A 118,143-nucleotide genomic window follows, 5' to 3' on the forward strand; every position below is an offset into this window, starting at 1 on the left:
TATTAGTTTTTTTAGTGAAATTGTGAAAAAGTGAAAATTTTTGTTAAAAATGTTTTTAATGCATAATTAATGAAGAGAATGTTTAAAAGAAAAGTGTTAAAATAAAGAAATATATAATTTTGTTTTGTCCCAGACAAAACCATGGTTTTGTTAAAATAAATACATATAAAAAAGTGTTGATAAAAGAAAATTCTCCATAAAAATGTTGCTACATACTACATATTTGTATGTTTAATACAATGAATATAATGAAAAAATATGTAAAATAAAATATACATGCCAGGATGCACTTATTACATCATGATACATGCTGTGGCTAATCAAGATTTTCAAGTAAGTGACATTTATCTTTTATATGAAGACTTAATTCTCTCTGGAAACTGCTAGGTACAAATTCTATAAATTGTCAACAGCATAATCAATTGCATTACAAACTACTAGTCCGTGACTTGCATATTTCGAATAATGCTTTTTATCTATATTTTCTGCAAAGATTTACATTGTCTGGGCCGTTTTTTGAATGTGTGTCTAGTGATACCTTTGTCGGTATGAGTTTGTTGGCATTTTTGTAAAAAAAGCCTCATGGATAGATTATGAATTTCGGTTGCCACTTCAGTTGCGTTGCCAGTTGCCAAAATTATGTGGATACTGGACTTTTTTAAGCCATTGCGTGGAATCTTTGTAAATAATGAATGCTTTATTCATTAATAATATGAGTTTTTGGTTGACTTGAACCATTTCTAGACTGAAGCTGACAGCGCAACTGAAGTTCGGTTGCCATTTGGTATTGTCCCTGTGGTTTATCAAGACTTTTATGTAAGTGAAAGTTATCTTTTATATGGAGACTAAATTCACTCCTGAAACTGCTAGATAAATTCTATAGATCGTCAACAGGATAGTCAATTACATAACTAACTACCAGTCCATGACCATGGAATAATGCTTTTTATGTAAATTTTCTGCAAAGATTTACATTATCTGTGCAGTTGGTGTAGTGATACCTTAGTCGATATAAATTTGTTGGTAATTTTGCAAAGAAAGCTTAAGAATGTTTTTGGAATTGACCTTACTTATTTTGAAAGCATTCATTTTATTTTGTTTGATTCTGATGATTAACTATGTTAGTTAATTGCCTGATGGGTAGCCTTTTGTTATGGATGTTTAGTATACCTATATGTTATAGTTAAAACAATTCTGTTATCCCTGGGGAAATAAATCACGCTAATACAAACAGTAAGGTTTTTTTGTCTGGCCTGCTCAGTAGGAAGAACATGAAACTTTTCTAATTCGAGCGTTATTTAACTATCTAGAACCGACTTCAGTATTGCAATAAGATATGGGAAATGGAAAATGAGGGTGTTCAAAGAAATCTTTTCTGTTCATTTAACAACTTTTTGATAGAAATGGTGACAAAATTTTAGCTTTTTCTCAATTAGGGCGTTATTTAAGTATTTGGAGCTGATTATATATTATCTATATAAAATTGAATTTTGGAACATTTAAGGATCTACAGTTGACTTTAGTATTTTAATTTAAAATTTCATTTTGAATTGAAAATACATATAAGTGAGCACAGATTTTTGCTATTTTCTCTATTTGAGGGTTTTTGGAAATAGTCCTTATTTAAGCAAGGGTCAAATGTAGACCGATCCTAACGATTAAATTTAGTGGAGAGATTTATAAATATAAATACTAATCCTTATCATTTTGGTGGGGAAATTGAGCAAATTTTAATTTTTTATAACCGAAAATAACAAAAGCATAATTTTTTATATATTTTTTTCATATTTTTTTTATTATCGCTTTTTCGTTTTGAACAGAATGTTTTTTTTTTGTTTTATTTATGTATAATATAAAAAATTAAAATACAATTTTTTATTTATTATTAATAATTATAATTTAGTGTTTAATAACTAATAAAAACACTGAATTTTCTTTATTTTCATTTATTTATTTTTTTTTCTCATTTTAATATTCGCACATATTTAATTAATTAATATCTACAATTGCAGGCAATAGAAAATTAAAATAATAAAATTAATATTATTTAAGCATTTCATTATAAAAAAAAGAATTATAAAAAAAGTTAAACAAGAGCTGTTTAAAAAAAGGAAATACATATTGTTTAAGAAATAAAAAATAAATACATATATAAAAAAATTACTACATAAAACTAAAAAAGATACATATTTACTTAAAAACTAAAAAAAATAGTTTATTGCAAAATTATAAAAATATAAAGAAGAAAAATCATAAAAGAAAGTATAGAGGAAAAAAAAAAATGTAGGGAATAAAAACTAAAGCTCAAGTGATTGAAAATTAATAATTGAAAATTAAATGCAATTAAAAAGAAAAATATATAAAAAATTAAATATTTTGTTTAAATTAATTTATTTAAAAAAAAAACTACATATACAAAATTGTGGTTTTTTGTTTGTTGTTATTATATTACGTTTTCTGTTTATTATTTTATATTTAGTTAATTTGTTTTTATTACTTATTTAAAGTACTTGCTTTTCAATCAGTCGAGCATTAGTTTCAATTTTTGTATAAAAAATCCTTACTTTTTGTGTTTTTTTCCACACATTAAATATTAGTTGTTTCTGTTTTCTTTTCTTGATAAAAGGGTGTTTTTTTATTGGGTGAGTTTATAGTTAAGTTTTTTTTGTTTAAAAGTACGTTTTTTTGTTTTGTTTTTGCTGGAAACTACTAAATAGTTACTATTTTTATTTATTTATTACATACTACTACACTTACAAATTTCACAATGATACGTAAGATTTTATTTGAAAATTTTATTCTATAAAACTACTTTCTTTATGATTTTCTTAATATTTCACTTTACGTTCATTAATCATACATTCTGTTTATTTGTTATTAACTATTTCATTTGTTAAAAATAAAATAAAAACGTAGTTAAAATGTAATTAAAAACGTAGTTAAATACATAGTTGAAATGTGTTTTTGTTCGTTAGTTTCGTTACTTTAAGGAAATTATAAAATTGATTTTAAATGTATAATAATTTTTGTTGTTGCTCTTTTATATTTAAAAAAAAGAGAAGACTAGAAGCAACAATTTTTTTCATTCTTATTCTTTTCATCATTTCATTTGTTATTTTTTTGTTTGTTTTATGTATAAAAATATTAATTAAATAATTTATAAAATAGAAACTTATATTTAGGTATCAAAAGGGATTAGCTTATAAAAATTTATAGGGGGAGAGGGGATACTATAAAGGGAATACAATAAAAATAAAGAAAATTAATTGGTGAATCCTTACATCCTAATCGTCATAACACTATTTCTTGCTGCTGTGGCCACGGGAATCTATAGAAACTTTAGAGAAAGCGCGGTTTGTTGAGTCTCTTGAATGTAACGATTTATCTAAAGTTTCCTGTTGTTTTCCATGGGCAGTTGAACAAAAAACCATGTTACAAGTCTGGGGATTCTATCTTCCTAATCATACTAAGAGTGCTAAATTTTGACAGAAAAAATTGGAAAGTTTTCTATCTTTTCTATGTCAAAGTAAAACGTTTTTCCTTTCGTGTATATAATTTCTTCGAGTGTATATAAATTTTTGTGTGCGTTTTTGTTTTTTTTTTGTTTTGTTTTTTCGTGTTCACTTAATTAATTGCACCTATACTATGTATACAGTACAATATCACTGGTTGCTTCAAATAAGCTAATTCATTCGTAATTATTAAATTTGCATCTCAATGGTTTGAATAAAACAGGGAGTCTAAAAATCGTATGTCCGCTTTAAATATTGGCACCTATTTTCTAACAGTTAATTGTTGATTAAAATTTCATTCAAAAATTGTGATTGTTTTCCGTTAAAACTTGTTCAAGTCGTTGGTCGTTATTATATTAGTGAGTGAGGAAAATAGTGTTATTTTCGCAGTTGATTTGGTGTAGTTGTGTTGGAAAACGGGTAAGTGGAAGGGTTGTAATGGTAAGGAATTTTTGTTTTGTAACTGTATTAATCTTAATTTATATAAAAAAAATTTAATAATTAGTTTAAATTAGCATGGCTAGGGGTTCATCTTTTGCGACCAGCCGCTACAACAGCCATTACTTGTTGCATGGTAGGTTCAGGAACACAAGCCTGGGGATCACATTTCATTTTACCATCACCGCCGCATCTGATCAAAGTCAAGTAAAAAAAGAAGTAGAAGACAAAATATTTAATATTTTACAAATACTAATGTTATTTTTAAAACCTCCAATACTTACGTGCAATTAATGCATGGACCACTTGTTGATTCAATCTTCTCACCCACTCTATACGATCTGCCATTGATGAGGCAACCATTACGTTGTACATTATTTCCATAAGAGTGATGTAGGAAATGAGGTGGTAAAGTGGTACTTGTCGTTGTGGTACTTGTTGTAATATTGAGTACGGTTGCCATGGAAACCGGACATTCGTAGCGGGGACAACAGAAACCGGAAATGGGTTCTTCGTGACAACCGGCAATTGGTGGTGGACAAGATTGTTGCAAACAGATGATATCGCTGCGGAAGCAGAAACAGAAGTCGCAAGGATCATCACGGGGTATTTGTTGGGCAGATACATAAAGTTTGCCACCATAACGACAAGTACCAGGACCAAAGACTTCACCCTCGTCTTCATCAGTGTATTCGTCTTCGTATTGTGTGGGACCATATTGTGGTGGTTGACCATAAATTGGTGGTTGTGGTTGATAGTGTGGAGCAGATGTGGTGACTGGTTCTGATGTGGAACTGCTAACTGTTGTTGTTGTTGTGGGTGTGGTGTATGTTTCTTCTTCCTTGGTAGGAACTGGGGTAGTGTGAGAACTAGTGTCATCAATTCGACTATCGATAGCAACTGAAGGCAATGTTGTATGATGTTGGAATAGGGGATGTACTGTTGTTGCTGGTTGCAGTTTAACTGAGCTAATATCTTCAGCCGCTTCAGTTGAGGTTTCTTCAGCAGATTCTTCTTCTTTGGGTGCACTTTCTGTGGATTGTTCAACAGCTTGTCCAAGTGTAGAAGCTTCATGTGCGACCAAAGGTAATTCAGTGGTATCCTCATGACCTTCAACTCCTGATTCAACATCTTTAGTTGGTAATTCAGTGACATGTTCTGCAATCTCAGGTAACTTGTCTGTTGACACTGGAGAAATAGCAGGCAATTCAGTTGCTTCTTCATGAGATTCTTCTTCAGACTCAACATCTTTAGATGGTATTTCAGTGATATGTTCTGGTAGTTTATCGGTGGATACTTCAGCGGAAACAGGCGCCTCAGTTGCTTGTTCATGAACTTCTTCTCCAGATTCAACATCTTTGGTTGGCAATTCGGTGACATATTCGGGGAATTTGTCAGTTGTAATATGAACATCGACGGGTAATACAGTGGCTTGTTCGAGAGATTCTTCTTCTTCTGATTCAGTGTCTTTAGTTGGCAATTCTGGTAATTTATCTTCAGTGGAGACAGGCAATTCAGTAGCATGTTCACCAGATTCCTCTTCCGATTCGATATCTTTAGTTGGTAATTCTGTGACATGTTCAGATAATTTATCAGTGACCACTTCGGCGCTGACAGGCAATTCAGTAGCATGTTCACCAGATTCCTCTTCCGATTCGATATCTTTAGTTGGTAATTCTGTGACATGTTCAGATAATTTATCAGTGACCACTTCACCGCTGACAGGCAATTCAGTAGCTTGTTCATGGGACTCTTCATCAGATTCGATATCTTTGGTTGGTAATTCTGTGATATGTTCGGGTAATTTGTCGGTTGAAACATGTGCATCGATAGGCAATTCGGAGGCTTGTTCATGTGATTCATCCTCTTCTTCTGACTCTGTGACTTCAGTTGGTAATTCAGCATCATGTTCAGACAATTTGTCAGTAGATACTTCAGCGACCATAGGCAATTCTGTGACATGCTCAGATAATTTATCAGTGACCACTTCACCGCTGACAGGCAACTCTGATGCTTGTTCATGGGATTCTTCATCAGTTTCGATATCTTTGGTGGGCAATTCTGTGATGTGTTCGGGTAATTTGTCGGTTGAAACATGAGCATCAATAGGCGATTCAGTTCCTTGTTCATGTAATTGATCCTCTTCTTCTGGCTCTGTGTCTTTAGTAGGTAATTCAACGTCATGTTCAGGCAATTTGTCAGTAGATTCTTCAGTGAACACAGGTAAATCAGTGGTTGCTTCATGGGATTCAACACCTTTTGTTGGTAACTCAGTAACATGTTCTGGTAGTTCATCAAACGATACATGACCACCCATAGGTAATTCAGTAGCTTGGGATTCCTCTTCTTCTGAAACATCGTGCTTAGTTGGTAATTCGGTAACATGCTCGAAAAGTTCTGGCAATTTTTCAGCGGAAACTGGCAATTCGGTAGATACTTCCTGAGATTCTTCATCTGATTTAGTATCCTTTGCTGGTAATTCAGCGACTTTGTCTGTTGATACTTCAGCGCCCATGGGAACTTCAGTTGGTTCTTCATGAGACTCGCCTTCTTCGGATTCAGTAACACTAGTTGGCAATTCAGACTCTTGTTCAGTAAGTTCAGGCATTTTATCAGTTGATACCTCAGTAACAACGGGCATTTCAGTAACTTGATCATGAGATTCCAGATCTGATTCAATATCTCTAGTTGGTAATTCAGTAATATGTTCAGCCAGTTCGGGTAATTTGGCAGTTGTAGCTTCATGTACTTCTTGCTCAGCGACTGCAGGTACTTGAGTTGTATATTCTTCAGTCTTATCAGCATCGTCTTCAATTTCTTTCTCATCGTCAGATGTTGGTTTTTCAGTAACTGAAACATCGGAGATTTCATCGACATGAACTGGGAATTTAGAAGTAGTAGCATCGGTATCTTCCAATGTTTCGGGTACTTTAGTGATATCTAAAGTTTCTGAGCTTTCTTCCGACGGTTTAGTTGTAGCCATATCAATATCTTCAATTGAGGTAACAGATAATATGTCGTGATCAGCAGGTTGTTCAGCCGTAGAAGTTTCAATGTCCTGGCCAGCAAGTTCTTCTTCAGTATGTGAAGCAGTTGTATGTTCAACATCTTCTGAGGGAATGTGAGAAACAGTAACTTCAGAAATTTCATCAGCTTGCGTTGGTAATTTTGTAGTTGGACTTTCAATATCTTCCGTACTCTCTGATTCTTCTTCTCCATGTAATTTATCTGTAACTGTTTCGATATCTTCAGGAATAACAGAAGCTTGAGTAAAGGCAGAAATATCTTCTTCAAGTTCTGGTTGCTTGACAGTAATGGAATCAATATCTTCAATATCGACAGCTTGAGCAGTAACATGTTCAATTTCATCGGCAGCCAAAGGAGCTTTAGTGACAGAAGGTTCAACATCTTGTTCTTCAGATTCTTGAGCAGTAACATGTTCGACTTCTTCAGATTCCAATGGCGATTTCGTGACGTCAGATACACTTTCCTCTTCAGGAAGTTTAAAGGTAACTGATTCAATTTCCTCATCAGAAACAGGAGCTTTAGTGACATCGAGTATGTCTTGTTCTTCAACCTGTTTATCGGTAACAGCTTCAATATCCATAGGAGTTTTGGTAACAGTTGAAAAGTCTTCTTCACTTTCAATCTTGTCGCCAGCAATTGGAGCTTTAGTAACATATTCCATATCTGGAGCTCCGGGTTGTTCAGATGAAACACCTTCAGTTAATACTTCTTCCTTGGACACTTCAGTTGTAACATGTTCACCCAATTCCATTTCTTCTTCGCTTTCTGGTTGTTGAGCAGTAACATGTTCAATATGTTCATCAGATACAGGAGCTTTAGTAACAGATAGAATGTCTTGTTGTTCTTCTTGTTCAACTGTAACATTTTCATTATCATATTCTGCAGGAAGTTGAGTGGTGACATCTTCAAGTTCTGCCATAGGAGCTTTGGTGACACTTGGAATAACATCTTCTTCTGTTTTCTGAACGGAATCATCTTCGGATGAAATAGGTGTTTTAGTTGCAGATTCTTCATCTGCAAGAGGAGCTTTTGTAACAGCTGAAGTAATTTCTTCATCTGATAATTTATCAGTGGATACATCAACAGCGGGCTGCTCGGCATGCTCTGTGGTAACAAACAATTCAACTTCATGTTCAACAGCTGGTTCATGTGTTTCAGTGCCAGTTTCGATTTCTTCACCTTCCTCTCCAGAAGCTTCTTTATCTTCTTCCTCACTGATGGATTGAACTGTCGGTATAGAGGTAGCTTCTTCCACACGTTCAGTAACAAATTCGCCAATATGTTGGATCTTGGTAGGCTCAGTGCCAATTTCTTCTTCAGATTCAATAGATTCTCCAGATGCTTCTTCAGATAGATCCAATGATGGTTGTTTAACTGGAGTATGAGTACTTTGAACTTCAATTTCCACGGCTGGTGCAACTGTGGTTGATTCATCGATAGCACTTGTAGGTTTCTCTTTTTCGGCTTCAGAAACCGAAAGTTCGTCTTCTTTCATATCCTCTTCAGAAGAAATAACTTCAGAAGTTGTTTCATCTGATGTGAATGGTCCGTGTGTCATATGTTCAATATCTTCTGGTGAATATTCATCTGAAGCGCTAGGAGATTTGGTAACTGATTCTTCTCCTTCAACTGAAGGAGCCACAGTATGAGCCAAAGATGGTTCCAATTCACCTTTAACATCTTCAATAGAGGGTATGGTAGTTTTTTCTTCTGTGGATTCGGTGACCTTTTCAACTGGTGCACTTGTGATTTCTTCTTCATCGGACTCAGTTTGTTCTTCTATAGAAACATCTGTAGACGAAGCAATTGTGTGGTCCTCTGCCAATTCTTTGTGTTCATCAATCTTATCAACAGGGGAAGCGGCTGTAGTGGCGGATATATCTTCAATAACATCGTGAGATGGAACATCAGTATGTACTTCATCCATTGAAGGAACTGACGATGATGTATCAATTTTAGTTTCGAAGTCAATTGGTTTTTCTGTGGCAATATCAGTGCCTGAAGGTGTAGTTTGAATTGAAGATTCGTCATCAAAGGTTGGAACAGCTGTAGTTTGAGTTTCCTTTTCTTTGTCTTCTTCAACTGATTCTTCAGAAGATGGAGCAAAAGTATGTTCTTCTGAGGCAGTAATTGAGGTTTGGGTATCAGGTTGTTCATCTTCTTGAGATTCGCTAATAGGAACTACAGGAGTGGAACCTTGAGCACCGGATTCTTCAGATGTTTCCTCATGTTCATCAAGAACAATTGGAGCAACAGTATATTCCACAGGTGCTTCATCGATAGTTTCGGAAGCAACAGTAGTGCGATCGAATTCTTGTTCGACTGATTCTTCTTCTTCAGTAGGTTTAACAGTTTCAGTTTCATCTTCTGTGGGTGGAGCAATTGTATGAACTTCTTCCTTATCAAATACGGATGGCAGAGCAGTGGATGACATATCGTCTTCGAATGGTATAGCATCGGTATGGTCTTCTTTTTGTCCTTCTGGGACAGAAGTGCTTGTTGAAGCAACTTCATCCAATAATGCAGCATCAGTATGATCCTTAACTTCTGAAGAAATAGTGTGATCTTCGATTTCCTCAGATGGTTTTTCAGTAGTAGATGTTGTATATTCTTCAGAGTCATCGATTGAAGGAACAGCTGTTGTACGAGTAATATCTTCTTCTTCGGTTTCTGCATCGAGATCCTTAATTGGTGCAGCAGTTGTGAATTCTGAAATATCTTCGCTTGAATCTTCAGCAGAGTGCTCCTTTTCAGCAGATTCAGTAGACACAGTTGGGAATTCAGTATCTTTAGCTGGTGTTGTAGTTTCAGTACCCGCAATTTCTTCTTGTTTTTCAGATGATGTTTCTTCAACAGATGGTGCCAATGTGTGAACTTCATCGCCAGCCATTGGATAGGCAGTTTGAGTTTCTGATTCTTTGGATGGTTCGATTTCTTCGTGAGATTCAATGGGAAGAACAGTATGTGTTTCTTCTGTCTCTTCAGATGACTCTTTGTCCTCTTCGGATGAAAGGGATGGAAGAGCAGTTTGTGTTTCTGTCTCTTTGTCATCTTCGGATGAAAGGGATGGAAGAGAAGTTTGTGTTTCTTTTTCTTCCTCGGATAATGGCACAGAAGGAGCAGAAGTATGAGCTGCAGGTTCTTCTGCAATATCTTCGGTAACGGCAGCTTCTTCTTCTGTTGATGAGGTAGGCAATGTTTGAGTTTCAGGTTGTTCTTTTTTGTCTTCTTCAATTGGTTTAACAGTATGATATTCATCAGATGAAGGTACTGCTGGTGTAGTTTGAGTTTCACTTTCTTCTTTTTCATCACTTGGGACATGTGCAATAGAATCTGTTGTGGATTCGACGAGACCATGTGCGAATGTAGTATGTTCGTCCAATTCTTCTTCTGATTTCTGTTGGTCAACAGGGTGCTCTGGAGCAGTTTCCTTCTCTGCTGTCTCAACTGGAGCCTTTTCAGTAACAATCTCTTGTGGTTCTTGTTCAGACGTTTCAACTGGTGCCATTGATTGGGGTACAACAATATCCTCGACAACAGCGGCTGGTGTAGTAGGTGTCTCATCTTCAGCAATAATATCTTTTTTGTCCTCAGCCATAGTTTCAATAGGAGTTTTAATAGTCTGTTGCTCAAATTCTTCTTCGTCCTTAACATGTGACATTGGTTCTTCAGTACTAGCGACAGGCATTTCAATTTCAGGAATACTAACACCTTCAGATGCTAAAGAAGGTTTAATGCTAGTAGTTTCAGATTTTTCAGTATCGGCTTCTTCAACAGTTGGTTGTACAGGGAGTTTGTGAGGAGCTGCGGTAGTTGTGTATTGAGTTTCTTCATCCTCATCTTCTTCAACTGATTCAATGCTATCTTCACTCTTAGGAGGTAAACCGTCAACATCGCAAATGTATGAAGGACAGCACTTGTTAGTACTAGTTTCATCCAATTTGCATTGTTCGACATTTTCAGGAATATCGCATTTAACGCGCTCACAAGTAACAATGCTGCTAACACATTTGCATACAATTTCACATTCGTCAGAAGTAGGAACAATGGTATTGTTTTCATAAGTTTTCTGTCCAACCAAACAATCTCCTTCACCTGGAATAACTGAAGGCAATTGCATATCTGGCATTTCTTCAACAACTGTTGCTTCGACAATTGGTTTAATTGTGGTGGATGTTGAAGATTCTTCATCAATTGAAGGTTCTTCGGTAGCAGTTGGTGCAACTTCCTCAGTTTCGGTTTCTTTTCTAATATCTTCTTGAGCATTTGGTTCTGGTGTCGTAAAGGCTGACATGTCTTCAATAATGACCATTGGACTATCTGTAATTCCAGTTGTTTCTTCAACTTTGTGATCACTTGTTTCAGGCATAACTTTGTGTTGATCTTCTTCTCCTTCTGTAATAATGTCAACAGTTGGTGTTGATGTAGTTTGTTGGTCAGCTTCTTCAATAGTTTTGTGGGTGGTAACTTCTTCTGATTCAAGAGATTCTTCAGTACTTTCGAGTTTATGTGTATCGTCTTCACCACTTGTTTCTTCAGATTCACCAACAGCACTAGGAGTGCTCGAAATGGAAGCTTCGGAATCAACTTCAATAGTTCCTTCTGTTGGAAGTTTTTCTTCAAGTGATGTAGCCATTGTGGTAATATCAATTTTATCTTCGGCGGGTGATTCTTCTTCGGTTTTATCTTCATCATTAATCTTAATTGGAGTACTGGTACTGAAGGAAATTTCTTCTTCTGAAGGTATTTTGGTAGCTGTTTCCTTTTCTTCTTCAGAGATGCCTTCGGAAACTTCAGCAGCAGATGTTGTAACTTCGGTAACAGCTGGCTTGGTTGTAGTAATATCCAATTGTTCTTGATCCACCTTGATTTCCTCAGCAGATGTTGTGACATCGGAAACAGAAGGTTTAACTGTAGTAAGATCCATAAGTTTAGTATCTTCTTCAGATTCTGCTGATTCTTCAGATACTTCAGAGGTGGAGTCTCCTTCACCTTCTGTTGGTGTGAATGGTTTAGCCGTGGCATATTCTTCTTGTGATAGAGGAATGGAAGTTACAGCTTCAGTAGTGGGAACAACAGCTTCGGACAGTTCTTCGTCAGTATGGTCGCCACTGCCTAATTCGTCAGCAAGTACAGGTTTATCTTCTGCTGAAGGAATGGTAGTGTGGTCTTCTTCAGATTTGGTAGGAGCTGTGGTAATATCAATTTGTTCTTCATCAGTGGCAATTGGTTTTCCTTCACCAGATGCTTCTTCCGACACTTCGGTGGAGCTTTCAATTTCTTCTTCAGTAGATGCAGAGCCAATATCAACTGGAGCTTGAGTTGGTTCCTTATCATCTTTTTCTTCTTCAACTTCAGGAGCTGTAGTTGCAGATAGTTGACCTTCATCAGAAGTAACAGGAAGTTTAGTAACCATTTCAGCTTCTTCAGATTCAACCGAGGTTTCGGAAGAAGATTCTTCTTCGCCATGGGGTTTAGTTTCTTCGGCCGGTTCTTGTCCTGTTGTAGGTAACATTGTAACAGCTTCTTGTTGTTCTTTTTCTTCTTCTTCTGGTTTAACATCCTTTTTGGGTTCTTCCGTAGATAATTGCTCATCTTCGATAATATCTTTGCCAGGAGCTGGGGTTGTGGCGACACCCTCTTCTTCTGTGATATGTGATTCTTGTTCTTCGGGTTTACTAGCAATTGATAGTGTTTCTTCTTCAGCTGTGGGAGCTTTAGTAGATACTTCATCGGCTTCTTCACCAGAAATTTCTGTAGATTGATCTTCCGATGATTGAACAGGAGCTTCTGTAGCGAACTCATCATGTTGTTGTCCAACAGCAAATGGAGTTTTGGTGGCTGCTTCTTCGATTGTCTCTGTTGCATGTTCCATATCCAAAGGAGCTTTAGTTGCAGAGTCATCAGTATCAACGGGCTTGTGTTCTTCTTCGCCAGCAATAGTAGCTTCAGTGACAATTTTCTCACCAGCTTCTGTAACGGATTCGGTCGAGATACCTTCATCACCAAGAGTAGGAACCATTGTAACAAGTTCTTCTCCGGCAACAGGTTTAACTTTATCAGAGGATTCAGTGGATTCTTCGGATACTTCTTCACTTGGAGTGACTTCTGTAGAAGATTGACTTTCTACAGCATCAACCGCAGGTATCTTGGTAACGGATTCTTCGTGTTCAGGTTTGCCTTCTTCAGATGTTTCGGTAGCATATTCTTCACCACTAGCAGTAGCGTCAGTAGAGATTTCATCAGCAGCAATAGGAACTTTAGTAACTGCTTCTTCACCAGCATGTTCTTCTTCTTCTTCTTGAGTGGGTGATTTAGTAACGATTTCTTCGGATGATTCAGTTTTACTTTCATCTTCAGCACCAACGGACAATTCAGTTGATGATTCTGGTAATTCATCAGCGCTAGTTGGAGCTGTGGTAACAGACTCATCACCTTCTGTTGGTTTGACATATGTCGAAGATACAGTTGTTGCTTCAGTTTCATCAGAAACCTTAGTAACGGATTCTTCTTCAACACCTTCATGTTTTTCTTGATCCTCAGTAGTGGTAATTTGATGATCAGGTAATTCATCAGCACTAATTGGAGCAGTAGTAACAAATTCTTCACCTTCAATAGGTTTGACATCTGTCGATGATACAGTTGTTGCTTCGGCTTCATCAGAAACTTTAGTAACGGATTCTTGTTCGGTATCGTCTTGTTTTTTATGATCTTCAGTGGCGGTAATTGGTTGATCAGTTGGTTTGCCGATAATGCCAGCTTCTGTAGCATCTTCTTTTTCTTCTGATTCACCTTCAGTTGAGGGGACCTTAGTTGCAGTCTCTTCTTCGTCGATATGAGTTTGCAATTGCAAATCTTCTTCGGGTATGGCACTATGAAGATCCTTGACTGGAGCGGCAGTAGTAATCTTTTCATTTTCATCGAGGCTACCATAAGGCAAGGTAGTAGCTTCAATAATCTGTGTTGTGGCAGTGTCGTCTTCGCAAACATAATTGCTGGGGCAACATTCACCTTCAGCAGCGGGCAAAGCGTGGCATGATTTACCATTATCATTAAGCATAGGCATATGACATTCTTGAACTGCACAAATGATATCACCACGCATACAATAACAGTTTTCACAAGCAGTTTCGCCAGCAATGCGAGCACCATCAGCATATAATTCACCATTATGAACACAATCGGTTGAAACAGAGGGAGACATGGTGCTGGTAAGAATGAAACCTGTAGTTGGACGTTCAGTGGTTGTGGTAGTAGTAGCTTCAGTTGTGGTAGAATGATCCTCCAATTCGAGTACATCGTTTTCGTGGTCTAAGAAAATAAAAAAAAATGTATTATTGTTTTTAAGTAAAATAAGAAAAAATATTTACCGCAATTGTAGCGTACAGGACAGCAAGAACCCTTATTATAAATTGGAGTGCAGCCATCAATGTGCAATGTACATTCTTGCATTAAACAGGAGGTACGATTCTTAATACAGTAACAAAGTTCACAAGGTTTGTTGGGATTTGATGGAACTTGAGCACCTTCCAAATAGAATTTACCATCAATACTGCAGCCAAACTTCTCAGGGAAACTCAATTCTGTGCCAGGTGCGGGAGCAATATGAGCAACATCGACAGGAACTGCAGGCGTTAGAAAGAAAAAGGAAAAGAGAAAAAAAATGGAGATAACGTTGTAAATTATAAAATAAAGTAATTTTCTTTAGTTAACAATACTCACCTTCGGGACATGTAATGATTGGACAACATTGATCCTCACGTTTCTCCACTATGCAATCATGTCCAATGGGCTTGGTGAACGGACATACACGCAAATAGCACATGAGCATCTTATTGTGGCACGTACAATTCAAACAGGGCTCATTTGTCATGATTCTATCGCCTTCATTGTAATGATTGTAGTTGTAGTAGCAGCCTTCTGCAACAAAAAAATCAACAAAAGCATATAAAATGAAATAAGTTTTATAATAGAAATACTCAGGAAGTAAGTACAAATTGCTAGTCCATAGTAAGCAAATTTAGAATAAATTTGTTGCTTGACTTGGTTATGTAAATTGCCTTAAAAAGTTAAGTATGTATTCTTTTCTATATGATTTCAAGTCGACTTAATACCACATGTATACGCGGGGCTTATTCTTCTTCCTAATGGTTAATAACATAATCTGTTTTTTTTTTTTTGCTTTCCTTTTAACTACCATTATAAAAATATTAGTTGCAAATATTTGTTTTTCATATTACACTAATAGTTTGGTGGAAAATTATAGCTATTTGAAGCATTCGTTTTGGAATACTCAAATTGTTTATGTTAGAACAGCGAATAAGTTGGTTGATTAAGAAGACAATGTTATAGAAGTTGAAGGAAAAATGTTTTCATACAATAATGAGACAATCATGTTAGATTTTTCTTTATTTTTTTTGTTTGTTTCATTCAAATTTGATATTCTAACTCCGTAACCTTTATTGTGTTCTATAGTTGATCTAAAACATGCAATCTTTTTTTGTTTTCTACTATTCATTCTTCTCAAATAAATGCATTCAATTGTTGGCTGTTGATTTATTTATATTTTTGACATCATATAATGAATATGTGTTTGATATGTCAAACGATTTAGAGGTCTTCTGCTAACAGAGTAGAGAAACCGAAAAATAATCCATGATCCTGTTATTAAACTTTAACTTTAGTATAATTCAAATAGGTATAATTTTCAGAAATCAGCTGTTTAAAACATTATTAAGGATCAGATATGTTACAAGGTTCTATAAAGGGTTAACTAGTTAAAGGGATACTAATTTCAATCAAACTACTTTAGGTTGCATCAAACTAGTTTATTCTTTACACCTTAATTAGGAGCTCAAAGATAGCTAAGCTGAAGTAGTAGTGAATTTATGCAAATATTTAAATCCCTTTTAATTTATTCTAAATTTAAAGCTATTTTTCTTGTCATAATGAAGATTTTCAATTTTTATTATTTTTTTGCCATTTCATGTTTTATTTATAGAAAAATAATTCTCAAATAAATTCGCATGTTTTTGAATCCATTTTTTACAATTACAAACTCATGTACATATATCTTCATCATCATGGAAAGGTTAATCATTATTGTAAGTGTCTGCCAGTGTTTTTATTATTTTTTTTTACTACCATTTGTATCTGTATCTCATCAATGTTGTACTTCTCTACCTACTTGCATAATATTTATTATGTTCTAGTTTAGTTTTTGCGTTTCTATTTTATTTTTTGTTTTTATAGGATGATTCTCATGCACTTAACCTTAATTTGTTATTAAAGGTACAAAGATATATATATTTTACCTTGATAAAAGTGTATAGTTTTAATTATAAGTGGGAGATACTTTTCCATACTAATGATTATCAATGCAATAAAAATACATGGAAATTGTAAAGTATTTTTTTCCCCCAAGTAGAAATAGAAATAGTTCAAGGCAATAAGTATTTAGTTATATTGAAAATATGCTTAGAAAATTTATTTAAGAAATATGTTTAATGAGAAAGTAGTAATGGTGCAGGCAAATGCAGGGTTTGATTCGCAGCCGCCAATCATTAACAATTTTGTGGTATTTATCAATCATTCAACAGTATTGAATTGTATCAAACGGCTAATTTTAAAGTACTGGTCAAGTTCAAACTACATTAAGTTGTATCAAACAGCTTTCGACTGTTTTAAACTTCTAAATAAAGTTTGAAGTTGCAAACGAACTAAATTCAATTCGAATGGGAACTTCTATGCAACTGATTTATGTTTCTAAGTACATATAACACTGCTTCATATATTGTATGCAGTTATTTATCAAAAATTTGAGTTCAAACTTATTTCAGTGGTATCAAACTATTGTCTTTCCAACATAATTTAAACATTTTAATACTTTGCCACTTGTTCCAAGTCCTTATTTTCCCAATGACAATGATTTCATCATATTTAACCTTTTTTTAATTACATTATACTTATTACTATTATAAACTGAAAGGTTAAATGTTCTACTTATTGTCAGTAATTAATTTAAATAACATGCTTCAGTTAATGTAAATTTATAAAAACCAAACTAAAAATGTTTTAATATTTTAAATGACAACTTAATACATCTTAATCTCATCAAAAAATAACCTTTTGTTTGTAAATCATAGTATCCATTCCATTGTAAAATGTTCTATACGAAACAAGTGTATGACCACAAACAAAAACAAATAAACATAATACCACAATTGTTTTTCCGTGTAAAAGTGACAAATTGTACAAATAATTACAAACAAAATTACAAATAATTATAGATAATGGTTAAATTAAGCTGGAACGTGTTTAAAACAACGACTATGCAATGTTTTTAAGCCCCCCCAAACTTCTACATTATAATTTAATAATTGAATGGATAGATGTGGATAAATAAATAAATGAATGAATGGATGGCTTGTCGGTTGAATGGTTGTTGGTCTGTTGTTGGCTTTGGTCGGAGAGATAGAAATACAGACAAGATAATGACATTATAAACGGCTACTTTGTGTACAAAACAATACGACATTTACAACATCAGTGTTAATATTATTTATATTATTGCAAGTGTTGTTTTTTTTTTTTTGTTAAATACTCGTTCATAATCATAAAATATTATGAGTAACTAGAGACTACTACTATGTGACTTAATCTAAAATTCGCTATATCACAATTGGTGTAGTTTTTTTGCCGCAACAATTTCCTATGAGACTAAATGCTGGTGACAGCAGTTGTAGCAGAGGTGTTTGTGGATATTCAGGGACAGTGGTAAAGATTTGGAAAAAAAAACTGAAATTTATACATATTTATTAAAAAAAGGTTGTAAGCTTGTTTGATGCAACTTAAAGTATTTAGTTTGAAAGGATTGGAATATGTTGAAAGCTATGAAATTGATGGAACTGAATAAGTAATTGGATTTATATAATCCACATTTAAAAGTGCTACACAGTGCAAATGGTTGTAAGCTTGTTTGATGCAACTTTATGTAGTTTGAAAGGATGTACAAAGTTTGGAATTTATCAAATAGATAACTGGAGTTTTTAGAAATATTTCAAGCAAATTATAAAAAGGTTTAACTTTGTTTGATGGAACTTAAAGTTTGAAAGGATTAGAAAAATATAATAAAAATGTTTATTAGCTTGTTTGATGAAACTTTAGGCAGTACGACAGGATTGGAAGAGAACCTTAGAGATTACTATAACAATCTGTTGAAAAAGTATTTAATAGTTATGGTTACTAGATAGTTGCTAGATATGTGTATAATGTGTGTTGTTGTAACAGTTTGACCTATAGTTCATTCCTGGGGCAGAGTATGACTCGGGTCGTTCCGGAGTGATGTTGTCGTGGGAACGTATATAATGTATGTAAACTGGTTTGATGTAACTTCAAGTAGTTTGAGATCACTGGCTGAAGTTTGAAGTTATGGAACTTTATGTTACTATAGCTTATAACTGGAGTTTTGAACACATGCTACATATTAGACTTTGTAGATGGTAGACTTTGAGGTAGTAAGGATTTGTTTGACAGGTAGTTTATCGAACTTATGCAACCTGTTGGACTCAAATCAAAATTTCTGTCTTAAGGTAGTTGAGAACGTTTGAAGAATATGAGTTACTAAATAGATTTGCCATAATGTTCTCAACTTTTTAAACATTCTAAGATGTTTATAGTTTATCCAATATATCGGATTTAAGCAACTTTAAGGCAGTACAGATTTGTTGCATGCTCTTTAATACAGTTTGAGAGCTTTGCAACCTTTTGGACTTAAATCAAAGTTTAGATTTTAAGCATGTTAGGTAGCTTAGACCATTGGAAAAAATATGATTTGTTAAAAATTTCTGAACTTTTTAACCACTGTAATTACTGGACACTCACTTGCTAGGCCTCAACAACAACAGCAAATAAACCTTAAGAGATTTAATGCCACATTAATTTGGCTAATAAACTACAGCAACAAAAACAACAACAACAACAACGTTAATATAAATTTAAGTTATACCATGAACATAATAAAGACATCATACAACAAACTCAGCATTTATTTATGTAGTTGGTGTCAAACAAGTGTATAATCGTACTTACATACATACGTATGTATATTATAGTTAAGTAGTCACAGTAAATTAATACTTGATGTTATTTCGTTTAGGCTCTTTAATGACTAATGGGCCTCTTATGGACGATTACTATACGCATGTTAACAAAAAACAAAAATAAATTGACACACAACAGCCAAACAGTCTATATAGCCGCTGACTGCTGCCGATAGCAGCATAATGCATTTAATAGCAGCACGTGCATTTAGAGGCGAGTAAAATAAAAAACTTTTAAATAAATACCTTACTACCAATTTTTATATTAAATTATAGTTAATATCCCAAACGTGTTGATTATGTTATCAGTTTGTATGTATGTTAGGGGAATTTAAACGTTTTCTTTTTTCCCCGTTTTATTTATATTAACTTGAACTACTTCAGGTTTTGTTTTCTTTAAAGAAATTTGTGTCACATTCTTTTTAATCAATCAATTAATCATTTTGCACATCTTAAGCACGTTTTTGTTCTATATACTTTTTTTTACATGAGAATAGACTTGAACTAATTTATGAGATGTTCATAGCCCCTCCCCTGTCCATAATGAGTAGGGTATACATAAGTTTAGCATTATACTTATATTCTGATTTTTTATAAATAGTGAATTCAATTTATCGATATCCTTGAGTCTGTCTCTGTAAAGGCCCCTGATATATTCGGGATTGATATTTTGAATAACTCTACGTGAAGCTTTTTATTTATAATCTATAAACTAGGCCCATAAATAACGGAGATATGATCAACATTTTGTGCTAAACATTTTTTAAAATATTTACAAAGATTTTAAAAATTATAAAAAATATTTTTATTAACTATAGTAAAGGGTATATAAAATTCGTTATAGCCTAATATAACACTCTCACTTGTTTCAATTAACTTTCATGAAAAAATACTCATTTATTTAAAAATTCTTGAGTAATTAAGTCAAACATGGAATCAATTACATTTTAGGCGTTACACTACGAGCAGTGTTATTCCTCAATGAAAGCTAATTAACACAAAACTAGTACCGTAACTAGTTCTTAGTAGTTAGTGTAAAGGTTTTTTTTTATATTTGAATCATTAAAGTGATAAGATCTTTTGCTACAAGTCACGCTGATATAGTAAGTAGTTTTAATTTGATTTATTATCTGTGAATAAACGCTTGTCGCTTAACGCCTTAATTGTAATTCTCTTAATTCACATCTTTCTAACATTGAATTTTATGCATATTTAAATGTTTTTTAATATTGTTGTTGTGATAATATTATGACAACTTGTTTTATTTGCTAAGCTACTGTTTTATAATTTGTTTTTCAAATTATATATTGTTAAGGGGTGATCAAAGTGTTTGGGTGCGATTTAACTCCCGCAAAACGTGATTTTGTTTTCTCATGTTTAACATTTAATTGCTTATTTAACACCTCATTATTTAGAAGAAGGAAGACAGACAGACAGGTAGTTTGTTATATGGGCGTTTATATATATTTAAAGTTTTGTTATAAAGTTATTTATATCAATTTTTTATTGTCTGTTTTATCTTTGCCAATTTGTGCTAAATTGTTGGTGGGTATGAGTGAATCGCTCCATGTTTTGTTTTAGATTATTAACTTTGTGGGAGAATTTTGAGAAATAATTATTTTAAAAGAATTGAAAATTTGATTGTGCTAGCCATTCTTTTGTAAAGTCAAAGTTCAAGGTGTTGGATGTGTTAAATAATTATTAATAATTTAATTATAAGTTCTTATTAAAATGATTTGTACTTCTGTTTTGAAAATTTTTTTAAAGAGCAGAAAAAGTTGCTTTACCTATCCTTTAGCAACGATTTTAAACTATTCTCTCTCTATCTTTTCCTCTCTGTTTAGAAACTCCAGTATACTTTTAGGCTCATAAGCATGCCTATGGTCCTTCATAAGCATGCCTATGGTCCTTCGAAAAATATCGCTTGTTCGTTTGATTTCCGTGCTTAAACTTGTATAATTCTTTTATATTTTCAAAATAAAATTATTTTTATCAGTGTTGTAATAACAATTATAATAAAGTTTCTCATAATTAAATTAATTTATTATAATAAAAAGTAATAGTTAATTTAAAAAGAAATAATTTTTAAACAAATTAAAATAAATCTGAAAGTTATTAACTGACAGGGAAATTTAAGCACAAACTTAATAAATTTACTTGAAATTACTAACAAAATATAACACAAAAAGTAAGTTTTCTATTTCTAAACAAACTCTTCGGATCCCTATAATTAACCGGTATAAGCTCTAACATTTTGCTTAACATACACTTCACAATAATCTCTTCTCCCCAATGAAAATTTGTTTAAGGCAATTATAATTTTTTATGAACAATTTCCTTTTTGTGTTTAATCCAACTTTATAGTAACGGTCCTTAGGTTGTTAAAGCGCTATATAAACTCAGCTGTAGTTATAGTTATTCGTATGCAAAAATCGTGGATATCAGGTAATTTTTGCATTAATCTTGAAACATGAATGTAATAAAAGGATTTATTCTAAACCCCACACTTAAAATTCTAAAGAGAATTGCAAGGAATAAAAACATTAACTATGCAACAGGTCTTTTACATTTCACAAACTCTAATAATAAACTGACTGGCAACAACTGGTGGCAGACAAAAAAAAAAACTCATGTCTGCCATGTTTCAGCAGAAGGTAGTCATCATAAATTTCCGGTAATCATGTACCGAGTACTAGCAACAAAAAAATATGGAAGAATTATTATGTAACATAAGAATTGTCGTACTAGTATGTACATGCAACAAGTTGCATGTGGTTTTAATATATGTATGTAGACAATTTTTCAACAATTTATGTATATTGTTTAGGGAGTGTTAAATTTGGTTTATTTATAAAACTATCGTGTGTTTTATATAAATAAGATATTTTTAGAAATTCCTTTGCATAGCTTTAGGCATAAGTGTATTTATTAGGTAAAGCATACTTTTGGGCTCCCTATAACTAATATAATTGCTCTTGTGACTAATAAAAACCAAATGAAAAGTATCTGGCAGTAATAAATACTGTAATTTATAGGACTAGGAGTAGTGTAACATCAGCTTATCAATTGGGATAATGACTTTTCTTTATTACATTATATACAAAAAAAAGTAAAGCATATTTTTGGGCAGCTTTCTTTAACATATTTTCCAAACAAACCTAATACTTATAATAATTGCAAAATCGTCTACAATTTTACATAACCAAATGTAGAATTTTTAAAAAATAATACAAATTAGACACACTTACCAGTATATTGTTGAATTTCTGTGTAATCTTGTAAAGGAGCTGTAATAAGAAAAAACGAACAAAAATTAATTAAAATGTTAGCGAAAAAATCTTAAAAAAAAACAAAATTAATTTCTTTTAACAACAAACTACTAATAAATTAACAAAACGTCTGTTTTTGCAGCTACTAAAAATAGCAGAAACGTAAATTATCTTGTTGCTTGCAACAAAATGTCCAACAATAAATTGTTTCTTTGCAAAGTAAAGAAACAAACCACCGTTTCTGGTTCTTTTATACCGAAAAATGTAAAAAAAACTCCATAATCTCTAGTTAAAAATCTTGGACGACGTAAAGACAGTACAATTTTGTTACTAGATTCTTTTAGCACTGACTTTCTTCTTCTTGTTCTTAGTATTTTTCTTTTCTTTTTTAATCTAATGACCAATTTGTTAGAGGCAAGAATTTTAAACTACATTTCACAATAAAAGCAGCAGAAGAAAACTTGAAGAACATCTTCATTTTTGCATACTTAGCACGCGTTCGTTACTATAAAATGTATTTCATACCATCATCATCGTAGACACATTAAAGAAGATGTGCGATAGTATGCGAAAAGATACTTGTTGTAACATTACTACGATCCGAGATGCAATACGATGCGATGTCAGTTACAGGTACAATACCTACATACGTACAGGAAATTAATGCATTTTAAACATTTAATTCACATGATCAAAATAATGATCAAGTTAAACAAGTCGTCCGACAACGTTGCTGTTGTTGTTGTTGTCGTCTTCATTCTTTCTTTTAGTCGTATCGTATGTACTCTCTAACTTGGACGTCGCCGTTTGTCATTGCGTGACTGTTAAATAAAGAGTTTTATGTCTGTATTTCTTTAATTTTTTCCAAAGGAATAGAAATAAATTTAAAAGATTTAAATTTTATATAAAAGAAATTAGAAAAGAATTTGTTGTTACACATATAACATTAAAATCTGCTATATATTTAAATGCTAAAAATAGTAGTGAAAATTATTGCTTTTAGTACAAATCAAAAACTAGTTACATTTTCCATTAAATAAACAGTTAAAATCCCTAATTACTATTTCATGTTAGTTTCAGCCAAACTTAATGTAATATTACTTTAAAATCACACAAAAATTACATTAATTTAATGAAACTTTTCTCCCTCGTCCTATAAAATATGCCTACTCACCACACCAGGCAGTGCAATTTCGTTTAAACAAATTGCTTAAAATTCTTATTCAAATTGTTTTCATATCTCTTAAACTTGATCTGGCTTGCGTGTTAAAATTTTTTCTTACTGTCTTTATGATTTCAGTTCTTTTTTGTGTAGTTTTAAAACAAATCCAACAACTGACAATATGAGTAGGCAGTCAGTTAAATGAAATGCTTAGAAGAAATGAACTCTTTACTTTTAACTATTCATATTATTTGTATCATATCACAGATTTGAAATTCTCACAATTTGTTACAACTACAACGAGTTCTATTGTAATTGATGTTTGGAAAAAAAAAAAACATTACTACAACATCTTGTTCACAAGACTGTTGTTATACATTCAACATAAATGATTTGACAAATTATGTTTCAGTTGGCTGGCTGTCAGTATGTCTTTTAGGTTACAAGAACTTTTTAACACTTGTAGTACGATATTTTTTATGTTTTATGGATCTTATGATGGGAAATATTTGCAGTTACACAGATTATATCCCTAATATAAGCAGATGAAACAATTTGTTTTAGAAATCTCAATTGTAAAATAAAATTTAAGATTTCTATGGCCACATTTCAACACACACACACTGACTGCTTAGTAGTCAACTAAATAAGTTGATTGACCTTAGCTGCAATTGCTGTTGTAGCACAACATATAACCATAAAAAAATCTGCAGCATTGTTGCATTTGTTGTCTGTTATGGCTAAAAAATATAAGAAATAGAACTAAGACTACGCCACCAACTAACTAACTACCCATTAACCGAACAGAAGACACAATACTGGGCTTGTTAGTTGTAATGTTTCACCACGGGTCTGTGTCTCATCTAACCAAAACAAAAGAGCACGCGCAAACACCGTATTACAACTAAACTTAATATTTGCCTTTAAAACAAATATACACACACTTTTTTCCCAGTATTTTGTCTAGGCTAAAAATACAATATGTACAAAAAAAAAACGCCAAACATGATCATCATGATGTTGCTGGCGATCGTTATAATGATCTTCCTCAACTAAGGCTAAGACTACTATTTGATTTTATTTATTTTCCGTCTGTCGTTCCTTCCGTCTTTACTTTTATACACTCAAACACATAACAATCACCATCATTATGATCAGTTTTATTCTTTTTATAGAAGGTGGTTCTCTCTAACACAATTGTTAAAATATTTGTTATATGGCCGATATAAAAAAAGTATAATACTTCCTTGTCACTTTAAACATTACTTCAATTTAAGAGTTAATTAAATAAAAACTGCAAAGCTTAACTATGCAAAGCTTAACTATTTCATTAATTAACACTTTAAAAGGGAATGTAGGAAATTTTATTATTTAAAGTGATTTGGGTTAGTGAGTAAAATGTGTATATATATAAAACCATATTTATTTAAATGTTAAAAATTACCTAAAAGAATTTGTTAAACAAATAATCGTAAGGATTAGTTTAATCGTTTTTAAAACCGGTTTTTACAAAACTGGTTGGCAATCAATTTTTGTTACTCAATAAATTATTCGTAATTAATACAACTGAAACGATATTGTAAAAGAGTTCAATAATTCTTAAAGATAATCAATTTTGATTACTCTTTAAAATTATAACTGCCAATCTAGTTTTGTTGCTCAATAAAACCATGGAAATAGATGTTGTCTTAAGTAATCATATAGCTGATCGACAAAGAGTCAATGTATCCGAGAATAACAGTTATTTACACTAACGTCTAAACATCTGGTTGGTTAGAATGGAGTTTTACGAGAGTAAAGACTGCCGTTACTTTATAGTCCTCAAGTAATCATGAGAGTGGACACTGAAAAACAAACTTAAGCAAAAAGTTCATTGCAATTTGAACAAGCCTTCTGACTGTTTCTTGGTAATCTATGGAGTGGCGATTGACTTCTTTTTATAGGACATAAGCCGAAATGCTTTACGTGAACGAGAGTGAAGACAGCCGTCATTTTACAGTCCTCAAGTAATCATGGGAGTGGACACTGAAAAAAAGAACTTAAGCAAAATTCATTTCCATGCATAAACTCCTTTGGACAAGCTTTCTGGCAGTATCATGGTAATCTATGGATTGGCGATTGACTTCTTTGTAGCAGAACTTGTAGGACAGGCACATGTTAAAATAGCTAGTAATTTGGATAGTCGGTGGCTAAGGGTAACCCAAAGTGGTTTTTAGTTCTGTCCCGCCAAACTACTTGAGATTTTTCAACCATTCAAAGTTATGTGTGACTTCTTTGTAGGGCATAAGCGGAATTGCTTTATGTGAACTTATTTGATGACTCACCAGCCCATCTCCCAGACCTTGTAGCACAATCCAATGTTAAAATAGCTAGTAATCTGGATAGCCGGTGGCTAAGGGTAACCCAAAGTGGTTGGTAGTTCTGTTCCGCCGAACTACTTGAGATTTCACAACCATTCAAAGTTCTGTGTGACAAATTTATTCGAAAGCAATTAAGAGATTTATGCATTTTCTAATTATTGCGTGTATAAATTGACTTATTATTCTAAATATAAGTAGTTACCGCTTGAAGTTATATTATGTCAATACATGCCTCATTGCATCAATCATTAAAAATAAAGAACTATTTTAGTGAGAATTGTGTTTTATTTTTTTTTTTTTTTGAAATAATGAATATCCCAAGAAACCACACCATAAATTACTACTTAACAAAACAAGATCAGTATTTGATCTTAATTTGTTAAAAAGAAGAGAGTTTTTTTTTCTTTTGCTAATATTTCTGTCAGCTTTGGGAACGTTTCTTTTGTGTTCTTTGGAAAAGACTTTGTTTTAGCTGCTGGTATCTGTGTATCTTTTTGCATATTCCAACTGATGATTGTGTTGGCAAACGAAATATATATGCCGAGATATACAACAGATCCATATATACTCTCTTATGTATGTTATTATAATTTTTTTATGGTTTTTTGCTTTTACAGTTAGAATTTTTACTACTCCAACCAAGCGGCCATTATATGAGCACAAATATACTACATAAGTAGTAGAACACTTTTTTATGACGTTCTTTTTTTGCTCTTCTATATTTCTTTTTAGCCACATCTATTTTTATGTATTATTTTTTTTCGTCGTTTTCTTGTTTTATGTTCTGTTGCATGTGGATCTATTACTTACTATTTTATGATACATGTCAGTGTTGTGGTTGTTTTTAGGTTTGTTCTGTTCTCGAATTTTTATTGCAATTGTTTGCTGAGCTTTTTTGTTTCTCTTCATTAAAATGTTTAATTTTTGGAAAATATTATTTTCTTGGTTTCTTATTTATACATGTTCATTATAATCGATGTTTTTTCTATGTGTTATGGTAGGTTTGTCGAAATTTTAGCGTGGTTTTAAAGTTCCTAACATGTTGATCATTATTTTGAAGTAATTAAAATGATCAACATCACCTGTCATGTGGTAAGGTAACGACTTTTGAAGGTATCCTTTTAGATTTTGAACGTGAAAATTAAATATTTAATGAAGTAATATGTTTATTATGTAAAAGTTTTAAGGATTTGTGTATATATTTCCGGTAATAATGAAAAAATGACTGCAACTGATCATTAAAACACTTAAATGATAAAAATATTAATTTGTAAATAAAGCATTTTTATTGAAAGCTTCCAGTTTAAAGAGATTTCCGTTATTTCTTTATTTAAAGTTCAAAAATCCCTTGAAGATTTTGAACCATTATACATATGTATCTAACTAAAGGTTATTCTTGACAAACATATTCTAAATGTCATATACTCCACTCTAAAAGGCTCAAATAACAACTGTATGTAAGCAGTTTTAAACAAATGTTTGTCCCACTTCCTATAAAGATATTAAAACTTTATGACATTTATTTTTTTTTTGTCTAATGACACATAAAGGATTGTTTCTTATGGCCAACATTAAATTGAAATTCTTTTAGGCACACATACAAAAAAAAAAAAAAACGCAAATATGTATGTATTTGTTGTCATTGTAAAAGTACCCTCATAAATTAGAAGCTTATCAATATCTTGAAAAAAAAAAAAGTAAATAACGTTAAATTTTCGCTGAATGTTTTCGCTAAACGACAAAAGCATAAAGAGAAGGCCGATAAAAATGGAATAGTTTTACCACCAACTATATAACCTTACCGCCATCGTCATCATCTTTGCTTGCAACAAAGAATGAAACAACGGCGAGCATCTTTGAAAAAGTCATAAATAATGGTGGCACAAAAGACAATTTTACCACACGATTAAAAATGCATTCAAATACCATGATACAAGCATTTGCTTAAGAAGACCATATTATGCGTAAGTAGGTAACAGGAAAAAATCGAAACTTTAGTGCCTAGATTTTCATAAATGGTCTAGAAGTTGTCTGCTGAGTCCTAGGAATTAGCAGCTATAATTTCAATAGGTTAAATACATTTCTTCTATAAATATGAATGTAAATCCCACAGCTTTTAAGGGTTAACTTATTTTATATATTATATAGTTTATAGTTTTTGTTCATGCTTAAAGTGGCATCATATTTTTGTTGTTGTTCATAAACTTTAAACTACTGGCGCAAATGCATTTTCTTTGTACCACAAACATGTAAAGCATTACAAACGCATTTTAACAAGAATTTAACGTTACATACATTTGTTTTACTAAGAATACCTATTAAGATGTGTGTTTCTTAATGGAAATCCCAGTGATATATTTAAAAATAAAAACAGTTATTATATATGTATGTATTAACAATTACAGAGGAAGAGCAGGAGGAGAAGATCTTCGTTAGGGTAGAACCCTCCTCAAAATGAACAAGTCTGAGGTTAGTATGATGGTACCTATACAAAATTGGACATGAGGATTCAGACGAATGTAGAGCATGTAGAGAGGACAGTGAAATTCTGGAGCACTTTCTTGGGAGTGATATTATTCCGGATATAATATCCCTCACGAACACTGATTGGAAAATTTTGAGGATTTACATCCAGGAAGCTGAATTTCTGAACATCGGACGATAATACATTTTGTTTTCACCAACAAACATTTTCCATGAAAAGGAGCATACAACAGGCCCAATATGGCCTAGGTGCATTTCTTCGGATTTGATGTAGATACATTATCCTATCAACCTAACCTAATAATTACAGAATGCTGGAAATAGTCCAAAAAATACGCAAGAGCTATATCTGAAGTATCCAATTTGTGCAAATTTTAAACCGGTTATTTTATAACTGGCAATTTATTTTTGTTACTCAATAAAAAAAAAAATCAAAATTAAATATAAAACAGTCAATATGGAGACTTATGAGACTACAATACGTGATCTTGTATTAAACTTTATTTCGATATCGGTATGTGGTTTCGATACGAAAGCTTGTTTGATTAGGTGTGCGGTAATTTGAGCCCAGATTTGGCTCCCAATTCATCTTCCTCAATAAAGTTATGTAAGCAATCAATTTTCTCAATAAATCACTTAAATCATTCTTGTAAGTTTATCTATTATTTGAATACAGTTTTCATTACTGATCTTAAAATCTTACGGAAAAGATCAATGAAATGAGTGGTAGATCAATGGAAGATCAATTGGGCTCCTAATTCGTTAGGTACCCATTTTCAAAAAATATTTCCCAGTAAAACTGTCAATAAGCAGAATAATAGGTGATCAATGAATTTAGATTTGGCTCTTAATTCGTTAAGCTCATTTAAGTTAAGCAATCAATTTTCTCAATAAATCTCTCAAATTCTTCAAATCCTTGCTCATTGACAATCAATTTTTGTTACTCAATAAAATCATAATGAGAAAACTTCTAGGAAACCGTTTTCATTAATGATCTGAGAATTAACAATTAAGCTGTCAATAAGCTGGAAAATAGGCTCCTAATTAATTGCAGATATCGCAATAAACCTCTCGAATTCTTGAAAATTATGGTCCTTGACGATAAGTTTTTGTTACACAATAAAATCATGCTAAGAAAACTATTATGAGAGAGTATTTATTACTGATCTTAAAAACATTTGTTGGGTTAAAATTGCTACACATAAAAACATTTACTACTCATATTTTTTAACCCATTTAGAAGCAAAAAAAAAAAAAAAATACTTCATATTTCTACAGCATCCATGGCCCAGTACTATCAACAACAACTGGCTAAATGTGTGTTTTGTTGCGACTTGTTAACTGATCCTCCTGTGCATTCGTTTGCTGTTCATATTTATTTATTTGCTAACCGCACATTTTACTAAATAGGTTGCCAAATGATTTTCTATTTCCACCAAGGTGTAGTTGTTGACTGTTAGCATGCAACCACACCCCCTTTAGTTCGTTTAACAAGTATTAGCTGTTGTGCCGACAGACTTCTTCCTTAGACTTGTGTGTGCATAAAGGCGTAGTTGTGTTGAAAGCTTAGCTTTTTTTTTTCGTTTCTTTGTTGGTTGATTTTCCTTCTTAAGAGTTTTTGTAATGCCATTTGTTTTCCAGTTATGTGAGCAGCCTTGGCTGGGTTCAACCCAGCTTCTATATGAGCATTGTCATCTTGTGTATCTGGAAATTTGTTGTTATTTTGGCTATAGCAAAAAGGTGTATGTTGCATACAACATATGTTGGTTGTTACATAGTTCTAGTAGAAGTTACAGTAACATGGTTTTTATGTTTTAAATGTTTGCCTTTAAGTTTTCGGCCAAGTTCATGGTGTTTATTTCTAGATTTCGGGATGCGTAGTAGTATATATTAAATTGTTTTTATTTTCTTTAATTTTATTGTTCCTTTGGGCCGCCAGTTATTTTTATATAACAATTGTTTGTTTTCAATTTTAATGGACGTCTAGTGGTTAATATTTGATTTAATTGACTGCTTTTTGGGGGTTTTTAGATGAAAAAAGTATATTTTTAGAGTTTTTTTAGAAAGGTCATAGAGATTAATACAAATTTGTATGCCAATTTTAGGGAATATTTTGGAATTAATGTTGTGAAATGATGTGGATCAAAGTTTTGTAAGAAATTTAAATTTCGATGCAGATCAAGATTTTTTAAATCTAGAAAGTTTTGATTAAATGATCCAATAGTTCATTATTTTATACCACCCAAAGCTTTTTATATATCCTTCCTTTTTCAAAGTATATACATAATAAGCTAAAGCTTTATGAAAAAAGCTTTGCTGTTTGAAATTTTCCCATTAATATACAATAAGTAAAAATCTCCCTTACTGTTGTTATAACAGTCTTTATGGTCTCTTGGTTATAAATTTACCTATTAAAATTATATTTTCCATAGTTCCCCACTGTTAAATGTAAAAAAAAATCTAAAAGAAAATTCCTTTGATAATTGTTTTGTAATAAGCAAAACGTGAACAATCCTCATCAGTCATCCAGCAAGCCGGGCAGTCTTACAAGGTTGTGAAATTGTATATGAAATTATATGACTTTTGGGTAATAATTTCTACAATTTCTATCTATAGTTATACTATTTAGATTGGAACCCCCATACATTAATTGAAAATATGCAAAAAAAGGAAAATAAATAGAAGTCTTAAATCTTAAACCCACGTCACGCTATAATACACTAGATTTAGCTAAAAAGCTACTTATATGCAGCCGCAACAAAACGAAAAAAGAAGTAGAATAAAGTGAACTCTGTGCGGCAACAGCAGGAGAAGCCCCTCTTGCTACTATCAACATATTAATATCAGCAAATAGCTTCTTTAAGTAGTGAGTAAAACTAAACAAACGACTAGACCCTTTATACAATTTACATTTAAACTTTAAGACAACAACTACAAAAAAAAAATTGAATAATAACATGGGACTCATGTAAAGAAGTTTTGAAGTTCTACGACATAATCATGTTAAATTACTGGTAAATTCATTTGTTGCACTTGGAGTCTATACCACAAACAAATTCTTACATTTGGTTTCTAGGTATTCTAGTTGTCTGGTAGTTCTAACTGGTTGTCTGTTGTCTTGCTGGTATAAAATGTCTGTCTGGGTTTTTTTCCTTAGCCAAAGGTTGTTTTCTTTTGTTTTTGTTGAATTTGTGTTATTTGAGCCATTTTACACCCTTTTTTTCACTGGCTTTGTGGCAATCATCAGTATCAGGCATCATCATCATACCAATGTATCCACCACAAGATGCAAAAGATCCTAAGCTCACGATCATTTTCCACCAAAACAATAACAACAACAACAACTATAACAGCAATAATACAATATCATTGTCATGATCTTAAACTTCTTGTGTTTTGTTTAGACTTGTAACACTACCACGGAGAGGAAACACAAAAAAAAGAAAACTTTTGCACAGATTGGTTATTAAACCTTTAAGGGCTAGAAGAGGTTTTAAAGTAGGCTTTTATTGGAGATATAGTCTTTATTATTTGGCATGAAACTAAAGTGAAGTTCCGAATGTATAACAGGTAAACCACCATGAAATCAGGTTCCGTAAATGGGAAATGAACTTTGCACGATTGCTGCCAAAACATTTATGACTGTTTAAACTGTATTTCGGGGAGAAATAGTGGACGTATATTGTCCATAACCAATCAAATAATCCAATTTGCCTTGATAAATATATTATCAAAAATGACGAAACTTATAAATAAACGAAAATATAATCAAATTATCAAAATTGATATATATTAAGTATAAAAATGAATTCGCCGTAAGCTATATGAATTCGCCGTAGTTTGTTTTGAACTCGCCTTGATCAAAACATTACTAAACAGGACTAAATATGTAAATAACTCACAAAAATAACTAAATTATCGAAATTGTTAAATTAAAGAATTTAAAATGAATTCGCCGTAATTTTTATGAATTTGAATGGGCTTAATATGTTATAAGTTACATAAAAATTAACGAAACGTATAAATAAACGAAAATGTAATCAAATTGTTGAAATTGGTAAATTTAAAATATAAAAGTTAATTCGCCGTAAATTATGTGAATTCGCCCTAAAATTTTTTTAACTCGCCTTGATTAAAACATTGCTAAAAATTACTAAATATGTAAATAACTCACAAACAATTTACTAAATCATGGAAATTGGTAAATTTAAGAAATTAAAATGAATTCGCCGTAATTTTTATGAATTTGCCTAAAAATGGGCTTAATATGTTATAAGTCACAAAAAAATAATGACATTATAAAAATTAAAGTGTTTTAAATATTTAAATAAGTTCGCCTTAATATTTTTGAATTCGCCCTAAAAAATTTGAATTCGCCCTAAAAATTTTTGAATTCGCCACAAAAAGAAAATGTTTAAATTTAACATTTTAAACTATTCTAAACATCAATTTCAGCTAAAAATATCATATTCTTAAAATTTAATAAGAATTTTAATGGGGTTTTTTAATTCCCTTTTTGCCTTTAATGGTTTAAACATCATTACACAATAACAGCTTAAAATTACAGCAAAAATCCAATAATGTTTTTGTTATGTGATCAAGGCCATGGAAAATGGAAATTGTTTTATTTTTTATTTTCTCTCATTCCTTCTTTTTTGTTTAAACAACATGCAATGTTTTTTTTTCAAGAATTAATAGCCTTTAGCTGAAGTTCTTATTATTGAAATTATTTCATGGTATTTCAAATTTCTTATTTTCTTTTCTTCTTAGTTATTTGGTTAATTTAGCCAAGTTAATTGCAGTTACGAGAGACAAGTTAGGTATTACATGATTTAGTTATAGAAATAATTGCATAACATGAACCTTTATTAAGTTTAATTTGAAAAAAAGCTTTGCTTACATATCAAATGCTTTGGGAATTTGGAATTATGAACCATCCTTGTTACTCCTAACATGTGTTCATAAATTTACCCTCATTCTATTCGCACTTATTTTTTTGTAAGCATCCTTTATAAGTTGTTTGTTAGCACTTGACAAATTTCCATTAACATTGTGCCATAATTAGATATATTGGCCAAACCAGTTGGCCATTAATGTCTGCACGTCTACGGGTGTTGCCACATTAATACTTCCTCCCATTAATCAAATCTATTACAAATTCTACAACACATACACACACAGCAAACACATTCATTTCAAAGAAACCTGTCTATCAGCATTATCAACTACTTTAGAAAATTGTCAACTGACATTTGGTTAGATTGTCAACATGTTTTAGGCCGACAGATAAAGATTCTTGGTAAGAAAATCTATGTTTTATGCTAGAAAGATAAAAACAAAATAACTAGTTCTATAACCAAACACTTGTTTCTGCAACAATAAATTATTTAACGCGTGCTGTTAATAATTTTTTTTCTTAAATAACAAACAATAAATAATAAATTCTCACATTTATGCTTTTCAAAAAAATTAGCAACAATAACATTATTATATCCAACACGCTTGATTTAATAATGCTCATAAAAGTTTTAATTTTAGTTTTTTGTTTGCGGTTAGCAGTTATAACCGTGTGTATTTATTTAAATGTTATATTTATATTATTTTACCCGTATAACGGTGATAAATGACCATCAGTGAAGCGTGCGTTTGTTAACAATCTGACTGCCTACTACTACTACTACTATTTACATACTTCCCTGCTTTAAAAAAAACCGCATGGTTGGTTGAAATAGTAGCATTAGTTGCATTAGCTGTCAGACAGTTTAGTTTACTCTGTATTTACAATTGTACAGATAGATATTTTCAATGTTTAACTAAGCGTAAGTATTATTTAAAAATAACAAATGTAAGTGAAAAAAAAAATTTATAAAAATAAAACATAACACAAAAATTAATACAACTTGTTAAACAATCCGCATAATAGTGGTTGAGTATATTGTATTTAAAAGCTTTAAAAACTTCACCCTCTCTCATAGACATGTTGTATTATGTTCAGACATGAAATAAACCCACAATTTAATGCTCATGATTTTCCATTGTTCTATATAGTGTGAAATAATATGCTGTTGAGTAGTGTTTAAAAAAATTAATATAATTTTTTAACGGAAATGGCGCTTAAATAAATAAATTTATTTTAAAACACATAATTATGCAAATTCTTTGAAAATAAAGAACTTCAACAAAATTTTTACAATTTAGAAAATTATACAGAATTTTCATATAAATTTTAAAGAATATTTATATTAGAAAGCTACTGACTTCTCAAACTTTTTTGAGAAGTTTGTTTCGTTTATTGTTTAAGTTAAGCCTGAAGATGGTTAAAAACTTGTCTTAACTTGTTTTCATCACTTACATACTTTAAAAAACTAAACTAAATCAAACTTCAATCATAAACTCTCAAAAGACTTCAAACTAGTTGAAATCACATCAAACCTCCACTTCAAACCTGTTTAAAGTACATAAAATCTTACAATCAAACTTCCAAAGGCTTCAAACCTTTAAAGCCAACTTACATCAAACCTTACAATCGAACTTCTAAAGGTCAAATACATTTTTAAGCAAACCCTCAAAAAATTTGTTAAAATCACATCAAACTTCCACTTTAAACAAGTTTAAATTACATTAAATCTTACAATCAAACTTCCAAACGTGTTTTCACATATTTCTTTTGAAACTTCAAATGAATAAATCAAACTTCAATCCCAAATCCTCAAAAGACTTCAAACTAGTTATAATTACATCAAACTTCGACTTCAAACTAGTTTAAATTTTATCAAACCTTACAATTAAACTTTCAAAGGTTTACAACCAATTCAAACTTACATCAAACCTTACAAACAAACTTCTAAAGGTGTCAAACATATTTCTTTTGAATCAAACTTCAATCCCAATCCTCAAACAACTTAAAACTAGTTAAAATTACATCAGACATCCATCTCAAACTAGTTTGAATTACATTAAACTTTACAATCAAACTTCGCAGGATGTCAAACCTATTATAACTTACATCAAACCTTACAATCAAACTTCTAAAGTTCTCAAACAAATTTCTTTTAAATCCAACTTCAATCCCAAACCCTCAAAAGACTTCAAACTAGATAAAAACACAACAAACTTCAACCTCGAACTTTCTGAAGGTTTCAAAGTCATGTTTAAAACTGATGGGAACTGAATAAATGTCTAAAAATCCATTTTTTTGATATAAACGTCAAACATTTTGAAAGCTTCAAACTACTTTAAACTACATACGACTTCATTTAACCTTTAAACAAGCTTTAAACAGTTTAAACTCAAATCTTTCAAAATCTGCAAACTAGTCTATAAGACATAAAACTAAAAACTCAAACTTTGCCCAGATTTCAAATTATTAAACTTCAATTCCTAGTTTATAATTTAAGAATTCCATAGAACATTACAGTTACTTAAAGTTTTTAAAAAAATTTACTTTTAGAACTTCATTTTTGACACTAAATTGTATGAGTTGCATATTTAAATCCTTAAATCTCATGTCTGCAATTTGAAATATATCCCTTAATTTCCCCAAAATCTGTAGTTTATGCCCTCTTCAATTGTCGCTTTCAACACAACTATCCAACAACAACACCTTTAGCTTATTCCAATACACAATAAACACTTCATCAACAACAACGACAACATTCACATAATTTTCGTCAACAGCAGCCATTAACTATGTGCTTGCAACAGCAACAAGAACAACAACATCATCATCAACAGCAGTATTAAACAGATACTTTATATCAATGAGACGACAGGCGTTTTACATAAAACAACAGTTGCAGTATTATGAAATTCATCATATCAATTACAACAGACCGACGACACTCAAAAACACACAAACATACAACAACAGACAAACGCTTAAATGGACGGACTTACACACCTAGACATACTAGTTACTATTTTGTGGTCTTATTAGGTCTTGACAATATGATTTTTTTTTTGAATTTTTCAAAAATATCAACTAGATTTAAATGTCATATATGTATCTGTATAATTTATAATAATGATTTGTATGTTGCATGTAAAACTATAGAGTGCAACCATGTAAGAATATTCATGCAACTGATGTTGCCAACTGATGATAGAGATGATGTGATGATGTTGATGATGTCTGCATTATAAACATTTGTTGTTTGTATCAAAATGTGTGTTGTTGGTATGTTTCTATTACTACAACCACTGAAGCTGTCTTGTTGTTGTTTTTGTGTTGTCTATCTAATATTATTGATGATGATGTTTTTAATATCTGTTTGTTAGAGTTGTTTTTTTTTTTTTTTGCTTGACTTTGATTTTGTTATTTTTCACCTTACAACATAGAAAAATGCATACACACACTAATGAAAAACAAACCAAACCAAGTCTATAACCAACTAACTGAATGACTGACTGACTGCTTAGCAAAAGAGTTGGTTAGTTGGTATGATTTTTATCGGCTGCTGCGCCTTACTTGATGTTGTGAGCATGTATGACAGACAGACAGACTGACTAACGTTTTTAGTAATGTTGAAGTGTGTAGCACAGTAAGCTCTAAACCAACACCATTAGGTATGCTTTGGTTTTATCAGTCTAAAACTGAGAACTCAATGAACGATTTTAGTGTTTATTTACTTTATTAGAGGAAAGCTTTAAGAACAGATCTTTGATTGGAACGAACCTTCAGAGAAGTTCTCTTTGACCACTGATGTACATGAAAGATCTTAATTAAAACAGTTTCAATCCAAAGCTTTACATTTTAAAATAAAAGTTTTCTTTTTTTTCTGTAAATAAAGCTTTAATGAATAAAGCTCTATAAGCATTGTTTCAGCAATGCTTTTGTCGTGGCAAGAAACAAAAGCTCACGCCATTTTGTTTATTTGTTCGCTAATAAAGCTTTTATAACAAAACACTTATTACATCAAGCTTATAGCGTAAAGAAATTTTTTTTAGTTAAAAAAGCTTTTTCCTTAGAAAGCTTATTCCTAAAAACATTTTCCTTAAGATAGCATTTCGAAAAAAAACGTTTTGTACATAAAAGATATGCTTATTTTCAACAAAAAGCTCTTTTAACTTGAAAGAGCTTTTTCACCAAAAAATCTTTTTCTGCCTAAAACACTAAAAAGCTTTTTCTTTAAGAAAGCTCATATTATTATTTTCTTAAAAAAGCTTTATCGTAAAAAGTCGTTCTTTACCTAAAAGTTCTAGAATCATCCCTCTTTTCAGCAAAAAAGCTCTTTTAACTTTAAAGAGTTTTTTCACCTAAAAAGCTTTTTCGACATGATACTCTTTTTTATTAAAAAAACTGTTTTTAAGAAAGCTTATTTCATAAAAAACTTTTCCTTAAAAAGCTTTTTCGTAAAAAGTCGTTTTTTAGCTGAAAGTTCTGGGATGATTCTATCCGCCCTCTTTTCAAACAAAAAAGCTCTTTTAACTAAAAGGAGTTTTTTCACCTTAAAAGCTTTTTCAACATAAAACTCTAAAAATCTTTTTTTTTTCTTAAAAAGCTTTTCTTCAAGAAAGCTTATTCCTTAAAAAAAGCTTTTTCAAAAAAGTTCGTATTAAACGTTTTTTTTATTGAGAATAAAAACACCCCCGTTCATCTAGTCTACGCTGTATTTCGCTTCAAATGTATGCTGTGGTCTCAAATGTCTAACAGCCCGTTTGTACATTTATCTCTACGTCCGTCTGTCGTGTTATGATACTATTTTAAAACATGTGTACAATTTTTTATGGTTTTCGTAAAATCAACAACAAAAATGAAAACCCCAACTACAACAACATCTAACATGCAAAAAATCAAAAACATATCAATGTTTTTTTTTTGTTCCTCTCTATACTCATTGATCATGACATTGCTCTTGTGAGTGAAATAATGTGTTACAGTTTGACTTTACCCGGTAGTTTTTAAAGGAGTTCAAGTATCCGATTTAAAAATAAATTAATAGAGAGAAAGAACTCATTAGTTACTTTACTATATCTAAGTAAACAAGAAGGGAGTTAGTTTAATGTAATTTAAAAAGTGCTAATTGTAAACAAAGGGTTAATTGACTTCCACCTACGACCATAGCTGGTTTATAAAATCACTATTTCCAAACGGTCTTTACGAACTGCTGGTTAATATTTCTTGCTGCTAAAATGTGTTCATATTAGTATATTGCGTTAGTCGTTGCTGCTTGGCTAATTTGTGTAATTTGTACGGTGTTATCAATAACAGTTAGCGGCATCTTTTTCTTAATGATTGATTTTTCAAAATACATAGACGTATTATGTGAACACACTCATTGTATAGACATGTTGTACATATGTATGTTATGATATGTGGTTTTTATGCACTATATTTAGCCAATATTTTGTAACAGTGGGTCAGAACAAAAACTATTAAAAACTTATAGAGATGAACATGAAAAGTTTAGATGCAACTTAAAGTTATTCGCCCCACTGTGTGGTGTTAAACATTTTATATTATGTATTTAATTTTATTTTTCCTGCTTTATCTTTGGCGTTTTACAACGCCAATTTTCTTTTAAAATATTAATGTTTTCAAATTATTAACTATTTTTTCTGTGGTACTTTTTTTTTTAAATATTGGGTTAATAATATTGGTGGCATTAGTTATCGTGTATGTGTGTGTGTGTTTTTGAATTTTAACCAACACTAAAGGCCATAACGGTTAGTAATATAAAATTATTTAAGAATTTTCTTTTGGCTAAAACAAAATAAAGTTTTCCCCCTTTGTAATAATGTATGTTATTTTATGGTTTGGAAAAAATTAATCGCTAAATTTATTTAATTATTCAAACTAACATTTTATTAACCACAACTAATTTGTAAAGAATTTCTATCAACAATTTTAAAACATAAATTATTTCTAAAACTCCATACCAGCTTATACAATGAATAAATAATTTTTTATATAATTAGCAGTTTGTCTTTTTTAAATAGTTTTCACTGTAGATAAAATGGATTAAGTATTCTTTATTTAAAGTTAACTAATATGCTAATTTTATATTTTTTTATTTTTAAACAAAATTTTATTATGTAGAACTAATTTGCTGCCACATTTGGCTGAATGTGAGACAAGTTTTGGGGAAATTTCTTAAGACATTAGTAAAGCCAAATTAGGATAACTATTTTAAGCTGTTAAGGTTAAAAATATTAAACATTTTTTTCAATGAAATCATGCAGTTTTATAATTTCAAAAATAAAATTCTTTGCAGTGATCTTTAATCAATGGAATTTATTTGAAAATTAAAAAAAAGCAAAAGCTTTTAAAAGCTAAATACAAAATATTTTATGGAAGCTTAAATGATTTTTTAAATTGTGAACGATTTAATAACACTTTTTAAATTAAAAGCTTTTATAAGCTTCAATAGAATATATTTGAAAATTTAAAAAAAGCTAAAGCTTTTAAAAGCAGTTTTATAATGTCAAAAATAAAATTCTTTGCAATGAACTTAAAGCTAATCAATGGAATTTATTTGAAAATTTAAAAAAAGCAAAAGCTTTTAAAAGTTATATACTAAATATTTTATGAAAGCTTAAAAGCTTTTTTTAAACTGTGATCGATTTAATAACATTTCTTAAATTAGAAGCTTTTATAAGCTTCAATAGAATATATTGGAAAATTAAAAAAAAACAAAAGATTTTAAAAGCTAAATACAAAATATTTTATGGAAGCTTAAAAGTTTTTTTTTAATTGTGAACGATTTAATAAAATTTTTTAAATTAAAAGCTTTTATAAGCTTTAAAAATAATTTTAAAAAATTCTTTAAAATAATTTCATTTTCAATATCCATTTTTAGGTTTAAATTAAATAAAGCTTTTATTTGCAATTTTAATTTTTAGAATTAATTAAGAATTTAATTTGGATATTAATTTTTGGGCTTAAATTAAATAAAGCTTTTATTTGAAATTTTAATTTTAAGAATTAAAAATTATGATAAATTTAGTTTTTTTAAATTATGATAAATTTAGTTTAAGCTTTAAAAATAATTTTAAAAAATTCTTTAAAATAATTTCATTTTCAATATCCATTTTAGGTTTAAATTAAATAAAGCTTTTATTTGCAATTTTAATTTTTAGAATTAATTAATAATTTAATTTGGATATTAATTTTTGGGCTTAAATTAAATAAAGCTTTTATTTGAAATTTTAATTTTAAGAATTAAAAATTATGATAAATTTAGTTCAATAAAGAAAAAACTATAAAAAAGCTTTTCATTATAACTGCTTATAGACAAATGTTTAGTTTCTTAAATTAAAATTATTATTAATGAAAACGTTTATATGCTAAGTGACATGAGCTTTTTATTTACTAAGTGACATGAACATTTAATAGAGTGATAGTTTAAGCAACACTTGAAAAAAGCTTTTAATATCCTTAATTTTAACTAATTGAAAATTTTTAAAACTTCTATTTTAAGCTTTTTAAAATAAAGCTACTTCTTTCTAAATCATATTGACAAACCTCTAATTTTAATTTCCTTTTTTTCCAATTAAAAAATTTACCGTTATTTTTGGCATAAGCTTAAAAAGCTAGTTATTTAAAAAAAGCTTTAATACTATAATTTTATTTTAATACTTCAGAAACATGCCACTTTTTAATTGCCAGCAAAAGTACAAATTATTTCTTTGCATATAATTTTTAAAAGTAATTCTGCAAATTCTCTATAATTACAATATAACATACTGATGAGCTTTTAATTACAAACATCTAGTAAAGAAAACAAACAAATTGTTAAAATAAAACAAAAACATTAAATTGATATGGACACATTTACATTTTAGCAGTAAAGAGTTCTATAATAATTCAAAGAAATGGCAACGAACATAAAATACCCGGTAACAATTAGTCAAAGATTAACATACTTAATGACCAGTAAGCAACAGATGGCGTTGCTGCAGCTAAAATACACACACAGAAAAAAGCTTAATAACAAGGGAATCTTGTAAATGGCCACAATCTAAAAAGGAAGTTTGTTGTATATTTGGAATGGCATGAAAACTATTGACTGTTAAAAGGTTTTACTACTTTAGCTGGCATCCCAAAAACACTCATCAGCACAAAAAGTCTTAATAGATTATGTAAATGGACAAATGGCTGATGGACTGACTGGTTGTATTAACATGTTTACAATTATTCTACACATGGCTTAAACGAGTACATAAGATATTCTTTGGAAAATGTTGGCTTGTCTTAAGCAAACTTTCTTGCTTTCTTTCCACAATACTCTAATAGAATTTTTACATAACGATGATTCTTGACTTTTTTGTCTTTACGTCATGGCTGGTAAAAAAAAAACTAAAAAAATTAACATGCAACATATTCGTTAACAAAAAACGTACCATAAAGATTAGTGTAACATGTTGAAAGTGTTAATGTACTTCGTACACATTTATACAACAAAAAAAAACAAACAGCAACAAACACGTTGATGGCATGAATTAAAAAACGTGGTGGCGTATTTATAACATCTCTTTTTGGCTTTTTGCCTCCAAAAAAAGAAAACAAAATATTTTTATTCTGAAAGTATTCTCACTCGGTGGTTTAAACGTATCTTACATAATACTTTACGGTTCGCCGCCATCTCTAGCGTAGAATTTGTTGCTGCGATATGACTTGTATGTTGTTGCCAACATAATATTGTTGTATGTTAAATAAATAACAACAACTTTATAAAGTAACAGAATTCGTGTACAAAATACATTTTGACACTGTCTAACGAGACTATTAAAAAGAAGGGCTTACTGTAAGAGTGTATCAGCTAAGACAGGGATGGGAAAAACGGTAATATATCTTTATCCAATACTAAATGTTTTATAATATAAAATAATAATAAAATATAATATAAAATTTATATATAAAAGCTTTTAAGTATAAACTTAACAAGACAAATACATAAACAGAAGTTGCTACATATAAGCTCCCATAACACAAACCTTAAAAATAAGTTAAGTAAAAGCTTAATAATGGGAAAAGCTCATGTTTTATATTGTGCACAGCTTAAAGCTTATTTTATTGTTTTACATAATAATATAAGATAATTAGCTAAAGCATAAATAAAAGCTTAATTATAGCATACACCTGTATATAAATAATGTAGTAAATAAGCTTATAAAAGCTTTCGCATTACACCTTACACAAAATTATAGATAGCCAGAATGTCATGCTGTATTAAAAAGCTTTTAAATATGATCAAATAATGCAAAAGTATAAAGTTTTATTAAGCTATAGAAAAGGCAAGATATTTAATTATTTAATCAAAATAAAAATATAAGCTTTTTTAAGCTTTCATACTACTCCTGATACAACATTAAAGTTAGAATGTTGTGCAAAAGTTTTAAGTGTTATTAAGCAAGCATTGAATGTTAAAAAGTTTAAATAATGTTTAAAGCTAGAATTTAATGATGTAATAAAAAGCTTTTAAATAATTTCCAAAGTTTTATTAAGCTTAATAAATAAAAACACCACCGGTTAAAGCTTTAAATTATCAAAAATAAAGTTAAATGAAGTTTCTTATAGCTAAAAGCTGTGTAAAAGCTGGAAAAAGTCCATTTTTTGTTTTTAGAAAAGCTTTCTACAGAGCATTGAGCATTTTTAAAAGGTTTGAAGAAATAAATTACTTCACTTTCAAGCTTATTTATTAGAAAAAGCTTTTATGAAATTTTTAAAATATTTAACACTCAGATTTTTAAGTTTTTTATAAAGCTTTTTGTAAAGTTTATAGCTTAAAAAAGTAAAAGCTTTTAAACTAAAATATTAAAGCTTTTAAAGTATTTTATTTTCCTTAAAAAGTTTTTATTGGAAATTTTGAGAAATAGCTTTTGGATTTTTTTTCATTAAGCTTTAAGCTTACAAATAACATTATTTTTAATTAAAAAATGATAAAATTGTAATAAAACATGATGGGAAAAAGTTTTCCATTTTCTTTAAATTAAAGCTTTCAAAAAGCTTTCAAAAAGCTTTCATATAAAGCTTTAAAAAAGGAAAGAAAGGGTTAAAAAACTTATTGCAAAACATCTATTATTTAACTATTAAATTCACAGAAATAAAAATTTGCCAAAAAGCTTTCTATTATTTCTAGAACTTTTGTCATTTAATATAAAGTTTTCTAAAGTTTTTGAAATCTAAATTTAAAAACAATTAGGTTACTTTAAAGCTTTTTCATAAACAGCTGCTTTTTTAAAAATTACTGCTTACCTAAACCATAAAATTAAAAATTTCTATAATTTGCCCAATTTGAAGTTTTTTTCCTTTAATTATAGCTTTAAGCTTACCCCTTCTCTGGGTTGGTGTACTAATGTTTAAGCAATGGTAATTAGCAAAAACACAACACACAAATAATTAATATGTACGAGCATATACATAGACTAAATCTCTGCCTTTTTTGTTTGTCTTTAAGCTACCACTTTTGGCCAATAGTCGTTAAAAGAAAGAAGTAGCAGCAGCAACAGCAGAAGACAGAAGAAAATGATCAGGAAGAAGTAATTTTTCTTAAGATATTTATCGTTTCTTACAAGTGCAATGACTTTTGAGAATTCTTTTTTTTTACTTTTCAAGCTGTTGCTGTACAACAAACAAATTCGTGTATAATTTTACACAAAACCCAGAAGACTAGTAAAGTTCAGTCAACTTTTTTTTTGAAAGCAAAAAATTAAATAATTTTCCTAGAGTATATTTTTCATTCGCTCTAAAGACTTTGGCACCTTTACGCATCACATAGTTTAAGGTTCTAATTTAAAGTATCCACAGACAACAACAACAACAACAACAGCAAAAAAAGAAGCCTATATGGGAGTAAATTGAAATAGCAGTTAGTTGTTGTAATGTTGGCTATAACTTTGGCTAGATTATATTTATTTAACTGTCTGTCTGTCGATTTGTTCTCTTACTGTTGTAAGTATAAGATGGTCTTAGGTCAAGAAATAATTATCTTGGTATGACGATCATTTCGTTTTTAGCCTGGGATTTTAATTTAATGTTTAAAACCATAAATAAATTTATGGTTTAATAGTAAATTTTCTATGTGTGTTTTTTTTTAGCGAACTGTTGATGATGGTGTTTAAGTGTAGTTAAAGTGTTGTAGATCATCTTGATGATTAAGCTTTTTTGCGGAAGCTTTCAAAATACTTTACTATTTATTCCTTATTCTTCTTTTTTTGTGTGCCTGTTATCATCAACACACGCAATTTCACGTTTTAGTTGTAATGTTTAAAACAGCCTAATGGTTTTCTAAATCAAGTTCTATTCTTATCGTTTTTAAAACATATTTTAACCATTAAAAGCTTTTGGGTCTCTGCTGGACCAGCAGTAAAGCTTAATATATTACTAGTTTTTCCAGTGACTTTAAAGGTTTAATATTTTATTACCACAACTTGCTTTATTATTCATATTAAAACTAAAAAAATCATAAATCATAAAGGATTTACAACTTCCTGTTGCTTTTAAAGTGAAAAACAAAAACCAACAATTTGCCAGCATAAATTCTAAATATTACACCTGCCTAATTACAAACTCTTTGAAATTTACTGGGGTTATAAAAATAAAACTTAATAAAATTAACTTAAAATGTTCTAAGACATATACAAGTTTTCTGTCTCTTTCTTTCCTATATAGCTTATAAAGCTGGAAAAGAAAGTAAACAAAATAGAATATTATCTTAATGGTGAGAAACTAAATGTGTAAGTGTTTTTTTATTGGTAAAAAATTTATAAACAATTTTCTTGCTGAACCAGTAGTCATTAAAGAGAACAAACACTATTGCTTGGTGGGGGGGACGGACGTAAGGATGGTCTGTTGTTAGACTTAGACTTCTATTTTGTCTTTAATAGAGAAAGTGTTTTGCTTGTAATGCTTGTTACAGAGATGACATGTGAAATTGAAATATTAGTGAAAATTTTCTGCCACATTGTGAGGTCTTCTATGTGCGTCCATAAAAGCCGCCTGTGGAAGAGGATGTTAAAGAATATAACAGTTGCCTGGCAAAAAGTGTTTGAATTATAGGCTCAAGAATGTTAAAAGTGTTTTAGTTTTTTTTATAGAAATTTTAAAGGTTGTTATACTATAACAAGAAAAAAGCTTTTTGGGAAGCTTTTGAACAAAAAGCTTTTTAGCATAACTTAAGTACATTTATGGAGAAAGCTTTTTCAGTAAAATATTCTGCATTGTCGTAGATTTTCCATCATAACAAGAAAAAAGCTTTTTGAGAAGCTTTTGAAGAAAAAGCGTTTTAGCATAATTTAAGTACATTTATGGAGAAACCTTTTAAAGTAAAATAGTTTATATTGTTGTAAATTGTCCATCATAGTATTTTAAAAAAATGTTCTCGTTTCTTTAAATCTATGCGGAAATGTTAAATTAAATAAAGCTTTATAAAAAGCTCTTTATAATTTGATTTATTTCTTTAGCAATAAGAGGGAAAATTAAAATAATTAATAATTTTTATCTTAAAATGCTTTTAAAACAAAAAAGCTTGGTAAAATTTTGTAAAAGCTTTTACTTATAAAATAAAGCTTTTGCTATATTTTGTAACTTCTATTTGTTTTATTTAATAAATATTTTTATAAAAAGTTTTAAAATAATGTTTGAATACACATTTTACATTTTCTAAGAAAAGCTTTTCACAAAGCTTTTTAAATAAAATACAATTTTTGGCATTAAAATTTGAAAATTATAACAAATTTTATTTGTGTTATGTTTACACCTAAAAGCTTTCACTTACAAAAGAAAGCTATTGCAAAAGCTTTCTTTTTTTCATATTTTATAAAAAAGCTTTCACTTACAAATGAAAGCTTTTTCAAAAGCTTTCTTTTTTTTAAATTTTATAAATACTTCTACGTTCTTCTTCAAAAAATCAAAAATGTTTTAAATTTATTTGTATAAAAATCTATTATAAAATAGCTTTTGGGGGTAAAATTTTACATTTTTCTTAAAAAAGCTTTTAAATTTCAAAGAAATTTTTACACAAATTTCACTTTAAAATTAACACAAAATTCTATTCTTGTTGTTTTGAAGCCTGAAAAGCTTTATAATATTTTTATATAAATATATAAATTTTATAAAACAGTAACTAAACTGCAACAATTATAAAACTTTCTATTTAAAATAGCTTTTTTGAAAAATTAAGCTTTTTTTATACAAACAGCAATACTTTTTGATTTCTTTAACTGTTATTAGCAAAAACAGAGATAGAGCTTTCACTGAATATTCAATTGATTAAAGTTCATAAATAAATTAGTCAAATTTTTGGCTTTTTTAATAAATATTCTCTTTATTTAGTAAATTCTTTTATTGTTTATTTCTTTAAAAAAAAGTAAATATTGATTGTTTAATTAAACAATACAATTTTAAAGAAATATACCAAAATAAATAAACATCTATTAGAACGCCATTATTTAACTTGCTTTTTGGACACTTTGGGGACAAAAAAGTTTTGAAAATAAAATTAATCACACGCTCACACACAAAATGCCTTTAGAAAAATTCTAAATTAATCATTTATTTTAGTTAAATTAACAAAAAAACACAACATCAATTAATGTTTGTTGTTCAGGGTGAACAAAACTGTCCAAATAAAAAGTAAAATTCATTAATTTACTCACAAGACTTTTGGTTTAAAAAGGTCTAAAGTTAAATTTCGTAACGGAAATCTAATGACTTGTTTTAAAGACTATTGAGTTGTGGTTTAGCAGTTTTAAAAGATAAACAGTTAAGTGTTTAAACTTTAGTTAATCAAAATTAATATTGACAATGACACCAGAGCAGCTGCAGTTTAAATAAAAATACCTGATAATTTCGTCAGTGTTATGATCAGTGATAAATTGTGCGTAAACTTTCAATACATACCTAAAAAGAAAAGAAATAGAAAATAAAGCTTTAATATGTTATTTCAATAATAAATTCTTAAGTCTAAAGAAGATTTGGTTTTTTTTCAAAACATAATTAATTAGATTTTAAAAAAGACTCAAACTTGCAGCTTTGAAGCTATAAATTGATGACTTCACTTACAAATTGTTTGTTTAAAGATGTTTCTTTATATTCTTAAAGATTTAAAAACACCAGTTGATAAATGAAAAGATGATTTATGTTTTATTATTTTCTTAAAGCCAAAAAAAAAAAAGAATCTTTTGTAGCACCTTAAAAGGTGTGGCTGTTTTGGTGGCAAGAAATGAAAGTTTTTATTTCAACAAAATTTGTCACTTGGGGAGAACTAACTAAATAATTTTACAAAAGCTTTTAATTTCAAAAAAGAGAATTGTAGTTTTTTTTTCAAAAATTAACCTTTAAAAGGCCAAGAAAAAGTAATAAAGAATTTAAAAAAAAAGTGCTAAAAGGCTACAAAACACTACAAGAAAGCTAAGCTTTCTTTAAAAGTTCCCTAAACAACATTTAAAAAAAATATGTTCTTGCCCTTTAAAGGTTAATACTTAAAAAATCCTTTTGCAAATATTTGCAAGTGACAAATGCCAAAGAATGTTGTCCCATTTTAAAGTATATTTTCTTCTTATTGCAAATATTTGTTGCCAAAAGAGAAATTTTGTTTTTGTAAAAAACATGACTAATTGTAGGCAGTTCTTATAAACATTTTTTTTTAAACAAACATCATGTGACAAAAGCTTAAATTCATGTAGATCCCTCTTTAAAAAAAAAACAAACATCAAACGTCATTAAAATTCTTTAGCAAGGCAGCCGTATCAGAAATGATTGTTTTTATATGACCTTTTGAAGATGATCTTTTATATACAAAAAAAAAAATATCCAAAAAAAAGTACAAAATCAACAAAACATTAACAAGGCTTTTTATTTGTTTTTTTTTTTTTTCTGAAATTTTTAACCAACTAACGCATTCATGTAAAAATGGTCAAATGGTCAAATAATCAACAAACAACATTTTCTCTCATGTTGTTTAAATTTACTTAAATTCCTTTTTTTTTTGTCTACCCAAATGTGTGTTTTGTCTTTAATAAGTGTGTGAGTGTGTTGTTTTCAAACAAACCAACAAAAAATGTCATTTATCTTCATGTGTTTTGTTCTTTACACAAAAAACAATCTTTACAATTTACAAGAAATCTTCACGTAAATGTTCTTTTATTTTTTTGAAGATCTCAAAGACTTTGTTTATTCTTTTACTTTTTCATTTAAGCGTATAGTGTTTAACCAGTGTTGTAAGTGGAGAAATGTTTATATCGTTTTTCAATCAAAATATAACGTGGTATTGATTTTGTATTTGTTTTTTAAATGTGTGTGTTTGTTTTGTATACCCTACATTGGGGTTAGTAATATTTTAAGTTAGTGAGAGTGATTGATACTGTAGATCGTTTAGACTACTGATCTATTAGTCTATAGTCTTTACTATAGTTCAATCCTTAGATCAGTCTGTTGTTTTGATTGTAGATTAGTATATGATCTTGTCTGTAGAATCTAATCTATAACTTAGACAACTTCAACGATCATCAACAACGATCTATCTAAAGAATTATAGAATACTCTATAGTCTCAATTTTAGATCAATCAGTAGTGGCTTAGTCAATAGTATTGATTATAGATCAGTCTATAGTCTTTACTATAGATCAGTCTATAGTCTAGACTATAGATCAGTCTATAGTCTAGACTATAGATCAGTTAGTCTCTTCAAACAGATCAGTCTTGACTATAGTCCAGCATATAGTCTTTGCAAGAGATCAGTATCAAGATTAGTTTATACTCTGGACTATAGATAGAATGTAATGTCTGAACTATAGATAGAATCTATTGTCTAAACTATAGATCAATCTATAGTCATGTGTGTAGATTAGTTTATAGGTAGAACAGTAGAATAGTCCTGTAGATCAATGTTTATACTTGTCTGTAGATCAGCCTATACTATTAATTATAGATCGATCTATATTTTGGAATTTATACCAATCTATACTATAACTATAGATCATTCTATACTCTGAGATGTATATGGTCTTGTCTATATTTACCAAGCTAAACTATATTCTTGATTGTAAATGGAAGTTTTACTTAAAGATCATTCTATAAACTTCGCTAAAGATCAGTTAATATTCTTAACTAGAGATTAATCTGAAATCAGAACTAAAGTTTAAAGTCATGGCTCGATCAGAAATAGTTTTACTATACATCAGTTTACAGCCTAGCCTTATGATCAGTGTATTGTCTTCGCTAAAGATTAGTCTATAATCTTGACTAGTTATCAGTCTATAGTCATGTCTAGAGAGATCACTAAAGCCTTATGATCTACAGTCTTGCTTTATTATTAGATCTTGATTCTAAATCATTCTATAGCCTTGGATATAACCCAAGCTACTATACTCTTGATTGTAAATGCAAGTTTTACTTAAAGATCATTTTATAAACTTTGCTAAAGATCAGTTTATTGTCTTGTCTAGAGATTAATCTGAAATCAGAACTAAAGTTTATAGTCATGGCAAGATCATAAATAGTTTGACTATACATCAGTTTACAGCCTAGCGTTATGGTCAGTGTATTGTCTTCGCTAAAGATCAGTCTTTAGTCTTGACTAGAGATGAGTCTATAGCCATGGATATTAACCAAGCTATACTATACTCTTCATTGTAAATGCAAGTTATACTTAAAGATCATTCTATAAACATCGCTAAAGATCAGTCAATAGTCTTGTCTAGAGATTAATCTGAAATCAGAACTAAAGTTTAAAGTCTTGGCTAGATCAGAAATAGTTTGACTATACATCAGTTTACAGCCTAGTCTTATGATCAGTGTATTGTCTTCGGTAAAGATCAGTTTATAGTCTTGACTAGAGATCAGTCTATAGCCATGTGTAGAGAGATCAGACAAGCCTTATGATCGACAGTCTTGCTTTATGATTAGATTTTGACTATAGATTATTCTATAGCCTTTAGAGATTAATCTGAAATCAGAACTAAATTTTAAAGTCATGACAAGATCAGAAATAGTTTCACTATAGATCAGTTTACAGCCTAGCGTTGTGACCTTCGCTAAAGATCAGTCTATAGTCTTGACTAGAGATTAGTCTATAGGCATGTCTAGAGAGATCACTCAAGCTTTATGATCTGTAGTCTTGCTTTATGAGCAGTGTATTGTCTTCACGGAAGATCTTGATCATTCTATAGCCTTGACTAGATCAGGTTAAAGTATTCGACTACTATTGCTATTTTCTTTACATTTCTTCCTGGCTGTAGATCGAAGCGCAACATTGCAAGTATGTGTATGTAAGCAATGTTCAAATGTAAATAGTATAGTATGACACATATACACACACAATCTACAGGCTCCTACTTATATACCATCTTCACCAGGTTTTATTGTCCTTTTTTCTAAATTTACTCCTATAGATTCTTTTTAAAAATGTATGCGAACATGCAAAACTATTTGATCATGATTTCTACGTTTTTTTTTCTTAAAATTTTTTTTGTTTATTTTAGAAAAAAAAAAAAACACTCAGATGAGATTTAGGCGTTTTGCATTTCACACATGCTTCGTTTTAAAGATACCATCATACAATTCTCATCCGCATCAGTGTGAACCACCAAGTCCTAGTCATCAGCATCACAAGTATTGAGCATCATCATACTTATTTGAAAAAAAGTTTTCGTGGTTTAACTTGATCAAAGTATGCTGCAGATCATCATCATTGATTTTTTCTTCGATTTTTTGTTTGTTTCGCTGTTATAAAATATTTCCAAGATATTTTTTCTATTTTTATATGTATTTTTGCCGTTAGTTTTTGTTGTCACACGCCAAAAAGGAGTTGTTGTTGTTGTTGTTGTTGTTTTTGTTATGCTAACTGTGATTTTTCGATAGTTCACATGAGATATTGAATTTCCTTACACACAACGTTTAGAGGAACAAAAAAAAAAAATTGCAAGAATAAAAAAATCTAAACACCACGAACTGTGAGATGACTGTCAATGATCTTGTTAAAGGCCTTACTTAGGTGACGACTTTTTAGGAGCTTAGGGAGAGTTTTTTAAGTAAGAGTAAGAAATGGAACTAACCAACCAACCAACACTATTAAAAATGTTTATGGAAGGTAATTTAATAGTTTGTCTGTCCATACCTATCTGTCTGTGTGTTTTTTTATCTGTCTAGTGTTAATGCTTTTTATCAAGTTATTTGCGGTTTTAAAGCAGTCATATATTCTAGAAATTTGTATGTAATTGATATTTAAGAATATTTAAAAATTTCATTTATAATAGCAATCAAATGTCAGGAAAAAAGTTTTGAGTTTTTTTATGTAAATTGCACGCACTTTTTTCAGGTGAGATCGTTTTTGCAAGAATGTTCAAAAAGATCAGTTTAGTCTACAGACTTGATCAGTGTCTAGACTAATCTATAGTCTTACCGATAGTTAAATCTCTAACCTTGACTGTAAATCAATCTATAGCCTCAATTATAGATCAGTCAGTCTTGGCTATAGTTTAGCCGATTGATCAAACATTAGTCTTTTTAAACATCAGTCTTAACTGCCTATATACATACCTATAGATCAGTCTCTAGCCTTGAATGTAGATAAATCTATAGCTTCAAATATATTTCAGAAGATCAATCAGTCTTGCCTATTCATCAGTCTGTAGTCTTCACTGTAGATCAGTATGTTATATTAACTGTTGATCAAACTATAGTTTATAGTTTTCTAGAGATCAATCTATAGTTTTAATTATAGATCCATGACTATAAATCACTCTTAAGTTTTGACAACAGATCAGTTTGTAGTCTTCACCATAGTCCAGTCTATTGACTATAGATCACTTCATAGTCTTAACTATAGATCAGTAAATTGTCCTGACTACAGATCTTTATTAATGTATATTGCAAATTGGTCTCAATAGGTTTGAAAATAGATTTTTTTTAAATTTTTACAAAAATGTTAACTGTTTTATAAATTTAATATATTTAGAACCAAAAATTTAAATCAAAAAACCGCTTAATTTATAACTTCCATTAATCAATGTTTTCTAATACAAAAAAAAAAAACGCCGCTAAGTAGATTTTTTTGTAATGACCTTTTTTAGCAAAAGTAGTGACATTTGAATATTCAAAATTCTCTTTTAAAAATCATTAAGAAAAACCCACATTTGTTGTATAAATAAATATTTAAAAAAAATTGTTTTTTTGACAAAAAATTTTGTCATGCTGTGAATCTTCGCAGACATTTTTAAATAAATATGTTTTGGAAAAAGTAAACAAATGACATAAATTTGGAAAATAAATCAAACACTCATTAATTAATGTTTAAATAAGAAAAAAATGTGACCGAACATGTTTGAAATGTCCAAAAAGAAGTGATTTTTAAATCAACAAAAACCCCATAAGTTGTGTTTGTCTCAAGAAATCTGGCAATTGAAGAGGTCAATATACTCTTTTTTACAAAGTTTTGTACCTTAAAAGTATAATACTAGTATAATGCTGCAACTTGCAACTCATGTAGGCGCTTTATTATTCTTTAAATAAATTGCTCGTTTTTTTCACTAAAAGCTTTTTGTTTTATTACTTAATTGGTTTTAATTTGTTTGATTTCTATTAAACTTTTATTTATATAAATTTATGCTTTTTTATAACGGTTTTATGTTAAACAATTTTCAAATTATATTTTTTTATAAGTTTCTTTTTCTCTTTGTCTGTTTCAACTTCCTTTTCTTAATTTTGATTAACTCTTTTCTTTCTTTTGTTTTGTTCGCTTATTTTTTGTTTGTAGCAATTTACCTTGACAATGAATTTTTCAAATTTAATGAAATTTTAATACAATAGATAGCTGGCAAACAGTAATTTAATGTTTATAACAATTTTATTTTAATATAATTTTTGAGATTAAGTCATAATTGCTTAAGATGATGAAGACGTTTTTTCTTATTTGTCTTGATTATATCACGTTTTTTTAAGGAACAATTATAGGGAAGTAGAGTCTGCCAGCTACTACAAACTTCTATTCAGGTTAGTTCTTTGTTGAAGATTATCTTAGTATTATGAATGTTGGAAAATATAAAAATAGTTTTGATCATAGATCAGTGTATAATCTTTACTATAGATATAGTCTTGATCTATAGTCTTGACTATAGAATCATCTATCTAAAGATCAGTCTATAGTCTTGACTATATAGATCGGTCTATAGTCTTGACTATAGATCAGTCTATAGTCTTGACTATAGATCAGTCTATAGTCTTGACTATAGATCAGTCTATAGTCTTGACTATAGATCAGTCTATAGTCTTGACTATAGATCAGTCTATAGTCTTGACTATAGATCAGTCTATAGTCTTGACTATAGATCAGTCTATAGTCTTGATTATGGATCAGTCTATAGTCTTGACTATAGATCAATCTATAGTCTTGACTATAGATCAGTCTATAGTCCTGACTATAGATCAGACTATAGTCCTGACTATAGATCAGACTATAGTCTTGACTATAGATCAGTCCATAGTCTTGACTATAGATCAGACTATAGTCTTGACTATAGATCAGACTATAGTCTTGACTATAGATCAGTCTATAGTCTTTACTATAGATCAGTCTATAGTCTTGACTATAGATCAGTCTATAGTCTTTACTATAGATTAGTCTATAGTCTTGACTATAGATCAGTCTAGTCTTGATTATAGATTAGCCTATAGTCTCGACTAGAGATTAGCCTATAGTATCGACTAGAGATTAGTCTTAAGTCTTGACTATAGATCAGTAGAGCGTCTTCATTATATCAGTAGTCTAGATATCAGTCTATAGTTTTCTCTATAGATTAGTCTGATCAGTATCAAGATCAGTCTATAATGTTAACCAAATATCAGTCTATAGTCTTGGCCAAAGATATGTCTATAGTGTTGATTATAGATTAGTCTATAGTCCTGACTATATATTAGTCTATAGATCAATCTATGGTATTGACTATAGATCAATCTATAGTATTGACTATAGATCAATCTATAATATTGACTATAGATCAGTCTAAAGTCTTGACTATTGATCGGTCTATAGTCTTGATTATAGATCAGTCGTTAGTCTTGACTATAGATTAGTCTATAGTCTTGAGTATAGATTAGACTGTATTCTTGATTATAGATAAGTCAATAGTCTTGACTATAGATTACCTTATAGTCTCGACTAGAGATTAGTCTATAATCTTGACTATAGATCTTCACTATAGATCAGTAGTCTAGACATCAGTCTATAGTTTTCATTATAGATCAGTCTGTAGCCTTGACTATAGATCAGTCTATAGTCTTGACTACTGTTCAGTCTATAGTCTTGACTACTGATCAGTCTATAATCTTGACTATAGATCAGTTTATAGTCTTTATGATAGATCTGTCTATAGTCTTGACCAATGATCATTTTATAGTCTTTACTATTGATCACTTTGTAGTCTTCACTATAGATCTTGCTATAGTCTTCAATATACAACAGTCTATTGTCTTGACTATAGATCAGTCTATAATCTCGACCATAGATCAATCTATAGAAGTTTCTGATTTTTTTAGTTTTCAATTTTTTTTTACCAAAATTCCTTTTAAATAAAATTATTGAATCTAATATTAAAAATAATAATTTTCGTTTTATATTACTTCATGACTTATGTCTTCCATTACTTTAATTTTTCGTTTAAAGTAAATAAAATTAACTTTTTATTTACTTTTCTGTTTATAATTAGTTTAAAATCAAATTTAAATTACTTTACAAAAGATCGTGCCACAATTATTAGATCACATTTTTTTTCATCAAAGAAAAGTTCAGCAACTGACAACTTATTTCTAAAATCGTTCAGTTTTCTCTAGTATTTGAGCTTATTAAGTTTGTTTTTTTTGGGGTAGGCGTTTGTGATTTTTATCCATTTTTCAACTTCATAATGATGATTTTTTGTTTTTATTTTATAAAGAAGGTTTTTGACCTTTTTTTAATTTAAAACGAATTTAAAGCAATTTCCATTTGTTGGCTTTGACTGTGTGAGCGGTTGAAATAATATTTTTGTTTTGATATAAAATTTATTACTTTTTTTGTGTATAAATTTGCACCTCTTTGCTAATTAAAATGTTCAATAATTTATGGAAATTAATGGTCTAATTAGCATGAAAAAGCTACTGAAATAAAAAAGTGGGCTTTTGTACCATTGTGTTTAGTTAAAAAGCTGGTTTAAATTGTGTTTAATATAACGGTTTTTTTTTATTTTCTTTTTGGCAATTTATAGATTATAAGTGTGGATTAAAAGATTTAAAACTAGAGTCATGGTTTAAAAATAACTTGAATATGAAATTAACATAAAAATAGTGTCAAGAATTTTATGAAAGGAATAAGAAATATTTGAACAACATTTCTTGAATATGAATTTAGTTTTCAAATTCTTAAGGAAATTTTTGAATTTCTTTTTTTTTTTAAGAATATAAGTTAAAAAAGACCTCTTTGGTTAATAATTAAAAATTTCTTTAATGATTATATATTTTGCGTGTTAAATTGCAAAACAAATTTGTTGATTAGTTTTTTTTTTTTTTTTTTGTTTAAGTTCATAATTAATGATATTTTAACCCTTTTTGAGATAAAACATAATATTACACTCTATCAGCCAACTAATTTTAATATGTAATCATTAAAATAATGCTGATTATAATCATAAGGATCGTGTTGATTAACAGCCATGAGAATGGTGTTGTAAAACGAACAATGGCCCACGGTGTTATCTTTTTATTAATGTTTAATTTTAATGATTCTTTAAGCAAAAAAAAAAAAAAAAGAAAAAACTTGTTATAAAAAAATCAATAAACTTCCGCTAGAATATTTGAAAATGTTTACAAATGTTTTGTAATAAAATCTATGATTATGGCAAAGAATATTGTAAAATTTTGTAATAAATTAAATATTATAAATCATCTTATAAATATGTTGTAGAAAAAATTTGTTAATTATGCTTGGAACTCATTAAAAAACCATTATTATTGTTAAATATGTTGGTTAAAAAACATGTTTTTTTATTTTGGCCAAAAACAGATTTTTTAAAGAATTTTTATGAATATTTTTGATTATCTGATTAACATTATTTAGAATTTTGATGAAATTTTATTGAAATTTAATTCCCTAAGTTATCTAGAAACTTCAGAAAGATGATCTAATAATGTGAAGAGTACTTGTATAGAATAGTTATTCTTTTATGAAGAGAAACTCAAACCAATAATCCTAAATAAAGTAAATTACTTACAAAAAAGATTTAAGTAGTTCATTACACATTTAATTACAATTAATTGTAATGTATAACTGAGCAACTAATTAACATTACTTGTGATATTTCAATTACCAATTATAATTACTTATAATTGTAATGGTATCCTGCTCAATTAACTAAAGAAAGTAAATTACTTAAAAAAGGACTTAAGTAATTCATTAATTACAATTAATTGTAATGTATAACTGAGCAACTAATTACCATTACTAGAGATATTTCCATTACTAATTATAATTACTTGTAATTGTAAAGGAAACCTGCTCAATTAACTAAATAAAGTAAATTACTAATAAAAAAGACTTAAGTAGTTCATTAATTACAGTTAACTGTAATGTATAACTAGGCAACTAATTACAATTACTTGTGATATTTCAATTACCAATTATAATTACTTGTAATTGTAAAGGAAACCTGCTCTATTAACTATCAAAACTGCAATGATTACTCTCAAAGTTAGTATTCTATTAAATACAATTTAAGTAATTGTAATTAAATTTCTATAGATTACATTTAACTGTAATTCTTAAAACATCAATTACAATTAATGTAATTACAATTACAAGTAATCATAATGAAGGTATTATCAACTACAATTGCAAGTATTTGTCATTGTGGTGAAAAAACTTCAATTACAATTACTTTTAAAGTAATGTAATTAAACAAGTAAATGCCATCCCTTAGCAACTAATTACCATTACTTGTGATATTTCAATTGCCAATTATAATTACTTGTAATTGTAATGGAATCCTGCTCAATTACAATTACATAATTCAGAAAAAGTAGTAGTAAGGAATACCACAAGTGTAATGATTACTCTCAAAGTATTATAGTAATTACAATTAATGTAATTGTAATTAAATTTCTATAGATTACATTTAACTGTAATTCTTAAAACTTCAATTACAATTAATGTAATTACAGGTATTATCAACTACAATTAAAAGTATTTGTCACTTTAATTACAATTACTTTCAAAGTATTGTAATTAAAAAAGTAATTGCCATCCCTTAGCAACTAATTACCAGTACTTGTGATATTTCAATTACCAATTATAATTACTTGTAATTGTAATTTAGAAAAAATAATAGTAAGGAATATCACAACTGTAATGATTACTCTCAAAGTATTCTATTAATTACAATTAAAGTAATTGTAATTAAATTTCTAAAGATTACATTTAACTGTAATTTTTAAAACATCTATTACAATTAATGTAATTGCAATTACAACTAAACATAATGAAGGTATTATAAACAACAATTACAAGTATTTGTCACTGAGAAAAAACTTCAATTACAATTACTTTCAAAGTAATGTAATTAAAAAAGTAATTACCATCCCCCAGATTGCTAATAACTAAACAAAAACAGTCCCTGAGGGGTTTTAAGACTTGTTAACTAGAATTTGTTAAATAATATTTTGTAAATATTTTATTTATATTAGTTTTCTTTAACTTTTGCTTTGGTGGCCTCTTCCTCTTTTTTACTTTTTCTTTTAAAACTGCCAAAAAATTTTTAGTGAATTATCAATGATAATAATGATGATTTTAAAACAAATAGTTCATTCAACTTTTGCTTATTATGCCACAAGAATAGAGTTTCAGGTAAGACTTTCAAATACAAAAAAATATTTAAAAAAAAAAGAAAAGACCAAAAAAACACTTCTACAAATCTTTTCAAAGCACCTGTCTTTTTTTGGTGATTTTTAGCAAAAAAAACAAATAATTTTTTAACAAATAAAAAAAAAATTATAAAAATTATATGCTGGTGGTAAAACATTCCACGAACTATACCATGATTGATGAAATAATAAAAATAAAACAACAACATTTTTAAAAGACGCCCCTTTAACTAGGGGGGCTTTACCCTAGACCAACCAAATGCTTACATTAAAGACAAGATCATGATTGTCATGATCAATTTAAACCAAGTAAAGAAAACAAAGCTGCTTAACAATTTTTTTTGTTAAAAGCTACTGGCAATTTTCTTTTATAATTTTTTTTTTTTAAATTTCTTTCAACCAGTATTTATTTAATAAACACATATTTGAAAAATTTATTTGTTTGTGTTCATTATCATGTCTTGAGTAAAGAAAAAGAAAAATTACAAATCATTTTCAAGTTTAAAAATTCTTAATATGTGGGCTTGAGAACAAAAAAAACAAAAAATGATTTTAATAAAATTACTAAGTACCGCTCATGATTTTGACCTTGAGCTTGTAGTGCTTTTTAAAAAAATGCCAAAAACTATTTATTTTAATATTTATTTTGTCCAAAGTATTTAGTTTCGTTTTAGTTAATAGAAAATATGCAAATTTTTACTGATTTATAAGTATATTTGTTTAAAAAGATCAGCAAACTATAGGAGGTTTAAGAAAATATTTAAAAGCTTTTATTTTTTAGCAGACTATAAGCATAATAATTATAACCTACAGTTAATGATTTTGCCTTGATTATAGATTTAGTTGAATTGTAAAAAAAATAATTATTTCTTTTTAAGACTTTAAAGAATACAAATAAAACAGTTAAGGGGGTTAAAAGACCCCAGGATGGGCTAAATAAATCTCTGTGATCTTAAGGAAGTTTTAAATCTAAAATTAACAAAACTATTTAAAATAGTCTACCATTTTACTGCCATTACAGAAATAAAGCTTTTAAAACAAACTAAAAGCCTTAAAGAAAGGCTTAAGAACCCCCCGGGGGCACACAAATTAACAAATGTATAAAATCAACCTTTAAATAAATAAAATTTGTCTTTTAATAACTTTTTAATAAATTCTAATAAATTGTCCCTAACAATTCAATAAATATTATAACAATAAATTAAATTTTTAAACAATTTATAAAGAAGAGCACTTTTTGTTATGTGTTTCGCTATGTCTGGCGTTTAAAAGCAGATGTCAATAGCTTTATAAAAATGTCATTGATATTTAAGTTATTTTTTGCTATAAATCTTTTTTAAATTTTATAATATATTAGAAAATATTTTTTTATCAATTTTTATTAATTGCATCAAGATGATTGATTTTCGCTAATATTAATTAGACAGTTATTGTCAGTTTCTTTTTTCGGTAATTTTTAATTAAAAATGATAAATTTTTATATGGAAGTAAATGGAAGTGTGAATTAATTAACTAAAAATATTAGCAAATTTGTCCTTCCAGTAAGTAATTAGCTGAGAAACGTTTAAAGCGTTTTAATGGGGAATTTGATAAAACAAAATTAATAATTTATTAATAGATTTAATCAGTTTGTTTTGTGTAGTTGTTATAAAGCTATTAAAATTAAGCTTTTTTAATTTGGCTTAATTTTTATTTTAAAAATGGTATTAACCATTTTAATGTTATCTTATCTAACGCTATATGCTGGGCTCTAAACTTTTTTTTTAAATTTTGCTTAATTTTTTTTAAAAGGGTCTTTCGAACCGTGTTAATTAAAGTAATGTTTAATCCGCTTCGTTTGGCTCTAAACTTTTTTTAAAACCGAGCAAAAAGGTCCTTCGAACTAATCAGCAAACTCTAAACTTAAAGTTAAAAGATAAAAAATGGTCCTTCGAACCTTCAATTAATGTAATGTTATCTAACGCTATCTGTTAACCTCTAAACATTTTTAAATTTGCTTAATTTTTATTTTAAAAATGGTCCTTCGAACCGTATCAATTAATGGAATGTTATCTAAACCGCTTTGTGTGGCTCTAAGCTTTTTTTAAACCGAGCAAAAAGGTCCTTCGAACTAATCTGCAAACTCTAAACTAAAATGAAAAAAAACTAAAAAATGGTCCTTCAAATCATTTACTTTCCAATTTCCTTTGCTAAAAGGCAGAACATGTTCATTACTATTTTTCGAACTAAACAACAATATCGAAACTTGACTTCTGTAGACTTTATAAAGCTATTTAAATGATTAAGATTTCATATTAAAAATGGTCCTTCGAACCGAGAAATGAAATAGAAACTAAAAAAAAATTATATTGCATAGAAATCTCCAACGATTTTTCAATTACCTTTTCTTTTGATCTAAGCAATATCAATACTGTAGATTTCATAAAGTAATACAAATGAAGATGATATATAATTAGCTTTCATATTCAAAATGGTCCTTCGAACCGAGAAAAGAAATGGAAACTTTGCAAAAAGTTAAAATTGCATAGAAATCTCCTTTCCTTCTGATCCAACCAATATCGAAACCTGATTTCTGTAGACTTTATAAAGCAATTTAAATGAAGATGATATATAATAATTAAGATTTTATATTCAAAATGGTCCTTCGAACCTAGAAAATAAATAGAAACATTAAAAAGCATTTAAATTGTATAGAATTGTCAAACTATCTTTCCTTTTGATCCAAGCTTTTTTGAAAGCGACAAAAATGGTCCTTCGAACTAGTCAATAATCGCCAAACAAGAGTAAGAGGATTTCTAAGATAGTTAATTGTATGAAATTGAAAAATGGTACTTTAAACTATTTTAATTTTTATCACAAAAAGAGAAAAATATAAATTTTATGAAAATACTTAATGGTCCTTCGAACCGAGTAATTTATCTTAAACAAAGTACTGTGTCAAGTCAGTACATTAAATCTCAATAAATTTTCTTTTTCAAAAAAATAAAAAAACTATTCTTCTTTAAAACATGTAAAAATGGTCCTTCGAACCAAGCTGCTAACACTAAACAGAGAAAAATAAGTATTTATAAAACACATATTTTGAAAAGTTATTTTAAATTGAATTTAAAAAAATGATCAATCTAAAATTTCAAAATTTATTTGTCCCCCTTAAAAAAAAACCTATTAAATTTCATTGTAATATTAACCTTTCTCAAACATTATTGACATTTTCTCTAATGAAAATCAAATAGAAATGTTCGCTCTCTCTCTCTCTCTTAACAAACAAACCCCAAGATGAGAGTAAAACAAATCAAAAAGAACACATTCAAAGGAAATGAAAAGCCAAGGAAAATCTTTTTAGAAACACTTCAAAAGTCAGTCAGCTAGCCAAACCAGTCAGTCAGTCATCTTCATTCATGCATTCATCAGTCATAATGTTTGCCTTAAATGAATAAAGAAACTGTCAAACAGACTTCACCAGACATTTAACTGAAAACAAACAGACATGTGAATAAAGACGACAGCAAAATGTTTGACATAAATTGTCCCTTTTTTCATACATATGTGGGTACTGGCTTTTGGTTCTTAGCCTCTATTCCCTACTTGATCTCGGAGTTTTTGTTGGAATACTCACAGAGCATCAATAGAAAAACTTTTTATTTTTTTCTCTTCATTGTTTGTTTAGTTTTTCTTTTGTTGTAACTTGACATTATTTACCAATAACTCTTCTTAATAAGTTGTTGTTTTTTGAGTGTGTGTGCATTCTAAACAATTTTGACAAGTCAATGACAATTCTTAGAAGTAGTTTAGTGTATAGGTAACTATATTTACATGTAAATAAATGGGTCATTATTTAAAATATCACCCGCATTAGTTGAGTTTTTAAAATTTATGAAAATGACATACTTTGTGTCATATTTTTTATTTAATAAAATGTGTGAAATACTTGTTATCTTTTGCTTTTAATATTTGTAAAGAAACTTTTTTACTTTTTCTTTTCTTTATGCAAAAAAATAAAAATCGAATTGCATGTCAAATTCTAAGTTTTCCGTCTACAAAGTTTATAGGAAAATATATTTTAAAAGAAAGTTTTTCTTTTATATTTCTTTTAAGTACTAGTTTCTTGTTATTTATCATGTAGTTTCATTTAAATGTTAATATTTTAAGTTTTTTTTTCTTGAAGAGCTTGCTGCTTGACATTGTTAGTTAAGAGGAATTTTGTGAGGAAAGTGTTTTGGTAATAAAAGGTGGAAAATATGAATATGTTATTTATAATTCAAGTTTCCAAATTGATTTATAATTTTAAATAATATGTTCACAACGTAGAGTACCCAAGTTCTAAATTATCCTTATGACCCTTTCAATGAGCACAGCTTTTTTAAGTCCAAAAAATTTTTCGAATAAAAACTTTACTTACGGGGTTTGCAATTTTTTCAATTAAAAGCTTTAAAGCTTTGTCGAAGCTTTTTTACACCATAAAAGCTTTTTGAGTCTTTTTGAAATTAAAAAAAAAATCGAATAAACACTTAACGTATACTGAAATTTTCCAAATTAAAAGCTTTTTCAGAGCTGAAAGCTTTAAAGCTTTATTATAAAGCCATCCTGAGAGTTGCTTTTAAAAAAGATTTTCAAGATTTTTTAAACTAACTCTTAGCGTGATTTCATATAAAAACTCCAATAAAGCTTTAGGCTTTGCAAAAGCTTTTAATTAAAAAAAAACTTTCTTATCAAAATTAAATTCACAATACTTTTTTAAAAGCTTTTACCCAAATAAATTAAAGATTAAAAAAAGCCTTTATATTCATGAAACTTATAAGCTTTTTCGAATACATTTTTATTAACACTTTGCTTTGTAATAATAATATAACATATCGAATTTTATAATAAAAGCTTAAAGAATTGTCAAAGCTTCCCTAGCATTCATAATACTAATTGGCAAGCTTAAAAACTTTTTAGTGGCATAAATAAAAAGCTTTTTTGAAACTTTAATTTGTTTGCATAAAAGCTTTTAATAAAGTATGACTTTATATCTCAAAAATTTATGTAGTTTTTGCAAAAGCTTTTGCTTTTGATAAGACTAAATTGTTTTAAAAGCTTAAAGCGTTGTCAAAGCTTTCCTACACAGCCAAGCTGAGTATGAATTCTAAAAAAGTTTGTTTATTTATTAAGATTTTTCTTGAGATTAGACTTTTTAACTAAATTGTTTTAGAGCTTAAAGCTTTCATAAAAAAATTGGCAAGTTTAAAAAACTTTTTAGTTGCATGAATACAAAATCTATGTAGTTTTCGCAAAAGCTTTTTCTTTTGATAAGACTAAATTGTTTTAAGAGCTTAAAGCGTTGTCAAAGCTTTCCGACACAGCCAAGCTGAGAATGAATTCTAAAAAAGTTTGTTTATGTATTAAGCTTTTTCATTTTATAAGACTTTTTACATAAATTGTTTTAAGAGCTCAAAGCGTTATCAAAGCTTTTCTATAAAGCCAAGCTAAGAATGAATTCTAAAAAAGTTTGTTTATTTATTAAGCAATCATAAATTGTATTTGTATGTTTCAATGTTTTTAGTTTCATGAATATAAAAGCTTTTTTAATACTTAATTTGTTTCCCTAAAAGCTTTTAAAAAAATGATATGACTTTAATTCCCAAATAATGTATAAACTTATTCGCAAAACCTTTTAAGCATAATGCAGTTGATAAAACTTTTCAAAACGTTAAAAATACTTAAAAGCTTTTAAGTTTTAAGCTTTTTTATGTTTAAAGTTTTAAAAGTTTTAATGGTTTTTAATATTTTAAAATGATTGTCTAATGATTGAAACAGATTTTTTCCAAATGAATTTCATAAATTTAAAAACACTCTCAAAATTAAATTAAAAAGCTTTCAAAAAGAAAAAAGCTGTCCCTGGGCAGCAGTAATTAAAATTATTATTTTGTTTCTAGATAATAACAAAAAGTGTTTCAAAACAAATACACAGTGAGACCTAAGACACGTCTCTTTTCTAAATTTTAACCTGCACCCCCCACCGAAAATCAGCAACAATTTGCAAACATTTGCCATTCATTAATTTCACGCACTTTATTTAACATTAAAACAAATAAATGAGAAAAACAAAGTACGTATGTATATGAAACACAATTTCAATTTAAATTGAAACCCATGACTCAATAAAACTTTTCAAATATGAAAAAGCAGGGGCTAAAATACAAACATTATTTTTGAATAGTAGCACACTCAGACAAGTAAACAGGGAGTGTTAATAATTGTCCAGAAAAAAAAAATCGCAACAAATGTATAACATAGCATATGGACAAAACAAAAATACATAATGAAAAACAGCAGACATATAAAAATAAAAACAAAAAAGCTGGGATTTAGATACAATTGCAAGATACAAAACAATGTGTGCAAATGAATGACTGTCGAAACGAATGATAAATGCACTTCAATGGCAAAAAAACACAAAAAAATAAATGCGGAGACATATTTGCCAGATCATCTGAACAAACATGTCAATAACAAATGATTTTTATGGATTTTTCTCTTAAATTACTTGCCAAGAAAATAGTGCAACAGATTTGATTTCCCATACGAAAGAGGGAGGAAATACATCGACACAACAATTCACACTAATTGAAAATTACCAACTAATTGTGCTAATTTTACGAACAGATGATAGTAATTTGTCACTATTTTTCTATTGCAAAACTTTATTAGATTTTCATTTTTATAAAGCTACACAGTAAGGTCATGTGTTATAGTAAATTTAATGGTTTTACTAGTTTATAAAATTTCATTAATCCCTGAAAATCTCTAACAAATAAAAACAAAAAATCAAAATACTAAACCATAAATTCGAGTAGTATAAAAGCAACTTTGTGAGGTGTAATTGTTTTGGATTTGCAAAAATAAGGGTGGTTAATTTTTGAGCAAAACAAAAAAAAAAAAAAAATCGCATATTTTTTGCTGTTAATATTTGCCAAGAAATTAGTGTTGATGTGTTAAAAACCTCATCATTCAGCCACCCACCCCACACACCCAGAACAATACGGGTACAAAATGTTTTTTGACCTTCCGTCCATCATACACATGTTTCTTAATTTAAACCAGCTAAAGCTAATAAACCTCTACTTCCTCTCATTCTTTTCTCATATCATCTGCTGCCCTACAAACAAATAAAAACCTCCCCCTCTTGTAAATTTTTCCAGTTTTGTTTGTCAGGGGATGTGCATTAAATGTTTGTAGGTCTAAATATTTATTTTTCCTATAGATTGTTCAAATACACCCACATATGTTTGGGTATTTTTTTCACAAACATTTTTTTTCACCCCCCTCCTCATATTGCTTCCTTTAGATCAACGGTTCCCAAAAGGGGGTCCGCGGACCCCTAGTGGTCCGTAGCAAAATCCTAGGGGGTCCGCGAAGACGAACGAAAAAAATCATGAATAAAAAATATTCTCTATATGTTACAAAATATTAAAAATATCTCCAAATTTTTCATAAATACTAAAATACACAATTTTTATTCAATAATCCCAGATTTGTTGGTGACTCTTTGAATTTTATTGTTTCGGTCGTTTATCAGGATGAAGCTAGGCGCTACAAATTTATTGTTTCACTTTTATAAAGTAAAGTATTACGTGATTTGTAATTTTTATAAATATAAATGTTCTTATAGCAGACGGATAATGATTTGCCTTAGAATTAAATACTGATACTAGTATCCCGGAATATGAAGTTAGGTCACATTTCATAATATTTTTTTAAATTGTAAGCAAAAGTGTTAATCTAGTTAATTTTAAATATAAATATTCCATTCCAACGTGATACACAGATTTTAACTTCATTTTGTTGTCCAATATTATTAAATCAACATCAGAAAATTCATAGCGTTTTGCGTAAATAGTCAAAACCACGCAGTAAAATAATTCGTAGGTATTTTAAAATTCAAATTTAAGATCCAAATTCACAGTACATTCGCAAAGAGTTCAAGTCATATTTTATGTGGGTAACGCATTCCGCAACAACATCGAAGAAGTCTAACTTTCACATATTTTCCCGAAAATTTAGCTTACATACTCAGCTCACTCCTATGCAATCGCAAAAAAATTTAGAAACATGACTCTTTAAGCACATGTCGACAATACTTGTTAAAGAAACCTTTTCTCTACCTTGACGAGAAATGAACATGAAAGCTCTCACGATCATAAAATTAAACATCATGTTAGAAGTCATTCTATATTTAAAACCATGAAATTGAAAACATCTCCGAAATACTAAATGTTCTCAATGTACGGGAATATTTTATAGGGTTTATGGACCAGGACTAAGACAATTTTCGAACAATTACACAGTGATACAGCAAAAAAATGCAGGGGTTCTCATATACCAATTCCATTTCGTTATAGTCCATAGAGTAGGAATTTATTTTTAATTTTTCCCGATCACTTCGTTTAGTTCCTTTTTAAGAGCAAAAGTTGTGAAAAAGAGCTATTTTTGAAGTTTTAACTTTAAAAAAATATATGTCTGGTAGTTTGCAACCGATTTTCAAATTGGATATTTTGTTTTAAAGATACAAGTGTTGTCTTTCAACCCAAAAAAATAAATCCAAAATTTATGATTAATGTCTTGGTTACGGCCATTTAAGTAAAAAAACTCACACTTTTTTCACAATTTTTAATTTTCATACTGCTCTACGTTGGCCATGAAGCAGTAACTTTAGCTTTTATTACATTTGAAAAAAGGCACATTAAGTTGGGTTTCCAATGATGGTCAATTTATAATAATCGATGAAAAAGGTTATGAGTTGTGCTAAGTTTTATAAAAATATAGCATATTTCTTCCATACAAAAACGTTCATGTTTCTGGTTTTCTTTGTAACAAGTTTAAAAAATGTTTATAAACATTTTTATACAAAAATTAATTTGTATGGAGAAAACCAAAAATTCGAGGAACATGCTATTAGAAAAATTGGCATATATCATCCAGTTTTTCATAGATTTTTATGAAATAACAAGTTTTAGAAACCTTCCTTCATGTGATTCTTCAGGAAAGTAATAAAAGATGAACTCACTGCCTCATGGTCAAAGTAGAGCATGATGAAAATGAAAATTTTTTAAAAAAGTGTGAGTTTTTTTACTTTAACGACCGTAACTCAGACATTTGACCATAAATTTTGGATTTCTTTTTTTGGATTAAAAGACACTTGTATCATTAAAAAAAAAAATCGGATTTGAAAATCGGATGAAAACTACTAAACTTATGATTTTTCAAATTTAAAACTTCAAAAATGGCTCTTTTTCGCATCTTTTGCTCTTAAAAAGTAAGTTAACGAAGTGATAGGGGAAAACTAAAAATATATTCGTACTCTATGGACTATAACGAAATAGAATTGGTATATGAGAACGCCTGCATTTTATTTTTCTTCACTTTTGTATCACAGTGTTATTTATAACAACTAGAGTTCGCCCAGCGGTCGAAATTCGACCAGAACCAATGCTGGAAAAATTGTATGAATGTGTAAAATAAAACCATATTTTTGTAGTTCAAATCTGTGGTAAAAAAATAACTTTATTGATATTATCAAAGTGTATAATTTGCTTTGATTAATGTTTTCTTTTAGAAAATGTGATGGGTTTTAGTAAAAGTCCCATCAGAAGTTTAAAACCTCAATTGTTAAAATTAGGTATACAACTTGTTTTACAAAAGTATTTCAACTATTTTAAAAATAAAAAATAACGAACATTTCTTCTATCGAGTTATTATCCCCTACATATTTACGCTACGTTCACAATGCTGGAGTACTCTACTGTACACACCAGTAAAGAAATGTTAGCTGTTCAAAACACTTAGTGGAAATGTTCTAAATAATTTGTCAAAACAATAAAAATATTTAAAATAAATAATGTCTTATCTAATTATAAATAAATTTTATTTGGATGTCATTAGTAGTCCATCCATCAGGTATATGCTGTTTACAGCATATACCATCCATCAGGTATATGCTGTTTAAATTCTCCCTTATAACACTCGACAAAGACTTCAGCAGACCTACATTTATTAAATTTTAATGTCTTCTAATAGAATTTAAAAGTAGATATTCTATGAGGTCTTCTAATGGGCCTTCTATTAGCCTTCATATAGGAGCGCATAACGATATGCATTGGCATATCCAATTACACACTGATTTTGTATATGCATAAGAAGAATTTAACGCCTTAATTTTTCATATATTTTGTAAGTACTGTTTGAAAGAAAACATTAATTAACTATAAATTTCAGTCTTTTGCTAATATATGCAAGTTTAATAGCAAGTAAATGAATAATAAACGTAAATAAGTACGGTTAAACACTCTTCATCCCAAAAGACATGATTTATATTTAGCAGTTTTATCTATTTTTATAAAGCATATAACCATCACCTATTCAACTTACAGTTTTCACTTTACACTACTATTTCCTAATTGGTTAGAATAACCCAAAAACGAAAAATATCATCAAATCCTCCCTGTGCTAAACCTGCATATAAGCGATATACATATCCATTTATTGCGGTATGTACCGGCATGACCAACTAAACTTTACTTATATTTTTTACAGGCTTTTTTTATTACTTACTGACACTGAATCAATTCATTAATCCATCATTTAAATCATCAAAATCAATCAAAACTAATAATTATGTACCACAATTCAGTATTTTATTTCACCGATTTTTTTTTGTTAAACATAACCGAAAAGTATCGGCAGTGTAACGACCAATAAAAAGTTCACGTTAATAATTTTATATTTTAAAAATATTTCAATACATAACTTTTGACATTCTTGTATTTTTCCAATCTTTGTCTTTAAAATATTATACGGTCGTTAAAAAGTTAGGGAATTGAAAATTCGTTAATGTAACCGATATTTGTCATTACTTTACGATATCAATACTTAAAATTTAAAAAATTACTGAATTTCCGTACTAATGCCCTACCAATATTTTTCCAGGTCAAATACGAATATCAGTACATTGTTTGACATATCTTCAGGTGTCCCCAAGCATTATTTACACATCTTTTTATATTCCCAGTTCGTTGTTTCCTCGGGAATGTATATATAAATATGAATATAAAACTGAAGTCCTAATTCTTATAAAAATATTCCTTTCGATTTGGTAACAATCGTAACTATATTATAACAAAATAGATCATTATCTCATTCACAATTTAGCACTTTACACAAAAATATAAAACAATAAAATCCTATTTTCTCTTTGCCTAAGCTTGTTTACATACATATTTGTTTACAAAAATCTTATTAAAAACAACAACAAAAACAAATATCATGCAAAATACAAAAAGAAAACGGTAACAGAGAAGTTAAACGTTTCTGCACTCTCCTCTCTTTTTTTAAAAAAGTAAACAACACGGTTTACTTTTTTGTTTTGTTTCTTGCTTTGTTTGTTTGTTTTTAATTTCAAGAATACGTACGTGTGACTATTGTTTCTATGTATTAGTAACAACTTTAAACGCTTATAGCTCGTAAAATTCTGAACCGATCTCATTAATATATATATTGTGCACATCTGCGAACAAATACCTTTAAAATGATATATTTTTTGCCAAGATCAGATGTATACTGTAAGAGTAAAAGGGGTCACAAAAAATCGTCTTGCCTATTAATTATATAGATAAGATATCAAAATATGTATGGGGGTCCGTGAAATTAAATAAATTCCTCAAGGGGTCCGCGAAGTAAAAAATGGTGGGAACCGCTGCTTTAGATGATCCTTTGACCCTTTAGAGGAAATTTGTTTGGAAAAAATTGTTTATAGAACCGAACAAATATGTATTTGTAATTCAATGGCTTAATCAAAATATTGCTGGAATTAGTGTCCGTCGCAAATAAAGGATTTTTATTATTAAACCACAACAAAAGATTTTGTTAAATCTTTTAAAGAAATATTTCTTGTTTGATCCCTATAAGCAAGGGAGACAGAAGTAGTGTGGTCACAAATAGCAAAAGTGCCTTATTTTTATTAAAGCTTAAAAAGTTAAGATAGCTTTCTTTAGTTTTACTATAATTTTGTTAAACTTAATTTTACACCTGAAATTTAGCTAAAAGCTCTTTTCGATAAAAAGCTCTTATTGCTGAAAGCTTTTAACGCCCATCTTTAAAAGAAAATAAACTTACTTTTTGTATTTTTATCACATTAAAACAAGTTTTGACAAGTTTTTTTTTACAAATTTTTCTGAAGTAATAAAGCTTTTCAAGTTAATGTCGATTTTGAAAAGCTTTACGATTTTATTTAAGTTCTTAATATAAAAATCTTTTTTATAGATTGATAGCTTTCAATTTTAGATCTGAAATTTAGCTAAAAGCTCTTTTCGATAAAAAGCTTTTATTGCTGAAAGCTTTTAACGGCCAGGTTTAAAAAATAAACTTACTTTTTGTATTTTTATCACTTTAAAGCAAGTTTTGACAAGTTTTTTATATAAAGCTTTTTCTGAAGTAATAAAGCTTTTCAAGTTAATGTGGATTTTGAAAAAAAAATATATAAAATAAAGCTAATTTATAGTTAAAACTTGCATTTTGTTTTACAAAGAGCTGTTAGCAAAGCTTTTTGAAAAAGCTTTTGAAGTGAAATTTAAAAAATAAAGCTTTTGAAGTTAAAATGGATTTAAGAAATGTTATAATTAGCTTAGATTTAGGAATGATGCACTTATATTTAATGATTTTGTAAAAGCTTTTTTTAATATAAAAAGCTTTTAAGAAACTAAATATGCTTTAACAAAATCTGATGGAATTAAAATAATTTTAGTAATAAACTTTCGAATTCTAGGGCTAGATAAACAATTTTGCACCAAATAAAGTTTTTGATAGAAGCTTTTAAAGCTGAAAGCTTTTATAATTCAAGATTGAAGACCATTTAAAAAGGATATGAAACACATTTGTGATATTTGATCAAGATATAGCAAGTTTTGACACGGTCTCTAAATAAAGCTTTTCTGTAACTAATTAAGCTTTTCGAGTTAAAACAACAAACAAACAAATTTAAATTTGTATTTCTACATGAAAATTCTAAAGTGACCAAAACTTTTTAAAGCTTTTTGGTTTATAAAAAGCTTTTACGGGAAAATATATATTTTCGATATTATTTCTGAACTGAAATTCTTTAAATTAATAATATTTTAAAAAAGTTTCGCAAAAGCTTTAAAATTTCGAAAAAGCTTTTGAATATTTTTTTTTAATTTTGTAGAAGTTTTATAAAATCATTATATTTTAAACATTTTTTATAAAAGCTTTTGAACTCGCATAGGATTTTGTGATTTTTGTTAAACGAGCTTTCTTTCAGTTTTTTAAGAAGCTTTATTATAGAAATTTATAGAAAAATTTATAAAGCTTTTATGCTATCTTTTATAAAATCTTAACATGAAACAAAAGTTGTTTACTAAAGATATTTGTGGAAGCTTTTGACTTTACAAGGACTAAATAAAGCCTTTATATGTAAAATCCTTTGTATAAAAAAGTCTATCCAGGATTATTCTCCTTTACATTAAAACTGCCCACAATTTTATTACAAATCTTTTTACAACCTAATTATAACAGAATATTTTATAGCTAAAACCCCATAAAGCTTTTTGTCATATAAACCCAACAATAATGAACATTTTATATATAAATAAAACCCCTAAACTATTTAAAGAATATACAATAAAGTTCCATTTCAGTTATTTTTTTTTAACACTTACCAGCTTGAGCTAATAATGGCAACATTATAAATGCCAGTAAAACTGGCAAATATATTTCGAGTCCCATGGGACTCGAACGCTTTCTTGTCATCTTGTTGTTGAAACCTGTAAAATAAGAAAAGAAATACAAATAAAAATTAGTAAATAATATTCTCAGCTAAATGTTAAAATAAAAAAATAAGGAAATTATTAAGAACTAATATAAAAAAGAAATGGTGCCGTGTTCTCAATTTTCTATACAGAAAGGACACGTGCTAATGTTAATACAAAGTAAAGACACGTGTATAATATTAAAGTTATTAAGGAATGTTTTGTGATTTTATTTTTCGATTACTCCTCCCCCTCTTCTTCTATTTTTACAATTATAATAAAAATTAAGTTTTATTTATTTAGTTGTCATTGTAATAAACAATAACAACGCTTTAGTTATTTGTCATTTTGACAGCTGTATAAGTTTTTTTCTTTTGTAAAATTAAATTTATTGTTTTAAATGTCTTGTTAAAGAACAATTAGAGCAAATTCCTAGTAAATGTTTATTATATTGTTGTCAGGTTTTGTTGTTTATTGCTGTAGTTGTCAAATTAAGTTTAATTTAATAAAGACATTTTTGTATTTATTGTTTTAAGCTAAAAAAAGCTTTCCTATGATTTTATAGGAAGTTTTTTGCCTTAAACTTTTAGGTTTTATTACATAGATTTATAAAACCTATAAAGCTTTTGCTCTTAAAGATTATTTGTCTTAAACTTTTAAGTTTTATTACATAGATTCCCAAAACCTATAAAGCTTTAACTCTTAATATAAGGTACTCTTCATTATTTAAAACATAAATCTTAATTCTATCAACTTTGTTGCTTTTAAAAGCTCACCTCTAGTTTTAATGACTTTGGCTTAATTTCACACCTTGCAACCTCATTTCAGAGTTAATCTTTAGCAATTCTTCTGCAATTTACTTGACCACAAACCTATTTCTTTATCTCTACGTTTTGCATCTCCACCACTCAAAGTGGGCCAATTTAATTGCAATTGAGTAAAAATAAAAGAAATAAAAATATTATTTTCTTTTATAGAATTTTTCATATAGATAATGGAAAACTTATGACCTAACCTCAACACCAACATCACAAATTGATCATTATATTTTGTTGTTTTGTTTTTTTCATCTTTACATCTATCTAGTCAAGATTAATTCAATCACCATCATCATCATCATCATCATCATCGACTTTAAGCAGAGACTTTAAATTTATAGAGGATATGAAATGAAGATGTTGGTTTGGCATATTGTTTTTACTCGTTTTTTTTCCTACCAAATGCGTTAATTTGATTTTTGTGGCTAAAAGAAAATGGGATTTTTGTTTTCCAATTTAGTAATAATGCGTTTTTTCTTCTATCTGCCATAAAGAAAAATAAATATAGAAATATTTTCTATATTGCTTTTGTAATTTAGTGTGGTATATGCCAAGTTTATAGAACGATTAACGGTTCAAAAGCTATATGCATGTAAACATTTATATGTTTTTATTTTCATACAATTTGTTTTAATAAAATTTAATGTATTGTAATCATTTTCTATGGAAAATACAACAAAGTTGTTAAATAAGTTCATTTGGGTTATTGAAACTTTGTTATATAAAAAGCTTTTATATTTTGTATTAACTTTTTTGCTACGCTTTTTGTTTTAAAACGAAATAAAAAAGCTTTTTAATATACCAAAAGCTAAACGTGAAAAGCTTTTAGATTTTATATGTCATAAATAGAAATTAATGTTAATATAATTAAAAAAAAGCTTTTGATTTCGTAAAAAAAACTTTTAAAGTTTTTAATTCTATCAGTAATTTTTTATGAAAAAGCTTTAAGTTTTAAGCTTTATAATTTTATTTAAGTTCTTAATATAAAAGGCTTTTTGATAGATTGACAGCTTACAAGTTTTTGAATGAATGAAATAAAAATGTTTAACTTAAGATTTTAAGTGAAAAGCTTTTAGTGTTACGCGTCAAGCTTTTTTTATATTTAGGCAAGATTTTTCCAATTACTATTTAAGTAGAAGAAGTTTTTTCGTAATTTTTAAGCTTTGTATGCTGAAAGCTTTCATGTTTTTAATTAATGAAATGAAAATTGTTATTCTAAAAAATTTAAGCAGAATTTTTTTTAAGTTTTTTTTATATTACAAAGCTTTTTATAATTTAAAATTTGTATAAAATAAAAGTTCACACAAAAAGCTTTTATATTAAACAAAAATTTTTTGAAACAAATGCTTTTAACGCAGAAAGTTTTATGGTTTCGTAAGTCAATAGTTTTTAAATTTTACTAAAGTTCTCAAATTAAAAGCTTTACATGCTGAAAGCTTTCATGTTTTAAATGAATATCATGAAAATTTGTACTTTAAGCTGTTAAAGCGGAAAATTTTTTACTTTTTAACTATCAAAATCTTGTAAACAGAACTTATTTTTTTTCTCTTTGATATTGTAAATAAAAGCTTTATTTATATTATAAAACTTTTATAAAATAAAAGCTTATTCAAAAAAACGTTCATATTGAAACAAAACTATTGCAAACCAAAGCTTCTAATATAGAAAGCTTTCATGTGTTGTAGAGTAATAATCATGTCTAATTACTTCAAATTACAAATATGAAAGCTTTTACATTGAACTTATTTCTTCAGTGAATTGAAAGCTTATACAAAAAGCTTCAATATTTTTTGATATTTTAAATAAAAGCTTTATTTATAATATAAAACTTTTATAAAATAAAAGCTTACTAAAAAAAACTTTCATATTGAAACAAAACTATTGCAAACCAAAGCTTCTAATGTAGAAAGCTTTCATGTTTTGTAGAGTAGTACATAATCATGTCTAATTACTTCAAATTTCACACACAATATAAAAGCTTTTATATTCAATTTATTTCTTTAGTGAAGCTTTTATGTTTACTATGAGTATTTAAACGAATACTTATATCATTTATTATTGATTTTATATATACAGCTTTTTAAGCTTTATTTGCAATATAGAAAACACTTCCTGATAAAAGCTTTCAAGGTTTTTTTAATATTTTGATGACTGAAAATCTTTTAATGAAACAAAATTGATATATTTTTGAAATCTTATGCCAATCTTATGCCAATAATGAAACAAAATTGATATATTTTTGAAATCTTATGCCAAAACATTTATTTTCTTTTAACTTCAAAACCAAAAAAATAAAAATATTATTAGAAGTGAAGTAATTTTACCCGCTATGAAACCCCGCACCCACAAAACTGTCACTAACCATTTCTTAAGTAATAAATCATAAAGTAATTTTAGATAAAAAAGAATCTTTTTCATGTCAAAAAGGTTTTTATTTCCTTTTATATTTTTATGCTCCGTGTTCTATTATATTACATTTTTTTACAGGTTTATGAGTACATTAGCTGGTAAAGTAGTTTCGTTTGGTTTCTATTTTTCAAAAGGGTCTTTTTCGTATTACTTTTATATATTTATAGAAAAGAAACAAAACAAAAAAATAGAAATATATCACAATTTAATAAAGTCTCTGGGGATGCAACACGTGAACATATTAAATGAAGTTTTATTGAGATAAAGTAACAAAATAAAAAGAAACTGAAATTATGACAAAGAAAAAGAGGGTGACTTTTATTAACTAAAGATGTTACCTTTTTTGGCAAACAATGTAACAAAGTTGCGAAAATAAAATTCAAAGATTTATTAAACTAAAAATTTTATGTTGTAATTTTTGCAAAAATTTAAAAACCATTTAGATAAAAGCTCTTTTAAAGCTTTTAAAGTGAATGATGTTTCTTTGCTGCAATAATTCCTGATTGCCTCAAACAAGTGCAAGCAGCAATATGTTCTGGCTGCAATATATATTCTACTCAAATTGCCAACAATATTCTTACAAAACAAATAGAAAAATATCTGCACAAAAATGCAAATATTTATTCAAGATCTCGTCAAAAAAAAAAAAAAAACCCAGTCAGTCATGGTGGTCCATTGAATATTCAATACTTGTCGAACAAACACACAATAATAGGCTTTCTCAAGCCAAAAGAAAACATCAATATTTTCTATTATCTGCAACATGTTAAAGGGGGGGTAAATAATGGACAAAAATAGGACTACAACTGTTCTACTTAAAAAGGTATTTTTTTTTTGTCGAATGTTTGTAGTTGCCAAAGAAATGCATAAAGAATGAGAAAAACTGAAAACATGACAACACGCATGAGCTTTGTATGAACAAAAAAGAAATTACAATAGCAACAATAAATTGTAAATTTTTTCTTTAAAAACAGTCATTGATGAGAAATTGCTAGGTACTTTTGCTAATGGGAAAAAATTTAAAAGAAAAAGAAATGTTTTAGGTTAATAGAGACCTAAAAAGCTGTTACAGTTGGCACTAAACTTTAGGCCTTGTTGTAGTATCGGTTAAGCTTTAACTACAGGCTTTTATTAAGTTTTATTAAGTTCGAATAAAGCTTTAGATGTATTGTTTGTTATATCTCATAAAATAAGCTTTTATGTTAAGCTTTAATTGGGATCTCTTCTTAGTTCTATTTAAGCTTTATTCTAAGCTTTTTTATAATCTCTGTTAAGTTTTAATTGTTAAAAGCTTTTGCCGGTGCAATTAAGCTTCTTTATAGTTTTTATAAAGCTTTAGTTGTTGGTCAGTTGTAGCTCTAATTAAAAGTTCTATCTTAAAGCTTTTTAAAGTTTAAGTTTAAGCTTTAAGGTGCACAACGATTAAGTTCGAATTGTAGATGTTTTTGTAGTAACAATTTAACTTTGTAAGTCATTGTTAAGCTTAATATATATTTTTGTTTATGTTTTGTAGTAGCAGTAATGTTGGAATATTAAAGCTTTTTTAAAAGCTCCATTTAAGTTTTTATTATAAATCGTTTTGTATGTCCTATTAAGTTAAATCCCTTTTTTGAATAGTTTTCAGTAAACTTTCATCGTAAGCTTTTAAAGCTTTAAGCTTAACTTATTTGTTAAGCTTTCATTATAAATTTTTTAAAAAGCTCCAGTAAATTTTTTGTCTTAAGTCATTTTGTAAGCCCTATTAAGTTATATATCATTTATATAGAGTTTTTAGTCGCAATTAAGCTTTCATCGTTAGCTGTTAAAGCTTTAAGCATTTTTTTATTTCGTTAAGTTTCACTTAAGTTTTAATAGTGAAATAAAACAAAAAAAAGTTTAAGCTTTTAAAGCTTTAAACTTAGGTTACTTGTAAAGCTTTCATTATAAATTTTTTAAAAGCTCTAGTTCATTTTTTGTCATAAGTCGATTTGTAAGCCCTATTAAGTTAAATTTTATTTATATATAATATTTGGTCACAATTAAGCTTTCATCGTAAGCTTTTAAAGCTTTAAGCTTAGGTTATTTTGTTAAGTTCCATTTAAGCTTTAATATTAACATAAAACTAAAAAACGTTTATAACGATTGTTGTGGCAATTAAGCTTTCATCGAAAGCTTTTAAAGCTTTAAGTTAGTTTGTTAATTTCCAAAAGCTTATGCCAATTGTAGGGTTTTGCAAAGAAAACCTTAAAAGAAAAATATGTATTCATCAAGAAAAAAAAGTAAAAATAACTTTATTTGCAAAAGGAGTCAAGTGCAACCGAATGTTGCTGCCACACACACACATATTTCTACATACTCCAACATGACAACCTAAAAATTACAAAAAAACAATAAATGGCACGTACATTTTCTGTTTTATTATTGCCGTTGTTTGATTTCAAATTGTATTTTGAAGATATTTGCTGCTTCTACTGTTACAGCTCCAATCATCATTATGGCAAAAGATTCTTCTTCCTTTTGAGCAGCAAGTTCATTTCAGCACGAAAACACAATTCTTTTTTTCGTCTTCATTTGACTTTCTTTTACTTTTTTTGTAGCAAAAATTTTGGGTTGCATTGCTTTTGGAGTTTTAAAGAGGAAAATCTTAGCAAAAGCTTTATTTTTGGTCATGAAAAAATGTAGTTGAGGAAAGTTTTTTTTTCGCTCTAACTAATCATGTGTGTGTGTGTGTTCGTTTGTATTATTAATGCATTTTTAATTCTTTTGTTTTGATATTTATGGGAAATAAAAAGGAAATTTTTTCTTGTCTCTATTACTTTGTACATATTTTGCCAGTTGAAAAAGAAAACGATGACATTTTCATAACTAGCCTGTTGCTGGTGGTAAAAGCTGCGTGTTCTTTTAAATCTAGAATTTCAAATTGTAGACTTTTATTTTATTTTTTTTTTTTTGCTTTAAAACAGCTTCTCCTTTTCATATATTTTTCTGGCTTGATTATCATTGTTTATATTGGAATATAAATAAGATGATTACATGCTTTATGTTCATTTTGAATTTAATGAGCTTTCAATCGGAGAACATTTTGTTGGTTCGAGTTAAACTTTTATTATATATAGATACAAGATCTTTTTACAGTAGCAGTTATTCTATAATTATACTTACGTTTGTAGTCCTAGTTAAGCTTTAATTTGAGGACTTTTTGTAGTTCCAGTTAAGCTTTAATTAGAAGACTTTGTGTAGTTTCAGTTAAGCTTTAATTTGATGACTTTTTATAGTTTCAGTTTAGCTTTAATTAAATATGTTTTTGTAATTTCAGTTAAGCTTAATTAAAGGTATTTTTGTCAATGAACTATTAGTAGTTTGTAGTTCTAATTAAGCTCATCGTGTAGTACCACTAAAGCTTTAATCATATATCTTTTTCTAGCTCTATTTAAGCTCTTTTGTGTAGTATCAGTAAAGCTTTAATTGAAGGTAATTTGTAGTCATCACTAAAGCTTTAATTATAGTTATTTTTGTAGCTCTATTTAAGCTCTTTTGTTTAGTATCAGTAAAGCTTTAATTAAAGGTTTGTAGTCATCACTAAAGCTTTAATCATAGATCTTTCTTATGCTCTTTTGTGTAGTATTAGTAAAGCTTTAATTGAAGATATTTTTGAAATTACAGTTGTAGTAATAAATAAGCTTTAATTGTAGGTATTTTTTCAATTCTAATAAAGGTCTTTTCGTAGTATCAGTAAAGCTTAAATTAAAGTTCTCTCTACAGTACTACTTTAGCTTTAATTGTTAGCTTAAGGGAAAGACTAATAGGGCTCTTTTTGCAGTACCCCTAAAGCTTTAATTTAAGTTCTCTCTCCAGTACTACTTAAGCTTTAATTATTAGCTTAAGGGAAGGACTAATACAGCTTCTTTTATAGTACCACTAAAGCTTTAAATAAAGGTCCCTTTCTAGTTCTACTTAAGCTTTAATTGTTAGCTTAAGGGAAGGTCTAATAAAGCTTCATTTGAAGGTATATTTGTAGTTGTAGTTAAGCTCCAACTAAACCTATTGCGAAAGTACTAATTAAGCTTTAATCGAAAGCTCTTTGTACTCCCTGTAAACCATCGTTTTAAGGACTTTTTGTTAATCAATTTAAGTTGCTATTTTTGTAAACCTTTTTAAGCTTTAAATTTAAATAAATTCTAGTTCTGCTTAAGCTTCAAATGTTAAAGCCAAAAGTTTGCCCACATTTCTTTAATAATGTACTCACTCAACTTTTGCAAGTCATCTTCATTAAAAAATTTTTTTACCAAAATAATATTTTTTCTAAAATAACTATTTTTTTGTTAAAACTTTTTAAAAACGAAAACCAATATATAATTACAACCTCATTTAAAAAGATGAAAAAAGTGGAAAAAAAAGAATAATAGTTTCGACTTTTCGAAAAAAAAACATTCACCAAAACAACTATTAGCCAAATATGGTTGTTGGTAACCCAAATACAAAAATTCAAAGAATAAATATTTAACAATTTAAACCACAAATAGTTAAAAAGAAAATACATACATACATACATACTCTCTAACAAACAACAAATAATTACCACAAATAACAAACCTGCAACAAACTACAACATTTGCTGCCACAATGATAATAATTGAAGAAATCTTATAGATGAATTTCACTGATGATGAATAAAGAACCAATTATGCGAATACACACACGCATTGGCGCAACAACCAACACCCAAGATGTAGAGGCCACGAAAACGAATTAATGAATAAATGCCTGACAAACTTATTATTTCTAAGTATGTATTTCTATATCGTTTCTTGGTTATATTTAATAGCAAAAGATTAGAACAAGAGCTATTTAAGTAATTCGTTTGCCATATAAATTCTTCTAATACGATATTATTTACATTAGAAAAACAAAATTTTGTTTAAAGCCCGTCTTATAACAGACAGTTAAAGTTGTCAGATTGTGGCAAGAAAATTACCAGTGTTTCTATAAGATTGTGGCAATTTAACTACAATTTCTTTAAAGCTAATAATGTTTCCGCAAATTATTAAATTTTCTTTTTTTTTCACAACATTTTAGACATGCTAAAATTTTGTATCCTTTAAAGCCCAACCTTCTTAAATCTAATACAAACAGCTTCAACATCAGCGTTCTGATGTCATCAGCATCATCAGCAGCAGGTTCTTTTGCTTTGCCACAACTTTATTTTAGCAATAAAATGTGACTTTCCTAGGTAAGAGTAAAGAAAAATCTAAACTTTTAGTGTCGCTTTTAGGTCTTTTGACAAGAGTGAAAATTTCTCCGTTGTTTTCCATAAATTCTCCAAGCTGTATCTTATGTTTAGGTTTTAACACAAGTGATACGCCCAGTTTTTTTTTTCTAACCTTTCTTTCACTTAATACACTTAAAATGATGATTATAATAATTTAGTTGGCAGTTTCGAAAAAAAATAATAAAAAATATTTTAAATTGAAAAATTACAGCAACTACTTAGGAAGCTGTTAATACAGGCATTAGCGCAAAAAAGGTATGAATAATTTCAATTAAATCGTTAAGGAATTTGTTAAGAGAAATGTAAAAGCAAGAAAAAATTTACATTTTAAAATGGAATTTAAAGAAATAGTTTTAAGGGAAAACATAAAATTCTACATATTTGAGATTTTTAATAGATTTTCTATATCCGCCTCCAGTAAAGCTTTCTACTTGTTTAGATTTTTAAGCTTTTTTTATAAAATATTTTCATTAGTAGCCAAAAGCTTTAGATATTTTTAAAATTACATTTGATATCCAATAGTAAACTTTAAAGCTTTCTAAACTATTTACAGTAAGCTTTTTTCACCGAAAGCTTTTTTCTTTACTGTAGATCAAGTTTTCCTGTACAAACTCTCTTCGTTCTAAAGTTTTCATCTTTAACGCTCTAAACTCTATTTTCTCCCGTTTTTAAAGATTTATAAAGTTAAAGCTCTGGAAAGATCTAGAGCTTTTGGGAACTATTCTGTAGATCAGATTTTCTTATAGAAATTCTCTTCATTCTAAAGTTTCCATTAAAGTGAATTATGGAAAATTATTTAAAAACTTCTTAACAAGAAAGCTTAAAAGCTCCAAAAATACCTATAAATCTTTATATAAGCTTTTTTGCTGTATGCTTTTGTTGACAAAGTTAGTTTTAAAGCAGGAAAAGAATTTCATTTTTCCCCTCTTTAAAAGACTTGTAAAGTTAAAGCTTTACAAAAATCTAGAGCTTTTAGGAACTTTTCTGTAGTGCAGCTTTTCTTATATAAACTCTCTTTATTCTAAAGTTTTCTTGTTTAACATTTTGTAGCTTTCAATAAACTCTACTTTTAAAATGTTTTAAATTTCCTCAAATCTACAACTTTGAAAAAGCTCCCAAATTTTATTTGCGTTTTAAAAGAACTGTAAAGTTAAAGTTTAGGAACTTTTCTGTAGATCGGTTTTTCTTAAACAAACTCTTTTTTTCTAAAGTTTTCTTGTTTAAAACTTTAAAGCTTTCACTGAACTCTACCTTTAAAAAGCTTTCATTTTCCCTAATTCCAATATTTTGAAGAACTTTAACAAATTTTCTTTTTATTTAAGGTTTTAAGTTAATCATAGAAAATAATTTTAAAACTTTCTAACAAAAAGCTTAAAAGCTCATAATAAAATCTACAAAGAGTTTAAGAAAGCTTTTAACATTAACATTTTGTAAATGTTCATGGAGAATATTATATTTTAAAGCATTTTTTACTTAAAATTTATATTATTATAACAGCTTTTTTTACTGAAAAGCTCTTTAAAATAACCATTTAAGTGGTAATTTTTTACAAAACTTTAGTAAATATGATTACTAAAGTTTTTACTTTTTTGCCACACAAAAAGCTTTGACAAAGCTTACGGAATTAAAAAGCTTAGCTAAGTTTCATTTTTGTTTAAAAATTAAGCAGACTCAGTCTCATTCCCTCTAATTTCCAACTGACCATTATTTAAACACTTTAAACATTAGTGCTTCAGCAGAATTTGCAAATTCTAGGAACACCAAAGCGAACCTAGACATCAACACTCACTCTTTCCACTTCCACTGACTACAACGAATCTATTCAGGAAATTCTATTTGTTGAAAAAATATCAAAGAAAACCAAGATTGAATAGAGACTAGACGAAAAAAGAACGAAAGAATGAGCAGAAAAACGTGTAAATTAAACATGTTGTTTAGTCAGATTTCATGCAGCCTTTACATAAGATCCCAGGCATTACTTGGCCAGTTCGTTGGTTGGTTGGTTGGGTGTTTGTGTCAATGATGTTTTGATAGATTAAACTACTGCATTAATACAATTGCTGTATTTGTACAACATTGAGAAGAATGTTGCAGCTTTACCAAGAAACCAAGATTCCACATTCGATTAGGCAACAATGTTGCAAAAAGGCATGTTTTGTTTATCTTTCCTTATTTTTCTATACCAGCCAAAGATAGAGCGATCAATAAGATCTTTAACTCTACATTTACGATCAAACTAAAAGATGTTTTGTTTTTTTTTTATTTTTTTTAATAAATTGTAGACATTACAACAACGATTTGTACACGTACTTTTTTACATTACATAGTCTTTATTTACCGTTATTTAAATACCAGTAGTCAGCCAAGTAGACAGAATCCAAAAGAAATGTTGTAAGCAGAAGAGGAAGAGCGAGCGAGAGAGAGAGTGAGTATAGTGCTTAGACAGTGGGAACACGTAGCAAAACTGATTGTTGTTTGATCAAACACAGTGTGAATTAAATGAACTCATTAAACAAATTAAAGACGAAAATGTAAGAATGTAAAGAAAAGCAATAAATAGCTGATGATGATTATTGCATCTTTAAGTACCCACAGGTGTTTCTTTAGTTTTTTTTTTATTATAATTTTAATGTTCACTCACACGGACTCTGTCAGTCAAAGTTGTAACAATTCTTTTATAGTCTTTAGCTTTTTTTACACTGGTTATATTCTAATGTATTATTCTAAAAGTTTATTTGTCTGTTGAGCTTTTTTTCTTTCTTTTTGAAGTTTTCTATTGTATTTAAGAATTTAACCTACATTTCTTCCCAGATTTATAATCTTTTCATATTTATTTTCTTATGCTAAGTAATTGTGACAAATATGTTGGAAAAGAAAATTTATGAATAATAAAGTGACAAAATGTTTTAATGTGTCATTATTATGACATTTTATATTATGAGCTTAGAAATTATTGCCGGGGATAGCAAAAATGATTGATGATGTTTTGCTTAGAGACAGGGATTTTTTAACAGGTTTTAAATAAATCTGGAAATTAAAAGTGTAGAGTTAAATGAAAGTTTTCTAATAGTGAGTAGGGTTCTATAAATCGACTTTCGAATAATCGAACAATCAATTTCGAATAATCGAACAATCGGAAAAAGTCAAAAACTCGAAAATTGTAGAAAAAAGTCAAAAATAGTCGAAAATTTTAAAAAAGTGGAAAAAAAGTCAAAAACTCTAAAATAGTCGGAAAAACTCGAAAAAAGTCAAAAAATAGTCGAAAAAAATCGAAAAAAGTCGAAAAAAAATCGAAAAGTCGAAAAAAGTCGAAAAGTCGACTATTTATAAAATACTTATAGTCGAAAAGTCTAAAAGTCGACTTTTAATTAAATGAAAAAAGTCGTAAAATCTACTTTTCATAAAATGCAAAAAGTCGAAAGGTCGACTTTTAACTAAATGAAAAAAGTCGAAAAGTCGACTTTTCGTTTCAACTATAGAACCCTAATAGTGAGTATTAAACTTTATAATAAGCTTCGAAATGAGTTTTAAAAGCTTACACTGAACATACTTAAACTGCAATGAACATACTATCTACTGCATAGGTTGTGTTCAGTGTAGCTGTCAGTTTTAAATTGGAAAATTGTATTTTCTTTTTGATTTTGAAATAAATTTTGAAGTATGTATTTTTACCAAAAACTTATATACAAACGACTTTTAGAGAAAAGCTCTGTAAAGCTTTTGGGTTTAAAATAAAGATTTTGGTAATATTTTTTATTTAAATTTCTTGAATATTGTAGATCAAAACACACAGATCTAAATGTCAACTACACAAAACACACCTTGAGCAGTGGGCGTGTTCACTGCAGCTGAAGAAGTTTCGGCAAAGCTTTTATAATACTGAAAGTTCTGTCAAAGTTTTTGTAGTTCAATAAGTAAAAGTTTCAATAAACAAAAAGCAACAAAATTTTAACCTGAAAACTTTTCCAAAGAAAATTTATTTATTCTTAATTTATACAACACATCAGTAGTTCATTTTTTTCAGCTTAAACTCAACACTGAACATACTCCTAACAAACTAAACATACTCACAGCAGTGGGTATGTTCAGTTTTATTATAATGAATTTAATTTTAATGCTAAAGATATTGACACATTTTCTTTTAAAAGAATTATTATTTTATTATCGTGTTTCAAAACTTTTTTAGCTATTTCCGGGATTGGAATTAAGTTTACGTTTAGTTTTTATTCTATTCATATACATAAATCATTTTGTATTTGAAACATATAAAAACTATAATCATTAATTCTACTTTAATGCAACAAGGTTTTCAAACAATTTATTATCATTATTATTATTATTTTGTTTAACGTCTTTTTTATTTTTGAAAACATTTATTAACATTTATTATGTCTAACAGCTACAATTAAACCAAATTTGGTGACATTCAATATTGTTCGGTGTATTTAATTTTTTTCAAGGTATATTTCTTTTATTTAACGGTAATTATTATTAAAAAAAATCAATAACATTTATTAAATAATAATTATATAGTTAAATGATTTTAATATTTAAGTGCAGTATAATAGAATTTAGACATTATTTAGAAATTTATTACAAATTTCAAAAATTTTGCTAATGAGCTGATTAAAAAAAAATTTGTTAATTATGCAAACTTTTAAGGTGAAGCATTTTAACAATTAATCTAGTTTTTTTTTTGTTCCTGGTTTATTTACATACATATATATTTTTTTTTTGTAAAAACGTCTAGAATTCTTAAACAATTCTAAACTATTTAACCAAAATTATCAACAAAGAAGAGCTTTAAAAAAAATCCTACAATTCACCAAAAAATAATTGTAATCATTATAGAAGTTAGCGCTATGACGACTATTTTGGGTATTTACCATCACTCTACTACTCGAAATACATTTTTAATGTCATGCTGAGTAATTATTTTGCGTATTGAGTGCGTATTACGAATAATCTTTTCGTTTATGAATTTTATTTGCCAATATCTAATATGTATAATAAATGTTTGCGATTGTATGCAAAACACGTTTGGTAATTGTAGTTTAGTTTTTTTTTGCTCTTTTTGGCCAAATAAACAAATTGTTTTGTGATTTTGTAACATGTGCAAAAATTTATTTATAGATATTTAAATTATTATTTGAAATTTGGTGTTTTTTCAAAATTTAGTTTGTTTAAGTCTCATCTTTTTTGATATAGTACAAGAAATATAGTCTATAGTCTGGATTATAGTATAGTCTGGACTATAGACTAGTCTATAGTCTGGACTATAGACTAGTCTATAGTCTGGACTATAGTCTATAGTCTGGACTATAGTCTATAGTCTGGACTATAGTCTATAGTCTTGTCTAGTCTATAGTCTGGACTATAGTCTATAGTCTAGTCTATAGTCTAGTCTATAGTCTAGTCTATAGTCTAGTCTATAGTCTAGTCTATAGTCTAGTCTATAGTCTAGTCTATAGTCTAGTCTATAGTCTAGTCTATAGTCTAGTCTATAGTCTAGTCTATAGTCTAGTCTATAGTCTAGTCTATAGTCTAGTCTATAGTCTAGTCTATAGTCTAGTCTATAGTCTAGTCTATAGTCTAGTCTAGTCTAGTCTAGTCTAGTCTAGTCTAGTCTATAGTCTAGTCTATAGTCTAGTCTATAGTCTAGTCTATAGTCTAGTCTATAGTCTAGTCTAGTCTATAGTCTAATCTATAGTCTAGTCTATAGTCTAGTCTATAGTCTAGTCTATAGTCTAGTCTATAGTCTAGTCTATAGTCTAGTCTATAGTCTAGTCTATAGTCTAGTCTATAGTCTAGTCTATAGTCTAGTCTATAGTCTAGTCTATAGTCTAGTCTACAGTCTAGTCTATAGTCTAATCTATAGTCTAATCTATAGTCTAGTCTATAGTCTAGTCTATAGTCTAGTCTATAGTCTAGTATATAGTGTAGTCTATAGTGTAATCTATAGTGTAATCTATAGTCTAGTCTATAGTCTAGTCTATAGTCAAGTCTATAGTCTAGTCTATAGTCTAGTCTATAATCTAGTTTATAGTCTAGTCTATAGTCTATTCTATAGTCTAGTCTATAATCTAGTTTATAGTGTAGTCTATAGTCTATTCTATGATCTAATTTGATTGATCATACTCTTGTGAAGTATTTTTAGTGTTAAAGAAAGGTATGTTCAGTTTAGCAGAGCATATTTGATTACCTTTACTATTACTCGGTAAGCAAACCTATTAACTAAAACCTTATTTTGAAGCAAAACATAAACAATTTAAAACTTTTATTTAGTTCCACAAATATCAAATTTAAATAAACGTTATAAAATTGTTTGCTTTAAAAGAGTAATTTTTAAAAGTTTCTTAAATATTTAAATTTTACTGTTCCTCACATGATTAAACGATGACAAATCACTCTTCAGCTAAGACAAAAGAAATTTGAAGAAACTTTTGTTAATAATATTTTTTGTTCTTAAAACTTTATAGTTTTATAATCTGTAATATAAAAGAGTAGAAAAAAAAACAAAAAAAAAAAAAAAGTATTTAAAAACTCTTTAATGATATCATTTCAATAAAAATAATTTTAGAACTCATCATCATCATAATTATGCCAAAAAAATTATGAAAAAATTTATAAATTTATAAATAAATAAAAAATAGTTTAAAACAAAAAAACAAATAAAAACCTGGGAATTTCCGTGTAATGTTATACGTAATCAATTTTTTATTACTAGTTAAAAACAAAAAAAAAAAATCATCATCTTATTAAACAAGTGCTCTGGTATTTAATTTAATAAACAAAATACCAAAAAAAAATTATATTTTATGAAGTAGAAGCAAAATAAAATCAATGCAAATTACTTAAACATGAGTAATCATATTAATGAATTTACCGGCATGAGTTAAAGTACTTGATATCTTTTAGATATTTTACTTATAACGAGTATATAAAGGTATTTAGCTATTAAGTAGTATTTACTTTAGCTCATCTGTGGTAGAGTCTTGCCATGGTTGCCATGGGCTGCTTGGGTTTTAACATTATATGCTTTTTTTTGTTCATTGTTAAATATTGAACTAATTTCAATAAATTGTTGTAAACAATTTTTTATAATAATAATAAAAATTCTTAACACGTTTGGTATTTAAATACAATATTAAGAACTTATAACTGTTTATTTCTTTTTATAATTGCTTCTATTGAGGGTTTTAGTTATGGGTTTTTTAAAAAATAGTTTCTTTTTTTTGGTCAAAAGGAATGTGTGAAATATTTTTTTAAATGTGGGAAAAATATGCAAATTTGTTAAAATAGTTTAGTTTCTTTTTAGGGAGGGGGTAATTACAATACAATAAATGACATATTTAATAAATAATTCAATTTAAATATGTTTATTGTTGTCTTTACTAAACATACCTTCTATGTTGAGTATGTTTAGTGTTAGCTTAAGCCTGTTCAGTGTTCTAGGCAGTATGTTCAATTTTGTTTAAAATATAAAATTATTTTGCTTAAATTATTATTTACTCTTAAAGGGTCTTCACTGTTGGTGTCATACACAATCCTTTTATTTACTTGTTTTTCTCCTATTTCTATTTATAACTAATCTATAAGCCAACAAAAAACATATTTTTCTACATTCTCAATTTCCTGGCTTGAGGTCTAAAGCCAAAAAACAGGCTCCCCTTTGGATGCCTTGGCAACAAGGCATTAGTTACTGCAACTAATGGACAAACGAAACTACAACATTTTTAATAAATATTGAGTTAAATGTGCGTTTCTTGTGTTCAATGATCATTGACCACCACATCAAGTGGTTACTCTTTTTAACTGATTTTTCCTTCTTTCTTATTTCTCTTCTCCTGACCATTAAAATTTCTATGTTTTTTTATTGATTGGCATTTCCTGGTTGCCAAGGCAGGCACAAGGCAGATTTTGTTATTAGTTTTGCATTGCTAAACAGATTTGTTGAATCATCCTGAAAATATGTTTTATTTTTATGAGAGGCAAAAAGGTAGAAAAAATCTACAAAATTCCGGATGATTGCTGTAATGTACAGTACAAGTAAATAACAAAATAGGAAAAAGGAATTTAAAAAGGATTTTTGTTAAAAGATAAGTGAGTTTGGCAAACATGTTCAAAGAATTTTTATAAGAACAGGAAATATGGTAATGGTAAGTGCCTGCTGTGTGTGTGTGGCTTTAAATAGGGAAAGTTTTAAAGAATCTTAAAAGGTTTCTATAGAAAATCTTGTCAAATATTGTCAATATTTTATAAAGAGAATCTAGTCGAATTAAGTCGACTAGATTCCTAAGAAAATTTGTTCGAATTACGCCCAAGTTTTCTAAGGAAAATCTTACGAGAATTGGAACAAATATTAGAACAGCTCCAAGCTAAGAATACCATGAAAACCAAGCCCCAACAAAGGAAGGAATAATAAGATGTATGATTGTCGGATCGTAGTATCGGTTCAGAAAAAAACTAAAATAATTTTAAGAAATTTCAGTCTTTCTTATTCGTGAGAAAATAATAAAATTTTAAATAAATGTTTTGTCTGATTGTCGGTTGAAAATCAAATTTTGAATAAATATTTTGTCTGATTGTCGGTTAAAAATTCGATCAGACAAAAGGTGGATATATTTTCTCTCGAAAATTTATAGAAATGTATGAGACAATAAAAAATTCTTATTCACACAAAACTTTGACGGTTTCTGAATTTTATGAAAATTCTTAGGTCAGACATTTTTGTCTGATGCATTTTATATAAGGAGTTTTGTACGATTTTCTGCAACCATGTTTCGTTATCTCTCTGGACAAACTTACTCCTTATTTATGCAAAAGAATAAAATTTAAATAAATATTTTGTCTGATTGTCGGTTGAAAATCTGATCAGACAAAAGAAAAATTTATTTTCACTTTAAAATTTAACGAAATTTGTAGATAAGTGTGGGACAATCAAAATTCTTATTCAATCAAAACTTTTACAATGTTTACTTGTATAAAAAATGTTCTGTAATTATGACAGACATTTTTGTCTGATGAGTTTTTCAAAATTTGTGGCACGAAATTTTGTATGATTTTCTTTAACAATGTTTCGTTATCTCTCTGGACGAAACTACTTCTTATTCGTGCAGAAGTATTCAATTTTTAATAAATATTTTGTCTGATTGTCGGTTAAAAATCTGATCAGACAAAAGAAAAACTTATTTTCGCTTTAAAATATAACGAAATTCGTAGAAAAGTGTGGGACAATGAAAATTCTCATTGAATCAAAACTTTTACAATGTTTAATTGTATGAAAAATGTTCTATAATTAAGTCAGACATTTTTGTCTGATGAGTTTTAAGTAAAAAATCTTTCAAAATTTATTAGACAAAATTTATTTAACCAAGTTTAGTTATAACCCTTATTCATCAAAAGATAATAAATATTTTGTCTGATTGTCGGTTAAAAATATAATCAGACAAAACAAGCACTTAATTTCACTTTAAAATTCAACTAAACTAATAGAAATGTCTGAGACAAACAAAATTATCATTGAATCAAAACTTTAATGATGTTTAATTGTTGGAAAAGTATTCTACAATTACTTCAGACATTTTTGTCTGATAAGTTTTAAATAAAAAGTCTTTCAAAAATTGTCAAACAAATTTTTTAACTAAGTTTCGTTATTCTCCTGGAAAAACTAACTTCTTAAATTTTCATCAATAAGTTTTTGAATTTCCTTGTTTTTGTTGTTGTAGCAAATTTCCTACACTTTTTGTTGTAACATGAGTGTAAAAAAACACTTTTTTGTTTAGTTTATTCATTCTTTTTGCTGTGGTCATGTAAGGTGGCTGTCATTTGAAAATTTGCACGTTTCTTTTTAGACTTCTATCTATAGTTTTCATTTCTCCTTTATATTCTTTCTAGCCACTATTTGTAGTTGAGTCTTTCACATACTCTAGACGTAACGTTATGCAAGAATGATTTGATATTGAAGAAGAAGAGTAGAAGGTTTGAAGTACTTGTTGGCACCTTCAACAAATATGGTTAAAGGAAGTCGTCGCTGGGCTTTTTGTAACAAAAGACTGAAGAAAAAAAATCGCAAGAAAAAAAAAAAAGAATCACACAACATCGAAACTATTTACTCTGTTGTCAGTAGTGTATGTTGTATATAATATTGACTATAGTTACAACCAACAATATTCATTCAACAGACGGACGGACGGACAGACAGACGGACAGATAGACAACAATAATAGCTACAACAAACAATGACAATAACAAGCAAATACTAAGAATGAAATGAAATGCGCTAAAATATGTGCAAACATTTTGTTTGTGGAGAAAAAAACGAAAAGAAAATTTTAAAAGATGTTAAAAATCTTGTATACCAGATGATGTTCTAACAGTGGGTGAAAAAAGTTGGAAGACACTGGCTAAAAAATGGTAAAATTCATTGAAAATGTTTTAAGCTTTATAGTCGGCAGAAAATCTCTTTAACAAGGCGAAAAGTATTCCGTTTGTGGTCAAAAATTCTCAAAAAGAAAATGTTTAGAATTTGCCACGCCCATAAATAGTGGGCGTATGTTAATAAAGTCAAATATTTACATAGAAGTAGTGACAACTTTTCTTTAATTTTCTTAATAGATGTTTTAGCTGAAAAACAATAAGCTGCCACGCCTAATTTAAAGGGGCGTAAAGCAAAAAAAAATTGCCCTAACTTTATTCCATGTTATCCCATGGTTTCAATTTTCTCACCAACTGTTTTGTCATAGACTCATAGATGATGTTTACAACAATGTTTGCTGTTACATGTATGTTCATGTCGACAATTTTTAACGCATTTGGCAAGTGGTTTTAAATCATAATGCCAGCTTGTTATCCAGCTGATGATGCTAAAAGCAAAATGTATGGAGAAAAAAATAATCGTATAAACCAAACCATAACTATGGTTAGAATGTCGGTTGCCAAAAAAAAAAAAAAACTAAGTTTTACGGTGTGAATGTTTTGGATGATGATGACGATGATGATGAAGAGATGAGTGAGATTTGCTCTTGAACTACGACGAGTGACTAAAATGACTGTGGCGGCTGGTTGTACTGCTGTTGATGTTAAACGATGCCAAAGTCATGATTCATATACCGTTAGTTTTTCAGACTTCTATTTTTGTTGTTTGCTGATGTTGTCCCTCTTAAAAAAAGCCGTACCCTGTTAAGGAAGGCATCATCATTACAACAACAAAAGGAAATAAAAATCGTTAAAAAAAATAAAAACCCCAAACAAAACCTTACGAATATGTTTTTTTTTCTATTTTGTTTAACACGACTCTGGTAGCATTTAATGGCTGTTGCTCGGTCTGCTATTCTAAATAAATAAAAATCTACATTTTTTCCTCATTTTGTCTACTTCAAACAATTTTTCCATTTCATGGAACAAATCATTTTTAACACTTTTTTTACACGCAGTAGCCAGCCGACTTAGCATATGTGTAAGAGCGAGCATTATCTTTTATGATGCCAGCCATGCCTTTTGCCACAAAAAAATACTGGAAAACTATTCCTTGCAACTTTGTTTAAGTAATAGTTTTTCTTGTTATTTGTTTGTTGTGTCATACCCCGAGTACGTGTTAAACAATTTGTAAATATTGCAGGTGTTTGTCCAAGAAATCAACTAAATCATCAAACATCATCGCTAGCTATCATCATTATCATCAGCAGCTACTCTCATATTCTTGTTGAATTTATGACAAAATGTTTTTGACACAAACCAAAAAAAAAAAAAAATAAAAAAAAGCTCAAGCCTAGATCATAAAAAACGTGCTTATGAAAAATGTTTTAAAACAAATACTTAAATGATTGAACTTTTGTTCAAAAAGCAACTTCCGTATTAGAAAAATCAATATGTATTAGAGAAATTAGTAGGAAAGTGTAATTTTTGCACATCTGCTTACAAGAACAGCAAATAAAATTTCTTAAGCAAATGTCAAAGACTTTAGCAACGTATTCATAAAGATATTTATTGCTTATTAATGGTTTATTAAGCACTTTTTCTAAACGAAAAATTCTTATAATAAACCATTAATAACTTTATTAGGGATTTATGAATACGAAATTATATATATTCGGCAAGATTTTCTATATAATATCATGGATAGTATTCTACCAGATTATTCACAGAAAACGGATTTTTCTAAAAAAAAAACATGAAGAATATTCGACCTGATTTTCATCAGAGAATTTGATATTCGACCACATTAGATCATAGATAGAACATAGACGATATTCGACCAGATTATCCATTGAAAACAAGGGCATTATTTGACCAGAAAATGTCGAGATAATTTGACCAGATTTTCTTTATGAAACATAGATGAAATTCGACCTGATTTCCTATCGAATTTTGTTATTTGACTTGAAAATTTCGATATAATTTGATCAGATTTTCCATAGAAACTATGGAGATATTCTTTAGGAAACATAGATGAAGTTCGACAAGATTTCCAGTCGAAAACATGGCCGATATTCGACCATATTTGCTATTGAAAATATAGGCATTATTCGACCAGATTTTTCTAGAAAGGCGTCATTCGATCAGATTCTTTTGTAAACCAGACTTTCTTTAGAAATAGGGCCAGGACAGAACAGAAAACAGACGTTATTCGAACAGATTTTTCATCCGAAAATTCTATATTTGAGTAGATTTTCTTTAGAACATATAGACGATATTCGACGAGATTATCCATTGAAACCTTTAGGAAACATAGATGAAATTCGGCAAGATTTCCTGTCGAATTTCGTTAATTTCAAGATTAACAAAATGCGATCATATTATCTGTTGAAAACATGGCCGATATTCGACCAGATTTGCCATTGAAAATATAGGCATTATTCGACCAGATTTCTCTAGAAAGTGTAAAAAAAAATTGATATGATTTTCTATGGAAAACAAATGCGCCACCATTCGACCAGATTTTCTTTAGAAATAAGACAATATTTAACCAGATTTTCTGTAGGAAACTTAGTCCAAATTCGGCAAGATTTCCTGTCAAAGTCTTTACCGGATAAATATCGTTTTAAAGTTAAGTATGTAATTAGAATTTCTGTCCCTCCATCCGCTTGTCTAATAGATATTCTTACACCTGTTAAGCTTAGCCTTTACAATTCATCTATCATGACCTCACGATGTCCTGTCATTTGTCTAATTTATCAAAACATTTCCTATTTTTTATACAATAATTTATTCAATAGTTTGCTTATATTCATTTTATGTTCAATTTAAATTTAATTTAAAATTCTTTTGCCTTAAGTACTAATTTTAACGCAGCAAAACATGAAATTGAATTTCAAATAAAAGTCAGGGTTCTTTTCTTGTTTATTTTGTCATATTTAATAGAGAGAGAGAGAGAAATAAAAAAATAAATAGACATTTATATATAAAAACAAACACATATAAGTATTAAGCTTTTGCCACATGTAAGTACAAATGTATGTGCTGCTGCTGGCCTTTAGGTAAGTTTTTCGTTTAGTTTTTCCATTTTAAAAGACTAGCAAAATAAATGAAAAAACACAGCAGGCTCATATATTCTAAACTGAACCGAGTAGAATTTTCTATTTGTAATTTTCAACACTCACACAGACAAATGCCACCACTGTGGACTAATACAGAAACAGAAAAATAAAACAAGTACTTAAAAACTTGTGACTATAACTAGGAATTGTAAGTACCAAATAACCCAGTTAACATTTTCAATACAAAATTTAAATTTTTTTAAATAATAAGGATCCTTTCAATTTAATAATAATTTTTCCAAAAATTTTCTATTTCAATTTTAAATTTTTCTTATATTATTTTTTTATTTTTCTCCTAAATGTTGTGTGTGTTTTCTTATTATTACTAACGATATATTATATAGCACATATAGTAAGTTAGACACTTTACCAAATAACAAGTACCATAATGTAGTAAATCTTAAATAAAGTATAAAGGAATCTACTAACATAAAGAAGACCCAGAAGAACTACACTTTGCCTCTGTTGTCTCAATCTCAAATGCTTTAGACAAAAAAAAAAAAAAAAATCACAAAAACAATCACACATACAGTTAGTTGCAACAAAAGAAGAAAAAAAAGTTCATGAACACACATATTTCAAATGCATTTGACTCAGGACAGTTAAATAAAGGAGTGAAAACTTAAATGAAGAATACGTCATACGTAAATATTTTCCTTATTTGTTGAAATATCGGACAAGATTCCTATTGAAACCCAAATCGAATATAGGTCATGTTTTCTATAGAGAATTTATACATGTTTTCCATAGAAAATATTGACCTGGTTCCCTATTCAAAATCTGATCGAATATAGGTCAAGTTTCTATTGAAGATCAGCCATGTTTTTCATAGAAAATCAGGTCGAATAAAGACAATGTTTTCTATAGAAAATGTATTTTTATATGGGTTACGTTTTCTATTCAAGATCTAGTAGAATATAGGCCATATTTTCTATAGAAAATTAAGTTAAATATCGCCATAGTTTATATAGAAAGTTTGATCGAATATCGGCCATTTTTTCTATAGAAAATTTGGTCGAATATTGGGCATATTTTCTATGGAAAATTTCAACGAATATTGACCTAATTTTCTATAGAATATTTCCATGTATAAGGCCCATTTTTGTATAGAAAATTTCTACGAATATCTGCCATATTTTCCTTAGAAATTTGGGTTGAATATTATATATTTTTTATATAGATAAATTGTCTGAATAACTTCAATGTTTTCCATAAAAAATCTGTTAGAATATTGACCATGTCTTCTATAGAAATTATGGGCCATTTTTTCACATGGAAAATCTGGTCGAATATGGTCCATGTTTTCACATGGAAAATATGGGCGATGATTTCTATGATAAAATTTCGACCAATATAGGACAAGTTTTCTATAAAAAAATTTCGAAGCATTTTATCTATGTTTTATATATCATAGAAAATCTGGTCTAATAAAGGTTATGTTTTCCATAGAAAATCTGGTAGAATATGGGCCATGTTTTCACATGGAAAATCTGGTCGAATATGGACCATGAAAATCTGGTCGTATATAGGTCATGATTTCTAAAATAAAATTTCGAGCAATATAGGACAAGTTTTCTATAGAAAATTTCGACGAATTTTATCCGTGTTTTATATAGAAAATCATAGAAAATCTGGTCGAATATTTTCTATAGAAAATCAGGTCGAATATTGACCATTATGCAATGGAAAATCTGGTCGTATATGGGCCATGTTTTCACATTAAAAATCTTGTCGAATATAGGCCATGATTTCTATGATAAAATTTCGAGCAATATAGGACAAGTTTTCTATAAACAATTTCGAAGAATTTTATCTATGTTTTATATAGAAAATCTGGTCGAATAGAGGTCATGTTTTCCATAGAAAATCTGTCGAATATTGACCATTCTTCAATGGAAAATCTGGTCGAATATGGGTCATGTTTTCACATAGAAAATCAGATCGAATATAACCCATGATTTCTATGATAAAATTTCGACGAATATAAGACAAGTATTCTATAGAAAATTTCGACGAATATGGGCTTCTTTGAATATCAATTCTATAGAAAACCTGGTCGTAGAAAATCTGATTGAATATAGTCCATGTTTTTTATAGATGATCTGGTCGAATATTGTTGTATTATTAACCTGGTTTCCTATAGAAAATCTGGTCGAATATCCCCAATATTTCCTATTGAAAATCTATTGTAAATTTTTCATTTAATGTAAACATTCCTTATAAAACTGTAAATTTACCAACTAAAGCATCCATCCAAAAGTAGTTGAAGTACATACATAGTTATAAAATAGTAACTACATGCCACACATATTACAACAAACATTCATATACATATAGAGTCTCATACATATAAAATGCATAGTATGTGGTGGTGATCTATAAAAATTTGTTTTGTAAAACAGTAAATCTTCAAATGGAGAATAAAACAAAAAAACATAAGAGAACTCTAGGGAATAGGCTATATATGGCCTTTAGGGCCATAACTCTAGTTAAACAAACTTGTACAATAGAAATAGTTTTATACTTTTTTGAAAACTACATAAGTAGCTTTTTTTAGCAAGAGGAAGGCAGAGAAAAAATAGTTGAAAACCTGGTTAAGCATTATTGTAAATATAAAATATTCAAACTATAGCTTTAGTAGAAGAAGGTCTCCTTTATTTTCAACAATTTGCAATAAATAAAATTTTGTATTTGCCGTTTTAGTAAACCTTCCCCTTGATACGTTTTGCTGTTAAACTAAAATGGAAATCATTGAATATTACATGTGTGATGATTTCTGTCCATGTTTTTGTTAGAGAAAAGAAAAAAAACAAGTAAAACATTTTTCAATTTTCAATAATTTATCTCCTCTCTCAAGTAGAGGAAATTTTCTTTTCAACACCTTGCAAATTGGAAGTTTGAGGGAAATTGCTTTACATTTTATTATGGTGTGTACTTACTTATACATGTGTTGTTTGTTAGAAGGAAGAGTTTTACACATGTGTATGTGTGACTTTATAAAGATTTATCTTTATAACTATAAACTACTAAATATTTGTTATTGCTTACTTTAGTCGTTTTAATCCATTTTCCTTGGCATTTTTCTTTATTGTTAAAAACTACAAATATTTTGCAATAAATAAACTTAACTGTCAGTTATTGTAATGTGTTGCAAGTTTTAGTTATTTTAATATGGTCCTACGAACTTGTTGCCAATAATCACAATTTTAGATTAAGTTTGTATTAAAGCAATGTACTCTGTTATAGTTAAAAATAGTACATACGTATGAATAAATTTAATTAGAATTCCATGTTATGTTACTTATTTAAATAGTTCCTTCTAAAATAGATGGTCCTACCTACAGCAAAGCAAGCAGATATATGATATTTACCTGCAAAGATAAGAAAAGAAACAAATATTTAGTAATTATTGAATAGTTTGTATATTTTTACAGAATTTTGTTAATATTATTTTAAAACATTCTGTGGAAGTTTTTCCATGTTTTCTGTAGCAAATTTAGTCGAATATCGGCCATATATTCCATTAAAAATTCGGTCAAATATCGTCAGCGTTTTCTATTGTTTGTTTGTTTTCTATCTGTTTGAATATTGCCTATGATTTCTTTAGAAAATCTCGTCCATGTTTTATAAAGACAATCTAGTCAAATATTGTCCATATTTTTATACAATATCAAGTCGAATATTTTCCATGTTTTCTGTAGCAAATTTAGTCAAATTTCGACAATTTTTTTCCTAAAAAATTTGGTCGGTTATAGTAAATATTTTCTATATAAAATCAGGTCGAACGTTTTTTTCTACAAATTTGATCAAATATGGTCGTTGTTTCTATTGAAAATCTTGTCGAATTTTGTCCATGCCTTCCCTCGAAAATTTCGTCGAATATCCTCCAAGTTGTCTATAGACAATGTGGTCGAATATTGTTCATATTTTTCTGTAGCAAACTTCGTCGCATAGAGGATATGTTTTCCATAAAAAATTTGGTCAAATAATGTCGTCCTTTTCGATTGAAAATCTGGTCGAATAATGTCCCTGCTTTATCTCGGAAAACTCGTCGAATATCGTCCACGTTTTCTATAGATTATGTGGTCATATATTGTTGATATCTTTATAGAATATCTAATTAAAGATTATTTATATTTTCCATAGAAAATCGGTCATATTTTCCATAAAAATTTGATCAGATATGGTTTTCTATATAGAATCTGGTCGAATATTGTATACATTATCCAATAAAAATCTCATTGAATATCGGCTACGTTTTCTGTTGTAAAACTGGTCGAATATTGTCCATGCTTTCTCTCGATTCATATTTTTATAGAATATCTGGTCGAAAATGTTCCAAATATAGTCAGATATGGTTCATGTTTTTTCTCTTAAAAATCTGGACGAATAGTGTCTAAATTTTTCTATTGAAAATTTGGTCGAATATTGTTCATGCTTTCTCCGGAGAATCTGGTCGATTATTGTCTATGTTTTCTGTTAAATATTGCCTAGCAGTCTAGTAGAATATTGTTCATATAATATCTGGTCGAAAATGTACCCTGTTTTTTTGTACCAAATATATTAAGAGATGGGCCATATTTTGTATAAAAAACTTGGTCGAATATACGTTTTCTCTTAAATATCTGGACGAATAATGTCTACATTTTCTATTGAAAATCTGGTCGAATATTGTTCAAGCTTCCTCTGGAGAATCTGATCGATTATGGTCCATGTTTCCTATAGAAAAATAGGGTGAATATTGCCAATATTTTATATAGAAAATCTTGTGGTAAAGATAAAATATTTTCTATTAGAAAACTTGTCGAAAATCTCTAATATTTTCTATAAAAAATCATGACGAAACTTAAGGAAATCTTTTCGAAAAATTACAATATTTTCTACATTTTCTATAGAAAATATTTTCAAAAATCTCATCGAATGTCGTCTATATAGAAAATCAGGCAGAATATCAGTCTTTAAAGTTTCCAAGTTTTCTATAGAAACCCTTGAGATTAATCTAGTTTATCCCATTTATTTTGAAGTGTGAGTAATTGCTAATATCCTCTAAATTTATTCAATTAATCTTGAAATTAGCCTTTTAATTGAAAAATATATGCAGTGTATTAAAAGCAATGAAACAGATTTTTAAATTAAAAGTAATTTATACAATAAATTGCTAACACGGTAAACCATCAAAGTGAAAATCCTCAGAAAAAAGCTAAAGCAACAAATTGAATTATCTTTGAGTTAAAATAAAGTAAACCTAATAACTGGGGAAAATATTGATTATATTTTGACATAACATCAATACAGTTTTGACAACCCTTAAACAAAACAACAACCCAACAAAATAATTTCCTTAAAAAAATCTACATAACAAGTGTTACCTGGTTTTTTAAAGCCTGTTATATGTATGTTTTATAGGAAAATATGTTTAATTTAACAAGTACTAATATTGACAAGACTTTATGACAGACAAGCTTGACATACAATCTTATTGCTGTTTGTTTTTTTTTACATTTCTTTATAACAATTTTTCAGAGTTTTTTTTTTAATATTAAAAAAAATGTATTTTTATTTTTACAAGGAACTGTTTTATTATGATACTTTTCTTCGAATATTTTGCAAACAGGTAAAATATTTTCTTAAAGCTTTTTTCTTCTTCAGCTCTTGTCATTCTCAGTCTAATCTAATTAATTTTTGAAACGTGCCTAAAACACAAACTTGAACTTTGTTATAATTATGTTTAGCTGTGTGTGTGTATGAACTTTTTATAGAGTTTTTATTTTGCGGAAATGTTGTAAACAGGAAATTCTTAAAAAAATTTAAATAAATTTTCTAAAGAAATATAAACACAATTAATTGGTTTTTAAAACATTTAATAAAAATTAACTTTAGGGTTACAAATTATGAATAGAAAAGAAAGGACTGAAAATGGATTTTAACGAAAATCGTCAGTATTTTCTTTAGAAAATCCTCTGGAAAGTCTTCAATATTTTCTTTGGAAAGTCTTGTGGAATGTTGTCAATATTTTTTAGAAACATCTTGTCGAAAATCGTTTATGTTTTCTATAGAAAATAATGTTGAAATTCCTCAGCATTTTTTAAGAAAAGTCTCGTCGAAATTCGTTTTAATATTTTTAAGAAAAACTTGTCGAAATTAGTTTAATATTTTTAGATATTCATGTCGAAATTCGTTAATAGTTTTTTATGGAAATCTTGTCGAAAATTGTCAATATTTTTTTATGAATTTCCTCAATAGTTTCTATGGAAATCTTCGTCGAAATATTCTATGAAAAATCTTGTCGTGTTGAAATTCGTCAGTATTTTCTAAAGAAAATCTCGTCGAAGTTTTAATCTTTTTTAAGACAATCTTGTCGAAATTAGTTGATTTTTTTCGAAATTCTTGTCGAAATCCTTCAGTACCTTTCTATGGAAATCTTTTCGAAAACCGTCAATATTTTTTTATGAATTTCCTCAATAGTTTTTATGGAAATCTTCGTTGAGATATTCTATGAAAAATCTTGTCGAAAAATGTAATTATGTTTTTATAGAAAATTATGAAAAAATAAAGTTGAAATTCGTCAGCAATTTCTAAGCAAAATCTCGTCGAAATACGTTTGAATTTTTTTAAACATGTCGAAATTAGTTTGATTTTTTTGGAAATTCTTGTCGAAATTTGTTAGTATTTTTCCAGGGAAATCTTGGCGAAAATCGTCAATATTTTTTTATGAATTTCCTCAATAGTTTCTATGGAAATCTTCGTTGAAATGTTCTATGAAAAATCTTGTCGAAAAATGTAATTTTGTTTTTATAGAAAATTATGAAAAAATATTGTTGAAATTCCTCAGTATTTTTAAGAAAAATCTCGTCGAAATTCGTTTGAATATTTTTTTTTAAGAAAAACTTGTCGAAATTCGATTGATATTTTTAGAAATTCTTGTCTAATTTCGTTAGTACTTTTATATGGAAATCTTGTCGAAATTCGTTTGATTTTTTTTAGAAATTCTTGTCGAAATTTGTTAAAACTTTTCTATGGCAATCTTGTCGAAAATCGTCAATATTTTTTATGAAGTTCTTCAATAGTTTCTATGGAAATCTTCGTCTATATATTCTAGGAAAAATCATGTCGAAAAACTTAATTTTGTTTTTATAGAAAATTACGTCGAAATTCATTTGTATTTTCTATGAATATCTTCGTTAATTTTTTCTATAAAAAATCTTTTCGAAGTTCGACTTATGAAAATTTTAAGGTCTTTAATATTTTTTATAGAAAATCTTGTCGAAACTAGTTTTTTTTTTTTTTAGAAATTCTTGTCGAAATTTGTTACTACTTTTCTTGTGAAATCTTGTCGAAAATCGTCAATATTTTTTTTAAGAAGTTCCTCAATAGTTTCTATGGAAATCTCATTTCTTTTCTATGAAAAATCTTGTCGAAATTCGTCTGTATTTTCTTTAGGAAATCTTGTCGAAACTCATATTGAAAAGTAAGTTCTTCAAAAATCTCGTCGAAAATTTTTATTTTTTCCGAAATTCAACTGTATTCTCTATGGAAATCTTTGTTATTATTTTCTATGGAAAATCTTGTCGAAATTTGTTTGTATTTTCTTTAGAAAATCTAAACGAAACTTATACTGAAGAGTAAGGTGTCAATATCTTTTTAGAGAAACTTGTCGAATATAGACAGTTTTTTCTAAAGAGAATGTTGTCGTATTTAAACAAAATTTTGTCTAAATTCTTCAGTAGTTTCTATGGAAATCTTGGTCAATATATTGTATTAAAAATCTTGTCGAAAATCTCTATATATATTTAAAATACATATCTGCTAGATTTTTCATATCAATCTTTTGTTTCTCTAAGAGAACACTCGACTACTGAAAAAATTTATATATGACAATTTACAGTAATAAAGTTTTTTTATTAATTATTCACTTTACAGTTAATATAAAAAAAGACATAAAATTTACAGTTTTAAAATCAAATTTCAACGTTTTCACTAATGATCAAAATCTCACAAAATATCTTTTGTTTTATGGCGTAATAAAATTCTAAAATTATATACTAATAGTAAATTAACCAAATTTTTATAGTAAATAAACATAAATAACAATAATATAAAAAAAACTTGTCTTTAAGAAACACATAAACAAGTTGATTAAAAACCGAACAAAATCTAAATGAAACTACAGAAAACCTTTGAAACATTTAAGGTAAAGTTATAAAAAATCTTTAATTACAATGAAATGAAACAAAACTTGAAATTTTAAAACTATAATAGTTGATTTTTAATTTTAAGAAATAAACTGAGTAAAATGAAAGTGTTCTAAAGCACAATCCACTTTAAAAAAAAAGAAGAAATAAAAAATATTTAGTTTAAAAATTGAAAGTGCTAAAGAAAAAGTAATTATTTTTTGTTTCTAGTTTTTTTTTTTTTAATTTCACTTTTTTATGGAATGAAAAGAAAAGTTTAAAGGTTTTTAGTTAAAGAAGAAATGAAATGAAATTTACTTTTTTTTGAAACTTTGTTTCTATTCTTACTTTGATTTAAAATTTAAGAAAAAAACCAACGCTGCAGGGTTCTTAACAAGCCAAACCAAAGAGGCACACAAATTGAAAAATGTACTTTAATAAATCAATACATAGAGCAGGTAATATTTTTGGAGGTAATTGAAAATTGTTGAAAGAAAAAAAGAAATGATTTATGTGAAGTAAAAATAACTTTAATAGGGAAATAACAAATATATGATGGATAAACATGTCTTTAACAGATATTTTTTTTGTTAAATTAATATTTTTAGAAAATAGAATAACACTGAAAAATAATTCATTCAGTTCCCTTTTTCCATGATAAGGAACGCACAACAGGCCCTATAGTGGATTTGATGTATTATACATCCTCCTATCAACCTAACCTAACCTAAATAGAATATCTAGTTGAAGTTCCTATAAGTTTTCTATGCAAAATAAGGTTAAATGTCTGAAGAAAACCTTTTCCATTATCGTCTATGTTTAACTAGAAAATCTGGTCGAATATTGTTCATAATTTCAGTTCAAAATTCTATAGAAATCCGGTTCAATTTCTTCTATGTTATCTAAAGAAGATTGTTTCGCCTTTAATCCATATTCTGGTCGAATAAGTCTTCCACAGGAATACACAACGATATATATTTCTATATTTTCCATAGAAATCTGTTCGAATTTCGTCTTTATTTTCATTGGAAAATTTGATAAAATTTTTTGAAATAAAATCTATTCAAATTTCATCCATATTTTCTACATAAAATTTAGTTGAATTTCTTTATTATTTTCTGTAAAAATCTGATTAAATGTTCTCTTTATTTTCTATAGAAATCTTGTCGAATCTTAAGAAAATCTATTCAAATTTCATCATCATTTCGTTTATGATATCTATAGAAAATTTAGAAAATCTGATGGAATATTGTCCAAAATTTTCTACTTAACTTTTAGTCGAATTTCGTCTTAGTTTTCTGTAAAAAATCTGGTTAAATGATGTCTACATTTTCTATCTTTGTAATCTGGTCGAATTTCAAAACCTTGTCGAAAGTCATCTATGTTTTCAATAGGCAAACGGATCTTATTTCTTGCATCTCTTCTAAAGAAAACATTTTCAAATAACATCCATATCATTTATGTTTTCTATCCGAATTTCGATTATGTTTCTTAAAGAAAATTTGGTCGAATATTGCTAATGTGTTCTATAGAAAATCTGGTCGAATATTGCCTTAATTTTGTATTTAACTTTTAGTCGAATTTCTATAAAAAACCCGTTAAATGTCGTCTATATTTTTAAAGATATCTAATTCGAATTATGTTCATGTTTTCTATAGAAAATCTTGTCGAATATTGTCTATGTTTTCAATAGGGAATAAGGTCTTATTTCTTTGATGTTTTCTAACGAAATTATATTCGAGATGGTGGAAATATATCTGGTTTATGTTTTCGATAGAAAACCTGTGCGATTCTCGGTCATGTTTACTATATAAAATCTGGTCGAATATTGTTCATATTTAGTCGAATTTTGTTATTGTTTTCTGTTAAAAATCTGGTTGGATTTCATTCATATTATCTATAGAAATCTGGTCGAATTTTATTTATATGTTCTTATGAAAATCTGTTTGAATTTGGAACATGTTTTTATTTGAAAACCAGATCGAATATCGTTATCATCGAAAATCTGGTCGAATTTCCAAAAATTTTGTCAAATATCGCTATAGAAAATCTGGTCGAATATTGTTACTCATTATTTTCCATTGGACGATTACTTTCATTTGAACCATGTTTTCAATTGAAAACCAGATCAAATATCGTTAACATCGAAAATCTGGTCGAATTTCCTAAAATTCTGACAAATATCGCTCTTGTCTATAGAAAATCTGGTCGAATATTGTTCTAGTTTTGTACTTAACTTTTAGACGAATTTCGTCATTACTTTCCATTGGACCATTACTTTCATTTGAACCATGTTTTCATTTGAAAACCAGATCAAATATCGTTACATAAGAAAATCTGGTCGAATTTCTTAAAATTTTGTCAAATATCGCTCTTGTCTATAGAAAATCTGGTCGAATATTGTTCTAGTTTTGTACTTAACTTTTAGACGAATTTCGTCATTACTTTCCATAAAAAATTTGGTTAAATATCGTTAATAAGACTTCTATAGAAAATCTGGCAAAATATAGACAGTATTTTTTATGAAAAAACTGGTCGAATTGCGTTCATATTTCCTGTTATTTGGGTCGAATTTTGTCTATATATGTTTTATACAGAAAATCTGGTCGAATTAAGTTCATATTTCCTGTTAATTTTGTCTATATATTCTATAGGAATAGTTTTGTTCTAAAAAGTCTTTAAGATTCAAAATTCAATGGAATTTTAAAATTTAAGCTACAACTCCACATGATAACATATTTTTTAATAAACTTCAATAGACGTTTGATATCAATTAATCTTGTATGGTAATAGTTTAACTATAGAATAGAGTTTTAGTTTACTTTGTATGAAATCTGTGGTTAATCATTGTGGGAATTTTCGACTTTTTCTTTTCCATACAATATTTTGTTCATGATTTAATTAAATTAGATTATAAAATGTGTTGAACCTCCTGCTGTTTAGGAAATTTTAAGCTTTTAATAAAAAATATAAAAATGGGGTTTGAGTATTTTAAAAAATAAATTAATTTAAATATTTGTTGACATACAAAAATTTGTCGGTCATTTAAGAAAACTTTCAAAAACAACCGTTGATCAAACAGATAAGATAACTGGGATATGTCAAATCTTTTAATGACATTGACATTTCTTGGGCAACACAAAGTTATTTTTTTTTGACATTAAATTCTTTATTTAAAATAACAAAATTTTTATAACGATTTCTCACTGTAAAGTTCTGGCATAAATTTTGTTGCAAAAAAACATACTTTTGCAATACATACCAAAAAGGATATCATAAGCCCAAGAGTCAAGTCACTTAACAAGGTACTTGTCTCAACAAAAAATAACAAAAACTCAAGCTCCATAACCGCAAGTACAGAGCAAATAATGAAGCAAACAATTACATTTTCCAAACCCATGATAAGCAAGATAAAAAAAGGAAATATTTGCAAGGAATACCATTATAGGATAAGAGAGGAAGAGCGAGTGTTATAAGAAATAACAAACATAAACACTTAAGTGAAGTCAACAACATTCTTATGGTTGTGCAAATAAAGAAAATTTCTTAGTCCTTTTCATAAAACAGCAACAATAAACAACCATAATTCAACCACACAGAATCCTGTCTTCCCGCTGCAAACAACTAATAGAAGAAAAAGGAAATAACAATAAAGTAGGGACAGACGGATGGACGGACGAACGCAACGAAACCCAGTTGAAAGTAGTCACTGAACAGTGTAAAAAAGCCTGCTGTTAATGACAAATAGCAGTTATGCCGCTACATAAAACATATTTTTTAATAAACAAAGAAAACAAAATTCAAATTGTTACAAAATGTTGACTTTTTTAATAAAAAAAATACCCAACAGTAAGGGTATTCATGTTGGTACAACTGAAAAAATATTTCAGCTTAAGTTATCAAACTAAAATTTTTCAAATTTGTTAAATTTATTAAGATTTTGTTTCTTTTATAGAACTTTTATTTGTTAACAGTTTTTTGCTATTATAAATGAATACCCTTAATATTTCACTTAATCCTTTACATTATTATCAAAGCTTTTGCAATTGCTTAGAAAATTTTTATTTTTGTTTGCAATATTGTTACATATTTTTATCTAAAGGCGAATTTAAATGCGCTGAGTGCCAAATAAACACCTTTAAAGCAGAGGTCAGCTCAAAGAGTTATAACTTTTTTCCCCTTGAAAAGCAACTGTTTGCCATTTTTGTTTTAAATGCCCAGAAATTTATTCACTTCTTTAAAATTTATATTATAAACTAGTTAATAACTGATATTTCTAGTCACCTGTTGCTTATAGCTGCCGACCGCTGCTTTAAGTTTATAGTTTTATTTATGTTTTTCTTTGGCAAAAGTTTTAAGTATTAATTTAATTCCGGCTACTTGCAAAAGAACTTTTTTTAAATTATTGCTTAAAAAACTTATGTTTATGACCAAAATAATGAATTTTATTAAAAAGTTTTTGTTTATAGAAAAAGTTTTAATTTTTATATTTTGAATAATTTTTTACTTAATGTTCGAGAAGGTGGATATTTATAGAAAAATGTTTACGATCTTAAATTTTATAGAAATTTCAATAAAATATTGAACGAAATATACAAATATTGATTAATCATAAAACTTTTTATTGAAAATTTAAAAAAAAAATTTACACAAAACTTATGTTTTTGGAAATATTCTATGAAAAAATGTACCGATTTCGAAAATTCAATTGATTTTTACTTGGTTGAAAATTTATTTGATTTTGAAATATTCTTTAGAAACTTTGTCTCAATTTTAAAATATTCCTTAGAATTTAATCTCGAATTTTATAGATTTTGAAACTTTTATAAATAATTGTTCTCGATTATGACATTTTATATAGAAAATTTTTTTTATAGAAAATTTTTCGTTTTTAAAATTTTTATAGAAAATATTTCGATTTTGAAATTTTTTATAGAAAATATTTCGATTTTGAAATTTTCTATAGAAAATATTTTGATTTTGAAATTTTTTATAGAAAATATTTAGATTTTGAAATTTTTTATAGTATTTTTTTTCGATTTTGAAATTTTTTATAGAAAATTTATTGATTTTTAATTTTCGTAAAGAAAATTTATGTAATTTGATATTTTCTTATTCTTTTTATTGAATTTGAAATTTTCTTAAAGAAAATTTATCGATTTTGACATTTTTTTATGAAAAATTCATCGAATTTTAAATTTTATTGAAGAAAATTGTCGATTTTGAAATTTTTTTGAAGAAAATTTATTGATTTTGAAATTTTCTTTAAGAAAATTTATCGATTTTGAAATTTTTTTAAGAAATTTTATCAGTTTTAAAATTTTCTTAAAGAAAATTTATCGATTTTGAAATTTTCTATAGAAAATCTAATCGCTTTTAAAATAGTCTTAAAGAAAATTGATCGATTTTGAAACTTTCTATAGAAAATTTACCGATTTTGAAATTTTCTTAAAGAAAATTTATTGATTATGAAAATTTTTTATAAAAAATTTATCGATTTTGAAAATTTTTATAGAAAATTTTGAAATTTAAAAAAAAAATTTATTGATTTTGAAATTTTCTTAAAGAAAATTAATCGATTTTGAAATTTTCTTAAAGAAAATTAATCGATTTGGAAATTTTCTTAAAGAAAATTTATCGATTTTGAAATTTTATATAGAAAATTCATCGAAATTTGTCGATTTTAAATTTTTTTTTAAAGAAAATTTGTCAAATTTGAAACTTTGTTAAAGAAAATTTGTCGATTTTAAAATTTTCCTAAAAAAACTTTTCGATTTTGAAATTTTTTTAAAGAAAATTTATCGATTTTGAAAATTTTTATAGAAAATTTATCGATTTTGAAATTTTTTACAGAAAAATTATCGATTTTGAAATTTTTTTGTAGAAAATTTATTGATTTTAAATTTTTTTATAAAAAATATAGAAAATTTATCAATTTTGAAACTTCTGAAATAGAATTTAGCGATTTTAAAAATTTCTTAAAGAAAAATTATCGATTTTGAAATTTTTTATAGAAAACTTATCGATTTTGAAGTTTTCTTAAAGAAAATTTATCGATTTCGAAAATTTTTATAGAAAATTTATCGATTTTGAAAATTTTTATAGAAAATTTATCGATTTTTAAATTTTTTATAGAAAATTTATCGATTTTGAATTTTTTTATAAAAAATATAGAAAATTTATCAATTTTGAAATTTCTTAAAGAGACTTTAGCGATTTTAAAATTTTCTTAAAGAAAATTTATCGTTTTTGAAATTTTCTATTGAAAAATTATCGATTTTGAAAATTTCTTAAGGAGAATTTATCGATTTTGAAACTTTAAAAATTTTGAAATTTTCTTGTAGAAAATTAATCGATTTCAAAATTTTGTGTAGAAAATTTGATCTTGAAATATTCCTTAAGAAACTGTTTTGAAAATTTAAAAATTTTCCTTAGAAACTTTTTCCTAAAATTTGTTTTAAATCTTTATCTGTTTTTTGCAGAAAGAAAACTTTATTTTGTTTAATTAACAAATCCCATTTATTTACACATACATACATAGTAACTCAGTAATTAAAATTCAATAAATGTCTGTCCATATTTCGGACAATTATCAATATTAATGAAAACATCAACAAACCAAATAAACATTTTAAAATGACTGCATTTATTGTATTTCAATTATTGCATGTTTCTGGCTGTTAACCAACAACAACAACAATAGCAAAAAAAGTTATTTTAATTGACATTTAAAAGGACATGAAACGTTAAAAAACACTTTGCTGTGCTGCCACACAATGCGGCACAAAACAACAAATTAAGGAAACAGCCAATTCCCAGTTTAACACAACGAAATAAAAAAAACAAAATTTTGAAAACTGTCGCAGTTTTTTTTTTCGTAAACAGAAATATGTTGTATTTAATTATTTAAATTTGTATTTAATGTTGCATATTGTCATTTAAATTTCTGTTGCTTTTGAAGCAAAAAAAAAGGAGATGCATAGACGGAGACAAGAAAAAAAAGAACAAAAAGAATAAAGAAAATCTGAAAATTTCAAAAATTCTTTTTGTTGTTTATATAATGTCTCTGAGAGTGTGTGACAAAAGAGAGAGTGTGTGTGTGTGTGAGCTACAGTTTTAAATAACGATGAAAATCCTGCTAAAAAGCGGAAAAGGAAATAAAGCAAGAAGAAATATGGCAGTTCTAATGAAAAAACAGCAACAACAGTGTAAATATTGTATAAAGTTCATGGTTTTCTGCTAGAGAGGCTGCTGCATTTTGTTTTATTATTTTTTTAAATATTCTTTTGTATTTTTAATTTATTATTTTTTTTTGTTCATTTTTAATTGAAAGTGTGTGGCAAGTTTGCTTATTGTATAAATAATTATGTTTTTTGGGGGATTTTTATTATAAATTTTTAATTAGGAAAGCTTTATGGTAAAGAAAATTATTAAAATATAACAATTTAAGGAAAATGTTTAAATTTAAAGAATTTTTAATAAAAAAGCTTTTTATTTAAATTTTAATAAATTTTTTTACCTTGTTTTTAGCACAGTATTTAATTAACAATATTTACCTGTAAATAAAACAAAAAGAAAATAAATTAATTTAATTATATGTTAATTGCATTAGTTATTAATAAAACTCACATTTATTAAGCTTATCAGCTAATTAATTTATAATAATAAAAAATTATTAACAAAGTGTCATTTAATATAATTAAAAGCTTTAAATTTAAAATTATATAGTTTTGTATTTGTTAACAATTTTCAAACAAAATAATTATCAACATAAAATAAAATCTATAAAAACAACAACAACAACAACAACATAAAATAAAAATAGGTCACTTATAAACGTGTTTTTTTTGTTTTTTTGCTGTAAAACAAACTTTAGACGAAACTATAACAACAACAAAGTATTTTGGCCAAAATTCGAAAATTTTATAAAAACTAAAATTTGAGTTTTTTACACACATTAACAAAAAAACGCCTCCAAACAAAACGACTCACGTTCATAAGTTAATTGAACTGATTTCATTTCATTTTAGTTCATTTCAGTTTATTTAATTTTTTTTTTTGTTTGAACCAACAGTATGAATGACTCTTGTCATATGTTTTTTTTGGGGACTTGGGGTTTTGTGAAGTGTTTTGCGGTCATTTGTAGTACTATATATGTATCAATTCAGTTCCAGAAGGCGTTTTATTTATTTTGTTTATTATTATGATTTTCATGATTTTGCTTTTATTAGTTTAACAAAAAAAAAACTAAAACAATAACATATAGAATGTAAATGGTTTAAAATGTAATAGTGAAAATTATTATTCATAAATGAAATTTTAAATTAAATCACAAAAAAAAACGGCGTCATAAACAATTCATAATTAAATGATTCATAAAGTTCATATTGTGCAAAAATATTATTTAAGAATTTTACAATAATTTTATGATGCAATGAAGCTTTTATGTACAATTGAAAATTGTTCGAGAATAAATTTGTTTAAAGAAACTCGAAGTGTATGAAAATTTACTAAAGAAAATATTGATAAATTGCGTAGTTTTGCATCGAAATTGATCGACCCTAAAGTTTTCTATAACAAAATGTTTTCAACACCATATTTTCTATGCAAATTTAACATTATTGGCGGTGTTGTCAATATTTTTCCACCATTTCCCGTTTAAACCATGTCAAAAAAACACCAGAAACCGTTTAGTCTATAGTCTAGTCTATAGTCTAGTCTATAGTCTAGTCTATAGTCTAGTCTATAGTCTAGTCTATAGTCTAGTCTATAGTCTAGTCTATAGTCTAGTCTATTAGTCTAGTCTATAGTCTAGTCTATAGTCTAGTCTATAGTCTAGTCTATAGTCTAGTCATAGTCTAGTCTATAGTCTAGTCTATAGTCAGTCTATAGTCTAGTCTATAGTTCTAGTCCTATAGTCTAGTCTATAGTCTAGTCTATAGTCTAGTCTATAGTCTAGTCTATAGTCTAGTCTATAGTCTAGTCTATAGTCTAGTCTATAGTCTAGTCTATAGTCTAGTCTATAGTCTAGTCTATAGTCTAGTCTATAGTCTAGTCTATAGTCTAGTCTATAGTCTAGTCTATAGTCTAGTCTATAGTCTAGTCTATAGTCTAGTCTATAGTCTAGTCTATAGTCTAGTCTATAGTCTAGTCTATAGTCTAGTCTATAGTCTAGTCTATAGTCTAGTCTATAGTCTAGTCTATAGTCTAGTCTATAGTCTAGTCTATAGTCTAGTCTATAGTCTAGTCTATAGTCTAGTCTATAGTCTAGTCTATAGTCTAGTCTATAGTCTAGTCTATAGTCTAGTCTATAGTCTAGTCTATAGTCTAGTCTATAGTCTAGTCTATAGTCTAGTCTATAGTCTAGTCTATAGTCTAGTCTATAGTCTAGTCTATAGTCTAGTCTATAGTCTAGTCTATAGTCTAGTCTATAGTCTAGTCTAGTCTAGTCTATAGTCTAGTCTATAGTCTAGTCTATAGTCTAGTCTATAGTCTAGTCTATAGTCTAGTCTATAGTCTAGTCTATAGTCTAGTCTATAGTCTAGTCTATAGTCTAGTCTATAGTCTAGTCTATAGTCTAGTCTATAGTAGTCTATAGTCTAGTCTATAGTAGTCTAGTCTAGTAAGTCTATCTATAGTCTTCATAGTCTAGTCTATTGAAGTTTCCTGTAGAAATTTTATTGATTTTTAAAATTTCCTTTATAAATTTTATGGATTCAGAAAATATTCTCTAGAAATTTTATCGATTTTGAAATTTTCTCTGGAAATTTTATTGATTTTTATTGATAAAATTCCCTATAGAAATTTTTTTGATTTTGAAAATTTCCTTAGAAATGTTATTCATTTTGAAAATTTCTCCAGAATTATATAGATTTTGAAAATTTCCTCTAGAAAATTTATTGATTTTAAAATGTCTATTTATAAATAAAGTTCTTTTGTATTTTATTTCTTTTAATTAATTTTTTTTACGGTTTGTCGAAATTATAATAATTTAATCTAATGACTTCCTTATTTGTTTTGTTATAAATTTTAAAGTGTTTTGAAACCATTTAAAATAACTCATCAGTAATTATGTACAAAACTTGAAGCAAAATTTGTTTTGTTTCTTAAAATTTACCTAATGATTCATAATTATTAAATAAAAAATTAAAAAAAAAATAAATACGCAGTTCTTTTTTACAAAGAAATTAAAGTTTGAAGATTCTTTTTGTTGAAAGATTTTAAATTTATTTTTGGTAAAATTACGTCAATTAATGATTTGCGCAAAATAAAACATCAATGGTTTATTTAATTATACTTAAGAACAATAAAGTTTTGATTATAAAGAAAAATATTTGACTCCTGCTGTTATTTATTTTTTTTTTCTAAAAAATAGTATAGAATTTTAAGCCTAAGGCTTAAAATTTAAATTTTCAATTAAAATTTTAGATTTCGAAATCTATATTTAGTTGTATATATTAAACAAACTTTTGCTTTCATAGAAATCTTACTTTATAAGAAAGACTTTCTATTTCTATTATTTAAAAATTCGAAAATAAAATTTATTGTTCTATAAAATTGGAGCAATTCAAACATTAATCAATCAATGAAAGTTAATGATATAAATCTCTAAAAACAGATTAACATTTGAATAGAAAAAAAAGACAATTTCTAAACAAATATTGTATAATACTATTAATTTAAAGCAAAAAAAAATTAACAAAAGTAAAACAATTAAAAAACAAACAATAAATTTAGAATAAAAAAATTTATATTTTTTATAGACAAAATAAACAAATTTTAGCAAAATAGCAATTATATAAAGTTGTTTTGTGAAAAAATGAAATTGGAGAAATTGAGTTTTACCAAAAAAATATATATTGTATTGAAATAGCCGAAATTTTAAATTTTAGAAAAGATTTTTGCTGACAATGATTCTTTTTTCATTTTTTTTTTTTGTTAAGAAAAAGTTTATATGAAAACTTTTTTAGTGTCTGAATTCTTTTTCTACTAGAGAATTTATAGCAGTAATATGTCATGCCAAATAAAGTTTTTTTTATATTGTTTTACTGTTTATTTTATCAAACTTTTTTAACTGCATTTAAAATCAGTTGTAAATAAACTGTTCAAACCAATCGACCACTTTACAAAAAAAGTGGTCAAAAGAAAACTTTAAATGACATGTTAAATAAAAATTGAGATAAAGGAAAAAGTTTTGTTTTCGGGGGGGTATCAAAACAAGTAGATTGCTTGCACTTTAATATTTTTGTATGAATTTTAAAAAATTGTATAGAAATTTTGGTAATTTTAATAAAATTTATCGATGTAACAATTTTCTGGAGAATATTCTTCGTTATTGAACAATTTCTTAAAAAAACTTTTAGCTACTTTTACGATTTTGAAATTTTCTTTAGAAAACTTTTATAAAAATATTATCGATTTTGAAAATTTTCTATAAAAAAATTATCTATTTTGAAGTTTTCCATAGAAATTTATTGATTTTGAAATTTTCTTTACAAAATTTAACGATTTTGAAATATTTTCTAGAAATATTTTCAAATATTCTCCAGACAATTTTTCGATTTAGAAATTTGTATAGAAAATTTATCAATTTTGAAATTTTCTCTAGAAAATTTATCGATTTTGAAATTTTCTCTAGAAAATTTATGAATTTTGATATTTTCTCTAGAAAATTTATCGATTTTGAAATTTTCTCTAGAAAATTTTATCGATTTCGATATTTTCTTTAGAAAATATGTCGATTTTAAAATATTCTCTCCAAAATTTATCGATTTTGAAATATTCTCTAGAAAATTTTTCGATTTAGAAATTTTTATAGAAAATTTATCGATTTTGAAATATTCTCTGGAAAATTTATAGATTTTGAAATATTCTCTAGATAATTTATCGGTTTAGAAATTTTCTCCAGAAAACTTAACGATTTTGAAATATTCTCTAGAAAATTTAACAATTTTGAAGTATTCTCCAGAAAATTTATCGGTTTAGAAATATTCACTGGAAAATTTATCGATTTCGAAATATTCTCTAGAAAATTTATCGGTTTAGAAATTTTCTCTAGAAAATTTATCGATTTTGAATTTTATCCTCAAAAAATGTATCGATTTTAAAAATATTCACTAAAAAATTCATCGATATAGAAGATTTCTTATGAACGTTTTCCAATTGTTTGATTTTAAAAATGTTCCCAGGAAAATATGTATATCAATTTTAATTTTTTTTTAAATGTTATCGATTATGATTTTTTTAAACTCATTTGCTATATATCTTTTTGCCTCAAAAATACTGCAGAATATTACAACCAACTATAAACCTCTTTTTCGCTAAAAAAAATATTTTAAGCCGTACATATTATAACAATATTTCTATCAATAAATCTCGATTTGTCGTATACACTAAAGTCAATACTATGACAAACGCCTAAAAATATGCAATAATACCAAAAGCAAACACACACAAACATACTCACACACAGCAGGATAAAAATCGACAAAAACTAATAAAGCCACCAAAAAGGAGAACAAAAAATGAAACATAAACAAAACTAAGGACATTGAACGAAAAAAAAAACAACGTGCAAATGTTTGGCTATGTGTTTTTTGTAAAAAAAGTTTAATTTGTTGTTGCTGTTTTTAGTTGTTTGTGCATATAAATCACAAAATTTAAAAGCAACCTCTCAACGCTCACCCCACTCTTGCACAAAAATAATACTCTTACTCTTCTTACAACTAACCTCCCCCCCCCTTACAGCAGCCAAACAACAACAACAAAATTTGCCATAGTGGTAAAAAGAATACTTTTTTTGGCAGAGTTGTAAAAAAATACTAAGTACTGACCAAAAAAAAAAAACAAAACATAATAATAGTAAAATGACCACAGAGAGCTATAAACCTAAAAAATAAGGGGGTACACTAACGTTAAAGTTATAGTCTATAACACAAACCCCAAAGAGATAGTCTGTGTGTGTATAGGTAGGTGAGTGTTTATGAAGGATGCTATCATACTCTTTGTGAAAGTAGTTGTGTGGTAACGTTTTTTTTGCTGTTTTTCTCGTTTATTCTATTATTTATCTACCATTTAAAATGTCATGATATGCACACATGCATTTAAACAGACATACACATGTACATATGTTATTTAATCATGGATCAGGCAAGGACAATTTTAATTTTGAAATGGTACTAAATTATTATAAAGTCTAGTCTATAGACTATTCTATGGTCTAGTCTATAGACTATTCTATGGTCTAGTCTATAGACTATTCTATGGTCTAGTCTATAAACTATTCTATGGTCTAGTCTATAGACTATTCTATGGGCTAGTCAATGGACTATTCTATAGACTAGTATATTCAGTAGTCTGTGGATTAGTCTATGGTTTATTCTAAAGACTAAGCTATTGACTAGACTATGGACAAGTCTATTGACTGATCGGCTTGACAAGTCGATGGATTTGTCTATTGACTAGTATGTAGACTAGTCTAATGACTAGACTTTGAATTAGTTCATTGACTAGGCTTTTAACTATTTCGTTGACTAGACTACGGACTAATCAATGGTTTATCTATGGACTAATCTATTAAATAGACTATGAGCTAGGCTATTGACTAGTCTATGGACTAGTCGATGGTTTATTCTATGGACTAATCTATTGACTATACTATGGACTAGTGATTAATCTATAGACTAGTGTACTGACAAGTCTATAGTTTATTCTAGAGCCTAAGCTATTGACTAGTATATGGACTAGTCTATGGAGTAGTCAATGGACTAGACTATTGACTAGTCGATTGACTAATCTATTGATTATTCTATTGACTAGTATATGTACTAGTCAATAGACTGTGAACTAACCTATGAACTAGTCTATTCAGTAGTCTATCTATTGACTAGTATATGGACTGGGCTATGGACTATTCTATTGACTAGTTTTTGTACTTGTTATTGACTAGTCTATGGAAAAGTCTATGGACTAGTCTATGGACTAGTCTATTGAGTAGTCAATTGACTTGTCTTTTGACTAATTTATTGTTTATGGAAAAGTCTAATGAAAAGTCTAAGCTTTCTTATCTGAATTAGGCCATAGGTCTGAACCATCTGAACTAGTCTATTAACTAGACTATGAACTAGTATATTGACTAGTCGATTGACTAATCTATGGATTATTTTATTGACTAATATATGCACCAGTCAATGAAATGTGCACTAATCTATGAACCAGCCTATTCAGTAGTCTGTGGACTATTGACAAATATATTGACTAGGCTATGGACTAGTCTATTGACTAGTTTTTGTACTTGTGTATTGACTAGACTATTGAGCTCTCAATTTACTAGTCTTTTGACTAATTTATTCTTTATGGACCAGTCTATAATCTAGTCTATGATAAGCCTGAGGTTTATTATCTGAACTAGACCATTAACTAGTCTATGCAATAGTCTATAGGTCTAAGGAATCGTCTGTGAAATAGTAATATCTATTGACTATTCTGTCTATTCTATGGGCTAATTTAGGGTACATATAGTCCCTTCCTGTCCTGGAGTTAACGTGACCATGTTTGGACCCAAGAGAGCTATGCTAAAGGCATTTACCACATTAACCTAACTTATTTCGTGAAGGTACTATGATATTTTTCCTTGACAAAAAGTACTGAAACCAATAGTACTAAATTTTTTCATCCCTCTCAAGGATATAAGGAATTGTAAAAAAGTTTAGAGAAGGATTTTTTTAGAACATCATCATATTTGTTATGCTGATGCTATTTTTCTTGTTGTTGTTTTTGCTATTTGTAATATTGTGTCTGTTGTTGTTTTATTTATTTTTGCTGTATGTCCAGTAAAATATGCAGCACCTGCTGTAGTTCTTTTTATTCGCTGTATTTGTTTCTTTTTTCTAATATAAAAATAAATTATTATTCTTTTTTTTCTGCTTTAACAGCAAATATTATTTTAGTTTTTTTATTGTATAAGTTAAAATTCTTTGATGTTTTTTTTTTTTTTTTTTGTTTTGTTTGCATAAATAGTTTAAATCAACACAAAAGGGAAATGAAATAAAATTAAAATAAGTTTTTTCCAACATTTTGCATAATATATGAGGTTTTTCTTTAATGATTTGCTAAAGGAATTGTTAAGGATAAAAAGCTAAATATTTCAAATGAAAAGCAGACTTTGAGGCAATTTTTTTTTTATTAAGGCGTGGCGTATTTTTTTATTATAAAAGTACTATTTACTAGTACTAAAAATTGCTGAAAAAAATGTTGTGAAAAAAAACTTTTTAGGAGTTTTAGGAAGAACTTTTTAAAGTATCTTTACAGCTGAAAGAGTATTTTTATGAAGAAGTATTTGTAGAAATACTAATGGAAAAAGTACTTTTTAAAAAGGTACTTTTGGTAAAAAGCATTTTTTCGGAAGAAGTACTTTCGTTTAAAAGCATTTAATTTAGAAATTATAGCCTACTTTTGGGTTCGCTTCTATTTAATGTTGATTATCTATATCCTTTTGTTTAACCCTGTTTCAATGTATGTGTGTTTTTGGTCACATACTTTTTCTCTCTGTATAATAATATAAAATATTTGCGGTTTTCCTTTTTTTTTGATAGACAAATAAATATATTCTTTGTACAAATTCTGTAAAAAAAACTAATTTTATTCGGTTTGTTGCAAATAAATTGTGATGCTTAAAATTTTAAAAACACCTGCTACACTAAAATGATGAGTACTAAAAGTTACAAAAAATGTTTCAATAAAAACAATAAGAATTTATAGTCGGACCTAGCCGTCCATATGATACCCTTCACTAGTGATTATGTTAAAAATGTTGATTATTTTTTAATAACATTTATTTCATTTTACCTTAATTCAGAAATATTTTAACAATTTGTTGACAAAAAAAGGAATTTTCTAAATGAGGGGTGATAGGGGACCAGGGGGTTAATATGGTAGAGGGATTTACGTCTAGATTAGTTATTTAGGTTAGATGGTCTAGTCTA

At 28.0% G+C, this 118,143-nt stretch overlaps 1 protein-coding gene across 1 annotated transcript; it reads right to left on the bottom strand.

The window, feature by feature from the left end:
* Window positions 1-3,099: 3,099 nt before the first annotated feature.
* LOC119609926 (mucin-17) lies at window positions 3,100-71,990 on the bottom strand. Its single transcript, XM_037964961.1, has 6 exons — window positions 71,887-71,990; window positions 22,327-22,365; window positions 14,700-14,897; window positions 14,348-14,602; window positions 4,235-14,288; window positions 3,100-4,143 (listed from the first exon to the last, which is right to left on the bottom strand). The coding sequence occupies exons 1-6, from the start codon at window positions 71,975-71,977 to the stop codon at window positions 4,041-4,043; spliced, it is 10,740 nt and encodes a 3,579-aa protein (XP_037820889.1). The 5' UTR covers window positions 71,978-71,990; the 3' UTR covers window positions 3,100-4,040.
* Window positions 71,991-118,143: the final 46,153 nt, after the last annotated feature.

Source organism: Lucilia sericata, unplaced genomic scaffold (genome assembly GCF_015586225.1).
Source record: "Lucilia sericata isolate MDLA Ls3-8-SP2 unplaced genomic scaffold, ASM1558622v1 Contig001086F_arrow, whole genome shotgun sequence".
Lineage (NCBI taxonomy): Eukaryota > Metazoa > Arthropoda > Insecta > Diptera > Calliphoridae > Lucilia > Lucilia sericata.

Coding starts and splice junctions, on each gene's coding strand:
- LOC119609926 (XM_037964961.1), bottom strand. CDS start 71,977: ATGACAAGAAAGCGTTCGAGTCCCATGGGACTCGAAATATATTTGCCA. Junction 14,289..14,347: donor TCCTGTACGCTACAATTGCG/GTAAATATTTTT, acceptor TTATTTTCTTAG/ACCACGAAAACGATGTACTC. Junction 4,144..4,234: donor GGTCCATGCATTAATTGCAC/GTAAGTATTGGA, acceptor GACTTTGATCAG/ATGCGGCGGTGATGGTAAAA.